General features: G+C 34.6%; 1 long non-coding RNA gene and 2 pseudogenes across 1 annotated transcript in view; 2 read left to right on the top strand and 1 right to left on the bottom strand.

The window, feature by feature from the left end:
* Positions 1–41,087: 41,087 nt before the first annotated feature.
* On the bottom strand, positions 41,088–106,782 carry LOC143389525 (growth factor receptor-bound protein 14-like; annotated as a pseudogene).
* LOC143389622 (mitochondrial protein C2orf69 pseudogene) lies at positions 106,781–108,165 on the top strand (annotated as a pseudogene).
* An 18,133-nt stretch (positions 108,166–126,298) lies between these two features.
* Positions 126,299–144,179, top strand: part of LOC143389554 (uncharacterized) — an 18,016-nt gene continuing 135 nt past the window's right edge. Inside the window, exons 1-2 of the long non-coding RNA XR_013090147.1 lie at positions 126,299–126,357; positions 141,648–141,681. This is a non-coding gene — a long non-coding RNA (uncharacterized LOC143389554). The remainder of the gene's footprint in view (positions 126,358–141,647; positions 141,682–144,179) is intronic.

Genomic DNA, 144,179 nt, shown 5'->3' with positions numbered 1-144,179 from the left:
GACTCACTTCCTCTAGACCATAGCCCAAATTTCTTTGATTACCCTGAGAATGAGGTCTACAATCCATTGATTCTACCACCCTTCACTGACCCCCAAGTGATGCCTTCACTACCCTATTTAGCCAGTTTACATTTCACAGCTCAATCATTACCATCACTCTTACTAGGTCCTTAGCTCCTTTGGCTCTTGCTGGCTTTCTCTACTGAACTTTCACCCTCTACACCTACATCTATGATTGAATCTTAACAAGGCTACAACTGAGCTAGTCTGAATCACATATCCAGTATCACTTTAAAGTCATGAACACATATTCTTTAGTACCACAAAAGATCACAATATTTGTACAGATTCTTGTTTGTTCACATTCTCACTCTCTTTAATAAGAGTTTTAGACATTTTTGTCCTTTCCAGTCATCAATAGGTTTTCTTCCATCCCTGCTATGTTTTAATAAATTTGCCTCAAATTGAATTGAGATAAGTGGAGTTATCACATCTATTCACCTCATAAATCCTACTTACCCTTCTGTTAACATAGAAAATTGCCCAGATCCTTGATGTTACCTGTCAAGAACTATGAAGTTTATTTATTCATTATAATTATTTTTTATTTTTATTTTATTTTATTATTTTTATTAAATTTATTGTTTTAATTTTAATATATTTAAGTTTAATTATTTATTTTACTTTGAGCCTGAAAAGTTAGCTTACCAAAAGCCATGAGAGTCTTGGTTTTTATACAAAGCACAGTTTAATACTCTTAGAAATTTCAGTACCTCATTCATACATTGCTGGTAGAACCTCAAATTGGTGCTGCCACAGTCTTTTGCGATGCCGCAGTCTTTCGGCTGGGCACAAATCACAAGTCTCCACACAGCTTGTAGATTCAAACAGCAATTCTTTATTCCCGAACTCACACCGGCCGTCTACAAACACGCTCTGGGGGAATCCACGTTCTCTTCCCAAATCCACACTCTGCCCTGATCCACTCTCTCCCAAATCCACTCCGCATGGGCTTCTGTCTCCCAAAATATACTGTCTGACCCTAAGCACTCAAGAGGAACTCAGCAGCAGGATACGCCCTATTCCAAAAGAGGAACACCCTAATCTCCTATTATACTAAACTGCCCTATTCTAAAGGGGAAACACCCTACTCTCCTATTATGCTAAACTGCCCTATTCTAAAGGGGAAACACCCTACTCTCCTATTATGCTAAACACGGATCCTGCCCTGGTCCTTGAGCAAGGTCACCTTTCAGAAGTCCTTCCACTAGACAGCATGGGAGTAAGCTGGCAAGGAATTTGTCATACCTACTTGGCTGATGGCTCCCAGCATGGTGCAAACACTCTGGAAAGCAGTATGGAGATTCCTCAGAAAACTTGGAATGGAACCATTATATGACCCAGTTTTCCCACTCATCCACATTTATGCAAAAGACTTAAAATCAGCATACTATAGTAATGTGGTCACATCAATGTTGTTAGCAGCTCAACTCACAATAGCTAACTATGGAACCAAACTAGGTGCCTTTCAATAGATAAAAGGATAAAGAAAAAATGTAGCACATATACAGAATGTAATATTTCTTAGCCATAAAGAAGAATAAAATGATAGCATTTGCTAGTAAATGAATGGAACCGGAGACTATCATGCTAAGTAAAATAAGCCAATCCCCCCAAAACCAAAGACCTAATGTTCTTTCTGATATGCAGATACTAACTCACAATAGCATCAGGGGGCAGGGGCAGGAATGGAGGTTCACCAGATTGGATGGGGGGAGGGAGGGGTGGGAAGGGGAATGGGAATGAAAGAGAGAGTAGAATGAATTGGACATAACATTTCTATGTTCATAATGGTTGCATGACCAGTATAACTCCACATCATATACAATCACAAAAATGGAAACTTATACCCCATTTATATATGTCAAAATACATTCTACTATCATCTATAACTAAAAAGAACACATTTTATTTTAAAAAAAGAAAATGCAGCACCTACCATACATACATTTTCTTGTGATGTGTCATCCTAATCAGGCCATAGGGGCCCCACATATTTGTCTAAAATTATTTTGGGGTGTTTCTGGTAAATATAGTAATTTCAGTTGCAGACTGATGAAAGCAGATTGCCCTCCCCAATGTAGGTGAGTCTTGCCCAATCTGTTGAATGCCTGAATAGAATAAAAGTCTGAGTCAAAAAGAATTCTCTTTTTTTTTTCCCAATTTACTATCTTCAATCTGGAACTACAACTACACCATCAACTTTCTTAGGTCTCTAAATTGTCAACTGCAGATCTTGCACTATTCGGCCTCCATCATTGTGTGAACCAATTTGTTATAATAAATAAATAAATTTATCAATTCTGTTTTTTTTATACCCTGACTAATATAGTTCCCTTGGCCCTTATTTCCACAGGGCTTTGTATTAAGAATAAGCAACACCTGTATATGCAATGGGTTGCATTACAGGAAAGGAATTTTGAGTTTAGGGAACCTGAATATTTTATAATGGGATGTGAACAACTTCTCTTGACTTGTACCCATAGGGAGACATTATCTTTATTATACTGAACAGTAAGAAAACCTATTTAACTTGCTGTGCAAACATCCTTGAAAAAATAGTCCAGAACAAAAGAGAAATATGTTACTTTTCTCTCAAGACACATATGAATTTGAGACAAGATGAAGAATTCATTTCTAACTTGGCCAACCCCACAACATACATGTTTATTTTAGCCTGTCCCCTATTGCCTACTCAAGAATGTTGCACAAGTAATTTCCCCTTCTCCCTCCTGAGTGTTTTTTTTCTTTCTTTCTTTTTAATTGAATAATTTCTATTTACATAAATTTCTCCTACCTTAAAAAAATGGGCTCATTTTCCTCTCATTAACATCCACATTTCTCTCCTTTCTTTCATACCAAATCTCACAAGGAAAAAGTAAAACCCTATTTAAATTCATTGCTCCCAGTTTTCTCTTTTTATTATCTCTGTAACTCATTGTAACTAGGTGTCTTTCTTCCAGTCACTCTACCAATCTCCTCTTACCAAGATCACTTTCTTAGTCCATATAGCTGCTGTGACAAAATATCATAGGCTGTGTATCTTATAAAGAATGGAAATTTAATTCTTACAGTTCTACAGGCTGAGAAGTCCAAGAACAACATCACAGTGGATTCAGTGTCTGCTAAGGGCCTACTTCCTGCTTTATGGAAAAGTGCCTTCCTGCTGTGTTGTCACATAGTGGAGAGGGTGGAGCTAGCTCCCTAAGGTTTATAGTGTATCAATATGTGGGCTCTGCTGTGGTGACTAGTGACTTCTATAAGGCTCAACTTCCTAATACTACCATCTTGGGAGTTATAATGCCATCCTAACAATTTCTAGGGGACACAAACATTCAAAACATAGGAACTAACAATGACTTTTCTGTTGTTAGCTCTGATGACAATCATCACTTCCCATCTTGGTCTAGTGGCAGCACTTGCATCTTTTGGACTTCCTGTCCATTTTGACCCCATTATTCTTGGGGCTTTCAGGAAACCATTTCACTACATTTCCACTGCTCTCTATGTCCAGTCTTTCCTAGACTTCTTGGCCAGTTTCATCTCTTCTCTAACTTCTAAATGCTGAAGTGCCCCAGAGATCAGCCCTTAGATTTCTTTTTATTTATATCTTCATTCATTCTCTTGATCATTCATCTAGTTTTATGATTTTTTAATAACATCAACTATATGCTGCTGACACCCAAAGCTATTTGTCTTTCTGGCTCATATGTCTTGCCAGAACTCTAGACTCATGTGTCAACATGTTTTTTCTGAATATTCACTTGATCTCTCAAACTTAGAAGCTGCTGATAGCTCCTGCTTGCCTTGCTTCTATTGTAGTCTTCTCCATTTAGAAGACTTCTCCATTTAGAAACTCTTAAGTCATCCATGACTTCTCTCACATTCTGCATTCATCCTTCAGCTGATGCTTCCTATTTTTCCTTAAAAATATAGAAAAGATAGCTGATCTTTACTACTTGCACTGTTACATCCTAATCTAAGCCACCAAAATCTCAAACTCCTCTCCCTATCCCCAAAGAACCTGGTCCTTCCTTTGACTCATGGCCAACTTTTGTTTATTTTCAAAAGAATATCCAAAATAATCCTGCTTTAATGTAAGTCACACTATGTCAATCCTCAACTCAACCTCTCCCCATGGTAAGAGCTCACATCCTTTGCAGTGATGTATAAAGTCATTCTTTTTCCTCTGAACCCATCCTAATCTCCTTTTTTTTTCAAAACACTTCATCTACACTAACCCTGGCTTGCTTCTTGAACAAACCAGGGAGGCTTTGCCCTCAAGACTTATCCAGGAATGATCAACCCCAAAAAAGTCAATTAGCACTATAGTGTTTCCTTTACATGGTAACCATACCTGGCCATTGTATCTAAAATTCTAACATCTTTCCTCTTCCCTCACAGTGCTATCTCTCATTACATTCCCTAACATTTATTTGTTTACATTCCATATCTCATTTATTTACTATGCTTATTGCCCCCACTAGAATGTGAGCCTAATAAAAGATTAGTTCATTGCTCTGTGCTCAGTACTTATAATAGCAACTGGGACATGGAAATGGCACTCAACATTCATTTACAATAGTCAGTCATTCAGTGAGGAGTTCAACAAACAGGGATGGGTTACATTTAGATGCAAAAATCATGGGTGAACTTGGATAAGAATATTCTAAGTGAAATAATTTAGTCACAGGAAAACACCACAAGAATCCACAAATGTGACTTATAGAAGCAGAGAATAGAATGGTGGTTGCCAGGGTTGCGTGGTAGAGGGAATGGGGAGGTGCTATTCAATGGATACACAGTTTCAGTTATGTAAGATGAATAAGGCCTACAGATCTGCTGTACAACATGGTACTATAATTTAATACTGGGTAATGCACTTACATTTTTAAGGGAGTAGATCTTATATTAAATATTCTTGCACATATGATCACAAGAAGGTAGAGCACATGGACAATTTGGGATATGATGTTTATTGACTTGATTGAGGTGCTCAGTTCAAACTCATCACATGATACACATTAAATATGTACATTTTCGTATTAAAAAGTACCACAATAAAGCTGGTACCTTTTCAAAAACCTATCACAAAAATAAAGGAGAAAACTTTATTTGACTTCTCTTGCAGTTTTCCACACACAGCTTATTTGGACTCAGTGACTCTGGATATGCACTTTTTTTTTCCTGATCCACAGTCCCTTTCTTCTCATTACTCATCATAGGTTTCAATTGCTTGATGAAATCTCTCAGGTTATTAAGTGGACTAAATCCTCTTTTAGCATGGCTCTGTAATATGTTCAGACTCTAGTTGTTGCCCTTAATGTGCTATATTGTAATTATTGGTCTTAAGCTGTCTCTTAATAAGCTATGTGGTCCTACATGCTAAGATCCATGTTCATAATATGCTGCCTTCCAAATCCTTGTATTCACAGTACATAACAATTATTCAAATGTAATTAAATTTATCATTTAAAAAAAGCTAGAGTGAAGAAACTTTCCAAGAGTTTTAGTATATGGCAAATTTGACAATAGTAGATATTCATTGTCCAACTATGCAAAATAGTTATGAAATACTGTGGCCCAAACACTGCCTTATGAAATACTGAGCCTCCCATCAACGTGGAGTGTAAGGGGAGCTTGAATGGCCAGTACTCAGGGATCTGGGTAAAAGACTCTCAGATCACAAAGGGAATTATACTGGGAAAGCCCTCCTGCAGGATCTGTAGAATTCTAGTACCTCATTCTCCAATTTTTCTGTTTTTAAATTTATGGTACTCTGAGGTTTTTAGCATTCTATACTATCCTGATTTAGTACAATTTGGATCCAACTTAAGGATTAAACACAAAGTTAAATGTAAATCTATCTGAATACATTTGCTCAAAAAGCCTAAATGACTTTATAGCCAAAATATTGTTTATTTGTTTATTTATTTATTTATTTAGGTACCAGGGATTGAACTCAGATGCACTCAACCATTGAGCCACCCCTGTATCCCTATTTTGTATTTTTTTTCGAGACAGGGTCTCACTGTGTTGCTTAGCACCTCACCATTGCTGAGGCTGACTTTGAATTCCAGATTCTTCTGTCTCAGCTTCCTGAGCCACTGGGAATACAGAATGTGCTACCGTGCCAGACAGACTATATTTTAAATTTAAAGGTCTCAATATATTTTCATGTCACATGTTACTTTTTACATTATTAAGTTTAGCTTTCAAACAATATTTTGCATTTCTAAAAGACACTGCTGCCTTCATTCTATGCTGTGTATTCTAGTATGCAAAGGATTAAATGTCTTCTCCAAGATCATATAGAATGTCAGAGACAATTTCAAAGTAGAATTTTTTTCCTCATTTTTAACCCTTAATTGATGGATGGGTAAGATTTTTTATTTTTCCCCCAAGATTTCCTTCAACTTATTTAAGAAAGAAAAGTTCAATTTTATTTTTTCTTAAACTAAATAAAGAGAATATACTCTATATTTTAACTAAATTTTTTTCAATTTACTAGTTACCCAGAAGCTCAGACTAGACTCCTAGAATTAATATAATAATCTGTCCTTGAATCACAGTACTCCACTAATATATTTTTTCCATCAATCTCTCTCACTTTCTACTCATCTCCAATAGGATGCCTTCAAATATAAATTCACTCTGTCAGAAGATCAGTATATTCTTGATTTTAAAGGAATCTGACATAACTCAAAATCATTTCAAGCCAAAATAGTGCACTTCATTTATTGGCTAGTTATTTTCTGCTTTTTATTATACAAAACTACAATGACTTATTTACTCTAATGTAAAATAAGACAAGTTACTACCTATATTTCAGTAACTATTAGCAAAAACTGCTTAAAAAAGAAAGCCATAACTATAAGTTGCTAATAAAATAAGTTTTCTCTGAGGACTAATTTCTGAAGTTCAGGAAATTTTAGAAACTGTGAAAATATTCCATAAACGTATATGTCTTATGATTTCAAATTCCATTTGCTTTGCTTATTATAAATTCATACATTTTTCTACTAAGATATTTCTATCACAATAGCAACATATTTTTTAACCTCATAATATGAATGGAATGGAAATAAAAATTTTTAACCTGATAACTATATACATTATCATGAAGTAAATCCAAATCTCCCAAGAATATAGAAAATTATTTGAGGAAATTAGTAGAGAAAATTTGAATTGGACACAATAACTTTGTAAGGACATATGGAATTGGAGTAGAAAACACATTTTACTACAAGGTATCCTCAGTGATTGCCTGAGACATATACACAACGTCTCTCAGATTTTCCTCTTCTGTTTTGTGTCTACATAAAATCCAATTAAAGGAAAATAAATCTGTAGAAGGTAGATATCAGTCTGTCCATAAACAAAACTGCTAACTATTTGTTAGGTATCTTAACTTTGCTGTTAGCCTTCAGCCCCTAATAGAAATTAAAGAAATAAATGTAAGTTAAAAATTTGCCTCATGATGGGCAACTTTTTTACTATGATATTTAATAGTTATAATAAGCACTTAAATTTTTAAAATAATTTTTTAGTTGTTGATAGATATTTATTTAATCTATTCAATGGGTAATCAATCCAACTAAACCTATGCCAGTCATTTTAGAGTCCCTTGTACATCCAGAAAGAAGGAAGAAGGAAGGAAATAAGGACAACAGTCTTCCAATACTTCTGTATGTCAAAAGAAAAGGGTACTTATGACCAGAATCAATTTCTGATTCCTTAGCAGAAATGTAATCAACAAAATAGGGAGCATAATCATCTAAATAAGGTTATCATAAAGAAAGTGGAATTCAACAAAGTTTACTTTATTAAGCCTGTGAAGTATGTAATGTGTATGTGTGTGTATTTTTTTTCCGGTGCTAGAGATTGAACCTAGAGCTCACATATACTAGACAAATACACTACCAGTAAGTTACATACCAACCCAAATGTGTATATGTTGCATTTGTCAGTAAATGGATAGGGTTGGAGAATATCATGTGAAATAAGCCAATCCCACAAAACTAAAAGCCAAAAGTTTTCTCTAATATGTGGATTCTAATTCACAGTAAGGTGAGGGGGAGTACTAGAGAAGAATAACATTATCTTAGATTAGGTAGAGGGCAATGATAGGAGAAGAGGGGAGGGAATGTGGGGATAGGAAAGATGGTAGAAATAAACAGACATTATTATTGTATGTGTATATGTGACTACACGACCAATATAATTCTGCAACATGTACACTCAGAAAAATGAGAAGTTATATCCAACAATGTATGATATATCAAAGTGCATAAATGCATTCTATCATCATGTGTAACTGACTAAAACAAATTTAAAAATTAAGTTAAAAAAAGAAAAAAACCCAAACTAAGAAAATATATGCCCCACAATTCTTTCAAAACCTTTGGAGTAATTTAACATGCTTGCCTATATAAAAAGTGATTGTGCTCAAAATTCTTAGAGCCTAAAAACCTCAAAATTTCATTGAGTACAAAAGACAGGTCAGACAAAATACACAAAACAAATCTTATGCAAATAGGTCTATGGCATTTTATGTATTTCCTTAAAATAGTATACACCTTTCAATTCCTTATATAACCACCAAAAAGAAAAAAAATAATCTAGATTAACAAAGTGACACTGTTGTTTGTGTCTTAATGATAATTATAGAAAACAGGAAGGAAATTATTCATTCCTTGGATTTTTAAATCATCCAAATATCCTGTTCTCATGGTGCACTATGACTCCAGTAAAGATGTATCCTTAGATTCAAGTGGTGTTTTGCTAATTTCCCTAGGTCCTTTGTTTTCTGATTTTTGTTTTATTTTCATCCCTGACATTTCCTTGGCACTTGCTCCTGCTCCCTCTCCCTCTTTTTCTGCCTCTCCTTCTCCCTCTCCCTCTGTCAGTGTCCCTGTCCCCCTCCCTTTCTTTTCCTTTCCCTCTCTTCTAATTAGGCCACTTCTTTCTTCCTATCATTCTTACTCTAAATATACTTGCTAAGTCCATCGCTACTACTGCCTCTTTTCCACATTATCTTTTTTGAGGCACAATGCCAGTGCCATTTTTCATGTGATTTGTGAAAGTCTTTCTTTCCTGTCCCTGCCTAGTCCTCCTACCCGCTGCCTAAGCTTTTCCTTTTTCCTCTATTATCTAGTACATGCTCTGTTATATTTCTAGCCCTTAAAGTTCACAGAGCTCATGAGAAAAGAAAACTATAGCTATGGTGAAACAACAGAGGTTTGTCCAAAAACTACCCTTGATTATTTTGATCTAGTTTCCTGTGTTGTTTCTAAACAACAGCTTAATTGCTCAGATATGAGGGGGAAAAGAAATGCAAAAATCAAGTAAAAGCTCTGGAAAAAGCACTAGTAATCTGTTTCTTCTTAAGTCTTAGGGTCACTCAATTGCCCCATGCCTGCATTCGTACGATAAAACAAGACATATTTACATTTTCCCTTTTGCTTACTGGGCAGTTGAATAAAAATATTTCTGATCACCCAATTACAATTAACTTTTAGTAGCAATAGGACAAAACACATTCCATATTAAACAGCTAGTACTAAGTTAAAAGAAAATACATTTCATTTGAAATTAATGGGATGTTCACAGTCTTCTTCAAAACTCTGAGAAAAGACATGAAGTTCCTGATGCCTGAACTCCTAGTGACACGTGCAGAATCTTATGGGGTAACGAAACTTCTAGTGGAAAATAATAGCCAGTTTAACTTTTTTTATCTTTGACGCAATTCTTTGCTTAGATATGGATTGATTTGAAAATCTTTAATTGTATTTTGTATTTTGTTTTTCTATAACATCCTTTTGTGTTTCTTTTTATGGCTGGATTAGTTACCTAAAAACATTTTCCTTACTCTGTAAGCACAAGCTACCAGGTGAATTGCCTCAGTACTGATCAGAATTTTTATTTTCCTTTCACAGATGAACAGGTTTTTTACATGCTTTGAAAAAAGAATAAATCTATTTAAAGTCTTCATAGGGAAATTGATCATTACAAACATAATTGAATCCCTTGCATTTCTTTTTTTACTCTACATGCATCTGCAGTAGTCTATTCACCTGCTGACCCACAGAGAAAACAAAAATCTTTCTGATTATAACTGGAAAATTTTTTAAAATTCTATATTTGCAAATATATAATATTTTTATTTATATATATTATATTTATAATATAATAAATCAATATAACCAAAATGATAGCACTGGGAATGCCAAATTAATTTCTCTGTATTCTATAACCAGAAGATATCAGTGCAGACACAGTAAATTGAGCTGAACTTACAAAAAATCTTTTATACACCTGAATTAGCCTAATGGGAAAGAAGGGAAGCAAAAAATATATGGATGCTGAATAGATCATTAGGAAATTAAAGATGAACAGAATAGACAATAAAGAAGAAAAAACAAAAAGCAGAAGTACAGCTATTCAATTAACACTTATATATAACTGCAGATATAATATAGATAGAAATTCATACTCTAAGAATCTTCTAAAGAGAAATACTGCTGTGATAAGAGAAAAGGGAGCATTAACACTGATCAGCTTTTGAACAGTTATATTTTGTCCTTTGAAGTTCTGTGAAAATTGCACTGTACCAGTAATATTTAATTGTAGCATAAAAATTAAACACCATTTACTTGATATAAAATAGGGATAGTATGTAAATTAAGTAAGTTTCAATTCATGTCTTCTTACTCACATCTGTTGGCAGTTTAAATAGTTTTAGTGTCATTAATTGTTATAAAAGTGCAAGAGTTGCTGTATGCTTGCCACTTAGGACCAAAGGCACAAAAGTCTAATTGAACTAAGTAATTAGTAATTTGTCATTTCTTATTGTCAACAATTAGTTTGCATTAGAAATCCTCACTGAAAATTCTAATTTGAAGTGAGGTTTGCATTTTATTGCTGTCCATCCAAATCAGTTTAAAATTGACAGCTAAAATTTCATTTAAAAATGTAAAAATATTAAATATGCTTGAAGAAAGTGGAGCATACTCAGCTCCACAGAAATGCACATGCACGTGTATGAGCATGTGCACATGCACACACATACACACACACACACCCTCTCACACACACTGATCCAACACCAAACGAGGTGCTTTTATTTCCCCAAAAGGGAGCTGAAGTGGAAATATCACATCATTGTTGCTTCTGTAACACTCCAGGCTTCTGGTTTTTAAATTTACACACAGACCCCTGCCATGGCGCTCTCACCTGCACACAGACGGACAAGGAAACAGCACACTATTAGACTTCTTTCTGGAGTTTCATCTCCCCTAGGATATATGGATGTTGGACGGTTTTCTATTTGTTCTTTCTTCATGCTTCACTAGCCAATCAACACTCTCTTTCCTAATTTCTGAGCACCATATAAAGCAAAGGGAAAACTTTTATCAGCCCTCAAAAATAATACAAAGGATGCAACTTATAATTAGCATGTGTCCACTGATGTACTTTAAATTAAGGGCAATTCAGTGAGTCAAGGTTATGCTTAGTTTCTTTCCTAAATGTTGCAGACCTGTATATTTTCACTAGATATTATTTCTCTATTAAAGCATAACACCTGTTTCCTTTAGAGTGCAGCCAGATTTCTTAAACAAAGACTAGCTTTTCAATAGTCAAAATTTGAAATTTAGAAATGAATTTTGCATATTTCTCTCTGCCCCATAGTTAAAATCCCAAACTATACAGCAGATCTTTAACTAAAAGCCTTGAGTTAATATGTACATACACAAAGGCCCAGTGTCTTAGGTGAGACAAACAAAAATTATTTGGGGAAAAGTATTTTAATATATTTATTATGTTAAAGCTGTCAATGTTCATAAAGAACAGATTTGATTTATTAACCTAGAGTTACAATTGCATTAGAGGGCAAAAGACAATGAAATTTTACAATTATGTCTCTAATACTTCAATAACTAATAAGACTTGTATTGAATGAATCTTTATATTAATTTAAATGATAAGGTTACTAATTTATTTTTCCCTAAATTATGTACATGTTAAAATTGACTTGCAACACTGGAAATGATAATGAATTTCTCTTATTTTTAAAAATGACACTCTAATCATTAATCTTAATTCATATAATTTCACAGAGCAAATTTTCTACAGTTATTCATTTGGTAACTAACTAGATATATCACACATCTGTAACACTTAAGTGAACATTAATTAGTGCTAATTTACAATCAAATTCCAATGGAGAAGCAAATTATTAAGCTTTCTGGAACATCAAAAGTCTTCATGACTATTATTATGAAGCATGCCAGAACAAATTAATTATTTCTGCTTTTAAATAATGTTTCCCACAAATCTTCAAAATGTGTAGAATACTCTAGAAAGAAAAGGATACTCGTCTCATTGTAATTTGGTTTTATGTAGTAATAATCCAGTTTACTTCAGTAACTGTCTTTTTTTTTTTTCTTTCATTGCAGTAGAGAAAAAATTACCTGAAAATCCAACATAGAATTTTTATATTGGCTTATTATTAGAGATGTTTTGAAATAGATTTAAGAAATTTTACTATACTTCTGTAAGATTTCACTACATGAATCTGATATTGTGCATAATATTCCAGTATATATGAACCAAATATTAAATTATACATTTTCTTCCTCCCATGATTCATATTTCAAGTCTTTCTAAAATAGTATGCTTACATAAACCACAGACACAAACTCCTATTGAGTTCATTCTAAAATTGTCTATAATTGCCAATATGGCACTGAAGAGGAGAGAGAATTAACTTAAAATTTTAATAAACACTGATCAATATGCTTGTAAATACCAAGTCCATAAAATGATCTTCCCTTTAATTGTAGTTATGCCACAGGTACAAGTTCCGTATTTTGGAAATTGACTGATCATTTTTAAATTTAGTTAAATCTGTCTCTAATAGAAACAATCAAGAAATCTAGGAAGTCTGCCAGAGAGGATTTATTAAAAAAAGAAGAAAAGAAAAAGCAACACCAGTCTGGATTCTCAAACTGTCGCTGTCACAATCAGCTAAATAAAGAAGTCATCTCTGTCTAAGATGTAAAAAAATCACAAGCCTCAGTTACTTTACCACTAGCGATTTGTCATTCAGGAAAATAATGGTTAATCAATGTCTAATCAAAGAAGATGTGTAACATATTAGTTTGCAGTCCTTCATCATCCTATTTTCTTGAATTGCCTGGGGGTTTGTGTTTAGTACTTACAGAATCTATTACAATTGAGAGTTATCATTCTGCTCATGTTGAGAGCTGTCAGCTGTGCTTTCCATGAGGCCACTTTACTCATGTTTCCTATGAGATGCTAATATTTAGCTGCATCTGATACATTTTATGAGAAGTGCTTAAGTAACTAATTGTTTCACTACATGTCACTTGATGAAATTACTTTTCCTGACTTCACAATAATCATAAGCATTACTGGCTTGCTGTGGAAAATTAAAGGGAAATAGCTACCTGCTTGAATCTGATCATGCCTTCAGGGAAGGTCTAAGAAAGGCAACTACCATTGACGCCTTTATAAATAACCACAGGAGGTCAGGGGAAGGGAGAGGATTCTTCAATTTTTATATAAAACAATATTTTTCAACGTAGCATACAAGCATGCTCACAGTGTCTCACAAACACTAGGGGAAAGGTGGACCGCAGTCTCTAGACACATTTGTTTTAAGAAACAACATTTTGTGGCTGTGTGCCTTTAAATTGCAATGAAAACGTTAATTGCCTGACAAGCTCCTTTTCCTTACCATTAACAATAATGTATCACCAATCTATATCTCCAGAAGAAAGAGAGGAAAACTACTGAAAAGGGTAGAGGAGGAGAATCTTGATTTCAATAACAAATAATAGTTCAGTGTGGAGCTCTCAGCTTGAATTACTGTTTTTGTGATTTATTTTGGAAGTTATACAAAAGACAATCACAGAGCCCAAAGTAAAAAACTAATAACAATATAGTATTTCATTCTAAACACTTTTGGATCTTGATAGTATTGATTTAAAAGAACAAGTTTAGTTTTCTCCTAGTTAGTATGAGTTCCAAGAGCACCCTCTAGCGCCCATAGATTTGAAGCATCCTGTAGAAAATGGAAAAAAGTCTTTTGCACGCAGTTTTATGGCCAACTTGCTTTGTGGCCAATTAAGAGACTTTAAAAAGCTTATCTATTATCACAAGTGACCTAAAAGGTGCTCTTAAACTTAAAAATGTTTTAATATAATTCTGTGATCAAGCATACTGGAGAAATTTAAAATGATTCAAGATTTTTTTTAAGTTCTAATAGTGCATTAACACTATTAGGGTATTGCTTTAGTTATACATTGTCAAATTTTATGGATATTTTGGGATATATTTTAATTGTTTAAATTGCTTGAATAACTGAGCAAAGCTTAACTAATGACAACAACTTAAAGATAAAGGTTATTTCACACTTGATGCCAACATGTGCAATGAAATATTGAATTTACATTGTTTTCAGTAACAGGGGGAAAAGAACTTTATCTTTGAATAACAGCTTTTAAAGAATCTGATATGCAATAATAAGAAAAGTTATAAAGGTGAGTAAAAAGAATACCATCAAATTATTAAATCAGTAAGTTTTTCTTGTTTTAACTCCCTCCATTTCACAAATAAATCCCACTACAGTCTTGAGTACATCAGACTAAAATGGTCCCCCTTAGAGAAAAATTAAAGGAGATGTGCAAAACTGGGTATGGAGGCATTTTGAAATAGGATTTTATTGTCCAAAGGAACAGGTGCAGGAAGATGTATATTCAATATTAAAGGATGTGTATGTATTTCTGAATTGATGGACTAATTGTATAAAAAATGAAGGAATAAGAAATCATGAATTTATCATAATATTTTGATGCAGGAGCATACTGTATTCAGATAAAAAAGCGATTTAACTAACCTGATCTAAAAAAAAAAAAAAAACAATAGAAATCTCAACTTTTAACTGAATCAAAAGAGTCAAACCAAAATAGTTTTGTGCTTGGAGAGAAAATAAGGAAAGACTGAGGATAAAATTGCTGGAGGTACCCAATTCCACAGAGATTTCCAATCCACAAAAATGCTAGAATTTCATCAAAATATACTTGATGGTGTTTTCCTCCTTTATACCCCAATTTCTTAAGGAGAAATAGTTCATAGATTGATATCCTGAGGAGTTTCAGCAAATTTCACTAGATTATTTCTAATACATATTTCTAGTAACAATTAGAGTATTTCAAATGATAAGAGAACTTTATGCATTTATAAAGGATCAGTCTTCAGGAGAGGCATAAATGCAAGTGCTAGCTTATGTAGAATAAGATCATGATCAAGAAAATACTTGGTCAACATTTCCTAGAAGTTTCTTTTTTGTTTTTTTAATTTGCATCACTCACTTTACTCAGACTGTGGAAAAGGCTGTTAGCTGGATGTCTTATAAGTTGGGCTCACCTATCTGTGCACAAATATTTGTAGTCTTCTTAAATGACACTTTTACCATCTGTGGTACCAAAATCAAGCACATACTCTAAAAAAAGGCAAACAAACAAAGAGGTATGTAAAAGATCTTCATCTACATCTGCGCAGTGACCAGGGCAGATGAGCTCGCCCCACGAACATTAGTACTTTGATATGACAGCTGTGATAATGATGAAAAGTTAATGGATTTTTACTGACATCAACTTGATGATCATAGACTTTGTTATTTTTATTATTTTTAAGGAGATTGGTGCTGCATGAACATGAAGGCATATATTCACAGAATTTCTTAGATTTATAGGTTACAGGTGCTACAAAGCCTTCTCTCCTTTCTGAAGTAGATAAATTGAGTTCCATGCAGTTTACTATGTAGGGGTCTTTCAAATGAGAACACAAAATCACAAATCCTTCCTCTCCTGTGTAGACATTAAAGATCCCAAAGCAGTTTTCATAAGAGTAGGGGCTTGTCACCACCTTAAAGTTCAACAGCTAGCTTTTCTCCACAGGACATTAGTGTATTAGATACCCTAAAAAGTTCATTATATTTACTCTATTTATTAAAAATGTTCTCCTAATGGTTCTGAAATATCTTTTTCCAAAGCAAAAAAAAAAAAAAAAAGAACCAAATGTCTCCTTAGGTAAAGTGACAGTAATGTTTGTTACATGAAGTCTAACTTCCTTCCAAAATATTTGATTAGTCTTTTTGAACAAAAATGTTTCTAGCATTAATTTAATTAAAAAATAGAATCTTTACAATGAATATAGAATGTGGAATAGAAAGAAAGAGTTAGCATTTGTTCCCCATCTAATGATCTCACTTCCAGGCACTTTGCATATGTTCCACACATACATGTTCACAATATGCAAGCATTAACTTTATTCATTGCAAACATTCACATCTTTCATAAGCAGATTAAATCAACTAAGTTGTTTTATAAAATAGTATAGTCTTTATCTTAACATTGAAGAAAGTCCAATAGAAGCAACAATGAATCTTTAAAATTAATTCAGTGTGGATTAATTAACTGTGTAAAACCACTATTTCTACACTTATAGTTAGATAGACAACATTTTCTTATGCAGATTTTGTGAAGGTCTTAATAAATTATTAAATAATAAATCATGAGATTTAATACAACTTCCCAAAAGTAGTAGCTTACATCTTTAAAAAGTAAGCATGTCAACCAATATGAAAAAAGTAACATTCACATTATCATCAAATATTGTTTAAATATAAAAAACAAGTTGCATCAAAATATCAACAAGATGCTCTGCAAAGCTTATCAGAGCATTTTATTCTCAACATCATAGTATATCATGTTTGTTATATATTTGTCCATATAATTTGACCAAATTAGCATAAATACCAAACTTAAATTTTAGAATCAGCTTCTAACATTCAATGAATTTGTCTCATATATACATCTATCTTTGAAACATTGAAAGTATCTTTATACATATGTATGTATAATATTTACTATAGTATGTTTAAGTATACTTGTAGTTCTTAAAATACCAATGAAGATATCCTTAAAATTTTGAAAATTAGAAACCTAAAACATGCAAATTAGGTGCTAGAATTTATCTAATAAGGTGCCATTTAAATGCACATCTTTTAATGCATTAAAACTGTGAATAAAAAAACTCTATGAATGAGGATGATAAAAAAATTTTATATTGCCATTTTGTGCTTTTTTTTCTGTTGATAGGAAATCTAATTTCTAATCTCATTCCAATTTTAGGCTAGCAAAGTTGTCATCTTCAAGCAATCTGGAATAACTAAACAAATAAAACCACCTAATAATTAAAAAGTATAATGTTGATATGTGTTTAGATGAAAATATACTGGTGATTCTCATAATGTAGTAAAAACCAAACATACTTGTGTGACATTTGGTAAATGGCTTTAAGCTGTTTACTTAGAAATCTTGCCACTTAACTTGCTCTTAATCCAATAATACAATAAGGAAAAAAAACAATGTAATAGAAATAAGTCAGACATCACAAAGTGTGTGTTTATCGATGGTTATTTGTTGTTCAGTAATCAGATTTTAGGAGAGTGAAGCAGATGAGCATTTAACTATACATACACAAATAGAAATATTATGGAACTCTAAATATTAGAAATTATTTTTAAATACAGTAATTTTAAATGCATTTTACATCCAACAATCATGATTAGATTTTGCTGTTTAACTCATTTGAACTAATACATTAAAAATTATTTCACACAACAAAAAATCTTATTTAAAAATGGATTTTAAAAAAATCCTGGCTTTTTTTAATGGCTCTTTTTAAAACTTCAAGTATGCTTGAGAAACTGACTGTGGATCATGTATACAATGTAGGGTCAATGCTGTATTGAATTTCTAGACCATTTTCAGACTACCTTCTGGCAATGGAAGCATTTTGACCACTGACACTCCCTATCGGTGTATGTGACTATCCTGGTACAATGCACCATTTCCCACTATTGAATCTACAACAAACTACTGTAGGTTATTCATTGATTGAGTGTTTAAGTATATTCTTTAGGAGCAAATAGAGAACCAATCTGTAAGCAATCACATAAAATAAAAAAAAAATCAGCAGAATCCCTACTTCAAAGATACTTTGAGCTACAGCACTTAATTATATGCATTCTTTGATTACATTGTGTCATATCCAATAAAGATATGTAGGAATTCTAGGACAGTTTTCTAACATGAAATCCCCTCAGCTGCAGTGTCGATTTCAGGGGGTTCTGAGAAAGAGAGAGTAAGAGGCAGTATACTTTAGCTCCTTAAAATGAATTTTCCTCTTTTCTGAAAACTGAAATGTGTTTCTGATTCTCAAAGAGTAAGTTTGTGAACATATATCTGCTGTACCAAACAGATTTCTTTTTCTTTGAATCAGGTTAGTAGGCTTTGAATATTGTAACACATAAGCATTTAGAAATGTTTCAGAGGAGAATAAAATCTTTACAAGATCTGTGCTTTCAAAAAATAATATAGAAACATGTATACTACAACACCTGCGTTTTAAAGGAAGTAAGAAGAAAGTGCAGTGGAAATATTTTTGCAATCATATATTATTCACATTTTTAAATTTTATTCTTTTGTAAAGCATACTTTCAGTTGGTTAGGTCTTGTGTAGGCTTTCAATGAAGCCCCCTATTGTGTAACAAGGAACAAAAGAGGACAGAATGAGACAGTGTTAATATCAATAAACATTAAAAAATGCAATTTTGTCTAAGTTCTTTTTCCAAAATGCAACCAAATCACTTTTTGAATGTTGATGCTTTTTATTTACTTCATTATTTTCAATATAATAGTAGCATAGGAGGCATGTGAAGAAAACTATTTATTTGTTGCCTTTCTAATACAAAGTTCAGAAGAATGTAGAGATCATTCTTTGTTATTTTTAGAGATTACTAAATATGGAGGTAATTTATTGCTAATGAAAGCTTTCAGTAATATTGTTTTTCAAGTGAAAAATAATCAGGTAATACAAAACAATTTTAAAATACAAGCAAACAACATAAATAAATAAATAAATAACACCATGGTTGATGTCACATTGCAACTCACCTCTCTGATAGTTCATTGAGTTTTTTTAAGTGTAGCAATTAATGCTCCAGGTCAATTAATATATATGATTTTTCTGTGGGGACCTATATGTGTAAGAGAATGTGTCCCATACACAAAGGACATTGCACTATGGCACAAGATAACAGAAATGGAAGAAATTTGCTTATATAATAGTAAATAAAATATGCTAGCTTAAAAACAAAATACACTGATGATATGGAATGTTAGTAAAAATGATGTATGCTCTTCTCTCAAGATGCTTTTCCTACATTCTCATAATTTTAAAAATCATTGAAATAAAGTGAGAGGAAATGGCATGCAAATTTTTTTTTGCAATCCTTTTACAGTATCATGCAAATTTTTATTCCTTGGTAAATTATGCTTTGGTAGGTTAGGTTTTGTAAGGATACTGAGAGTACTTTCCATCTTGAGGTCAAGCTATTACTTTTATATATATAATAATTTTATTGTATGGAATTTATTAACTCTATCTTTTTATTCTGTAAAATACATATATTTAACTAAGGTATTCACTCAGAAGGTCATTGGGGAACTCTCCAATAATTTTTAATAGAATCATTTTGATTCTTTCAAGGAAGGGCTTTTCCTAAATTTAAGAAAGATTCTTGCTTAAAAGGTAGCCTGCTAAAGGTTAACAAACATGTAGCTATGCCACATCAAACACAATTTTTAAAGTTGCAGCCACCAATGACCCCCAGCTAACATTGTCATACTGGCATTTTTTGGTTAACAATGTTTATTCCCTTATTAGACTGGATTATTATATGTTATATGTAATAGTCCTTATAAATGATAAAGGTTTGAAAGATTTGAACTGTATTTCATTCAAAGTTTAATTCAGAGAGGAACATGTAGCAAATGTGTAATCAGTATTTATGGAAGGACAGAATGACACAGAAAGAGAAATGTAGGTGTTAATGAAGGAGGGACAGATTTGAATAAGAAACCTGAAAAACAGGAAAACCCCAAAGATAAAGAATGATATAAAATATGAAGGAGGACTGTTAAACAGCTTTTGCTATTACACATGGGATAGCATTAAGGCACAGAGATAAATACAGTCAAAAGCTGACAATTTATCTATTATTAAGAATTTCAAAAACCAGTAGAGCATGTGCTTTAGCATCAAGGCCCTGGATTCCAGCATCCACACAGGCACTCACATGACAACAGATAAAAGACTTTCAATGTGGAGTTTTTTATGATATAAAGTAAGCTTACTTCATCATAATTTCTCAAAAAATGCATATTATGATAGTGGGATTTATGCTTTTCTTTCAAATAAAGAGATTGCATCCCACCCATCACTATTTAGTTTCTCAACTATATTGTTATAACTGATTTTCTCTTCATGTAGACTCATAAGAACATCTGTGAATCATAATGCCACCCTCCCCCTTGGAAATCACTGTGCAACAGCAGCAGGCAGCAGCACACCTGGGCTACAAGTTCTGTCACATGGGAAGACTATGCTAGCAAGAACATTGGACCTCAGGTCTAACAGGTTAGTAGTTGCAAACATCACCCAGTTTCTGCTACCAAGGTCACGAGCACAGAAGAAGTTATCACACAGGTACTGTATGAAAATGTATTCATTTTTTGGAATTACTGAATATAAGCAAGGCCTTTATAAAGTGTTTTTGAAATTATGACTCTCAAATTTCATTCAATCATAAATTAAAGTTCTATATGCTACAGTTTTCTGCTGGGCATGGTGGTGCACACCTGTAATCCCAGAGCTTTGGAGGCTGAGGCAGGAGGGTCTTGAGTTCAAAGACAGCTTCAGCAAAAGCAAGGCTCTAAGTACTACTCAGTGAAACCCTGTCTCTAAATAAAATCAAAATAGGGCTGTGGATGTGGCTTAGTGGTTGAGTGCCCCTGAGTTCAATTCCTGGTACCCTGCCCACCCCCAAAAAAGTTCTATATGCTACAGTTTTCGAACAAGGAGTAATATATTTTCATCTCAAACTAATATGGATTCCAACTCTACCACAAGATATGGATTATGGTATGGTCTAGAACAGGCATCTGTCATTTGCCATAGGGTCTGAATGCATTGTCCTGGAAAACAATTGTAAGATAACCCTATAAACCCAGAGAAGACACCTAAAATGCATAATTCTGTAGGAGCAGAGTGGAGTCTAATTGTTTGGAAAGAGGAGAGAAGAATGCTTAATTTCTTTTGAGTCTGCCCAGTTTTACTAATTTTTAGATACTTTGGATAATTTTTAATAAAAATCATTCTTTAGCTCAATTGTATCTGACTTGAAAGAAGTGTGCATATACTTTCTACTTCCATAACAGATCCTAATTCTCTGTATGTACAATATATCTTGCTGAATTTGTTGTACTTATTTGAATTGAATGAGGGATTGGGTCACTTTCATCTGGTTTACAAAGGATGAGAATGCACACTGAAAATAGTGAACAAGATTTTGAGAATTTGTTTGTGAAAAGAGAGAGGTTAAAAGAAAATTATTAGTCAAATAAGCTTTAAGCTGAGCTGAGAGAACCTCACTAAAATATTTCATGAATGTTTATTTGGTATTGACATATACATGTATTTCCCTCCCAGATGGAATGACTCCAAAAGGGCTGTCATGGTTGGTTGAATAAATAATACATGCTTTAAAAATAATTATAAATCTGTATTCACCTGATGAACGTTGTATTCATTCTAGTCAATTGGGCATATAATAATCATTTAAAAAATAAGTACATATAATGCATTAAAAACTGCTTAAACACTCATTTAACCAGAGGGGCCAAAACAGCTCTAAAATGGAGCATGTGATTAACACTAATGGAAGTTATGCATATGTAATAAAAGGAGAACCCCAAACCCTTTTAAAGAGGGCTATGAGAGGAGAATGACAGCTGGGAAACATGAAGATTTAAGACTACTATTGTTTCTAAAGTCCTCTCTGCCCTTGCAGCAACCAATAACTCCCAGAGTGGTGAGTCTTGGGGTCCAAGGCAATAAATGTACTGATATTTAAGATAAAACATTGCTAAAGGGAAGAGCATAACAGCCTGATGATAAATAATGCAGCAATGTAATTGGATTGCATCTCTGTACTTAAACAGCTATTTACTTATGATGGTTCCTGCCCTGCTTAGAGGTCTTACCCAAGACTCCTTCTTTATAATGTTAAACACAAGAGACAATCATACCATACTGCATTTCAAGTTGTTAATGAGCTTAATTTGGAAATAATCTTACAATATTTTTAGATTAACAACATTTTCTTTTAAAGAGGGTGAAGGGCATATGCAACAGTTGGCCTAAAACACATAATAATTCTGGCTCATTTCTCTTTTGGTTGGAGTTTTAAGAGAGTATTTCCCAAATGGCCACATAGATTATGGAAATTCAGAAGCAATTACAAATCTACCTATTGACCAAAATTTTTCTCCATTAGCCTGAAAAATAAGTTTGGCATTATCAACATGGGTGCTTTTTAGGGGGTAAAAGTTGGTTAGGATGTCCACTGTTAAAATGCAAATATATTACCTAGACATGATATATATGAACTCATAAATACTCTTCAGTCCGTCAATTCACTTTTCAGACAAACCATCCATGACCTATGAAAACAGAGTGGTCTTGTCTGAGTGTGGGACACAGGAGCAAGTGGTCTGATGCAGAAAAAGGCCTAAGAAATAAATGTATAGTGTACTTGCAGGTTATGCAAAAAGGCTATATGAGCAGAATGAATGCTGAGACAGTCTCAAGAAAACCTCAAAATAGACTTTCATATTCTCATCCATTACCTTTGCTGATCACTTTCAAAATGATATCACAATAGCAGATTATGTATAGGGAGAAACAAATTTGGATCTCAAAGTGATATCACATTGGTAACCACTTAAGTTCCACCCCAGTCCCAGGCTCTTTTCTATTTCAAATACTAACAACAGCAATTTGAATGTTGCTAGAATGCATGCATCTGGAGGATAGAGACTTTTGTGTATATGGTATCTAGGCAGTATTATTGATACAAAGAAAAGCACCTGAAATATAGGAGATTCATAATGAATAGTTGTAAATGAATGAACTGAATGAACAAGTGTAAGTATGATAAGCCTTTCAGAAGCATAGGATCAGAAATTGATACCAAAGTCAAATAATAATGATGAGTTGGCTTATTACTTAATTTTGTCTTCTCATGTATAATAAAGATAGCTTCAGTTCTAATATATGCTTTGAATGAGTAATAGCTTTGACATAGAAAAAAAGAAAACACAAAGTAGAAAATAAGAAAACTTTCTTCCTTTAAAAGGAGAATGGAGAAGACCAAAATAAATAAACAAAACCCCAAAGAATGTCTTAGAGTGACATTAACAGGATAACATGGAAATGAAGATATAAAAACCAAAGTCCCATCAATATCCCTGAAACTAGTTCTGGTCTGTTGAAAAACTGGCTTGTTATAAATACTTCTTTTATATTCCCATGAGATAAATGCTGCCTTCCGAACTCCCAGGTATAGCCTCACAATAAATTCCTATAACCTGAGCCTAGCAAACTCAAGGTCCCAATCCTCTGAGAGTCACAAAATTCTGGGTGCTGTGCAAAGGGCAGAAGGCCCTCCTTCCCAACTCTGTTTTCCTTTATTACCCAGGCACAGTCTATGCTGAAGCTTTTGACCACTATTGCCTCTCTGTAGTCACCTAATCCTAGTCCCAGAAATGAGCATATGTAACCCTCCAGGGTTGCATAAGTGACACCATTTCATTTCTCCTTCTCTTCTGTCCTATAGATATCATTCATTAAACCTTTTCTCTATCAGTAACATAATAAAGCTCTCAAATGAAAGGAAATAAATACTGGGGGAGTGGATGATGAAGGGAAGTGCAATCAGAATAGCCTGCTGGGTGTGGTGGCACATGCTTGTAATCTTAGTGACTCAGAAGGCTGAAACAGGAGAATCTCACATTCAAATCAACCTCCACAATTTAATGAGTCCCTAAATAACTTAGTTAAACTTTGTCTCAAAAAATAAAAAGGGCTGAGGATGTTACTCAGTGGTTAAGTGCCCCTAGTGCCCCTAGGTTCAATGCCTGGTACCAAAAGTTAGTAGATTAATTAATTAATTAATTAAAACTTAAAAAAGAGTAGCCTTTTACTACAAATCTATAGAGATTATCCTCATCTTTGATATGTGAAAACTTAGACTAAGTTAAGAGATGAAATAACTCACCCAAGAATGTTGTGAGCATATTCCATGCCTTGGCACTGGAAGCCCAAGTTTCAGCCAAAAAGACATGGTATTTGCCCTCATGGTGCATACTGAATAGAGAGAAAAAAGCAAGCATGATATTAATTTAAACATGCTACAGAAGTGCCTAAGTGAATTCCTATCTCTGACCTGGATTGGGTGGTGATGGGAGGTTAGAGAAACTGTTGATTATCTTGAAATACAAAATGAATTGGGAGGCTGGGGCTTTACTCAGTGGTAAGGAACTGTGTTGGATCTTTAGCATCACATAAAAATAAATTAAATAAAATAATTTTTCAAAAAGATGAATTTGATTAAGCCAGTCTAAAAAAGCAATGAAGGTTATGTATGCTTGCCTAACATGCACACCTCTCTGAGTTCAATCCCTAGTACTACAAGAAAAATTCAAAAATAAATAAATAAAAATAAGCAATGAAAAAGGACTTTGTAGAAGAAACAATATGTACAGAGTCCAGAGTTAAGACAAGCAATATTATAAGAGTAGAAATTTTCAAAAACAGGTACTGAAGAAATCACTACAGACCAGATCCTTCAGGATCTTGTAGGTTACAAAAAGGAATTTGGAACTAATCTCGGGTTTAGAAAAATATTATTTGGGGGAAGATTTCTCTGACTGCAGTATGAAATAAATGAATTTTTAAAAACAGAGTAAATATTTTAGATGGGATTAAATAGATCATCAATATGGATATTCAAGTGCCAATTTGACATGGTTTACTCATAATGGTTATGCAGCTATTGTTTCCACTAGAGGGAGAATAGAGAGATCTAGATGATTACTATCCCTTCAGCAGCTATTTATGAGAAAACAGAAGCTGAAGATTGACTGGATATAGCTAATGGAGGAAAAAGGTGGCATCAAGAGGAACCCTCCCAAGAGGTTTCTAAACAGAGCAACTATGTAGATAGTGATGCCAAATTTGTATGCAAGAAAATACGTGAAAGAGACCAGGAGGAGCCCACAAAGAAATGGATTGATCAGAGGAGTTTACTTACTCCAAGAATTCACTATAGGTAGAGTAGAAGAAATGCTTTCAAATGAAAATTCTGATTTAGCAAAATGAGGTTTTTTTTTAAAAAAGGGTGATACCGTTAACAGAGCTATAGATTCTTTTATATTGTAAAAATAAAACCCTTAAGCTAAATTGTCAATCCCTATATTTCTATAAAATAGGTATCTTTCTCAATCAATAAAATATAGGCTTTTATTTTTGCATAGATTCATAATCTGACCTTCTCCAAGTTGCTAATGCCTAAGAAATGGCGTCAAGACTATAGATTATCCTTTATATGCTGTACTTGACATAAATTTTTAAGAGATATAGTGTCTTCAAATAAATGATCCCAACACAAATTTAAGATTCAATCAGCATTAAGGGTGGTTGCTGAGAGGCATAGCTAAGTAAGAATGACGCATGGCATGACCCACGTCATTTGCAGTGACATTGCATGAAAGGTGACCAGGGTGGATCCAGGTTTAGGGTGTATCGTGCTGGGATTAGGGAGTATCCAGCTCCTTGGGTTTAGGGCGGTTCTAGGTTTAAGGTGGACCCTGCTGGGAATAGGGCGTATCCTGCTGCCTCAGGCGCGCCTGCTCCTTGAGTTCCCCTTGAGTTCTCCTGGGATTTAGAGAGTTTTTTGGGATACAGAGCCCAGTGGAGGTGTGGATGTTCCCAGAACATGTGTGTAGAGTGCCGGTGACAGTTCAAGAATAAAGAGTTGCTATTTGAATCTACAAGGTGTGTGGTGGATCGTGATTTTGTGCCCAGCCAGACTGCGGCAGGAAAGGCTCTTGTACTAGTTTGATTTGAGCTAATAGAATATGTTATAAAATATTAATTTTATGTAACTCATTTCCATAAATTTATTTTTCTCCAGTCTTCTGAGAAAAAAAAAGGATTATAAGTTAAAATAAAAACAAGAACTAATTAAAGAAATCTCAAATTTGGTCTTCATGTGAATATTATGTTTATGATTTAAGAAGAAATATCTATGAAAATGGCATTCTGTAACATAAGAATAAAATAAGCACTTTCCCCTTAGTATTATTTTTCACCATTTCACTTACTGAAAGAAAAAAAAAGTTATTTTAGGAGGTGTATGACTAAAATCATAAGTAATTTTTAAGAATGTTTAGAGCTATGTTCAAAGTGAGGATCATTAGAGCTTTCCTGGAAATAAAAACAAAATATCTATGACATCAAAATTATCCAAACTGAAAACTCAAAAGAATTTTCTTCTCAATTTAGAAAAAAATGTGATTAAAGAAACTGGTGTCAGGGCCATTGTGGGTAGGGATTTAATATAAATTTGAATAACATAAATTTGGTAAATTTATATGTTAAATTAACTAGAATTCCTTTAAAGGCTCAAGAATGCTAGCAATTATAGATAATATTTACTAGCAATTTTTATATGCCATAGAAAATATGTCAAATGAGTTAAGTGCTTTGACACAGATACAATTATGAATCTCAATTAAGAAATAAACAAAACTGGGGTTTGTTACTAATCTGAATTCTCCCAGTTAAGGAACAATAAAATCAGACTCTTATGCCCATGTGCAAACCTCAAAAACATGAGCTTAACTCCAACATGCTATATATTGACCCTCTTTGAAATCAAGGAAAACCATTTACCACAATGTTTGTATTAGATTAGTGTATTTTATTGACAATATCTAACCAATGAGGGAGGGGTACCACAAATGCAGGGAAGGGGTAAATATCAAATATTCTTCTGGCATGATCACTGAGATTATACCAAGTTCATAATTTATTCATTCAGATACTCTACCTACTAAATGAAATTTAAACTAGATTAAAGAAGGCCACCATTCTACAGAAGTGATATTTTTGATATTGTTATTGGTTGTTATGCAAATTTATCATATAATTTTAATCATTTAAGTGAAAAATCCTTCATAAAACTTAACTTTAAAATAGTTGATTATAATATGCATTAATTCATCTAACACATTCTTTCTATATAGTCAAAAAACCTTGGTAGGTACTTTGAGAAAAATAAAACTCAAAGATAGTCTATTCTTTCCATGATACAACAATCTACTTACATGCCTTATAAAAAAACTATTGTTAAATTTTATATATAATTATTAACATTCAAATAATACAAAACACATGCTTTCAGCATAAAATTTATAAGCAATTTATAAACCAGTATAAAATAATGTAATAAAGTATTCACCTATGTAAACAGAGAACATGAAACAAAGACTTACCAACATGCATAGGCATGACAAAGAAAGAGGAATGGAAGGATGGGTTTTCATCTAGAACATCAAAAAGGTGATAAAAATGAATGTCTGAAGAGAAAAGGGAAAGTTTTGGTCAGCTTTTTTTGCTGCTGTGACTAAAGGAACTGATAACCACAATTTTAAAGGAGAAAAGGTTTATTTAGGGGTTCACTGTTTCAGAGGTCTTAATCCAAAGAAGGTTGGCTCCATTTATTGGGACTCAAGTTGAGCCTGAACAACATGGTGGAAGAATGTGGTATAGGGAAGCAGCTCATATGAAGATTAGAAAGCAATGAGACTATCAAACCAAATATTTCCAGTGCAAGCTGAAAGGTAGCTCTTCTTAGCCAAAATCTTTAACACACACACACACACACACAAAACACACACACACACACACACACACACACACACACACACAGAGAGAGAGAGAGAGAGAGAGAGAGAGAGAGAGAGAGAGATTTGTACACATACTTTTTTTTTACATTTTTAGAGCTTAAACTATACATTTTCCTCCATTCTCTTTAATATTACCTTAATGGCAGATGTTTCTTTTGTTTCAATTTAATCTCCCTTGTCTAACTTTGAATGCTTTCTGCAAAATTCAACAGTTCAATCTGGAGCCATTGAAATAAAACCTTGATGACTCTTATAGACTTTAAGATTAATGCAGGAAGAAATTACCTTGGTCAGTCATGCCTATTCTTATTAGTAGCCTGTAGTTTGCCTTTACCAAAGAACTGGTGGGAGTTTGATGTGAAGCCAAACACAGCGGATCATGTTGTGTGGTTTGTTTTTAATTGCTGAATTTAAGGAGAAGCCAGAATTGCATTTTGAATGATTATATGATTGTATATGCTATCAAGTAATAACAAACAAGATAAAGACCTTAATGCACATAATAAACAGAAATGAACACCATACTTCTTATTTAGATTATTTCAACAAAACAGGTAAGTAATTATATGGTGAAGAAGCAAGTTTAGAGGATTTTTTAATGGAAGCCCACATATAAATGTCACAAATATCTTTTTAAATAAGAATATCGTGGACAGCTAAGCAACATCAAGACATCTATTACACTGGGGAGCTTGTAATTGTTCTTCCAGAATATGCTATCAACACTGCAGAATGTAATCAATTAATCAAGCAGCCGCTATCATGCAAACCTCTACCAGGTGAACTGTGAGTGTATCTGCATACTGTGCATGAAGTAAGAATGATAACAGAAAAAAATGTCTTTTTTTAACCTGATTCCCCCTGTTGAAAGAAAAAATAGCAGAGCCAGTTGAAACTCTGAACTAAGAATATTCACACATAACTGAGAAAGTGATTGCAATCTTCTCATATCTACTTTATTTAATATATAATAAAAATACCACTCAGATTTTTACCCATGGACAAAAGTAATATCTAATTATCTATTGATAACTGCATGTCAGATACAATTCTGAATTCTTTATGTAGACCTCAGTATTCCTACTAAGACATTTTTGTAGTGGTTTTCTTCTAGCATCATTTTGCTTCCAGGGACATTCACCAATGTCTGGAACCATTCTGGTTGTCAGAACTTTGAGGAATGGTGGTGCAATTGGCATATAAGAGGCGTAGGTCAGGGATGCTGCTAAACATCCTTCAATGTACTGGACAGCTCCCACAACAAAGAAATCCAATCCAATATGTCAGCAGTGTAGAGAGTGACAAACTCTGCCCTATTTTCCTTTCAATTTAACAGATGAAAGAACATAAATCTTAAAGAGTACATAGGCTGCAAAAGGTTCAGTGGCAATAAGCAGTAGAGCTGAAATTCCAGCAAAACACAGTTCAACTTCAAAACCTATATGCTTTGGGTGTGGGTAGGGCTGTAATCTACCCACCTGATATTCATGACACATTCAAATTCTTACCAGCAAGCTGGGAATTTATGGCTAGAGATATCTTGTTTCTCCTAACTTTCTATGGTTTTAACTATGAATATTCTAGAAAGGTTATCTGATTGTCTCTCCATTCCTACCCTGGGTGTGGATGAGGCCTCCCTAAGATTTTGCCCTACTGTTACCTGTTTCTTGATGTTGTAGGGTTCCTATTGATCTCTTATTCTGCTACTTGGAATTTAATCATCATTTGAACATTTACCAGGGAGAAGCTGGAATGCTTACACAAATGCAGATTTCTGAACTTCTTTGTATAACTGTAGAAGAATCTTCAAGAGACAATTTTGGTGCATTTGATCGGCAAACCACATTTTGAGGAGCACAGCACTGATAGTCTGTATTATCTTCAGTGTTCCAATATTGGAATCTCATGCACAATGCAGATCGCATGCTGTTTTGAATTCCTTATTACTGACTACCTAGAGAACAGGTTCAAGTTTATCAGGGGGACAAACTCTTCAGAAATACTGTATTTCATACTATGCCACTTACTAATATTTCATCATCTAATCAATTAAAACTTACAATAATATTTCCACAGATTTTCAAGGCAGTGCATAGAAAACAGGAATAGTTTATGATTGCTTATAAGTAAAAATCAGGTGCATCCCAAAGATGAGATTAAATAGATGGGGGATAACTTGTATGAAATGTTCAATAACAGTACAGAATATATTTTCACTGTATATTTTAATATGTTAGCAATATCACATCGTCTGCTGGTGATGAAACTACAGTTGATGTTTTTTCCAATGTTGCCTATTTTTTCTGTAATGAAGATGTACTATGTATGTGATTTGTTTTAAGAAAACATATCCTACAAGTTTTGGGAAAAAATGTGGGTGTCAGTGAGGACTCAATGCTGCATTCAGCATACTTGGAATATTTAAACAATCATCATCATCATCACCATCACCATCATTATCCCTCTAAATCTCACAACAAAGCTCTCAATTAACCAGAAGCTTCATGCATGATTTGAGTTATTTCACAATGAATTTGGGTACTTACTCCAAAGCTGTGATTTAATAACCTTTCAGTTAACAATTGTGACATGGAGTGAAGACAATTCTGAAAATCACTGAGGAGGTAAGAGACACAAGGGCAAGAAAGCACAAAGGCTAAGCTATTTTCAATGAGAAACTAAGGAAAAGGTATTAAAGGGATGGAGCTATAAGATGACAAGAACTGAAGAGACAGCATCTAGAACTTAGAGGGGAGGAAAACAATTGTTTTTTTTTTCTAAAGGGACTAAAAATTAATCAAGTAGATTGCAATTACAGATAAGAAACTTCCTTCTCCTATAGAAAAGTGTTAAAAATTACAATGTGCAGCAAGAAGAAAGTAATATCCTTTCTTAAAACATGTTCAAATAACCCTCAGCCTCCCCAGTACCTGTGTAGGATGCATGTTCATCTAGGGTAATGGTGCTGGAAGACGACTGGGGAGTTTGATGCTAAAGCCAATTTGTAATTTTCACCAAGCCTCCCAGGTGAGAAGCTGGGAAAAGCCTGGCTTCAGAAGTTAAAAATAGGTCTCTTTGCACAAAATTATTAGGCTCCTTTGAGTTACCAGGATCACAGACTAGGGAGAGAGTCTAAATTTAGATTATTTTCCTTAAGGAATAGGCAGGCACCTGCCAAGATGTATTTTCATCATCCACAGAGAATTAATAGAAACTAATGAATCTCCATATTTTGGCAGAAAAGTAACATGCTCAGGCTCAAACTCTGGATTGTTAGGATAAGACAGCAATAATACAAATGTGCATTTTACCCTAAAAGATTGCCAGGTCACATTAAGAGTCTACTAACAAATGTGGTCAAATTTGGAAAAGTAGGGAGAGAAAATAAACAATTTAAATAATTTCATCCTGTATAGGCAAGTTATAGTCAATAAACCAATTTATAGTCACCTCCACAACCCACTCATTTTATGTGACAGGGAGAGCCAGACCAACTACTTCTATCATTTTTTTCAGAGTTTTCTACCATGGACACACACAAACATACAAGCTGGCCTTGAACTTAAAATCCTCCTGAATCAACCTCCCAAGGCAAAGAGCTTTTACATGCACACACCCACACATGTCTTTTCTCATTGTAGTAGAAATTTTTCCTAATAACTGTAAGCAGATAGATGATCAATTCATTATGATGCCTGTTAATAAGTATTTGTTTGAAAATTTTCACCATTATAAATGGTATTATGGGAAACATCTACTCTTATCTAGTCCCAATCCATGACCCACAAAGCTTTAGGAAGGATCTTATAGGAATACAAATCTTATTTTATCTTTTCTTGTTCGTTTAAAAGCCATTCATGGAAATCCATTACCATTAGAATTAGGCTCACACTTCTTTCCAAGGTCTAAAAGATTAAAATGTTTCCTGTATCTTCACTACCATCTTTACCCACCATGCCCACTGATGCTGATCTTTATTTGTTCCTCAAATGTGTCATGTTATTTTTTGCCTTGGGGCTTTTTACACATGCTCTTTCCACTGCTTAGAAAGCTCTTTGCCTTGGGAGGTTGATTCAGGAGGATTTTAAGTTCAAGGCCAGCTTCAGCAATTTAGCTAGGCTCTGTCCCCCCAAAAAAAAAACTGGGGATATAGTTCAATGATAAAGTATCCCTGGGGCCGGTCCCCAGTACCATAAAGAAAGCAAGCTCTTCACCCAGAGCTGTCTTTAATCTCTCAGTGTTCATCTTTACATCTTTCTCCTCAGGTTCAACCTTCTACCTGTTATTGGGCTCTTTGTTTCTGTCTCCATTCTTCATCTTTATGCCCCAGTTATAACTTCCTATGTAAAACAAGGTATCAGGTCTTAACTATTCCCTTCAGCATCTGCCTTAAGGCTTCACCTTCTTATATAAAGAAGTTCTAAGTAAAAACAATTCTTTCTCTAAGAATTCTCATGATATTAAAATCAATTTTTCACCTACATGAATATCCATTCTCCCAGTCTCCTAGACCCTAAAGGTACTAACTGTTTTCTATACCTCCCTTGCTGCCTCCCGATGCCTCTCATCCAGTGGCGTGTGATATCACTAACAAGTTCTCCTATACAAAATATCTCTCCATGCTCAAACTCTGGAGCAGACTCTTCTGATTATTGCCAAGAATATTCAATAACTCTCTGTTGTGTTCTCCTCCTGTGCTTTCCTTCTCCACCTTACTCATCAGACCATGATTGCCCTTCTCACTCCAGATCATAATACTCCTTCTAAGATATAATAAATTTACACATTCATTCATAATTTTGAGAAATTCTGATGTGCAGGGCAGAGATAAAAATTTAAATAAAGCCCCTCCATGATTTCAAGCAGGTGAAGTGTGCAGGGCAAAATACTGAAGTGCCTGGCTATGGCTTCACTTAACTGGAGTATCACCTGCTTTGCCTATCATTGGAACTCCCCCTAATGCAGCAGGAGCTTGCCTGTCTTCTATTTGCCTTGACTTTCCTTTCTGTTATACTGTTCCACACACTTCAGTTACAATGAAGTTATCATTTGCTGAAAAACTCTTAAGTTCAATATCTGTCCTTTCCATTCTGGCTGGCACTGCCCACTCCTTTTGATGACACTGCACAGTCCTTTCTCCAATACTTTGTAAATATAACTCCTGCAGGCTTCCAGAAAGCCATTTCCCTCCTACCATCTTTCAGCAAGTGTAACCAATGTCCCTCTCACTTTGTGTTTATAGTAGAACACTTACCCAGCCCGCCTTCTATAATAGGCACTTGTACATCTGTACTGTTATTCAATTTTGCATATCTAAAAGTGTCTTTCACATAACAGGCACTCAATACATGCTGGAGTGAACATAACAAGCACACAAGGCAAGAACATCATTTTCAGCTCATAATCAGATTGCTAATATTAAAGGAGCCTGCAAAGGGATCTGGCTCTACTGTGAGTATAAAATCAGCTACAGAGACTAAATAATACACTGTTGAATGATGAATAGATAGTAAAAGAAATCAGAGGAAAGTTCATTGCATTGAGCTCATTCATTAAAAGAATAGAAAGTCAATGAATAAATGACCTGACATTACATTCCAAAGCCCTAGAAAAAGAGGAATCAATCAATACTGAAAGCAGTAGAAAACAGAATACTTTCAGAGCTGAAAATCAAAGAAAATCAGAGCTGAAATCAAAGAAATTGAAACAGAAGAAACAATTCAAAGAACTGACAAAACAGAAAGTTGTTGTTTTGAAAAAACTGATAAACCCCTAGCAATGCAAACAAAGAGAAAGAAAAAGAAAACTCAAATTACTAAAATTTGTGATGAAATAGGAAATATCATGACAGATATTATTGAAATACAAAAGATAATTAGAAATTATTTTGAAAACTTATACTCCAATAAAATAGAAAATCTTGAAGATTTGACACATTTCTAGAGACATATGACCTACCCAAACTGAATCAGGAGGACATACACAATTTAAACAGGTCAATTTCAAGTAATGAAATAGAAGACACCATCAAAAGTCTACCAATAAAGAAAAGCCCAGGACCAGATGAATTCTCAGCCGAGTTCTACAAGACCTTCAATAAAGAATTAACACCAGTGCTTCTCAAATTATTCCAAGAAGAAAAGGAGGGAACTCTTCCAAACTCATTCTTTGATGTTAGTATCATCCTGATATAACAAAACCAGACAAAGACATATCAAAGAAAGAAAATTTCAGACCAAAATCTCTGATGAACAGAGATGCCAAATTTTTCAATAAAATTCTGACTAATTGCATCCAAAAACATTTAAAAAACAGTGCCCCACAATCAAGTGGAGTTCATCTCAGGGATGCAACATTGGTTCAACATTTGGAATCAATAAATGTAATTCATCACATCAATAGACTTAAAGATAAGAATCATATGATCATGTCAATAAATGCAGAAAAATCATTTGACAAAATACAGCACAATATTCTAGAACTAGAAAATGATTTCAGCAAAGTCGCAGGATATAAAATCAATACCCACAAATCAAATGCATAAATATACATAAATGATGAATCTACTGAAAGAGAAATTACGAAATTAGAAATTACTACCCCATTCACAATAGCCTCAAAAAATAAAATAATTGGGACTCAATCTAATAAAAGTGGTGAAAGACCTCTACAATGAAAACTACAGAACACTAAAGAAAAAATTAAAGACCTTAGGAGATGGGAAGATCTCCCATTCTCCTGGATAAGCAGAATTAGTATCTTCAAAATGGCCATAATACAAAAAGCTCTATACAAACTTAATGCAATTCCTGTTAAAATACCAATGATGTTCTTCATAGTAATAGAAACAAAAATCATGAAATTCATTTGGGAAACTAAGAGATCCAAATAGCCAAAGCAATCCTTACCAAGAAGAGTGAAGCAAGAGGCATCACAATACCAGACCTTAAACTATACTACAGAGCAATAGTAACAAGAACAGCATGGTGTTGGAACCAAAAGAGATGTGTAGACCAATCATACAGAATAGAAGACACAGAGACAAACCCACATAATACAGTTATCTCATACTAGACAAAGACACCAAAAACATTTATTGGAGAAAAGACAGCCTCTTCAACAAATGGTGCTGGGAAAACTGGAAATCCACATGTAACAAAATGAAATACAACCCCTATCTCTCACTCTGTACAAAACTTAATTCAAAGTGGATCAAAGACTTAGGCACTAGAACAGAGACCTTGCCTAACAGAAGAAAAAATAGGCCCAGATCTTCACCATATCCTCTTAAGAACTGACTTCCTTCACAAGACTCCTAAAGCACAAGAAGTAGAATCAAGAATCAGTAAACAGGATGGGTTCAAACTAAAAACTTCTTCACAGCAAAGGAAACTATCAATATGAATAGAGCCTACAGACTGGGAGAAAATCTTTACCAAGGAACCTCAGATAGAACATTAATCTCTAGGAAAAAAAATCTTAACACCAAAAACAAATAAATAAATAAATAAATAAAAATAACCCAATTAATAAATGGGCTAAGGAATTGAACAGACACTTCACAGAAGAAAAATTACAACTGATCAACAAATATATGAAAAAATGTCCAACATCTCTAGCAATTAGAGAAATACAAATCAAAACTACACTGATATTTCATCTCACTCCATTCAGAATGGCAATCATCAAGAATAAAAGCAACAATAAATGTTGGTGAGGATGTAGGGAAAAATACACTCATACACTGCTGTTGGGACTGTAAATTGGTGCAGCCAGTATGAAAATCAGTATGGAGATTCCTCAGAAAACTTGAAATGGAGCCACTATTTTACCCAGCTATCCCACTCCTTGGTTTATATCCAAAGGACTTAATATCAGCATACTACAGTGATGCAACCACATCAATGTTTATAGTAGCTCACATTAGCTAAGCTATAAAAACAACCTAGATGCCCTTCAACAGATGAATGGATAAGAAAGGTGGCATATATATGCAATGGAGTGTTACTCAGCCTTAAAGAAGAAGGGAATTATAGCGCAGGTAAATGGATGGAGCTAGAGAATATCATGCTAAGTGAAATAAGTCAATCCCTAAAAAACAAGGTTGAATATTTTTTTTCTGATATGAGAATGCTAATTCACAATGGGGGCAGGGAGACTAGAGGTACTCTGCACTAGGCAGAGAGATGTGAAGGGACAGGAGGGGTAATGGGGGTTGGAAGGATAGTATAATAAATCAGACATTATTACCCTATATGCATATATGACTACACTACCAGTGTAGTCATGTATAACCAGAAGAATCAGAAGTTCTACATTTATGCATGATGTAAAAATACATTATACTGTCATTGATAACTAATAAGAACAAATAAAAAAAATAAGAGTTTAAAAAAATCAGAGGAGGTCACATTCACATAGAAGTTTGCTAATTCCTCCAAGATGAACCAATCACCTAGAAAGTGTTCTTTCAGCTTCCCTACACTGTCCAGGCAATTACTCTAAAGAAAGTCTTCAACCTTCTCTACTTCCCATCATATCAACCACTATATTTAGAGAGAGGAAGTAAGACAATATATAAGAATCCCAAATCATACTTTTATCATTTTAACCACAGGTTAAAAAAAAAAAACATGGCCATCTGTGAAATCTAGTATAGGTAGACACACTTTGATTGTCTACTCAGTCCCACAAATGGATGGCAGGACCCTGTTGCAGTGCTCAGGGGCACTTTCATCAAAGCAGACTCATCACAATGACTGAAACAAGGACAGAGGCACAACATGGAAAGTACAGTGTATTGCTCCTGCAGGAAGGGTAGATGAGAGGTAGCATAAAAACTGCGTTGCATGAAAAGAAGAATATTGCAAGGTGGAGGACCTAAACATACAATGACTAATGCAATAATAATATACATTAGAATTCTAGACAATGTGCTGAGTGTTTTATTTGAATGATTTCATTTAATTGCCAAGACAACTTCAAAAGTGGTGGTGATGATGGAAATAGAAATGCTTAGTGGTGGGGGTAGTCCCCTCTAGGGGAAAAAAGAAACCCAAAACACTCCTCGACTAGACTATGAAGTTACTCAGAGTGGGCTAGAATTCAAATCTATAAAGTGTGATAGCAGAGCTATCATCTCAACCTGGTTCCTGGTACCTTGTGTATTGTGTGGCTCTGAATTAGAAGATGGTAAATTATTTATACTTACAAAAAATATTGGCATGGCAAAAAAACTAAACACTTGATATTCCAACTGAGAAACAAATATTTATGACAGTGAGAAATTCATTTGGGGGATTTCTGCTATGAGCTTTTAGGTTATTATTGTGATGTGCTCCACCAAAAGGTTGGACTTTCTTTAGACCATCACTAAAATCCTTTTTAATAATGTATAAAAAATCCCTCTAATTTGTGACCTGAGGAATATGCAGTTAGAGACATTCTAAGCAGTACCCCAATTATGAGCGTTCCTAAAAGTCCCGGAAGGTCTAAGTGTGAGATCCAATACTGGCACAAGGTGACACACTCTACAAGAGGTAAACATGGAGGTTTGGCTGAGGGAATGTTCAGTGAATGTTACAATAATCCTACATTTCAAAAAACTACTCTGTGCCCCATTAGTATTATGAGTAACACTGTGAATCACCCACCTATTCACAAATTAATATAGGACAGAAAATTGTAAGACGTATATGGACAAGAGTCAATACAACCAGAAATAGACACAGCAAGGCACAGCAAAGCAGGGTTTCCACCACATTGATAGTTATGTCTCTATATAGTTCATGTGCTTTGAAATTCTATCTACTTCATATATTTAAAAATATTCTATCAATTGGGGTCCATAGGCTTTACTAGACCACCAAATGGAACCAAGGCACCACAAAGCATGAGAACTCCTGCAATGGAACAGCTTTAAATCAGTAAAGCCAGCTTGGAATGCCAAGCTGTAACCTTTGCCAATGACAATCATTCCCCCTCAGGGTAATTAGGATCCAGGGAACAGTCTGATCTGCCGACCAGAATACAACCACCACGAGTAGAGTTATCCTTTTGGTATTCAAAAGACAGAGACCACATGAATTAATTGATGCTGAACACCCTGAAACAGAGTAAAATAAAAGTCTACTCATATAAATCAGGACTTTCCTAATACGGGTGTAACAAGTAATTATTCCAAATTAAAGCACCCTAATAATTTTAGTCTTGTTTGATTAGTTCTTCCAAATGTTTCAAAATAATTACCTATTTCTTCAATATATGGAAATAAAAAGGAACATCAAGTACTGGATGGCGGCGGCACTCCCTTCTTTCTGAGAGAGTGAGGCATGCCAACACCCACATATGAACAGAAATAGAAGAAAACCAAGCTAATCTGTCATCATTCCCATCCTGACTGGGGCAAAATAATATAACATGGCTAAATCACAATGGAAAGGATTCCAAAGGTAATTTACATGTTCTGGGGAATGCATTTCAACACTGGAGTGCCTGTGAATGTGTCTGAAATTCTCAGATTTAATGTCATAATAAATTTACACACACATACACACACACACACAGCCACACAGAGGCAAGTGCCCCTTTAAAAAAGAAATTAAGAAAACAATACTTTTCCTCCGTGTTATGGTTTAGATATTAGATGTCTCCCAAAGGCTCATGTGTGAAACAATGCAAGAAATTTAGAGTGAAATGATTGGGTTATGAGAGTCTTCAACTAATCTGCTGCATCAATCCACTGACAGGGATTAACCATAGTCAGGTAAGGTGTGATTGGAGGAGGTGAGTACCTGGGGATGTGCCTTTAGGGTTTATATTTTATCCCTGATGAGGACAGCTTGCTCTCTCTCTGCTTTCGGGTGGCCATGGCTTTCCTCCACCACACACTTCTGCCATGGTGTTGTGCCTCATCTCAGAAACCAAAGAATGGAGTCAGCTGTCTATGGACTGAGACCTCTGAAACTGTGAGCCCCCAAATAAACTTTTCCTCCTCTAATTGATCTTGTCAGGTCTTTTGGTTGCAGCAGTAAAAAAGCTGACTAAAACACTCCATGACCCTTTACTAAATAATTTTGACTTTTGATTTAAAATTAAAGTAAGCAATTTCATATAAAACCTGAGCTCCCCAATAGTAACTTTAGATTAGCAATGAAGTTAGAAACACAAATAACAAATACAAGCACAAATTGATCAAATTATAAGAATTTAGTATTTAAAATATTACATTTTATGATATTTGTTTGAAATGGAGATATCATGAAAAAGTGCATTCCAATTCATAACACAGTGTGTTTCTATAAATTGGAAATAAATCAGAAATACCCAGGCCCATGATGAAAGTTTGAAAGGGGCAAGTGTGATTACCTCCCACTATTCCACCAGCAAGTCCTGTGTCTTTCAGGGTTTGTGGACACCTGACCAGTAATTTATTTATTTATTTTTAATTTTTTATTAGTTATTGGTGGACCTTTTTATTTTTTTTATATGTGGTGATGAGAATCGAACCCAGTGCCTTACATATGCTAGGCAAGCAGTTTACCACTGAGCCACAAGCCCAGCCCCATAAACAGTAATTTATAATAGTAGATTAATGTTCTAAGTTTTATTGTTTTAGGAGTTAGATTTGCACTGAGAAGTAAAGTGAATATTAAAAATCCAATAAGTAATTCTTTTTCAATAATATTGATTTTATTCACATTTCATGAATGCGTTCTATGCTTTGTTAACAAAAATGTATAATTTTTCATCTAAAAGTGAATTATGCAATTTTGAAATATTGATTTAAAAAACTATCTTTCCAAGAAGCTTGTTACAAGGCTCAGTTACAGGGGATGGGCAATATTTTGTATAACATTGAGGTTTACTTGATGTTTTGTTTCTCCTCTTTTTTGAAAGAACAATGATTATTCTTCCCACCAAACTGGGAACAAGAATCATAGAACAGCAACAACAAAAACAACAACATCAAAACCCAGCCAAACAAACAAAACTAAAAAGTAAAAACATCTCAGATTGTCTTGGAGTCGTAACAGGCAAATTATTGTCTCAAGTTTTCAAAATCTTTGCTTCCATAATGATGTTGCCATGCTAAAAAACTAAAAGGGGCACAAAGAGAAGAACAAAGATTTACCTATTAGGATCCTCATAGGTCTTGAATCTTTCTTTCTACCTATTTTAATTGGTTTACTGACTTATTAATGAAAGGATATAATGAATGTTCTAAAAAGCATGAGTTAAACATAAAATATTAAGGTGACAATGTTATGTTATCATAGTTTATATATCATAAAGTGTGTGCAAATTATCAAAATTTTTCAATAATTTGATCATTTTCTTAAAAATAGATAATCTCAGCCAATTATTAAGAAATGTAAAAGATGCAATTAACAATGTGCCACTAATATGTTCAATACTAGTATAGATTTTATGGTACGATTGATAATTCAATGACTTTAATGAAAGTTTTCTAGATAAAAAACCAATTTACTTCAAAACAATTTTAAGCTGCTACCACAAAGTATGATTTGATCCTTTGGCTATAATGAAACCAGAGAACATACAATTCAAAATTGTTTTTAGTTTTATTAACAAGTCATGTATAGTTTCTTTTATTTAATAACTAAAGATTTTTCATGCTTCTTAATATTAAAAAAGTAGTATATCTGGAATTCAGTTTGCAAAATGGTCATTCTGAAACCTGATTTATTCTTCATATTTGGTGTTTGAGAATTCTAGGGCTGTCATATTTTAAAAAGGAGCAGATAAATGTTTGAAGTATTCATATTTGAAAAAAATACAGTAATATATGAAACCACAAAAGAACACTCCAAATCATTTTTCCTTAAGGTTTAATTTCAACTTACAAATTTTAAATGATGATTGTAATGTGAATCCAAGTTTTTGCTTATTTGCAATGCACGAAATATTTTTTATAACTTGCAGGTAAAATATTCCTTTCACCACAGTATTTTTTACCCTTATTTATGCTCTCTTTTTAATATTTTTCACCCTTCAGTCTTTTTTCTTCAACAGTTTAACATGTCACTTCTGGTTCAGCTATAGCGCAATCCTAGAACAATAATGTTTCAACTTGCAAGCAAGAACACCCTTCTTGAGTTGGTAGAACTCCACCAGCTGGATTAGATCCATAAATCTAGTGTGGCCATCATCTAGCATGTGGAACATTTCACCATCATCTTCCACCTGCAATAGGAAAAGCAACAAGCTGGTAAAGAGGGTAAAGAATCCAGAAGGATGATGGTTGTTCCACTGCAAGCTATGTCTTCTTGCCAAAATTGACAAGTTTATAATACTAAGGACTGTGCAGAGAACAGCATGACATGCCCACTTCTTTAATTTCACTTACATTTAAAAGAAGTATCATCTGATCCTTGGATAAGAAACATGCCTCCACTTTCTCTGCATCTAATTCTCCCAGAGTTCTGTTTAGTTAGGATAGTTTAACAATTTTGAGTCAATGAACAGAGAGAAATCTGTACTATTCAGTGTATAAGTAGACAGGAGATTTTAATGCTTCTGTGTAGAGAAATTAATTTCTATTTCTAAACATTGTCTACTTAATGCCTCAGTATATTAAAAATGACTATTCATATATTTTTTATCAGCAAGTTCATTCTGAAGCAATAATATATTATGCCAATGGAATGTCAGTTGACATTTTTTGTTTGGTGGTGAAGACTTCTAGCATTAAATGCTCATACTTGCTGGGGACACTGATCAAATAATCAAAAAAGCAGGGTTGGTACTCTATATGGACTTTGGATGATTTAAAAAAGAGGCAATTCAAAGGAAAGCATTAGTAATTTAAATAAGTCCTTCCTGAAAGTAGATTGAATCTGTTTTACTCTGCCTGATTCTAATATGCACATCACATATGCACATATGTGCACATGCTGACACACAACAGCAGAAGCGAAAAAAACTCCAAAGCAAGTTGTGCCAGCCAAAAACAGATATTTTTAAAATGTTCCCAGGATTATTTAAATGTCCACCAATCTCACAGTTCCTGTGTTTCTATACAAATAATTTTAAACAAATGAAAAAAAACTAGCAACAATAATAGCAAAAAATGTCTTTGAGAGAAGAGAAAGGGTCTTAAAATAATGTTTTTTTTTTTTTTAAGAAATGGTTAGAACTCAGAAAAAAGAATCTTTAGTGGCCTTTTACCAATAGGTGGCATGAGGTCTATACAATATTGCTAAATCATATTTCATGGAAAAAAGATAAATTTAATTTTTACAATTCCTGTATTTCTTATATTAATTCAGGCTCATAAAACCATTTCTGCCAAACTTAACTCTGGTCAAAGCACAAGCTCCCACATTATATTTAATAAAAGAAACAACAGAAAAACAAAGTTTCCAAAAGCTTATGCATTAAGATCATATCTAATATACGAATGTGAAATCACAAATTACTTAGTGGTATAATTTGAACGTGCTTTATTTTTTGTCCATGACTCACTGACAGGACAAAAGTTTTGGGGTTACTCTGACTACCCCTTACCAAGAAAACTCTAAAAAGAGAGAGGAAGAATTTCAATATGTTTCTACATTCACTTACAGATTTCATAGAATCATAGCATGTAACAAACCGAGGATGTGTACTCATAAAAGCCGTAGCTGGAATCTCCTTAAATGTGTATTCAGTGGGTATGATTATTCAACTTGGTGAATGATATGTTACAACATAATCTCATACTACAAAACTGTCATCAGTGCTAATGTAATTTTAATATGATAAATACACAGTCTATTTGTGACATTGTTTGCTTACAAACCCAGCAAAATATTCCATTGGCATCAACAATTCATGTTGTCCTTTTTCCACTGGGAAATTGGGTATTCCCATGAAACTACCAGAAAGAATAAGGGATGAGAATGAATAAAAGATGAGTGGGTGTGTGTACGTGTGTGTGTGTATAAAAGACATAATGATTTATAGTAAAATCATTTTTACCCTCTTTTCAACACTTGGTCTGCTTTCTTCTTTTGATTCTGGCTTCTACTGTTACACGACAGAAAATAAGAAATGCTATATCCTTAAAATCCAACTTTAAATTGTTTATTAAATGTTTAAGTAAAAATGTTTCAAGTTAAAAAAAATATACCCAATGTGCACTTTAACTTCGAAGAATGCAGTGGGAAAGCCTCTATTAATTTCAGGTTACAAAAAGAAGACATGGTCTAATGGTCTCAGAGAAAAAGGCTGCAGGGTATGGATTCTTAATTACTGGCAATGCAGTGAAAAGCCAGTTTTGTATTAATTACTGGCAAACACACTGTGTAAGTGGTCCCCACTGGTGACTTCAATACTAATCTCACTGTGCCTGGCCTAAGAGGCAGCCAAATCTGAGGCATCACAGATGTCTGATGAAATTATCCATTTTATTTGTGAGACTCTGACATTACATCATTGGGAGACAGGACAAAGGGCATTTCATGGAAAAATTAAGCAGTAATTCTTCCCCCTCCCAAGCAGATCACCACTACCACCTGGTAGACCACCTGACACCTTCACAACTTTCCGAAGAAATACCAAAATAATAGAAACAGGCATGATTACTCTGTATAATTATTTTCTCCAGGTTACACATTCATAAATAAAGGGAATTATAATCTTCTAAAACATTTAAATCATTCTTTCTTATTTTTCACTTTTCCTGACCTCACTGGATTGTAACTATGATCACTGTTCAAATTTATTTACAAAAAATTGACCATGCTCTAAGCAGAGAAGTATATTAAAATCCTTTCTTATTTTGACTCTGATAAAATGCTGACTTGTTATTAATAATCTTCCATGTGAAGATGAATTTTTACCCAAATGTCAGTATTAAATCTCCTCAAACCCTGTCATCATCTTAAGTCAGCCTTTGAAGATAAAAGATTCTTTCTCCAGTTGTTTAAACTGACTTTGAAGATAAAAGATTCTTTCTTTTCCTTTGAAGATAAAAGATTCTTTCTCCAGTTGTTTCATTTCTCATCCAATCCTCAATAAAATGTTCTCTTTGTACTGCCTTTGGGAAGGAACTTAGCAGTATTAAAGTACCTGAAACTGAGTAATGTAAGAAGAAAATCCTTCAGATTATAAATCTCTCATAAAATATTTTATGCTTCTCTTGTGTACTCCATGGTATCCCATTAAAAGATAACACAAAAAATCATCAAAAAGTACTCTTTTAATAGATTCACATTTTTAAGCTGTAAATATTTAGAGAAATAGCAATAGGGATGTAAACAGAAATAAAAGTAAACATTGAAAACATCAGAAAAAAATCTTCTTAATATACCCTGCATTATACCTAAAAAGAATTACAATGTATAGGATAATGTCATAATGTAAATCATATTTTAGAATCATATATATTACTTGTTCAAAATGAAACATTGATACCCAAAAACAAGGTTAGTTTTTTTTCCTCTCATGAATTAATATCTAAAATGCTAGAATTGGCACAGAATGGATAACATTAGTGCTCCTAGTTAAGAACAAAGAATACTATTCTCTTCTCTGTTAATTTATACACAAATACTGAGCACATTCTGTGTACTGGGTATTATACAGATATTGCTATAATTCAGAGATAGCCACTCTTACAGAACAAAGCCATTTCTGTGTTATGATAAGCCAAAATTAAAAACACTTGGTGTGCACTGAATAAATGATTATTATTTACTGGCAAAATCCAAACCAAATCCAAAAATCCAAACCCAAATTCTACTCAACACTAAAAGTATCAAACTTGCCCATCCACAAGTCCTTGCTGAATAATCAATCGCTGAGCTTCACATCTGAAAATCTTATGGTGAAACCATGGCTGGGACCGATGGATGGCTAAAGAAATAAAACGAATGAATACAAAGGTTTGCTTGCAGTGACTGCAATTTCACTACATATATGTCCCCCATCAGTTAGTGACCACATGTCACTAAAGTCATGTCAAGCTGCCCATCAGCTCAGTGACCATGACTAGGAGCAGACATACCCATGTTTGTGGCAGAGGTCTGTGAGGAGGCAATGGGGCTACTGTGACTGCCCAGGCACAAACATCCTTTTTTCTGAGCAAGGAATGGGAAAACAAATCTCAGTTTTGGGGGTGAAACAAATTCAAATTAAAAATTCTTTCAAGAAAGTGAAATTATGAGTACCCTCCAAGTGAGTCCTTCTTCAACTGGAACTGAAAGAGCTTCGGTGGGATTTTCTATATCTCTACTTTTCTGACCTGAGAAGTCCATTGCTACCAGGGAGTTCTCTGATATACTTCTCTAAAAAAATTTTTGAAAAATGAAACAAAACCAGAAAACATTTTTGGTCATGAAAATCTTCAAAAGTAATTGTTTTGCTGGCAATATGCTTCAATTTGAGACTGGGATTCCCAAAGTAGCTATCAGGAAATTAAAAAGTTAAAAGTACATATTCAATATAAAATGATGCTATGGAGAACTTTGCAGTTCAATGGCTATTTGTTAGGATAACTGAATTAAGTGCTGAGTAATGTGATGAAAATCTTTGAAAGCATGTCTTTCCCCTAAAACAAACCTCTTTTTCACATTATCTCCTAATATGGCAAATCTCCAACTGAGGAAGAAATAACCCTTCCTACTGGCTATAAAGAACTACCACTTCTGAACTCATCTCTGTATTAAACTTTATGTCAAATCCACCAACTTTGAAGCCACGATTTTATGATTCAAAATATGTAAAAGCTATTACTTAGATTGATACACATCTTCTTAGAAATAGTACTCATGTTTTATAAAGGAGCAAATTGGAATATGTGTTTTGAAAGCTTATCATGTCAAGTTTCATTTTATTTGGAAAATGAAATTTAACAGAATAATAATACATAATATTAGATTTCATATTAAAATTTTTATGATGGGGCTGGGGTTATGACACACCGGTAGCACACTTGCCTGGCTTATGTGAGGCACTGGGTTTGATTCTCAGCACCGCATACAAATAAATAAAGGTCTGTCAACAACTAAAATTTTTTTTTAAAAAAATTATGATGTAATATATAAACACTTTTTTCATTTTTGAAGAGATGGGTGGCCAAGTGATAGCTGCAAAAGCAATTCTGAATGACAGAAGCACAGACATGAAAAGAAGACATATTTAAACAAATGTAATCAAAACAATGATAAAGTCAATGTTTTTGCTAATTACTTCTTATATTCATAGTCTCTAAAGGGAAAGTAAAGAATATAAATCCTGGATCTTATTTTTATTTTCTTTTTTTCTGGCGTCCTATTTTGCAATCATCTTTCAAGAAACAGGCATTCTATCCCACAATGAGTCGTGAGTACTAAAAAAAGAGAAAATTGCCAAACGCTCTAGTCAAGAGTCTCACATGTCTTATACACTAGGAAGATAACTTAAAACTAAGCAAAAAAAACTAAATGGAAGTGTGTATCACTTATTCTTCAATCATTACTAAAAGAACAAAATCCAAAGTGAAATTACACTGTAAATTATGAGCCAACCTGCATCTGGAGATTTGTGGCTTTCATACACACACACACACACACTCTCTCTCTACCTTTGGAAAAGACACTATACTCAAATGTGGGCTTCAAACAAAACCTTGTCCTCAAGAAAAAAAAAATTTAGGTTTCTTTATCACTGCCTCACATATCCCATTTTATTAGCATCTGTTATTTTCTCTTCAAACCACGTGATAATGGCTGACAATCTTATTATGGTCCATCTATATTTCTAGAGATCTGGCATGCAACCTTCCATTTGTTACAGGAGCCTTTATAACTGACAGCTGCTCTTTCCAAACAGATGCTGTCTCAGTGATTTCTATTTGCTGTCACACCTTAGTTTGCCCTTCTCACCCCATGATCTTCCATGCTGGGCTGTGGATCAGTTGGATACACTTTTGCTTTCCCAACATTAATGGAAAGTGTCCACCTGCCCAAATCAGAGTAACTAACCTGGACCCTAATGATAGATTTATCCTTATAACAACTTTAACTTCACATGCCAAGATGGGTTCTATAAAGAGAAGTTCCTGATAACATAAAAATACTGTGAGGAAAAAAAAATAAACAAGCTTTTGTTCTCTCCCTACCCAATACAGGGGACCAGATGTTCAATAAGATCCCATGTTCCATAATTATTTGACAAACAGAGAATACAAGACAATTAAAGAAATTTTCCATTTGCTACAATAACTACACTAAGAGGAAATAGGAGTGTAGTAAATGTTGTCTACTGAATGGCAGGTGGTGGATGAAAAATTAATAGTTCACCTTAGGTGGACAAAGAAATGGAAGTAAAGCAAAGTCTGATAAATCCAAAAGGTCATTTTCAGCTCAATTTCTTTCACATAGGAAAGCAATGCTATTAACATTCAGAACTGGCTGTATTTATCAAATATTTGTTCCTTTTTCTAGCTCTTCTTAGGGGATGAACAGGGTAGGCCCTAGAAAAATGAGCCATGATTTTAATTGCATAGCCTTTTCTCTCTAAGAAGGGAAGCCTGGGTGTACCCTGGATTACCCAGACCAGACTCTGAGACTGCTTGTATCCTTTTAGTGAGGTTTACATCTAAAATGGTTTTTAGGCAATATAACTACATGGCAACTAGCCACGCTTTCTCTGTCACTCTATTTGAAGGATCTTGATAAACCTGCAGCTCAGAATGACTAAACAAGAGGGCAAAGAATTTCTCCAGATATCGTTCTCTCATCTGCTTCATACAGAGCCAAAGGACACCCCAGATGTAAGAGTCAGGAGATTATGCAACTACCCCCTTCTTTTACACTGCAGGACACCAGAGATTCAACCAAGATCACACACCTTATGGTAAAAATAGCAACCAATATGTCCCATCTAGGGTTATTTCAAGTGCCACATAGTGGGAGGTAAAGGAAAGAAACTGCAGCTTAGCATATCTAGCCCGGGGTCAAAAATAAAGACTAAAAAGAACTGAACAGACATTTTCTTCCAATCTCCTCACTCAAGCTAGGAACATATTAACAGACACTCCTTTAAATGAATTCCTCCTTTACCCTAAAATGAACCAAATCTATCTGGCTTCCTAAAATATCTGCTGATGATTCTCATTTCAAAAGGTGATATGAGTGGCTGTCACATGACATTATGGCTAGGTGCTCCCTTTGGTATGAGAACTGTTGTTTTGTTTCTCTTCTCAAAATATGGACAAGTTTAAAAGAGAATACTGTTACTTGAGAAAGGTAACTAAATTATTCTGTGAAAATAGTTCCTGAGTAGAAAGCAGCAGAGACAGGTGAGGGGCACCAGCACCATTCAGGTCACTGATTCCTCTGTAATCATCTAGAAAAGTGGATCTCTCCATACACACAAAAGTAAACAAAAATACCTCCCCAAACATCTAGGTCTCCTTCACAGACATTAAGAATAGCATAGATACAGTTCTCAGGTGCTACCTTCGATGATCACAACTCCTGTGTAAAACAAGCCCTTACCACGAGGCATTGGGACCTCTTGCCCCTATCACACATGATTCCAGTCAGATTCACTCAAGGAGCAGTCCTTTTTACAGATGGGGTTGAATAAGAAAGACCGACTAAGCAAACTCAGATATGCCATGATCAACAGCAGAATGACTTTCAGTGGGAAAAAGTAAGAATAATATCACACTTGTATGCTAACAAAGGTAATGAAAATGGAAAGGACTTTATTTATAACATTTTCCTATGATTAAAAAGACACTAAATAATAATTGCTTCCAAACGTTTGGCTGCTATTAACATGTCCATGCTAATAACTCTAGATTCTAAAAGAAAATTTGGAGGGATTTAGGAAAGGATTAAGATAATACAATTCATTATTTTTTTATATACAGATGGATGGAAAGATAAGAGTAAGCTGACAAACTGTAGAAAATATTCACCTTAAAGTGATTTGTATTATAAAAATTCATTACATTCTTTAGTTTCTCATTTTAGGGCTTAAAAGTAATATGATACAAACATGAGAAGTTATTCTTCCATAATTTAAAGCAACATAACTACAAAATATGGGCTCTTTTTCTATATCATCTATTGGCTTCAGTTCATTCCTGGAACTGAGCATTTCATCTGGCACATTACATGTGGGTAAATGTACCTTCCTTGGTCACAGTCAAGAAGAACACATTTTTAGCCTAAGTGGAAACACAGTTTTCAGAAAAGTGCATTAACTGATCTGTAACACAGGCACATACATCTGAATTTCTAATATACTCAATATTAAGGATTGCAACAAGAATTGCAGAACATAAACATTAAGTTCAGAAATAAATTTCTGTGTTAATGCACAGGAAATTAAAATTAAGTGCTAAAGAAGGTAAAAGATGTGCCTGTGTGTGTCTGCAAATAAATATCCAAGTTACATTTGGTAAAATGTAACTGTTGACTTGTAGTTTTTGCATTTCCTGGAAAGCAGTCTGCTTTTTAAGAACCTGGAACTTAAAAAAAATTTACTGTTAGAAAGCCAGAAATTAAAAACATACACATACGTATATTACAGTTTTTAAAATTTGAAATCATTGGCATCTCTATAATAGGCTACAACAATCTCAGAATCAGTATTAAAATAAATAAGCAAACCCACAATCAAAGAAAATTAATTAAAAAACACACAATGCCAAGGAAAATGTTCTACAAATTATCTTATTAAGAATCTATGGGGCTGGAGATGTGGCTCAAGTGGTAGCGCGCTTGCCTTGCATGCGTGTGGCCCGGGTTCGATTCTCAGCACCACGTACAAAGATGTTGTGTCCGCCGATAACTAAAAATTAAATATTAAATCTCTCTCTCTCTCTCTCTCTCTCTCTCTCTCTCTCTCTCTCCTCTCTCACTCTCTCTAAAAAAAAAGAATCTAATCCTCAAATGATGTAATGACATAGAATATACATTCCTTCAAATATTTAAAATATTTTACTAACATGTAACATTATGTATTATAATTGAATATTTCATATATGTCCTATGATTTTTATCACAGACCATACACATATGCTATCCAAGTATAAAAAATTCAATATAACATCATACATACACAGTATAACTTTACTTGACCAAAAGGAAATGGTAAATATATTGTAGTATATATTTGTAATGTAATAGCAAATTAACATAATATAAATATAAAATAAAATATAGGTTCCAAAAATCGATCCTTACTATGGGTGATATACTCTAAGAACTGCAGCCACTTCTGCCTTGATATGGAGGCATATAATTCTGGTACAGCTGCATGCCATACTGCAAAATAAATAAACAAAAACACAATGTTACAACTTTTCCTTTACTACACTGGTAATTCAATTAAAATATTTTTCATTAATCATATGTTATCAGTATAAAAAACAATTTTGTGATTTTCCTTCAATCAGACAAATAAAGCAACCAAAATAATGCCCTTCAACAATACATTTAAAAAGATATGTTTTTTACTTTGTTTGTTTTACTGAGGCTCCCAAATTAAGGTCTTGCTCACTAGTATTACTTTTTTTTAATTTCTTTTTTTTAAGAGAGAGAGAGAGAGAGAGAGAGAGAGAGAGAGAGAGAGAGAGAGAGAATTCTTAATATTTATTTTTTAGTTTTCGGCGGACATTGTTTGTATGTGGTGCTGAGGAACGAACCCAGGCCACACGCATGCCAGGCGAGCGCACTACCGCTTGAGCCACATCCCCAGCCCCTCACTAGTATTACTTTATACTGGTATTACTTTATACTGAGACTTACGTTTCTACTTTCATATTTACATAGTTTGCAGAAAAATTATTTGGATTGGTACCTTGTCTCATGAAAAGAAAGCTCACTTGGGAAAGGTGTCATGCTGTACATTCCAAAGATTTTAAAAACCTCACATATGTCCTAAGCAACACTGTAAAATTCACTGTCATTCTGATGATTGATGAATTAACTTGTCTCTTTGGTAAAACTATAAATTGGGCCCTATCTGAAGAATTCTCGGATCTATATCATTCTTGGTTAAATATTCTTATAACCAAGAATAATTATTTTCATAATATTTTTGGGCTTCACATTCACAAAACAAAAACACTGAGGAGTCCAGCTGATTTCTGTGTTTCAAAATACAATGTAGCAGTTTAGAAATGTGGGGTCTTCACTTTTAGGAGGCAGCATCTGACAGACTGAGCCATCTGGCCATAATGGGAAAGTAGGAGGTCGGGATTCTAATGGGATTATTAGTTTGAGAAAAATTAAGACTGTTAACTGCCATGAGCAAAATTGTCCTGAAGAAATCCTCATCTGAATCTGGAAACTACTCCTTTAGATTTAAGCTATTTTGTTGGGGGGGGGCAATTATTGGCAGCTTTTAATTTTTTATGATTTTAAATTATTTATATTTATACATATTTATTTACATTTTGGCTACACTCCACAATTCTTTCCATTTCATGAAGATATAATGAACTTCATGTTAGGTCTCAGCAGCCCTATTCCATCTACTGCTTCAACCTTTGTGATGTTGGCATTTGGCAGGGTAGTCATTGTGTTCTATCACCTCAAGGCCCCAGCAGCATCCGAGCCAGCAGGTGCTGTGTCTCAAATGGGCCTGACAATGGAAGCGTATATGGAAGGTGTGGAGGATGACTTTGAAGAAGAATGTGCTGCTATTGATTCCATGTTGGACCTGATGAACTATCCTTATCACCTGGAGGAGAATGACAATCTCCATGCCTGCCTCCAGGGGCTGCCAGAGTCCAAATGATAGGTAAGATGGCAATTTAGTGGCAGGTCTAAAAGTCACCCCCTAAAGATGCCAGCCCTTAGGTTCTTCAAAACCCCAATCAGGTCACAACACTGCTTCTGGGGTCAAGCTCTAGCCTAAGCACCACCACCTACCTCAAGGTTTCCTGGTGGGTTTGCCTGCCCATGCCACCCTTCTGGCATCTCCCTTTGGCCCACCGGGGCCAGCGCCTATTGACCTGCATCCCCTCTGGCACCAGGTATGGGTCTGTGACCCATATATCTGTCTACACAACTTTTGAGCAACACCTACTCTGCCCAGTACTTGAGTGTCCACCTTAAATGGGCTTACTTTGTGTACCCACACAGGTGCACAGACACACACACACTCAGAGACATGCATGAGCGCGCACACACACACAAACACACACACACACACAAAGAGTACTGTATAGAAAATATTGAATGACAGCATGAAATCAAATCTTACCCATAGGATAAATTTTATATAAATAGTTCAACAGTGTTATTTCTCTACTAGTTCCTTGAAACCAATTCTAGCAAAGTGGATATATTTGGTAATTAGTCAAACAAACAAAAAAAATTGGGGGAGGGGATTAAGAGAATCATTATTTCAAGATTTTGCTTCTAACATGAATACAAACCCACATTCATTTAAAATTCTCTGTGCTGACTTCTTTATCCAATTATTTCCTAACTTTTAAAAATTATTTAATTCAAGGTTTGAAGGACATTAATGGGACCTAATGAAATTCACTTTAAATCAACTCTAAGCCTACAACAAATTTAAAAAGAAGACAGAAGAGCTTAATTCCTAGTCAAGTTCATTATTAAGTATACATAACAACCTCAAACAACCCTTTCACAAAGAATATGAGGATTGGCCACCTTCTTCATTGAAAAACCTGCTACCTACTAATAAGATGGTTATCTTCCTATATGTATTGTTCCTGACACCTGCAGTGTTAGATAGGTACCTAGGTGCCATTGAAGACCTTTAGTAGGCATTTAACTCCTGTCAAGGATAGTCATGGGCCAATTTTAACATTTCTCTGTCCTATGGAGGGGCAGATAAAAGAATGAAATACCACAACAGAGAAGCTGTCAGAGTTCTAACTGAAGGGAGAGAAAGAGAGAATATGTAACTGGGACATTCTATGTGAGCAATCCACTTTTCTAAGTCATTGATGTTCTACATTCTATAGGTAACTAGAATTTCTCCAAAGAGAGGCCGGATCTGTTAATATTCAAATGTAAGACAGACTGTGTCACTTTCATGTCTGGTTTTTCATTGGCTACAGGTTAAAGGTACTCCTGGATGTTCACCTCCTTTTCTGGCATCATCTGGAAAAGTTTCGTCATTGAAATAAACAGGGAACACTGATATGATAGGTAGAATAACCATCCCAGAAAGATATCCACATCCTAATCCCTGGAACCTGTGAATATGTTAGGCTACATGGCAAAAGGAAACTGAGATTGCTAGCCAGCTGACTGTGGGATGAGGATTATCCTGGCTTCTCCACGTGCACCCAATGCAATCACCAGGAGCTTATAAGTGGAAGAGAAAGGCAGAAGGGACAGAGCTAGAGAGTTGGTAGCAAGAGAAGGACTTGGTGTGATACTACTATCTTTGAAAGTGGAGGAATAGTCACCAGACAAGGTATATGTGTGGCCTCACAAGGCTGGAAAGGACAAGGGAAGTGATTTCTCCCCTGAAGACTCCAAAGTGCAAGCAGCCCTGCCAAGCCTTGACTGTGACCCAGTAAGACTCATTCTGGACTTGAAATAAAAGAGTACAGGATAGCTGGGAGGAGTGTCATATGCCTACAATCCCTGTAACTAGGAAGGCTGAGACAGGAGGATCACAAGTTTGAGGCCAGCCTGAGCAACTTAGCAAAACACTTGACCAAAATAAAACATAAAAATGTGGGGGTATAGCTTAGTGGTAGATTGCCAAATTCATTCCCAAATACTGTCAAAAAGAAAAAAGAAAAAGAAAAAAAGAATATAGGATAATAAGTTTGTGTTATTTTAAGTCTCTAAATTGGGGGTAATTTACTATACCAGCTATAAAAATCTAACACAATGAACTATCTTTGAACTGGAAATCTGACTTGAAAGGGTCTTTGAGAATAATCAGATGAGGGGAAAAAGCAAGAAGGGAACAATCTTCCAGAAACTAAGCATCACCAAGATGGAAGAATTATTAAAGGAAATTTTTGGCATATTTCATTGATTCTTGCACTTGCATTTCAAAATACAATATTTGTCTCTTCAAAGATGGCATAAAGCCAGACATTATGTGGAAAGTAATAGGTATCCATGACTCTGAGATGAAAATGATTCAGGAAAGCCCGACTTGGAACAGGAAGAAGTTTTACAGATATCTTGACTAATTTATTTCATCTATAATTTCATATATACATATACACATATACATATATCAATGTCTACATATATAGACATATGTACATGTATATATAAGTAAGTCTGTGCATGCAAAAGTGAAATATGGCAAATTTCTAGCTGAGTCTAAATAAGTCTATAATAACTATTTAAATAAAAGTAAAACAAATGGCAAAAGTGATGTGAAAGTCACCTGTCATAATTATATTGGCATCATTTTTTAAAAATTTTTTTGTAATATCACAAAGTGTATCCTTGTAAAGTCAATGGCACCTTAGATTCTCGGAGATACTGCTTAATGGGTACATTTTGTGGTGATGAAAATGTTTTGGAATTAGATGGAAGTGATGGTTGCACACTTTGAATGCACTAAATGTCAATGAAATGTTCACATTAAAAATAGTTTGATTAATTTTTAATATCAGAATTTTACCTCAACTTAAATTTTTTTAAAAATAAAAATTTCTTCCAAAGCTACTCTTATCACTTATCTGATTATGATTGTTCTATCCTTCTTTACCCTGATCTCTCTCTTACCCAGGATGCTAGTAATGTTTTGCAAAGCTACCAAGTGGCAAATATGGAAATTGCAGCAGAAAAACTTCTAGGTCCAAAGTGGACCTAGAAAATACATGAGCTGAGAACTTGATTATGAAGTGAAGTGTACACTCTTCAACCTAACGAAAGGACAGAACCCAGGGATTCTACAAGACTCCATTTCTCTGATGTTAACTTCTAAATATATCAAAAAGCTAGTTTTAGGACACACACACTGTTAATAATCTAAATCTTTATGTGGTAATAAGTGAATCATATATGCTATGTATAGAATATGAAATCTATAAGTTAATAAATTATATTAGTGATCAGGCATAAATTATAAAGAATATCTGGGTAAATGCTGAAACTTCTAATTTAAACAAAGGATTAAGAAAAATAGTAATTTGTATATTTTGTCAACTTTGCCAGTAAATGATACTAAAGTGCACAGACATACTCTTTGTATTTTACTTTTTCCAAAAAAAAAAAAAAATTCATGATTTTTACCCCAATTGTGATTATCAAAATAGTGTCTTTATAAGGAAATGAGTGATTACTTTTATAACTGTAAAGTTGTGTAAATTTACTGGCATGTAAGTTTCAAAATAAATTAAATAAACATGTGCTTTCATTACATTCTGAAAGAAATAACTTCTATATCTCTTTTCTACATGTATCTGCCTTTAGAAGGTTCTTTCTCATTTCCAAATACTCGTCAACAAATCATGCTTATGGCAGTTGTAATTTCCACTTAACACCCAAGTGGATGATTTAAAAATATGCTCATAGGAAAATCATACAATTTTTTTTGATGTTCTACTAGAAGTAAGTTGTAATTCTTAAGCTAGAATGTAATTTATAAAACACATAAATGGAACATAAAACAATCGCATGAAACATATCCAGGCAGACACATTTTAAACACACTTCACACTGAATTGTAAGCAATGTTGTACAAACGTAGACTAAGTTGTATATGAGAAACATCCATTCAGTTATACTGGCTATGGATATAATACTCTTGCAAAACTAAAAAATAAAAATCAGAGAATTTCAAGAAACAGAATATTACTTCATAAATGTAAGATAAAGTATTAGCCCATTCCACTTCACTCCACAAATGTTTATCTTTTATATTAAAAAATGCATGCATTTGGTGGTGGCTGTTTTTCTTCTTTCTCATTTAGTCACAAAGATTCATATTAGGATTCACTCTTTTTTGTATTTTCAACTACAGATATTTTCAAACATTTATGGTACTCACAACATTTAATAGAAATTCATGCCTCCAGTGAGATTACCTTATGCAATCTAATCCTGGTCCCCTAGCACGTCCTATTCTGCTCTTCTTCTGCACAGAACATTTTCAGGTCTCGAGGCCCTCCTTCTTTGTTAGGCTAGAAGGGCCACAGCACGTTGTTTATCATTAATGCATATCTTGAAGGTAACACCTGTTGAAATAAAAGCCACTAAAATTTTCCTATATATAAGAGAAAGCTGTCTCTTTATTAAAAAAAAATTAAAAGAATCTCAAGCTTACCTAAAAGGCTGAGGCTTGCTTTATTGATCTTTCAAAATATTAAAACTGTACCTTAAAGCAGAATCCATAGTTAGTTTGTGCTCCATGTTTTTTTTTTTTTTGCCCCACCGTGACACATAAATATCACTAGTGCCAAATTCGCTGAAAAAATGCAAATTCCATGGTTCCTTAAAATATATATAGGAGTGTTGAAATGGATACATGTTTTGCAATATTTCTTTTTGTATGTTTATAATGTTACATAATGTATTCCTTGGGCAAACATTACCTAAATACAATTTCAATATAATATGACAAAAAGAAAATATTTTTTTTAAAAAAAAAATCTGTGTCATTATACCATTAAATAATCAGGAACTTGATACAGTTTTATTAAAATTGACAAGTGACAATTTCTTTATAATGTAAGACACGCATATGTGCGGGCATACACACACACATTCTATTTTAAACTCTCTATTCTCTTTATTCATCATTTCCAGGATTCAGAGAGAGAATATAGGAATCAATGACTTTTGAATACGTTTTCTGAATCCAGGTTTCAAATCATGGTATCTCCATAAAGGGAAGAAGGTTGGTTTGGGCTTCTGTAGCAGTTAGGAAAAAGGTAAAGGGGACCATGTGTCCTGCTTCATTAGGCTACACCCACGCCTCATAGTTCTGTACTATGTAATACACTACAGGAAACAACCAGAAGGGTTGTGTGACTATCTTGCTTTACAAGAAGGAAGCCCATATCGCTGAGCTCAGGGAAATTATCTGGCAATGGACTGTGTCTGATTTTCAAGTCAAAGTGAAAACATGAACAGCTATTTCTTCTCTAGGAAATCTCTGAGAGTTAGAGCTGGTCATGGGAAATCACTGGGTCATATTATTCTGTGATAGGTTAATAACTTGGAGAAGTACTTAATTCTGAGGTTCAATGTATAATCAAAATTGAACAAAATGCATCTGTTCTCTAAAACTTTGTCATTAGCAGTATGGTCTCAGACCAGGAAAATCTTTATCCTCTAGGATCTTTTTGAAAATTCAAATTATCAGGCCCCAACCCAGACCTAGTGAATCAATATCTGCATTTTAACAAGATCTCACTGATCCCATATGCACTAAATTTTAGTAGCACTATGTGTGTGGGCATGCACACACACACACACAGAATGAGAGAGAAAATATTCAGCAATATTAGCAACCTTGTCCAAATACAAAGAAATTTCATTGTAATTTATAAATAGGCTTTCCCAACTATGGCAACTAGTAGAGCAAAAATTTATCCATATGTCTCTGTTCTTAAGCATTTCGATCTAATGAATGACCATAGTTCTTAAGAACATTGATGAATAAGGCAGAAAAGAAAATAACAAAGATCTAGCATAGGGCCAATGGAAAAACGGGGAAGGAAGGAAAATGTACTCTCACTGTTAACATTTTTAAAAAAATGTATTCCTTGATAGACACTGATTTGATAATAAAATGTCTGATTTATATGAACATGGGATAAAACCATCCCTGTCCAGTGATGCTGTAGAAGTCAATATAACTCAATCATTCAAATGAAAGGGAAAAAAAGCTTGAGAAACACTGGAAGGCAGTAAGAAGCATGATGAGTCTTTTGTCTTGACCAATTTTTGTTCTTCTATTTAAGACACAACACTACAAGTCTGGGTTGGCATGGTTAGCAGGACGTAAACAGGTATGTGGGGGTATAAGGGAACAGATGGAAAGATAGGTAGAGATTTCTCTGCAAATCTAAATTACAGACACATCTCCAACACTTAAAGTAGAGGTTATTAACTCCCAAACAGCTGTTACATCCTTACAAAGTGAAATCAATCAAACCTCCTCCTCGAGAAGGACAGGACACAGCCTACATGCCAGGTAAAAATGTTATATTTGACTTTAGATAATCTACACATTTTGTATCACAATCACTGAAGAGATCTAACATCCTCACATTTTTCCTTTGGCAGAGAACATAACGTCATTTCATATATTGCCTGAAACATGAGCTAATTAAAAGAATATTATGCACTGATGGATTGCAAAGTCAGACCCTGAATCTTGTGGAAGGAATATGGCCTGTTCTGTTATATAATTGATGAGTGGGAGGGAAAGGGAATGAAGAGTAAAGTGAAAATAAAATGGGCTGTGGGTTTTAATGAGAGACCTGTTGAAGAAGTAAGAATATAGGAATTAAAGAGGCATTATCACATCTTCCAGTTAAGAATCACTGGGGTAAGAATGAGATAAACATGATTGACTGGATTGAGAAGCCATTTCTCTCAGTCTCCCCTTCTTCCTCTTTTGCAATACTGTAAATTGAACCCAGTGTCTCATGCATGTTGAGCAAGTGCTCTTCCCCTGAGCTACAGGTCCATCTCTAGAAGCCATTTGTTTCTCATAAGTTAAAAGTAAAATGTTAATCCCAGCACACATTTGTTTAAAACATACCTGTTATGTTACTGTATATATTAGAAACATTTAGGAAAAGAGCAACCTCATTGAAATGGTTAAGATGGAGCTTAAAACTTTAATAATAAAAGTAGACAGTTATTCATCCTAACATTATAATGTAAAAATTTGTAAACTACTTCAAAATGCCCAAGAAAAGATAATTAGAGAATAATGGCTTCATCCTTCTAGAACTAAGATTACTGTTTCTTAGAGAATGACTTCTAATGATTTTTAATTGATTTTATTCCTTTCTTTATCTCTTTCTCCAGGAATATTTCTCTAGGAACATTATTAACTGCTTCCTCTTCTTTTATGTCAGCCTGGCCATGTGCCATTTAATATGGTAGCCATTCCTCTCTTCTCCCCAATGCTCTCCATTCCAGGTCAGATTCCACCACCTCCACTCTGGATTACTGAAATGATCTTCTAATTAGTATCCATACCTCTGGTCAATTTCTCTCTCCCTCTTTCCTCCAATACTTCCTCATTGCCTCCCCTATTTCTGACCCCTGTTTTTGTCTCTCCCTCAATCACTTTCTCTTCTTGATATCTTAAACTCCTCTCTGTGCCTATCTTAATCTTCTTAAGATACTCGTTTTATCATTTCTCTGCCTTATTAATGCTATTTCAATGGCTTTCTGTGGTGGGTTGAATGGTGGCTCTCCTGCCCCCAAAGAAATGTCCATATCCTAACCCTGGAAACTTTGAATGGGACCCTATTTGGGGAAAAAATTAAAAATAAATAGTCTTTGGAGATGTGGTTAAGATAAGAATCTTGAGATAAGATCATTCTAGATGATTCAGGTGGGCTTTAAACATAACTAGTATCCTTATAAGAGATACAAAAAATTAAAGAGAAGGCCAAGTAAAGACAAAGGCAGAGATTAGAGTTAGCCACAAGCCAAGGTATACCTGGAGTTACAACTGGCCAACACTAAGAATTTAAAAGGTCAAATGATGAGAATGGGGAAAAATTGTCAAATGAACAATAAATGAACATCTCCAGCACAAAAGAAGAATATGAGTTTGCAGATTGCGTGTGTATGCAGACAATCAGGCAAGATTTAACAGACTTATTTCAACAGACCTAGAAATACAACAGGGGAAATGGCCAAAAACAAATAATTATAAGAATAATCATTTCAGAGAAATGACAGTTCATCCATAAAGAAGGAAGAGTGTTGTCACTGACAATAACAAATTCATGAATACAAAAATAAATACCCTCTTATGAAAATCTTTAAAGGAATATTCCTTGAAAAATCTCAATGGATTGCACAAAATATCTACACTTATAAACCACAGACTATTAGGGGTCATAGACTATACATAGAAACATAGAATAGACAGTGCTAGAAGCTATGGAATATACACATGTCTAAAAGACCATATGTGTGGGTGTGACTATCTCCACATGTTTATCTATGTAATGGTGTTTGTAGGTCCAACATACCAACAAACAAACACATCCATTATTCCCTGATCATAACATAATAAATTCTTCTAGGAATTTATCATCTATGTAAGGAAAGACAACAGCACACCCAAAATAACTAAATAGTAATAAAGGACTCAGATGGGTGTTACTAATTGTTCTGTTGATGTTGATGAAGAGAAGGTCAGAAGTTAGCAAGATGAGTCTTATAACTGGGATATGTGGAAAAGTTGTAGCTGGGCACAGTGGCACACTCCTGGAATCCCAGCAATTTGGGAGGCTGAGGCAGGAAAATCCCAAATTCAAGACCACCTTCAACAACTTAGCAAGACCCTAAGAACTTAAAAAGACCCTATCCCCCACAAAAAATATGAAACTGACTGTGGATGTAGCTCATTGGTACTGAATACCCAATCTTTAGTACCAAAAAGAAAGAAAAAAAAAGATGGAGATGCAGGGAGAAAATTAAAGGTATAATCTATGTTGGACCTCAAAACATTCAGCCTTGGATAAAGAGAAAGGAGTAAACTCAGGGTGGGGAAAAATGAGCAACATATGTGGTACAGAAATAAGAGCATACAGATATCCTCAAAGATATATAGAAACTAGTTTGAAATAAAACTGAACAGTTTTTAAACATATCATGATAAATCTTTAGAATACAAAAAATTGTCACCACCTCCTGATATCAGGTAAGAAAATCATAAATATAACAAAGTAAAAAATCTGTTTTAATTTACAGCTAATAATCTTACATAACATATCACAGATACTTAATTTACCTTTGATGTTCCCTTAGTAGAAAAATATAAACTAGATATTCTTAGAAGGATGTAAATTTTTTTCCAGGACTTCTTTCCCTGTTCTTCCACATGTAAGAAGCCATGGATTTCAGGATGTGTGCTTGAACTTAGAAACATCTAGAAGAAAAATTAGACTCTCCCCTAATATTATGGAAACAATGATTTTGTAGCCTTTTACCAATCAAATATAAGTATGAAAAACTAAACAATATCAAACATCAAAATTATAAACTAGTTGATTATCTATTTGTAAAGCTGGATATCATCTATAGGGTGAAGTCCTATACTTCTCATCCTTTCCCATGTTTTTTTTTTTTTTTTTTTTTTTTTTGTGTGTGTGTGTGTGTGTGTGTGTGTGTGTGAGTTTACAGGTTTATCTATTGATTTCCTTGTGTTTTACCATAGAAGACCACAATCCTGACTTCAATTATTAAAGACAAGAAGTTGAGCCAACTTCACTTTGCTGATGAGAATATACAATCTCTTATCTTCCATAGTTCTGTCATGGGGCAGTATGGCAGGCTGGGTTTTTTCCAAAGAGGACTGCAACCATATTTCCCATCCCACGTGTCCTTCTGCAATTTCATCTTGGCTTTAAACCATGAAAAGCCAGAGTTTGTTTCTCCATCCACCCTGAATCAGTGTAAGCCTATCACTGCTTGGACCAAAATAAAATTGTAGAAGTAACCCTTTGCCAGTTCTAGATATGTCCTAGCCTGATGGCTTTCAAACCAACTTCACTTCTGCAAGTCAGATGCCACACAGGAAATGTGATTATCTGGAAAACCTCATGGGTGAGAAGCCCAGTGAAACTGGAAAAGCTCTGGAGGACAAAATGCCCCACAGAAGGAGAAAGAGAGGACAGGAGTTGAGCATCACAGCATGTGTGGTAAAAGGGACAGCTTAGAAGGGGACCTTGAATCTTCTCTAACCACTGAGTCAAAGTGCTTCAGAGATGAAGCAAACTTTTCTTAAATTCCCTGCCCCTTAAAATGGTTGGCAAAATGCAGATGGGTCCTTTAAACCATTATGTTTTGGGAGACTGGGTTATACAGTAGTAATTAACTGAGATGGGGGCACACATTGATCAGCGAAAGGAGAATGGAAGGGAGCCACTCTGTGTGCGTGGCCATGCTCAGTGTCCTTAATAAGACACTGGAAGTGCATTAGGTCTCATTAAATGAAGAAAATAGAAATCCCTATGAATAAACAAATGGAAGAACTGAAAGTAAGAGATATTATTAACTACAACAATGTACTTTATTTTTAAAGACTATTCAGGGAAATGCCAATAGTACATATTTACATTTTTTAAAGTAATTTACTAATTTTTTAAATTTAATGAAGCACAGATATTAATTAATTGACATGTAAAACAGGCAAGTAGGTTTTTTAGTTTGAGTGCTTTCCAAGTTATTAAACCAAACCAACTAAATTTTAAAAAGAGAGTCATACAGGTCAAACTAGAAAAAGAAGAAACCTTTTAAAAAGTGGAAACATTACCTCAGTGGAGAGAAGAGGTCAGGGGCACATGCAGGACTATCTAATTCCAAAGCCTACAATTTTTCTTATTTTTATAATTTAGCATTAAAGCATTACAACTATGTTAGAGGAGGATTTAGGGAAAGGAGATAGAAGAAAACCTCCACCCCACCACTGAGTCACAATACAATGGTGAAGCCTACAGGGAGCTGAGAGTTTGGGGTCCTGAGGTTGTCATTTACCCTAACATTCAGATGGGGGGGAGGCTCTGTGAAACCCAGCAGCATAGAAGCAGCCTTCAGAAAAACATCTGGGGATTAATCATATTTCTAAAATATTCTGAAGTATGAAAATAAAGCATGCCCACAGGAAACATACTGAAAAGCCCACAGGAAACAAATCGATGGTAGATATGCCTGACTAATATATTAAAATCATATTGTATTGGAAATATTAAAAGTTATCTTTATGAAATACCAGAGAATACTGAGTGAGTTCAGGAATACCTAGAGCTTAGCTTCAATTCTCATGAAGACATAGCTCAACATTAACCTGTGAAAAACAACTGTAGAGCTTCTGATACCAAATCTACTAATCTATCAAAATTAAAATAAACTGTTCATTTATTATAATGACAATATCTTAGGAAAATTTCCCCCCAAAATAACTGCTAGTTTGGAAGAAATGAATCTAACAGATACAAAAGTAAGGAGATTTTTAATTAGATAACGAGCATTCATGATTCAGCTAAGAATATCTTACAATTCTATGCCAGTATTTCTGTCACAGCTATTACAGATGTTGGTATATGAAACAAATATATTTGTATATCCCTCCATTCATTTAATTGCTAAGTATTTTATCACAAATAGAATTGAAGGTGTTTATTATGAATGCTAATACTATATATCTATTGATAAAATGTCTTCAATTTACTGAGAATTTTGATTTTTTAAAAGAAAAACATAACCTATACACACATCACAAAGCAAAACTCTAAAGTTTCCTTTCATAGTGTACATTTTTAAATGTTTAAAATCCTTTGACAACTGGCCAGAACTGGGAAGAAAAATATTTTTACGGTGATGTATTGATTTAGGGCATTCTTTACCCAGCTTTTTGTTTGGTTGGTTCTTTGTTTGTTTGGTTGGTTGGTTAGCTTTTTGCCTCCGCCCCCCCCCAAAAAAATTAAACATTCAAGTCAACATGTTGAAATATGAGCATGCCTAATAAGGACCTAAAATTTTCCCATTATTATGTGATTTCTTACGTATTTTAATGGAAATATATATTTACCTGTAAAATTTGTGTTGGGGATATTTCACCGTTGGTTTCAGTTGAAAAAGACACCATATGCTATGGAAAAAAATACTGACAAAAAATAAAGGTTAAACTATCACTAAATCCATGCTAGAAAAGTTTGAATTATGACCAGTATAGAAATCTAAAACATAAGATCCTTAAGCCAATGTATCTAAAATCCACATTAAATGCTTCTGAAAATGCTGGTCCTTGGACTGTACCCTCAGGCACCTTCCCAGGTAGAGCTGGGCCCAGACAACAATGATGCAGAGAGATGCTCCGACCTGAAGTCATAGGACACTGCCCTCAAGTTGACAATGAGTTTGTTCTCACATCTTTTCCCCAAATCCTCCAACTACTCTACCAGGTACGAAAAGACTACTGACCCATTTTACAAAATCAAGGCTCACAGAAGTCAAGGGAAAAGGCTGTTCCCAGGTTCACAGTCAAGAACATAGAGAAACTAGGACTCAGTGTGGGAAGTAAAAGTCCAATTCTTTCCACTTACTGTTTTTCCAAACTTGTTTAATCATAAAATTCACCCAAGGCAGTTGTTTAAAATAGAATTTCCCAGACCTCATTCCTGGAGTTTCTGATTTAGTAGGTCTGGCCAGGTCTTGGAGTCTGTGTTTTTAATAAATACTGGGACTCCCTTAGGTAAATTTTATGATCAGACTATTTTGGAAAAATATATTCTACTATATTTCCTCTAGGACAGGATTTTCAACAGCAGGTCTACTAACATTTTGTCTAATAATCCTGTATTGTGGGGCTGTCCTGAGCCTTAGAGGCTGTTCAGCAGAATTCTAACTTTGCCCACTTTGGCACTGCTCCTGCTGACCCCCACCCCACCCCCAGTCCTACAACCAAAACTGTATCCAGATATTGTCAGATCACCCAGTTGAACAATTGACTCCAAATATACAAAGTGAATGTCTCGTCTTATTTAAAATACAAATAATAATAATAATAATACAGAAATGAGCACCAAACCATATTCCTTTAAATACAACTTTTTAAATTCTAGCTTTTAATAAAGTTTTGCAACAAGAAAAAACTTTCCCTTCAAATCTATTTAATTTTTATTAGAACTCTTATTTTCTTTGTCAAAGATCTTCCCATTATGTTTCTATTAATAGGTTAAAATAAAAGAGAATGTAAGAGGTCTTTCAGGGTTTGAAAATATTCTATTATGATGTGTATCATATATTTTTCATAAAGGATCACTTCAATCCAATTATCCAAAACTTAGTGTAAAAATATGCTACTGTTGCAGAGACAAAAACAATTTAAAATAATGAGCCCAGAGGCTATTCTGACTTCTCTAGATCCCTAGTCTTTATTAGAATGTGACATACATTTATTTTCTTTTAAAGAGAATTATAATGAAAGTAGTATTTGCTAGATAATATGCTACTCTTTATCTCATTTCTATTTAGCTCAAAAATTATTTCACTAAAAACAAAATAATTTGAAGCATCAAGATTCATGTCAATCTTAAATTTATGGCTAAGCTACACATTCCCAATGATTACCAATCTATTTTTGTTTTAGAAAGTTTCTTACTTAAATTTCCTAAATATTGTGAAAAAAACTTAAACTACATTTTGGAATACATTTGAGGACCTATAATAATTTATCTCAAAGTCAAATGTACAGTTGCTTTGTCTAGTTTTCCTCTAAGGAAAGAAAAAAAGCAATAATGCCTCCAAAGAAGGTTTACCTATATTTTTATGTTAAATGACTAAATGCATCTCAATTGAGATTCTGCAAGCAAGGCTAAAGAAATGTTTTATATGTGTCTGAACTTCTTGCATCATGGTGACTAATCATTGTTAGAATAAAAAATGTGAGTATAATTTTAAAGGGCCAGAATCACTAAATGGAACTGGATTTTATTGATAGTGACCATATTCTTCATGTAAAATTTAACTGATTCATTTAAATTTCATTGACTGTTAATGGAGATTTCACTTACCATTGGGTTTTTAAAGAATTCATATTTGGCATATTTTGTTCTAAAGTACAGCTTATTTTCTTCTTCCATTTCCCAGTTAGACAGCACTTCAATCACCAGCTCATGGTCTTTGAGTGTTCTTTCTGTGAAGAATGCTTCAGTGAATATGTTAACAGATAAACACACACACACACACACACACACACACACACACACACACAACTGTACAAACATTTAGAATAGATTTTGTATACATATCTCATATGCATAGAAAATTTCAACTCAATTCCTAAATATCCAGATTGATAAAAGTTTCTCATCAATTTTGAATTAGTAATTCAATTTTTATATCAAAGCAGTCATCTGAAAAGAAAAATTTCATATCACAATGTACATTTTGCTAATTCTCAATTTCCTTTTATTGCTATGCAAATTATGATATAAATTTAATTACAAATCTGCATTAAGATACAAGAGCTATTCTTCCTCCAACTCATAATGGTGCCAAAATTAAAATATTTGTTTTAGGGTTGAACAATTCACCTCATAAGGGATGAAGAATTTTGACAGATTCAACACACATTTAAGAGGCATAATTTGGGTAGATGAGAAAAAAATTAAAATACATACTTTAAAAAGAAAATGTTAATGAAAGTAAATACAGTTTTTTTAAGAACCTCAATTCCTTATGGTACTTTGTACTTTCAAAACTAATATTAAGGAAAATACAACTTGTATTAACAATAAAGATAATTAGGTAAGGGGGGAAAGCACTGGGTAGAAAAGACATTTGAATGATTGTAGCAATGGCAATTTAAATAGGTAAAACATAATACCAAATTCCTATTTCAATAAGAAACTGTAATGATATTCATATACTATTATTTATAATAGCCTCAAACTGGAAGTTACCCGAAAGTCTAGATACTTGCATATGAATATGACGTGAAAATAAATAAGTTGTATAAAAGCATTCCCAGAAATGTGGATTAATTTCAGAAACATTTAGTGAAAGAAGTCAGGCCCAAATAGTACATACTGCATGATTCCACTTAAATAGATTCAAAACAGAAAAAAATATGCTATGGTGCCAGAAATGCAAACAATGCCAATACAGGATAAATGAGGCATGCAGGGAACCACTGGGGTAAGGTCAGTGCTGTGTTTCTTGATCTGGGTATTGATTACCTAGCTACATGGCACTCTCTGAGAAGTCACAGAGTTATCCACGTTGGCTTGCTCACTTTTCTTGATGTGTGTCATAATTCCATAAAACATTGGGGGAAAAAAGTAACTGTAAAATTATTAATGCAAAAGAGCAAACGGAGAATAGCCAACAAAAGAATAAGAGATTCTCTTCTTTTTTAATATTTCTAGGACCTTTTTGAAAAAATATCAATGCCTCAGAAATTCAATGCTCAGTAGTGATCTGTGACTTACTGGACCTGAAACCTTGAAAGCAAGGTCATCCTTAAATAGAAGCTTATTCATCTGAAAAGAAGTTCTTGACAGAGTACTCAAAGAATTTTGATGAGTTTGAGTTAAGTGTATATCAACACTCTTGGTTCTGTTCTTAACTCTGATTGCTCCTTTTCTGTCTCATTGACTGGCTCCCTTCACTGCTTCTCTTTCCTACGACTTGACTTAGTCCTTCACTCAATACCTTCCTTTGTCCTTCCTCAAACTAATTCACCCCCTCCCCTTTTTCATCACATCTGGGAGGTTTCTTTAACTGGAATCTCTGCCTAGAAGTACCTTCAGTCAAGGTCCAGTCCTACCTTCTGACACTCTCCACCAACTCAAGCACAGTTCACCTGAAATGAAAGTCAGTATGGTGGTTCTTCAAAATAGTAAACATGGAATTACCATATGATACAGCAATTCCAGTCATGGGTGAGTAACCCAAAGAAGTCAAAGCAGAGATTTAAAGATATTCGTACAACAATGTTCACAGAAGCATAAACCATAAGAGTCAAAAGGCTAAAGCAACCCAATGTTCATCAAAGGACGAATTCATAAACACAATGGAATAGTCACTTTAAAAAAAGGGTGAAGTTCACCATGGATGAACCTCAAAGTTAATATGATAAGTGAAAAACTACAATCAGAAAAGGTCAAATACTGTAATGCTACCATTTATACAATACACCTAGAATAGCCAAAGTCACAGAGACAGAAAATAGAATGGAAGTTGCCAGAAACTGGGGGTGAGGGGGGCAAGGAGTTATTGTTGACTTGGTATAGAGTTTCATTATGGGAAGATAAAATGTTCTAAAGATAAATAGTGGTGATCATTGCATGACAACATAAATGAATTTAATGCTGATGAACTGCACATTTAAAAATAGTTAAAATGGTAAATTTTATGTGATATACATTCCATAATTTTTAAAAACAGCTTAAAGCAAAATAAATTCATCTTTCTTTTTATATCTTAGACTTTTCTCCACTATGATAAGTGTTATTTTTACCACATTCTCTCAAAGAAATGTAGAATTAAGTCACACTTTCATTTTTCTCAACCTCCTCTCCAATATCCTTTACTCCTGATATCGCCAGCTACCAGGTGTTCTTACTCCGAGTGTCACTCATAACCAACAACTCCTACACACACACACACAAACACATAAACACAAGCTTTTCCACCATCACTGCTATTGTTGGACCTTCATTTTTTTTCTTGAAAAGCCTCTTGTCTCCAAATTTCTTCCAATCCAACCTGAACACTGTTATCACATCAACTTCCTGTCTCCCAAGATAGTTGTCTGAATGTGAATTCTGCTTAAAAAAATTTGTCTACTTCTACTTGTTACGAGATAAACCAACATAGTTTGGCAGCTGTAAGTTATTCATCCATTCAATGAACAAAGATTTACTAAAGGCCTGCAATTTATCAGGAACTCCTCTCAGAGCTAAGATTTTTGTAGTGGATAAGTCAGTAAGAAATAACTGCCTTCATGAGACTTTGGGGAATAAATGGATGATAAATAAAAGGTAAATCTTAAAAGGTGGCAATAAACTCTACAGAGAAAAATGGAGCATGGAAGAACAAAAGTGATAGTGCTAACTAGAAAATGGTGAAAGGAATCCATTCCCAATAGCTCACTACAGAAGGGCTTATTGAGAAGGGAATCTTTAAACAAGACCCAAGGAGAAGAGAGCATGAGCCCAGGGGATACTTAGAGGAAGAAGACCAAAGCCACTGAGATGAGACCAAGGCTGGTATTTCTGGAGCTTGGCAAGGAGGTTAATGATGAGTAAGCACATGGGACAGTACCAGGAGGAGAGGCCAGAGAAATAATGGAGATGAGATGGGAGGCTGTATCGGGTCCTTCCTGCAGACCTTAGTAAGGAGTCAGTTTTTCCTCTGAATTACGTGAGAAATCATGCTGAACACAGGGAAAACCTGAGCTGACATATTTTAATTAGATCATACTCACTACTGAGTGAAGAAGTGACTTTAAAAGTTGTAAGGGTTGAAAAACAAAGTCTATTTCATAGGCTACTTCAATGAACCCAGAGTGAAGGTGTGGTTTAGATGAATATAACAGTCAATTTTGTAAAAAACAAACAAGTAACAACAAAAAAATAGGCAGACTCTGGATCTATTTTGAAGATGGAGCCAACAGAATTTGCTGGAAAATAAAATCAGAGTAAAAAAAGTGTACTTAAAGAAGACACCAGGTTCTGGGTATCTCTGGGTGCACTCTGAAGGGCTGTATTAACAAGATATCAAATGGGAAATTGCATCCTTAACAATCTTCCAGTCCCCAGTTGACTCTATTTCTCACACAAGCCCTGCTGGGATTTTAAAGTTTATGAAACACAGGTATGCACTAGTAAGTACTGTAAGTGCTGGAAACTGTATCTCTGATCCTTGCAACTACACTGAGAGAATGTTCAGGAAGGAATCAACATGCTGGCTTATTTGCTTTGCAGACCTGTTTCTTTGCATCCATTTCTCTCCCACCAAGGAAATAGCTATGTTATGTCTTCAACATACACTTTAAAGAACGGAAAAAATGACAAAGAGGAATTTTATTGGTTTTTGAGCTTCAAAGTAGATTTTATTGACATTTGGCAAATGCAATTGCTTAGGGAGAATCAGAGCAATGCCAATCCTCTGTTTTCTCTTACAGGGATGCACCCTCTGCTTCCTGGGAAAGAAACTAGGATAAAGGAATTGACAGGGGATGGAGTGAAAGAAAAAAAAATAGAGAGAGACAGTGCCTGTATGGTGCTGGTCCCAAGTGACTCTATATCCTGCCCCTTTCCAGCACTAGAACAATTTTTGGTTGTTGAAAGCCCAATAGATTTAAACATGTTGTGTGGCTCAAACCATAGTCTAAAGAATATATTCTCAAAGGGGTGGGGATGTAGCTCAGTGGTAGAGGGTTTACCTAGCACATGTGAAGCTTGGTAGGTTCAATGTACACCAGCACAGAACAAAACAAAACAATTCTCCTCAATAAGCCCTGCATCTAGCACAGCGAGAAGCAATTACTGAGTCAATGTTAAGTCTATTCTAAAAGCATGGTCATCTCAAGTGCCCCAGAGGGGAGGGAACACAGAGAACTAAGAAAAGGCCATGAATATAAGGGTCTTTAGGCTTCAGGCAGTAACTTTGGAAGGAGCAAGAGTTTCCAGAACAAAAAAGAATTGGATAACAATCAGACAAGTACCTCCTTTGGGACTAACATACCCAACCACAATGTCAGAAATGTGAAGGTGGGTCTCAATGTTCAACTCAGAACATTTTAGACCTGTATGCAACTCACTGATGGAATCTAAATTATTTACCCCACCAAGTCTAGAGAGTGAGCAAACAACAAAAAACTAAATTGTCTACAAGGGCAGACGAATCAGAGTGTGAAATTAGTTCCATTTTGTGAAATAAAAGTTGCATTTTGGCATGTCTCAGTCTGAGAGCTGTTTTACTGCTCTATTTGATTCTTATAACACCTTTAAGTAGATGAATAGTGGCCCTAAAGATACCACATCCTAATTCATGGAACCTGTAATTTTTACCCTGCATTGCAAAGCTTTTGCAGATGTTATTCAGGGCTTTGAATTGGGGAGAATATTCGGGATCAATCAAGTGGGCCCTAAATAGAACCAGAAGCATCCTTTTAAGGTACAGGCAGAGGAGAATAAACACAGACAAAAAAATAAAAATGCAATGGGATCACAGAAGCAGACATTCAAGAGGTGTGACCACAAGCCAAAGAATGCAAACAGCCACCAGATTGTGGATGGAGCAAGGAACAGATTACCCTTAGAACTCTCAGCAGGAAAATAACCCTCCAGATTTGTGAAACTAAACATCCCTATTGTTTATGTCACCAAGTTTGTGGTCATTAGTTATAACACTCTTAGGAAATTAATACAATAATCTAATGAGCAAGCTGTATTTCCATTTTACTGATAATAACTGAGGTTTAGAGTAGCCAATTTTCCCCAAAGTTGAACAGTAGCAATATATCTGACCCCACATGATGCTCTCTCCCCTGCACAGATTTACTGCTACCTGCCTAGAGCTTCCCAATCAAGAGACATTCTCTGCCACCTCCACTGTGTCTATTAATAACACAAGAATTCTTTCTGTATCAGCAAAAAATCAGTTTCTTGGTTTTTTGGAGTTTTCATGTTTCCATTCCCTCAATTTCTTTTATTTTAAAACAAATTCAAAAATATTTGCTAATTAATTAAAAATAAACAACCATATTTTAAATGTAAGGTAAAAGTAATGGGCAACATTTCAAATTATATCAATCTTTACCTTCCATGAAAGTAATTATAAATCCTTTCAATTTGGACTGCATTAAAAGGTAAATACAACCACACTTTCATCTCCCTCCAGTTAGAATGACAATTTTCAAGAACAAAAACAATAATAAATGCTGGCAAGGATGTGGGGAATGTACACTCAAACATTGTAAGTGGTGATGCATATTAGTATAATCACTCTGGAAAGCAGTATACAGTAACCTCAAAAGACTAGGAATGGAACCGCTACATGACCCAAATATTCTCCTCATTGGGAATTGTCCAAAAAAAACTAAAAGCAGCATACGTCTATGTTTATTCACAATAGCCAAATTCTAGATACACCCATATGTCTATGTCTATTGATAGACAAATGAATCAAGAAAATGTGGTAAATATACACAATGGGGTTTTCCTCAGCTATAAAGAAAAATAAAATCATGGGGTTTCCCAGTAAACGGACAGAAATGGAAAACAACATTCTAAGTGAAATATGCGAAACTCAGAAAATCAGTGTTGAATGTTTTCTCTCATATGTTGAAGCTATAGCAAAATAAGGGGAAATGAGGGGATTGATTGTCATAAACACATGGGGAAGATCAGTGGAGTACAAGGATAACATTGAGAGGGAGGGAGGAGGAATGGGAAAGTGGAGAAGGATGGAATGAATTTAATAAAATCAGATTATATCCACATATGACTATACCGCAGGGAATTTCACTTTTATGAAAATACCAATCAAAAATAAATAAATAAATGAGCAAAATGAAGATCAGTGTAATAGAAGAAAGAGCAAAAAGGGAGTGAAGGGGGGAGTGTAAGGAAAGGGAACAGGGATTGAAATCAAATTTCATGCACCATGCAACTTGTCAAAATGTCTCCAACTACCATGTAGAATTATAATCCTCTAGTTAACAAAAAAGATAAAAATGTAAATACAAAAAGGATTCAAAAATAAAGCAATAACAGATGTGTGAAGAGCTATAACAGATGTGTAACTAAAATACTACTACTACTGCTACTACTACTACTACTACTACTACTAATACTAATACTAATACTACTACTAATAATAAAATGCCCATGGACACCAAAACGTGAAATCTAATAACCAGGGTTATTTTTATTGTTGTTGTTGTTGTTGTTGTTGCTGTTGACCACATGGCAATAAAAGTCAGAATTCCAGCCTAGAAAGGAAAAATAAGGCATAAAATCTTTCAGAAAACTTCATTGAATGTTTAATGCCATTACTGGCATCAGGAAAATATTCTCATAATATTAAAAAGAAAAAAATGTCTTCAAAAATGTCGTAAACTAGAATACATGTAAACAAAGTAAAAGGTGTACTTTCCATTCCTTCAAAGAAAAGTTATGGTACCATCCCACTGAAAATTCAGATAACAGATAGAGGAAGCAAATTAAAATACAGAGAGTTGAATGCAATTGGGATTTTTGCCTCATACATCAGCCTGGTATTAAAAATAACAATTTTCCTGCTACAGAATCTGGCTTTTAAAGTCACATTACATTAAATATTCTTTTTAAATGTATACATTATTATCTCAATTTGGATGCATTGTCACATATTGTCCCCCAAGCAATCTCATGACATTAAGTATTAAGGCTATAATAACCCAATAAACCCAGGTAGCATAATTAGTAAATCACATTTTACATTAAAAATTGTATTTGTTACTTAACAAAGACAGCTATCTAAATACAGGCCTTTATAGGCAGAAAGTTCCATAGGAATGTACAAGATGATGAGGTGGATTACTTTACCAGAAAAGGAAAACACTTAAAGGGAAAGTGAAAGTTTCTGGTGACCAGCTTTATCTTGCCCAGTCATGGCTATAAAACATCATTACCAAGAACTAAGGAAAGTGCTGGACCAGCCAGTTTCTTATCAGTAAGCTTTCTCTTGACCATCCTTTAGCATCATCCTAAATGCAAACAAATTTTAACCTATTAAGTAATCCTACTAAGAAACTTACAATGTATTTTTCTAAATACCAAAAAGAACCAAATTAATCCTACAACCAGAGGCTCTTTGCTGCAAAGTTCAAAACCAAGATGAACTCAAACATGGAGTTATTAGCATTTGAGAAAAGACCCAGGTAAGTTTCACACAAATTCAACATAATGGTTTTAAATACTTTATTTTTTGAAAACTTCATAAAGTTCACTTAAAATACCATATCAAAACGTTATTAAAACTTTAAAGACACATTTTAATCATTTAAATCCTAACTTCATATTTCCTACCCCCAACTACCTGATCAATAATTAATTAATTATATTTTTAAACATTTTTCTGAAATCATTTTCCAGACATTGTAAAGTGAATTATAATTATCAAATATTACATATATGTAAACAGAAAAATAGGAAGAAAGTCTTCTTAAATTACTTGAAAATAGCAACTATAGAGGCAGAAAAGGAAAGAAAAGCTTCAAAGAGTTTAAACAGCTTCTTTAAAACAAAAACAAAAGCTTCATACTGTTTTTAAATTTTAGTTTTGTTTCAAATATATCAGGGAGGTCTCATGGCAATAGAAAAAAACCTGTACCAAATAATGATAACTATTTGTAATTCTGTTTAATTTTCAGGAACTTTACTTCTAAAAAAGAAAAGAAGAAGAAGAAGAAGAAAAAAAGTTTTTTCTGAAACTGTTGATTTAACTTCAAAGTCTTTTAAAAATCCTCAATCCTCCAAGAATGGAAAGTTCTCACCTGTGACCTTCTGCCTGGATTTCTTTGCTGAATCTACTGAAAGTACAGCGTGGGGCTCAAATAGAAATCTGAGTCCCTACTCTTCTCATCACTTGATAAGAGAAGAAACAAAAGTGGTTTTTACCTCTAATTCTCCCAGAAAACAACTCTTTTGTATACCTTTGTTACAGGAAACTCCAGGAGACAAATGGTCCTTGTACTTCTCTGCACTGGGTAGAAACTACATACATTTTTGTCAATCTTATTTTCAGATAAAAATGAACAGCCTCTGACCAAGCAAAACAGAAACTGAAGAAGCAAAGAATAAAACAGGGCTCAATTTCTAAAATGTTCCTTAATCTAAGAATACTACTTAATACCACCAGGATCTCCCAGAAAATTGCCACTGCCAGATTCATCTCCTCAAGTGTGATAATAGGAAAATTGTGACACTTTGGCTTGATGATTATAAAAGCCCTGTAGTTGGTTCTCCAGTGAATTGAAATACACCACTTATATTCATAGAAAGCCTATTCTCCACAAAATGTTTGCATATATGTTATCTGAAGATGACTGGGTAAATACCAGAAGCTCTATAAACAGCTTCCATATATTCCAAGCTATCCAGTGCATCCTTAAAGGATTCAGAGTAAATTTCCAGCTGGGCATGCCATGTGGTTTCTTTGGCCTCCTTTCTAAGCCTCTTCCATTTCTGTATTTTTGCAATACATTCTTTAAATAATAACAATAATTACTATTATTATTATTATTATTATTATTATTATTATTGGTACCAGGGATTGAACTCAGGGGCACTGAACCACAGAGTCACATCCCCAGCCCTATTTTGTATTTTATTTAGGGACATGGTCTCACTGAGTTGCTTTGCTGAGACTAGCTTTGAATTTGTGATTCTCTTTCTTAGCCTCCTGAGCCTCTGGGATTACAGGTGTGTGCCACTGTGCCTGACTCTTTAAATTATTTGATATAAATATTTTACAGTTTAGTACAACTTAGTTCAAAACACACTTATTTGTCTTTGCCCATGAATTTCAAAGATGTATGTAAGTGCAGAGTCCTTGTTCCCATGGAATTACTATCTAATTTTAATAATATGGTTATTATTAAGATAGTTGTAGGAAATGGTATAGAATGTGGCCCACTTTGGGGCTTCAGGAAGATAACTTAGCTAAGTCTTTTTAAATTTCTTTATTTTAAAATCGTCTCTGTTTCTTATTTTTCTTATTTTCTTATTACTAAAAAAAATACATTTTTATTAGAGAAAAGAAAAGTGGTAGTCACAATTCATGTTTAAATATATCAATCCAGAATAACCACTTCTTGTCTTTTTCTTTGGTTCTATAAGAGGGTATGTGTGTACATTTTTCATAAAATTTAGGAAATATTATATATTTTGTATGCTATTTTTATTTAATCATCATTACAAATTGTATATTTTCCCACATCAGTGTTTAAATAATAACTCCAAAAACATAACCAAAAGCTATATGATCAAAAATGTTGTAGCTCATGAATATACAATAATTTATAACATTCTTCTATTATACCATTAAGCTTAACTTTCCTGGTTAATTGATATTGTAAATAATTTGCTTTGGATAGCCTAATATCTAATTCCTATCCAAAGTGCTTGTTTCCCACTCCTGCAGAAAGCATGTACTTGTGGGAGCAATACCTCCCAGGACACAAAATATTGCCAATACTCCTAATGCCTCCCATACCTCTCTCTGGTTTTCAGGATTTGTAATTTCCCAAGGGATGTATGAGAACAAGTGGTTCCAGGAAATGTGCTGATCATCTCAAGACATAGCTTCAGAGCACCTGTAGTGTGCATCTAGGGGGAGACACAACTGTGAAGGAGGTAGATGTGTCTCCCTACTTGCTCTCAGATGGAAAAGGTGACTATGATAGGTTGAGTGCAAGAGGCTCCCAACTAATTTTTATTTTGAACCTCCTCAGACTGTGTTACTATGTAAGCTGTCACTCACCCTGAACAGCTGAAGGTTTCAATTTTACTTTGTTTTCATAGGTATTTTAAAGAAAGGGCTAGCTGAAATTACTAAGCTGTGAAAAATGCATAGCAGTAAGTCAGATAAACATGGGCAGAAAAGGGATTCCTGGGAATCACAACAGCAGGAGCAAGGACACTGAGAAGAAACTCAGTGCATCAGAAATTCTTAGGCAGTTCTTGAACTGCAAATGGTGAGGCTAGATGTGACATGGACTGCAGTTACAAGGGGCAGGCAGGTCACAAGGTACTATAAGACCCACAGAGGAACTTGGCCCCATATGGCATGAGAATCAGGTCTGCATTCAGAGAGATAACCTTGGTACAACTAGAAGCATGAGAACCAGGAACAGAATCCCGAGGAGAGAACTGGTGGGATCTGAACTCAAGCAGCAGAAGCTATGAGAACATGTAGAAGGAAAATTGGCTGAATCAGGTGGTGCATGCAGGCAGAGCACTTAAAGTTCTTGTTGCTTAAGAATTTTTTTCATTTCCAGCCTTACATGTGCTACCAGGACACTATGGTCTTTTAAAAGCTGCAAGATCAGGGCACATAGTTCACTATACAGGAGCCATATGCCACATGTACCAAAGGCTTCAGGACTTTTTTTTGCTGGTGATAAAGGTGATCACAAATCTGAGAGTTCATAAGTTATACACAGCACACAAAGCACAGCAACCTATCAGCCCCAGAAAACAAGAAAACACTGCCTATTTTGTTAAGAAGAAAAAGAATGTGAAGAATCAACTTGAAAGCAGGCAGTAGTGAACTGACCCCTCCTTGCACTGTACATTGCTTTTGTCTTAAAGAGATCACGTGGATGTGGCTGCACATATAAAAACAGTTTCATTAAAAGCCTCCAGTCATTCATTTTGCTTATTAAAGCCACTCCACGATAATATCCACAATGGAAATTTCAGATGTTCCTAGCAATAATACTAAAATACAATTAATTCCTTTTCCCAAAGAGTCTACAGATACGTGCTGGAGGTATGTGCTAGTTGCCACTGTTTCGTGACATGGCTTCAATTAGGAATCAAAATGGGAACAAGACAAACATGGATCCCATTAAGTTCCAGAGGATTTGAATCTGAAGTCCACTCATAATGATTATTTAAAAAAAAAAAAAAAAAAAGAGTACTCCATCTAAGGAGCTATAGTGACATCCAGTGGTTATCGAGCAAAGCACACCAGTTACAAAATCTGGTATATTACAACATAAAAGAAGGGAAAATATTTGCTGATACAGTGACATTAAAAATTCGATGGCTATTATTGACTGGAGAGAACTGTGGATGTGGAATATTTGTCATAAACAAACAGCAAGAAGCCAAAAAATTCAATGTCTATAAAATAATGTGTACATCTAGAATCACAGTATAATATGCACTCAAATTAGGTAATTCAGAGAACAAAATCAGGGTATTTAGTTGCTTTCAATGATTTATTCTGCCTATTAAAATTCTAAAAATCAGAATGGGGGGATACTCAATGGCACAGTGTGAGTTTAGCATACATGAGGCTCTGAGTTCTGAGCACTAGCACCAAAAAAAATACTCAGAAGTATATATTGATAATTATGACCAGAAGATATGACATGTAGCTATTACATTCAAAGTTCCAAACATAATATTTACTACTAAGTTATACAAATTCAAGAAAAGGTGATTTTCAACATGATTTCTTGTGTTGTTCAGATAAAATAAGTCATCAGCTTTTTTTAAAGTGAACCCGATTGGCTCAGTTTGATCTTAGTAACTTCAGTACCACCTTGGAAAGAAAGGCTATGTGAAAATGTTCTTGGAATTCAAGATTTAGATAACAGTATGCCTGAGTGAAAGAGATGTAGAATGAGACAAAAACAAACCCATCACATAATCCTAGGAACATGAGCTTTGACCAACTGGAGCGAGAGAAAAACTCTCAACTCTCTTCTATTCTGAAAATCTAAATGTTCTTCCCTATAAGATCTCAAGATCTCTCAAAACCACTAAATTTCATAAATATGCAGAATACATGTAAATGGGGCACAATGGGTCATGCACAACTAGCACAAATGATAAAGAGAGGAAGGGATAATTTCCATAAGCCACAGGCAGTTTGATGTAAAAGCAAAGCAAGGTTGCTTATCCTCCAAGGGTCAAAACTTTAATTCTGGCCTCTTTTGTGGATCCAGCCCAGAGTCTCACACATGCTAGGCAAGTGTTCTGTCACTAAGCTACATTTACAGCTCAGAAGTATATATTTAAATTAAAACAGATCATATTGCTCTCTAGGCTCAGACAACCCTAATTGCTTTCTCTCTCAGGATAAAATCCAGGTCACTCCATGCCTATGAGACCCTATAGGATCTGGTCCTCTGTGGCTCTCTGCTGTGTTCTGCCATTACATTCCATTTTATTACACTACTCAAGGCACACTGGCCTCTGGAATGCTTCCTGCATACAAGCACATTGCCACTTTCCTGCATACAAGCACATTGCCACTTTGGGCCCTTTCCATTTCCCATATCCTGGATCCACAACAATATCCCTCTGGCCTGCTTGCTGTGTGCTTCAGGTCTGCACTCAAGCACCACCTTCTCAGGGAGGTCTTCCTGTGCTTCTATTTAAAGCATATCTCTCCCACCCACCTCCACTTGCTGTTCTTCACCCACTCTTCCTTCCCTGGTGTTTATCAACACCTAAGAGATAACAAATATTAATGTTCTTATCCTTCTTTCCCTACTGTCTCCAGGATCTACAAAACTATACAAAAGTCAGTATAATCCTGTCTGTAAATATTTGCTAAACTGTTTATGGAAGACAGCCAAGGGAAGCTGGGGAAGTGGGGAAGTTCCTATGTTCCTACATTATGTGGGATCTATAAAGCGAAATGCGGGGGGAAGAACACTCAAGGTTTTTTTTTTTTTTTTTTTTTGCACACATACACAAAAAAGAAAGCAGTCTACAAAAGTGAGAACAAAAGGCGAGTTTGTTAAAATAGGAAAACTATTTAAAGACATTTTTAATGCTAACAGAAGTTATTTCAGTATTGTGAAATTATGGATAATTATGTTTAATCCTTAAGATTATTGTTTATTTCTCAGTTGTTTATAGTGAACTGATTTATTTTTGTATTTGAAAATATTTTTTAGGGTTGAGGATGTAGCCAGAGGTACAGTACTTCTCTGTTTTGCACAAGGCCTTGGGTTTGGTCTCCAGCATCATAAATTTTATCAATGGAAAACTTATCACTCTGGTTCAAAAGAGGTCAAGGATGTCTCCTGAATAATATGCAGAGCTAACTAGCTGGTCACCAAACTATTGGCAAAGAGTTTGTCCTTTGGTTCTTTATATCAACAGCACTCATTAAAGACTTATAGGGAGGTATCAGGAATCATTCTATTGACAAAGGATATCTGTCACTGCGTATCATATTTAAGGAAGAAAAAATAACCTCATTCTACTTCTTTTTATTCATTTTAATATGCAAATGCAAAAAAAGTTGCTTAATTCCACTACTTGATTAAATATATATTGTAAGAGTTTTTATATGTTTGTCAAAAGCACAAACAATAACAACAACAAAAACATTTCAAAGACATATTTGTTTATATTTGGATTCAGGAAAACCACAGCAACTCCATAATGGTTATTTTCCTATTACACTGTTAGACAAAAAACTGGAGGTTGTGTAATATTACACATGTTAGCATTTGGGTAGAATTTATGTTTGCAACTGTTTTGCTTAAATATATAATATGAATGCAAAAAAAAAAAAAGAGAAAATGACAGAACTAAAATTCCTTCTCATTGTTTGGTCTAAAGCATTGTTGATGAAACCAGGAAATATTATGCTCAAATCTTTGATTTTATTTCAGCAACTTCTAGAAAAGATAGTATTGGAAAAATACATTGATATTATTATATGTTTATAATTTAGTATGTAGCTCAAATTAATTTTATAATGTTTATAATTTTATAATTTTAAGCTTTTCCAATAAAGACTTGTATATTTCATTCTTTAGTATAAATAATTTTCAGTATTCTCAGTGAAAACTGCTACTGTATTTGTAGAGCAGATCTATGTTATTGAACTTCAAAGCTATTTGCTAGGGATAAATTGTAGTAATTACAACCAAAAGAATAATTTTAAAGTTCCCCTCCAAAGAAAAGAGGATGAGATACTATGGCTATATGTGATGCTAAATAAAAGCTATATTCTTGTCAGTATAAGTAAATTAAATAATTTGGGATATGGCAGATATCTTTTGAGAGCATCATAGTTTGTGAGATTGATTATCACAAAGAGAAGTTAAATTAGTCAGAAAGGACAATGAGGAAAATACACAGTGAGCTTTCTCTGTCCTAGGAGACGGGGAGCCGAGCTGGCCACTGCAGACTGCTTCAGAACGCAGGCTCCCTGGCAGGTATGTTACCATCCTCACTCAGCTGTCACTATCAGCTGGCACTGCTGCAACTCACCAGCTGTCAACTGCAGAGGTGCTCAGGTTCCAAATCCCCATGGAGACCATGGAACTATTTTAACTTCTTTTCCACAGGTTTCACTCTGTCCTCTCCTTGGGTTTCTGACATGTCCCAGGACAGCAGTCATCAAATCCAAAGTCTACCAACACTTTTTAAGGGTTCAGGGAATGCAGGCAGCATGAGGTACATTCACTTCACAAAAGTCTCTTCAATATGAATCCTCTTAAGAGCACACTTCTGTCAATATCATTTTTTAAAATTCTGTTTCATCAGAGAATGGCAAATCTCTCATCTCACTAGAACCTTTCTTTGGAAACACTTCTGTGGGTGTAAACTCTGTAGCCTATCAAACAAAGGGACAATTTTGTATACTGGCAGTCAGATGAGAAAGTGAATGACTCTAATGACTAGTTATAAAATTCTTTCACAATTCTTCAAACAAATTGAAGGAAGTAATTGAGCTGTCAATAAGTTATTTTAAATGACTTTGATGACTTATTACTAAAAGTTTTTAATGTATAATGAGAAGGAATTTGCAATAGGCTGAATAATAAACCCCCAAAATAACTCCATTTGAATTCCTGTGAATGTCATCTTCTATGAAAAAGAAAAAAAAGACTGCAGATGTCATCAAATTAAAGATCTTCAAAATGAGGTTTTCCTGGACTATCTAGGAGGGACCTTATAAGAAAGAGGGATTATATTTGGTGCAGACAGAAGAGGAGAAGGCACACAGACAGAGATTAGTGTAAGGCAGCCATGAGCCAAGGGATGCTGATAGCCTTCAGAATCTGCAAAAGGCAAGGAATGTACTCTTCCCCAGAGTACATGCCTGCTGACACCTTGATTTCAACCCATTATTACTGATTTCAGATCTCTAGAGGTCTAAAAGGAAATTTTCTGTTATTTTAAGCAACAAAGTTTGTGATAATTTGTTATAGCAACCACAGGAAACTAATATAGAGTTCAAAGAGTTGAATGGTGTTGCCATAACAAACTCCTTCCGTTCTCATTTATTTATCTACAAACATTTTTTTTTAAATCAAGGCCTTTAAAAATAAACAGGGAATAAAACTATTGATTGTCAATCCCTGTATCCCTTGAGTAATGAATTCTTTATAACATATTAAAAGAAGCTTTAAAAACTCTTCATGGCTCATAATACAAAACCTCATTTCCAATTATAAAACAGAACTTCAGTGGATTAGACAAAGGGGAATGAAGGAAAAGGAGAGAGGACAGAAATAGGAAAGACAAGTGGTTTAAACCTGATGCAACTTTCCTATGTACATATATGAATAGAACACAGTGAAACTCAACATTGTGTACATCCACAAGACTAGCATTTGAATCAGAATAAGACATACTCCATGTTTGTATAAATATGAAAAAATAGACTCTATAGTCACGTACAATTTAAAAGAATAAATAAATTTTTTAAAAAATTGAAAAGGTTAATCTTTATATCCTGAAAATGTAAAGGAGTTCTTTATAATTTTCAAGTAAAATCTACAGTGCACATCACTATTAAGAGAATGACAAGCTGGGCATGGTGGTACACGCCTATAATCCAACTGGCTGGGGAGGCTGAGGGAGGAGGATCGTGAGTTAAAAGTCAGCCTCATCAAAAGCAAGGCACTAAGTGATTCAGTGAGATGTTGTCTCTAAATAAAATGCAAAATAGGGCTGGGGTATGCGGTTCAGTGGTTAAGTGCACCTGAGTTCAATCCCCAGTACCCTTCCCTCCCCCCAAAAAGAGAGAGAATGACCATTGGGAATTGAGGGTGTAGCTCATTGGTAGAGAGCATGCAAGGCCCTAGGTTTGATCCCCAGCACCACAAAAAGAGTAAAACAAAAAAGAAAGGAGGGATGATGGGGCGGGTGGGGATAACTACTATGGATACTTATAATTGCCCATACTGCCCTCAACATAAAAAAATAGTCCGAATAACATTCTGTTTTGTCAATTTCTCAAAAAAAAGTTTAATTGTGTTTCCAAAGATTATTATGAAGTTTATCTTTCCTTCAATTTGAACTCAGAGCTGTTATGGCTCTGTGAACCTATACTCTTGAAGTTGAGGCAGGAGAAACCCTTGAGCTCAGGAGATCAAGATCAGCCTGGGCAACATAGTGCAATCCCACTTCAAAAAAAAAAAAAAAGAAAGAAAGAAAGAAAAAAAGAATACAATTTAAACTCAATGTTTTAGTTCTAAAATTCTGATAAATAATTAAACAAGGAATGATGCTAAATTTATAATATTTCTATTCTTGTTTCCATTTGCTGCTATATTCTTGACTAATCATCAACAATGAAAAATAAAAAGTAAAGAAAAGATCTGATCATATTCCCTTTTGTTTACTTTTATATAACTGAAGAAAATCTTTGTCACATGACCTACAGGGCACAAAAAAAATGATGCAACATTTTGATTCTGTATCCTTACCTAGACCTATATGAGGCAGGTGTTCAAAAATGGTCCAACTGTGGTCATCAATGTAATTATTCTTCAGGATCAACAGCTGGCAAACATCTCGGGCTGCTATGTCACTGGGTACCTCTAAAGCCCTGCTGGTTTCATCTTCACTGTACACTGTAATCACCTGTGTAAGCAGAAAAAAGAGAGCTAAAATATTCTTGTTTGGTTTTTAAAAATAAATTTTATTGCATACATTAAATGTATACAACATGATTTTTTAAGATAAAATATAGCCAATTAATTAGTTATTATAGTGAAGTAAATTAACATATATTTATCATCTCACATGGTTACCTATTTCTTGTGTGTGGCTAGAACAATTTAAATCTACTCATTTGGTAAAATTTCAAATACAATGACTAACTTAGTCCTCATGATATACATTATACCTTTGGAAATGTCAGTCCTATATATCTGTCAGTTTGTATCTTTGATCTATGTCTCCCATTCCCCTTCTCCTCACTCTGTCCCTGTTTCTGTATTTCAATTTCTTAATAAAAGAAAATACCACATGCAACTGAAATCAAGCAATATTTTTCTTTCTATCTCTGGCTATTTCATTTATCATAATTTCCACCAGGTTCAGACATGTTATATTGAATGACAGGATCTCCCTTTTTAAAGCTTAATAAATATCCTATTGTGTATTTTTATGTGCATATACAACTAAGTATATACACACATCCACGGTTTTTTTTATCTATTCATCCTTTGATGGAACATTTAGATTGTTTCCATATCTTGGCTGTTATTATTGATAATGTTGCAATAAAAATGGCAGTGCAATTATCTTCAAGAGAAAGTGATTTCATTTTCTTTGGGTGTACCCAGAAGAGGGATATCTGGGTCATATGGTCATCCTGTATTTAATTTCTCTAGAAACTTCCAAACCATTTTCCAAAATGCCTGAACTGATCTAAATTCCCACCATCATTTCCCTTTCTTTATATCCTCACCAATACTTCCCTTATTTTCAGAACAGCCATCCTAAGGGCTTCTTGTCATATTTCATAGTGGGTCTGCATTTCCTGATGGTTAGTGATGATCTGTACCTTTCCATATACTTGCTGGACATTTTTCTGTCTCCTTTGGAGAAATGTATATTCAGGACCTTTGCCCATTGTTTTTCTGCTATCAGGTTGTAAGGATTGTTCTTTTATATATTAACCTTCATCAGATATGTGATTTTCAAAGATTTTCCCCAGTCCATAAACAGCTTTTTCACTAAAATATTTAATTAAAATAACATTCTAATAAACCAGTTTACTAGTTGAGCTGATTACACTAATTTTCTTATACACTGAATGCTACCTAACCAAAAGTTATTTGTCAAGGTCACTTTGTCCAACAAACTCCTTTTTTTTTTTAATTGTCTAAACTAAAAGCCATTCAATTAGTATTCAAAAAATTTTCCCCACAACTTTGCTCTATTTAAAAATCTATGTATCTCTTATCAATACCTTAAGTTTCCCATTCCATATTGAAATCTTGTACATAATCCCAGTAATGTTAGTGATTTATTCCCAGGTGCACTTATGTTGTATGGAACAAAATCAGACTGTTCGAAAACATTTTTCCATTTCAGGTATAGAAGTTTGGGCAAACACTGGATAGATGCTCACCACTTCCTTTTCTTTACTTCCTTGCAATTAATGTTGCCAGCAGATTGAGTTTGAGTCAGTGGAATGTGTGTGTAAGGACTGCTGCACTTCCAGGATGCCATAAAATTCTCCCAAATTTCATCCCCTTTTCATTCCCTCCCCCCACTATGTGGATAGCCCAAGGGAAAAGGAAAATCATGAGACAGAATGAGGTTTTGTCCTTAAATGATTTTGTGGAAGATGTTTAACTGAGAAAAGTCATTATGAAACACTAACATGAGCAAGAGATAAATTTCTATTATGCTGACTCACTGTATATTAGGATTTATCTATTAGATCAGCCAGTGTTACCCTCAATTATATAGAACCAGAGTTTATATAAAATACCCCATCAACATTTATCAAGCTATGCTCTGAACTAGAATTTCTAATATTAACTATTCTATGTGTTAATTAAGTAAAAGAAGATAAATTCCTATGACAATAGTATGGTAAGATCACACATAAACACAATAATATAAGATGTATGCCTATTGTAAGAACATTGAAGTGTCTGCATTTTTAGAAATTTGAACAAATGCTAAACAAAATGATATTCAATTTTTTCCTATTAATTACTTTTTAATTATACTTAATTACAATATAATGAAATAATTACTTTCCTACAATGATGGGAGTGATATAAAATGGTAAAACTATTTTGTACATCTATTAGAGAATATTTATTAAAAGCATTAAAAGGTCGATTCCTTGAACATAGTAATTGCACATAAGCAAACTATCTCAACAAACCTGTGCTAAGTGTACAAAATGGCTTTGGGCATTGACATGTCCAATGAAGTATTATTTATATTTAGAATTCTACCAACTTAAACATTCAACAGTAAACGAAAGGTAAACTTTCACAGAATGGAATATTATATTGTCCTTAAAACTGTTATCCAAATAAACTACCTAAGAATGTGTACAAATTCTTAAATGGAATAGTACATACTTACTTGTTGGCTTTAGGTACCTGTCACCACTCCTCTTTATGGCACCATTTTGATTTCCTTTTAAAGTACCATGCCCTCCCTCACTTGCAATATTTGTGATTCTGGCAGCTCTTTCTTCAGTCCAAAGATGGTGTGCTGTAGCTGCTGCAACTGGCCTACAGGAGCTGACTGTTAAACATTCAGGAATCATGCAAGTCAGGCATCTTCAAATTAGCCATGATGGAAGTATTGACACTAAAGAAATTAATAAATGCCACAAATACTAAGGTTTTTAAAAAGCCTTTTTTTTTCTTTCTAATTTTTAAAGCCAATTTATAAGTGCATAATTGCCTCCACTCCAACCTCTGTTCCAAGGTGGAAGGTATTTCCTAGTTTGACCAATCAGTATCCAAATGCCCCTGAAAGCAGTTATTATTTAACAGAGGCAAATGACCTACTCAGAGCCAGAGCCAATGCAAATTGCTATTCCATAACCATAGAAGACACCCTCTTTTATACTGGGCTTAAACCTGGGAAGACAGTAGGCCAAAGCTGTGACTGTTAATTATTGTTGGTATATAAATCATACTGCAAAAATTTAAATGCTTGTTTCAACCCAAATTCTTATGTTTAAACTCTAATACCAAAGTTAAGGTATTTGCAGGTGGGACCTTTGGGAGTGATTAAGTCATGAGGGCGGAGCCTTCCTCTATGGGATTAATGTCTTATGGAATAGGTAACTCTGTGATAAACACTTGCAACCCATTCTTTCTTGATTGCACATGTGATATCCTCCACCTGGAATATATTTCAAAGCTCCCACCACCAGTAACATGTTTTCTTTGTCCAATTCCTACATAAATTTGACCATAGTTCCAATAGAACTGTCTCCAGAAAGTCTACCCTAACTACCCTAGGCTTTTTAATATGCCCTTTCACATGATTTTTTTGTAATTATCAATCTGTGTGTCTTTCTCCTAAGCCATGCTAACAAGCTCCTTTAAGAAAAATCTCCATTTATTCACCATGTATGACTGTATCACAAGGAACTAGCCTAGGCAATGCTGGCTTAATAAAAGTCTTCAGAGTGAGTAAACTTTGGACTCACTGCAAACCTGTCAGCATTTTGCTCATAACAAGTACTCAAAACCTATTTATAACATTTATCTTAGAAATATTTTCTTTCATGAAGTATGTGATTTTTACTTGAAATTTCTATGCTTAGAAAATTAAAATTCTTTTCAGTAGAAACAGATAGGCAATTTTTCATCATAAAAAAAATTTTAGGTAAGAATTGACTCCAGGTTGAAAATCTGGGTTTTAATCTCTGAGATGGCCATAAAATCATCTGAACAAGATCATGAAAATATGTTTTGAAGCCAGTTATGATTATCTACGAATCTACATTTACTTTGTTACCTAACACGTGCAGGTCACTAAGATGCTGGGATCTTTCTGTAGTCTCAGCATAGCCCAAGTTTGAACCTAGGTGGACTATGTTTGCAAGTATTGCATCTGTGCTAGAAAACTGGTGGCATTCTAAAGGATGCTCCCACTATACATTCACGCTGTTGTAGTCAAACTGACTGGACCAAGCATGGTGGGTGCTTCTGGCAAAAGCAGTGTAAAAATGCCCACTTCCTCGAGAGGACAATAGGCTGCCACTCTGGACTGCTCATTTAGGTGGAGCAATTGTGAGTCACTCCTGCAGCACCTTGCTGCACATACCAGGCCAGGAATGGGGAGAATGACCAGTGGCTACTGCAAAGGTTCCCTTCGCCTCCTCTCTATTCCCATGTATTTTCTTGCAGGAAACACTCATCACCTGTGACCATAGAAGCATGCCTCTTATTTTACATGCTCTGTCTTCTACTTTACAGAGGCTAAGAAAATGTAAAACTAGGGCATTCTGAAGCCTCAGCCAGAATAGAAAAGAGGGAAAGAACAGAGCAGGAGGTAAAATTGGGGAATGTGAGAATTTTAACTAACCAATCGGGAAATGCCATTGTTTTGTTCAGACTATATTACTGCAAATATGAAAAAAATAAATTGCTGAGAATTGAAAGACACAAATTTAGAGGTTGTAGGCCAACTTAAACTTCTGGCATAAGCACACATATTCATTTTTAAAATAAATAAAATCTACTGAGAGAAAAACTTAAGACTTTTGTTTGAACTCCATTTCAAACCCTTATTTTTTAAAATCCTATTTAATGCTGATATTAATCCAAAATACACATTTGTCTATGAATGGTATAATTATACCTAGGTTAACATTCCACAGGAGTAAATTCTGTCATCTCTGAGATCCATTCAGTGATTATGAAGACTTTTTTCACTACCAGTGCAGTACCACTGTTAAAAACTATTTAATTTATATCCATTTCTCCCTTAAATACATTAAAAAGGAAATATCAATCTAAGCCTTATGTCTCTACAAGACTTGCATGTTCCTATTGCAGAAAGGATGCTCAATCTTCCTGTTTCAGGAAAAAAGTCAACTCATCAGAAATGCTATCTGACTAACATGTACTAATGCTAACTTTCATGATTCTGTAAAAACCAAAGGCCTTTTCTTAAGAATCCTTAGAAAGAAATATCAGTATACTCTTTCCTCCACATACTGACAGAGAAAAAGATTTTAAGTTTATATAATCATGCTATTTAATAAATGGATGTTTTATATTTCCAGTTTAGTGGTCCAAACATCCAGTTTGCTTTATAAAGTGGGGAAAAATAAATACTATGAGAGTATTACTCATAACACTTTATTTATAAGATTGTTTGAAATTGCATGCCAACAGGAAGAAAACTCTCCTGGGCCCCAAATAATAACTAGAATGAGCCTTGTTTCATTGATGGAGAAGAGTGACAAATAAGGGAAATACAGCTCAGATAACATCTGTATATTTCATCCCACCAGCATGTAGACAGGGCTCCCAAGGAAGCCATAAGTGTACACTAAGTTGGGAACTCTTTGGTGCCACTGTTTTGCTGGCAATCATGACAATATTGACCTGCAGAGTAGTTTACAACTTCAAAACTTGCTCTAGGGGCTGGAGTTGTGGCTCAGTGGTAGAGTGCTCGCCTAGCATGCATGCATGAGGCACTGGGTTTGATCCTCAGCACCACATAACCGTAAAATAAAGATATTGTGTTCACCTAAAACTTAAAAATAAATATTTTAAAATATTGCTCTAGGAGCATGTGGCAGGTAGCATTGAACATTCAATAGCCACTGGGACCCCTGAAGGGATGTGCTGGAATGTGGGTGAAGCCCACCTGTGTTTGGGCACATGTCCTATTGAGGTGTCTTTATGAACTTTACATACCACCTCCTCCACTGGACTGCCCTCCATAAAAAATAACTAGAGGAAAAAATAAAAAGTGAACCTATTTTTAAAGAAGAAGACAACAATATTACTATTCAGTGAGAAAACAAAAAATTATAATGTTCATGGAAAAGTCTGAAGGCCCTAAAGTCTCTAGGTTAAAAAGATAAAGTGTTTGCAGTGTAAGACATAGGCCATTTCTTTAAAAAATATTTTAAAATAAGCAAAAGATAAAGAAATTGAAAGTCAATTCAATAAGCATAAATGTGCTCCCAGAGCATACTCAGTATCTCTCTGTAAAAAAAAAATCTTCTGAAATTTTGACTCCAAGAATGAATTGTTTGGAAAGCTGTAAGGAAAAGCTGATTAAAGACTAAGCAATCAGCCTTTCTTCTCCTCCCTAATGACCCCAAGGAAAGCGATGAAACGGGATAGGCAGCTCCTGTCAATCTGAGTCCATTCTGGAATATTTGCAGTGAACTCAGAGTGCTCAGCTGGTCATTCAACAACTCCACAGAGCAGCAAGGGGGCTTCAGACCTGCCAGGACTGGAAAGTAATTAATACTCCTTAGGTTTGCCCCACTTATCCTTGTTTCTTCAGAGGATAGTATAGAGAAGAGGGACCCATTGTTGTTCATCAGGAAAAAAAGAAAAAAAAATAAATGAACAAGTACAGAGTAACCATGAAAAACAAAATGAGAAAGAATCCATATGATGAAATGAAGGAAAAGAAAAAAAGAGCAAAGTGAAGAAAAAATATATTTGGGTCATAATTAGCACTGGTTATCTTCTGTATCAAAGTTTCCATTTTAGGAAAATTAAAATTTAATTTTAAGTTAACTTAATATAACTAATTAATATTTAGTTTTAAAAAATTAAACCAACTAATATGATGATATCATATTGAAAAGTATATATTGTTATCCAAATACATAATTTTGTTAATCATTTCTTATATATATTAATGATATGTACTATTAACACATAATTAATAGGAATTTTAAAATAAAAAACAAGTCCCAAAAAACTTTCTATGCACAAGTCTCCAAAGTGCAGCTTATTTCTATTATTCTTTAAAAGTTTATCATCCAACTAAAGTAGGATTCTAATGTTTTAAGATTGTTTTGTTATTGTTTTTAATAGATAGGCAATGTACCTAAAGCATGTAAAATATTTTTATAACGAGGTCAGAGTAGCCCTGGATTTTTATATCATTCTAAATAAGGAATGCAGTGTTGTAAGATAAGAGGAGACATTCATAGATATTTACAATTAAGCAATTCAGTGTGTTCCCTGGAAGGGAATGGGAAGTAACATATTCATTATTACTTATTCCAAATCTCTAACAGTGTTTTTTAAATGTTATATTTTAGAAACAAAGACTGTTCCAAAAGACCCTAATAGCTCAAGAAAAGCTGTTGCTTTCTTATTGCCATTCTGTATTATTTTGCAAGCTGTCAAATATTTACTAAGAGCAAAAGAGTACATAGTTTAGAGAAATCAGTTAGCAAGAAAAGTCTTAAATTCCCCCTTTCAAGGAAGATATTCAACAACACATTTTACATGAGCATTAACAATACCTGTATAAGTAGCTGATTCAAAATAAATACTGTAACCAGTATCATGATTATAGGAATTGATTGACACAGCAGGTCCATAGCCTTAACCTACCCTTCAACTTTATTCCCTACAATCTCTTCCTTATTCTCTCACTCCAACCACAATTTTTTTTTCTGTTTTCTGAAAGACCTATGCTCCTTTCCAACATAGGGCCCTTGAGCATGCAACTACTTCTGCCTAAAACACTGTGTACTTGCTTTCTATTTATTCTCCTCCCTCAGATCTCAAACAAGCCATTATATCTGTGAGAGAGCTTTCAATGACACTCCAAGTGTGGATCCAGGCCTCTTTATGTCCACACATGTACAACTATGTAATCACCATACATAACTCTTGCTCTTCAGACTGTTGCAATACTCCAGGACTCTGGTAATGTTGCTTCCTATAATATTCCCAGTGGTTAGTACAACATGGAACACACACGGCAAATCAAAATATTGCTCCAGTGTGGAATGAAAACATCATGTATAACCCTGGGTGAGACAACACTAAGGTTCCTAAAATAGCAGTTTTGAAACCTCAAGAAATTTGGAAACTGCTAGGGAAGAAAAGGTACATGTTAACTAACAAGAAAACAAAGGCATGTTCATAAAATTTGCGAATAAAGCTGAATTAGGTGACTTATGTCTCAAAAAGTCATGGATCCTGTGATAATTAGAGAAGAAGGTAGGAAAACATCTGAAGGTGGCAAATATCATGAGCAAAAATATCAAGGAAGAAGGAAAACCAATTTTGACGAGAAGAGTTAACAGCCTACCTTGCTGACAGGGGAAGGACTGTGTTACCAAGAACAGGTGAGGAGGTGAGGCACAGGGCCAGCAGCCCTATGGAAAGGGCCTTCACCCAGGGCTGGGCACATTGGCTTCCATCAGCACAAACTGGTGAAGGGGCCGCCACAGAATGGGATCATTTTAAGATGAGCAAACTACAGGGTACATTTTAAAAACAGTTGGCAATGGAGAATTAAGTTTTAAAATAACAGTTTTACATGAATATGATTACAAAGTGGAAAGAGAATAAGGATAAACAACCTTATGTTGACTTAATCATTTCGGAAAGGGCTCAACTACAAGCAATAGAAAGTCTACACTACACTGGGTTAATCAGATTGAACTACTTCCTTCTCTCCTCACAACTAAAAACAGAGGCAAGCAGCTCAGGGTTTAGTTAGGCAGGTCCATATAGCTCCCACTAACTGGGACTCATTCTTCTTTTCCCTGAACCTGTTATTAAAGTCACCAGATGGATAATTCTCACAACACCTCGGTAAAAACACTGGCCTCATATTCATTTGCATGTTACTACATTTCAATAGGAAAAATACAAGGCATGCCTCAATAAAGAGATGCACTGATTCAGAACTAGAGGCCCATATTACTGGGAATCAAAGGAGAGTGTCTAAGAGTTCTGAATATGAATTCCAAAGGCAATGACGGAGTTTTATGATGTACTCTAAGTTTCCCATCCAGACATCAGGCCGAAGAATCCAGCATAGCCTCACTACTGGAAATCCCCTAAACTTGGCATGGAAAGGGATTAGTATTTGCCACACCTGACAGTTTGGGTCAGTGACACTGCAGAATCATGACACATCTAGGCTTCCAACCAAGAGAAGAAAAACAGCCTTCAAGCAAGGAGAGGCTCAGAATAGTTCCTTAAAGCCCAGCCACGCCACTCAACTCATTCTTCCTGGTCTACCTTTTCTGATCTCCTATCTCAGGCCAGATCCCTAGTGAGGGCTCCTCCCTCAAGGTTGTCTCCTACAAGGGGTGGAGAAACCCTAACTCAAATGGGGGTTCATTTTTACAGAATAACTGGAAGCCCTTTCAGTTTGCTCTATTATGCAACAATAACCACCAAAAAAAGTGTGTGTGTGTGGGGGGGTGGAGCCTGGGACTGTAGCTTAGTGTAGAGCACTTGCCTAACACATATGACGTGCTGGCTTCCATCCTCAGTACCACATAAAGAATAAATAAATCAAAAGAAGGTATTGTGTCCATCTACAACTAACAGTAATTTTAAAGGCAAAAGATAGTGATCCAATTTCATTATTAAAAAAGCAAATATTAAAAGCTCCAAATAAACAACCTAAAATTCCCTGACTAGTACTCCCCAAGATTTTGAAAAGAAAGAATAATCTAACCACCTCTCATGTTGATTTAAAAAAACAAAAAGTCCTCAGCACATATTAATTAGATTGAATTTCAAAAATTCAAATTAGAGCCCTTCTCAAGTTAAAGAAAGGGAGCAGTGGGGATGAGCATTTGACAACAATACTTTCTTTCTCTCTGGTGGAATTAAATAAAAAACAACCACTTTTTTGTTATATTCATTTGCTACAAGAAAACTTCTGAATATCAACTTTTGAAGTATGAAGTATAAAGAATTTAAATTCTAGTAATAGGGAGATCTATAAGATCTCAAATTAAGAAAAACATGACATTGCATAGGTGGAAGGAAAAGAGGAATTCACATTTTTTGCTCAAGTACAGTTGCATATTTATGTTTCATCTCCTCAAGTAGTCTTTGAGGATGCATCAATATTCGAAAGATAGAGAAACTGATTCTCAGAAAGATTTAAGAGAGTTCACTCAAAGTCACACTGCAGATTAGTGACGTAACTGAGCTCAAACTGAGGGTTTCTAACTCACAACCACACAATCTTCACTAAGGCCCCCTTCCTTAAACTCACTTCTCAGCAAAGAAAACATTTTGTGAAGAACAAAAACAGTACTTACTGAGTGGCAGTCTTCCTGGGTAAATTCTCAACTAAGTGACCCCAGGAAAGTAAAGAAATCAAGGTTTGAAAAGAATGTGAACTCTGTAGGAAGAGCAGTAATGATACTCACTACCTTTCACCACCATCTACCAGGCAATCACACCATCTAAACTCAACCAGTGAACTTCCATTACCTCCTCCTCCCAGGAAATCTGCTTTTCCCCCTGACCACACCAGTGTTCCCATACAAGTCATGGAGTGCATTTGTTAAAAAGCATAATCATATCCTATATTGGGCATCATAATGTTAAAATCAAAGAAACAAGACTTCTAAGGCACTTGTAGTAGAGATTGCTAGCTGCCCACAACAGCCTCCCTTTCTTTTTCCATCCTATTAAATCTTGATTCTGCTGAAGAGAGCTATCTCCTGGACTCAGACCTGCATTTCCTAACTTCCCTTCATACCAGAGTGCCCTGGATGACACAATCCCACCTGTAAGTAGACGCTCCTGGTTATTCCAGAGAATCACTTACATGGAATAAAACTAGCCAGCCTACCCTTGTTCCTTCCCACTGTCTGTGCAAAGACTGTGCACAGGGTGGCTGGAGATATGCATCTCTCTATATATAAAAGGTTAAAAGGACCTAGACTAGGAAAGAAACAATAAAAGCAAAAAGGAACCTGGTTGCCTAAGGACACTGTAAAAGTGCTACATCAGCTTTGGCCTGATCCTTCTTATAAAGTGAAAGAAAAATAAATATCTTCCTTGTTTAATCTACTGTCCTTTCACTCTTCTGGTTAAATGAAATTAAATTCTGCCTATAACTGACAGAGTACTTTATTTAGAATTCTGCTCCCTTAAAAATAGCAAAATCTAATTGTTAAAAAGTTTTGAAAAACAAATATTGTATGGAATACAAAATTAAAAAGATAGAGGAAGACTGAAAGCCAAATGTGAAAAGACAAGAAACATAAAATACACATCAGAGACAGCAAATATGATTCAAATATTTTAAAAGGTAATATTAACAATTGGTGTCCAAGGGAGGTAGTTGCTAAATTGACAAATGACATGTCCATTGACTCTGAATTAAAACACTGGGAAGACAAATATGAAAAGAGTCTTAGAAGGCTTTAGGATGAGATCAGAGCCTAAGATGGGACATAGATAATAGCAGTTCAATAGCAGCATTAGGAAAAGCAAACAGGAGCCTGGAGTAGTTGTAAATCACAGAGCACAGCCCTGGGGGTAGAAGTAGAGACACAAATGCTAAGTGTCTTGAATGCAAGGTGGAAAACTGGGTGAAGTGGAAGCAACCCATAAAGCTGGGCAGGGTGAGGGGCATCCAGGCCCCCAGAGTATGCACTAAGTGGGTTTGCACAGATTTTGTACCTACTTAAAAGTTTCTGGGATAAACAGTGACACTATGATCTCTATTCTTTCCTCTTCAAAATGATTTTTGGAAAATTATAGCATTGACTCTGATCATTTGAATAATATAGTTCTAAACTATTATCCTGGTATGAATGGGAATTATATCTTATAAATGACACTGAATTATACTATATGATTTTCAAAAGGACTTAAATATTAAGAAAATATATATTATAAAAGATTTGGCTTTTTTCTCTTAGATTTCTGAAGATTTATATGTGCTTATGACAATCTTTTGTAAATGTAATTTTGATAAAGAATGTAAATACGCTTGCAAATAATTTTCAAAATAATGCTAACCTATAGAGACGTGGAACATGTCTACTCATGGATATCTCGCCTTTGTTCTACAAAAGAATATAAATGTAATAATGTGTTTAATCTAAGCTTTACAGTGCTGGAGTTAACTCTGGGATCTTAAAATGTTTTCTTGGTGGTATATGCCAACCTGGAGTTCCAGGTACAAATTGTTTTTCCTGATCTATTTTGCTCCTCTACCTCTCTTTTCTCTCAAACACACACACACACACACACACACACACACACACACACACACACACACACTCACACTTGCACACAATAGCTTTCTACATAAAATGTTTTCTGGAACATATGGGAGTTGGTAGAGGTGCAGAAGAAGATGAAAGAATTTGCCCAAGCTAATTTCAGACTTGAAGTTGGTAATTATACACACCATAAGGCAATTTCATTAACATATTAATTTCAGGAGGTAACACGTATCTAAGAGAAACACATTGGAAGTCACAAGACCCAGATTCTATTTCTAGTTTTGCCATTGACCTTCTTGGTGACCTTCCACAAGTCACTCAACACTCAAGAGACTTAGTCTTCTTATTTAAAAAAAAAAGAAAGAAAAAAAAAGCTAGAACCTAGCAGTCATCTCAGAAAAATGCTATGGAGTAAAAAATTCATTCAGAGTGTTTTGGATTGGGATATAATGAAACCTTCTTCACTAAAACTCTGATTCACTAGAATCCAACAAATCAGATCCTAACAGAATTGGATGAAGTAAAAAATCATTCCCAATTTACTTGACAGAGTCTTCCACAATGCTCTATTCCTTAAAGATCAAACTTGCTCTGCCACAAAGAAGAATCATACCATGTTAAGTACCAAGTTTAAAATTCACCTTCCCCACAACTCCTAAGAGAATCTTATGGTCATTTTGATCAGACACAAGGACTGATAAGAAAATTGCTCCCAACCGCTTTTGAGCACTTTCAAAAATATTGTTGTCCTTTCAAATGATTACGATTGTGATTGGCAAGAGCCACTTGCAAGAGCCTCCTTGCAAGAGCCACTCATTCAGGATGAGCAATCTTTTTGCCAAATATGTGAGAAAAGCACAGAAGACAATACATAGTCACCCAAATACTCTGAGGAATGCTTGCATTTATTTGTGAGCTCATTTTAAATCATACATACAGAAAATGACAAGTTAATTATAATTGTGAAATAATTTCCTATCATGAAATAAACAATAATCGTAGTCATTGTGGACCAGCATTTTAGTGAGAAAAATATACAACTCCTAAAATAAAAGATATAAAGATATTCAGGGAAAAAAAAGAATAGTCAGATGGATCATTTGAGGGTTAAAATGTCAAGAGAAAGAAGCAGCCTAAGCACTTTAAGCAAATAAAGATGCATTAAATTATATGAATATTTCATGGTATACTCACCAAAGAGAAACAAATTGGAGTTGGGCTTAGGGAATTTTGACTTATGTAATTATTCTAATGGAAACCTGACAAGAAATTTGTTATTAAGAATACAAAGAGAAATCATAATGATGTGTCCATTGACAGCTCAGATCTAACATCAATGATAATCACAAGTTTCTAAAGTAATCTCATTTTTCTCTTTACAAAAGACCAGAAGCACTTTTTCAATGAATGTTTACTCAAACAATTTCTCCTAGACTAATTGCTCAAAGTCCTCCCAAATGATGGTATTTTTAAAAAATCAAAACCACACAAGAAATTATTTAAATATTTACTATGACCATGAAAGTACAAAATGTATTATTACCCAATTCACAGAATTATAGACACAAATATCACTGAAAAAGATCATTTACTAAAACTCCTCAGTGATTTTCACACAAGTAAGAATGTGAAGACTCCCAGAGTTTAAGTGATTTGCCCAAGGTCACACAGCTAGTAAATGGCAAGTACACAGGGTATGCTTTCTCTCATACCAACATATTATCAAAAACAAGTCACATGATAGCACTTTCTTGCTCAATCTAAATTTCAAAACTAGCTGGATAAAAAAATTCAAACATAAAAACACACATCTGATATATGCTAACATAACTTTTTACATTCCTAGGCAGATGGCCTATATTGTCATTACTAATGCACAGCTAAATCCAATTCAACATAACCAGTCAACCTCAAAGCAAAACATTTTCAACTAAATTTTCTTAATATGAGAGAAAGACATCAAGAAATAAAGAGAACACATGTTGGAAAAATTACCACATAGCTATTTCAACATGAAGTCAAACGTCCTTAGGAAGTCAACTGATAAGAAAATAAACCGAAAACCTAAAAATTAAAAGCAATGAAAAAGAGACACTTGAAAAACAAAGCACCTAAATGTTTGATCACTCGTGTCTCAAAATAAATTGAAACATGACCTTTGACTTAATGGAATGCTCTTAATAGTTAACAGTTAACTGGTGAAAGTCAAGTACAGAAATAAACATAACAGTTTTAGTGTCACCAAAACCATTCAGAAAGCATATTGCCTAAAATGTGCTTTCCTTTTCTAGTGCTTTCTCTTTCAATGCAGCAGATTGAATTCTTCCAGAGTTTAGTGCAATCCATTTTGCTTGGTGTATTACAAGAGCAGTTTAATGTAGCTACATTACACCTCTCATATTTAGCCTTATAAAATGTAATACTGCAAGTAATACATGACAGTGATCTTTACAAAAACTAATAAATATTTTCATAGATGGAATCAATTGCATTAATAATTAAAGAATTTAATGGAAAGTTTTTCTTAAGCAAACAGAAAGAAACTCAATCAATAGAAATGGGTAGAAACTTGATAATAAACTGGTACCACATGTTTAAACAGGAAAACAAGTATATAATCCATTAAACAATGAAGATGGATGCATTATGGATTATACTGTGACAAAGAAACTGTTCCTTAGTGAACAAATATAAGAAATAATAGTTAGCAGCAGATTTACTATTAAAGATGAAAAGGCCTGAAGTTACAGTAGAAAACAGAGAAAAGATAGCTTCACTATAGTCTCTAAGTTATAATGACCTTAAATTGAGACCTATGCTTTCACATAGAGGTATTTTTACAATAGCGATGCTCTGTCACAGCATTTTTTTTGCCCAGTTCAATTTCAATCGTGTGTTCTTTAAATGCCAATACCCCCAATAAATCTCAGTCTGCCTTAAGGATACCTAAGTGTCTGACATATTAATAAACACACAGTAACAGAGGAAAAAAACGCAGGAAAAAATTAAAGAAAAAAAGTGAGAAGAAGTCTCATAAACTTTTCTGCAGAACAATTGGCCTTATTGCAGGCAGAGTGACTCTTCTTGCACTCAAACTCATGCCTGCTCTTCCCAGAACAAGCCCCTCTCACAGATCATTGACAGAATGAAAGAAATATTTAATGTTAGTCCTTGAGAATCTCAAGGCTCAGTGCAAAGAAACAACCAGGGAAGTAATAAATGTCACCCTGCTTATGTGATTCCAATCTACCCAAAGCCAATTAAGGATGACTGCGGGACAGGGCAGGGTAGCAACCAATCAAAGCCAGGAAAACTCTGCCTTTGCCCTTGGAAACACATTCTGATACTTTTGTTTATGATATTTAAAGAACCAGATTAACAGGCATCTAGTTCACTTAACGTTTTTTTCCAAAACAGTGCAATTCAATGCCATCGTTGTTGACTAGGCAGTTATGTTTTCACTAAAGCATTTCAACATATGGTAGATAAGAAATTGTTTACATTGGTCTCTTTAAAGTGTATAAATATGTAAATGAGATAAATTTAGTTATGCTATTCACAAAATTAATGAATGGATCAACTGGAATATATTACATGAGGCAAAATAAATAATCCTGAAGTTAGAACTGGTACAAAGTGTTAATTTAGATGTTATAATAGAAAAATTGTAATATATATTGATACATGTCATGTCTTAGGTAGCTAAATCTTTTATATTATGGACATTTCAGCATCCCAGAGGTCACACCTATTAAATATTACCTATTCAATATTATCTTAACAAACTAAATAATAAAGTTATTAATTTGATAATTTTATTTAAATGTATCATTAAAGTACAATAAATCTTAAGCATGTGTTTTTAAAAAGCACACATCTGTGTAATTTAACATGTTTCATTCCATTAAAAGCACTTAAAAATAGCCAGTGTTCAAAAATAAATAAATAAATAAATAAAAAGCCACTGTTCAATGGTACTTAAACCTTTAATAACAATTTTTTCCTTACACTAAAATTTTTATCCTAGTATTGGGGTTAAAGGAAGTTTACAATTAAAATATTGATCAATACAAGAAAATTTTCAATGAAGTCTAAATAAAACTTTGCCATGTTAAAATTAAGCTGTGTTTTTACTATTGTAACATCCCTTCTGCACAGACACCTTGACAAGCTTTACTGAACCTACTCAGTGTTTCTCAAGCCTGACCCCATGAAGGGCCCCAGGCTTCAGCAGGACAGGCACTCCCTGCAAGTTCTAGAGAATAGCGTGATCGTTGTAGTAACAATGGAAAATGGAAGATTCTGGGCAACCCAGACACAAACTTTCCATTTCCTTACCCAGACTGTACTAGGCAGAGTTAACTTTACTGCTTTATGCTTCAGTGTGTTTTATATGCATAGTGAGCTCACATTTCTTAAAGGAAAGAGACAGGACAACTCCTGGTACCCTAATTAGCATTTCAGTTTATTCCTCAGCATGGTAGTTCTGTGGGGTGCAGTTAATATGAATAGTCATATAAAGTCTCTCTGGGGGATATTAATATAATCCGTATTCCATTAGAGTTATCATGGCCTTTTAAGAAAAATTACCCCCAAAAAAAATAAATAAATAAAAGTCTACTCATACAAGGATGAAGATCACCACTTGGGAAGTAAAAGATTGGTCTGTCAGCCAATAATAATGAAGCCCACAGTAACTATATAATTACCAGACTATTTATTATAAAGTTTGATTTTTTTTCTCTTTTATTTCTTAATTTAGGACTGAATATTATAAAAAGTTTCTCTGGTCTCAAACATCTTATTTGGGTTCCACATAACAAAGTCATTTATTTCGTTAAATCATCAAGCAATGAACCCACTCTACCACACTATGTTAGATAGTAAGAACATTCTGTTGAGTGAATATGGCTGTTTATTTCATGGTGAAATATTACTTTTAAATTAAAAATTCACACTCTTGCAGGTTGAGATTGATAGTAATCAAATACCAACCACCAGAGGTGCACAAGGAAGACACAACTACACATTAGAGTAGATCCAGGCAGCCTTCAAGACAGAAATTACATTTTTTTGAAAAATAGGTTAGGGAGAAAGAATGTGCAGAACTTGATGTGCATACAGAGGGAAGGTCTTGAAGCTGACTCCAAGGTTTGAATTCTGGATGATTGAGAAGTTAGAAATGCTGTGTCTTTTCTTTTTTTTTTAGAGAGAGAGAGAGAGAGAGAGAGAGAATTTTAATATTTATTCTTTTTTTTTTTTTTTTTTTTTTTTTAGTTTTCGGCAGGCACACACACATTTGTTTGTATGTGGTGCTGAGGATTGAACCCGGCTGCACACATATCAGGCGAGGGCCGCACGCACGCCAGGCGATTGTGCTACCACTTGAGCCACATCCCCAGACCAAGAAATGCTATTTTATGCCATACTTTAGAACTTGCTAAATGCTAAAATGAATCCTTCATGTCAAAACAGCACACAGGTCCCATATTCATTACAGTGCAATATACCTGCTCTCTAAGGGCTTTAAAAACATCTGACAGACAACTAAATTCTGAAGAGTGAAAGGTCCTCTCTTTGCAGCACCTGAAAACTGCTGTTTCTAAATTTTCAGAAAAAAACCCTGCAGAACAACATTTGGTATTTTATAACACTATGTTACCAAAAAGGCAACTTTTTAAAAGATGAAACTGACACATACATTTGTGCTTGTGCACACTGCAAGACTAAGGGGATGGCAGCAGGGTTATAATGGGTGCAGCCTCATTTTTCAGTAATCCTTGTCAGGTGTTCATAATGACTGACTGTTCTTTATCTTGCTTCCAAGTTATTTTTGACACTAATTCAAAATTAAACCCTATGGTCAACATTTTCAGAATTGCTACAAAGATCAAAAAAATCAAGTTAGTACAATAAACTAAACAGGTGCTGAAAAAAAATGCTCTAACTCTTAGTACAGAGTGAGATTAAAGAGTCTTTTAGATAGATCTTTTGTCTCCAAAAATGAAATTTTCACATAATAAGAGGGTTTTTTTTTTCCTACAACCTAGTCAACTACAAAGTATTGTATACTAGCACTATACATTATTTTGAGATTTGCTCAATATTTGGGTAGATTGAGAATACATTTTGTCACTCAAATGGATATCAATATTTTAATCAATAAAAACAAAATAGCCATTATTGTGATTATTACTAACATGTATGTGAGTATCTAGGATGTGCCAGATGCTGAGCTGTTTTCCACTTTACCCTCACAGCTATGAGGAAGACACTGGCGATTTATTTAATAATGAAACTAAGACCAAAAGAACAAACAGCTAAGAAATGGTGTCAGAGCTCAGCATGTACTGCAAAAGAAGTCGTCTACATCCATGAAGTCCATAAGCCAATAAGCCAGGGTCACAGTTTCATCTCTCCAAGACACTCCAATCTACCCCTCCACTATATTCAGTCTCATATTGTCCACATACTTAGAAACAACTCTGGCATAAAAAGCCATATACATTCAGCCCTATGCATTTGTTCCATTAACGTGCTAAACAAATATGTATTGAGGACCTTATTTTGTACTAAGCACTCTGCTATTTGCTATGAGAAATTCAAAGTTACTCAACTTCTAACTCCAATTTACCACAGGATCTGACACACAGTGACAGGTAAACGATTAGCCAAAATAGGGTTCCAGGCAGGATCTCAGCAGAAAAGGAACATTCCACCAGCCAATATCTGGTTCCAAGCCCATCTTTCAAGCCTCTTCATCCACTTGAGTTCAACAAAAGCTTTCTAAAGTTCCTCCAAACACACCTATATACCCATCTGTTTGGAATAATGTCCATTACTTCACTAACCCCCACAAATCTTTTATGGCTCAAGTCACACCTCTTTTGAAAGTCTCATTTTTCATGCATTGTTCAAAAGTCTCTCCTTTCCATTGCAATCTGAGAACTAAAAGGTATCTAGAGGGAGGGAAAGACAACAAACTCAGTCCCATGAAGAGCTAGGTGCTACATATATGCTATTTTACAGTATTTAATAAGCCTGCAGAGTAGGTATCATGTAACAGATTCAAACCATCTCTGATTTTTTCTGTGTTATTGTTTTACTCCTTATCATACATCATATTTGAACTTTTGAATGTGGTGTGTCTAACTTCTTTACCCATTAAACTGTTTATTTAGTAGCTTTATATTAAAAAAAAAAATAAGGCAAAAGAATGCTTTTTTTGATTACCAAGTCCTACAGATACTTTTTTAGCCAACCAATCTTCCACTTTACACAAAACACAACTTTCTCTGTCTTTTCATCTATCCCTGTGCAGTGTATTATCATATTACCCATTTGAGGCAGCTACCAGATTCATCCTCTCCTTCCAATAACCAGATCAAAATTCATGCCATCAAGAGTCAGTCTTCCATCTAAATTATATCATTCCTTGTTTTGTACTTTTTTTGTACTGTTTTGCAGACTTAAACTTCTCTGTTTCTCATGTTTTGACTTGTACTTATTCATTCATTGTGCTTTGATAACTTATAAATCTCTTCTTAGTCCCTTTTTTTTGTCCTAGAAGAACATAATCCTTCATGGTGGAACCCAGGCTCTTGTTTCCTTTGCTTCTCCCAGAACACCTAGCAGAGGGCCCTCTGTACACAGTAGGTATTATACTCATGTACAGTCAATGTGGAAAGAAACTAGACACTCCAGTTACACAGTGGGAAATCTTCCTATCTCATCTTAACAATTGTTAGCTTTATGATTTATTCTTAACAAAAGCATATGGTCTTCTTTACAGGAACAATGAATATTATTTTGCTACCTGACATAGTACGTTGAGTGGTCACTAGAATGAACACTAAATCAAGTACTATCTTAAGAACATCAATTTCAGAGAAAGCCTTAAAATAGATTGTTGTGGCAATTAACATATAGCCTAAATCATTAGACAAAAACTCAGAATCCCTAGTTCTATCACCTCCTATCACTCTTAAGACACTTTATTTCCCTAAGGATGTGGCATGTACTTGACGAGCTTTATCTCATCCATTACTAGTCCATTCTCCCCTTCACCTCTAATGGTATCTCTTTGATCAGAAATGTCCAGAACGTCTCAAAAATTTAAACAATTTACAGTGAAAAATTCTTCTTTCAGAGAAATTACTGAATAACATTTAAGTCACAGGAATGATACATATCACCAACCTGCAGTTCATTCAAGTGTTTTAAAATGTGCCTACCAGATCTATACTGGAAGTTGTTCCCCTGCCTTTCAAGGAACTACTAGGCAGGATAGATACTGCCTAGAAGAGGGCAGGTGGATACTTAAAAAATACTTATGACAATGTGCTAAGTTCTATAACTGACCATAAATAAAGTTCTAGAACCCTAAAAAGGAAAGAACGTCACTTTATCATGAGATACCAGACAAGTGTCCCAAATGGACAAAGGATTCAGGACTGAAAGTGATTCCAGGTTAGAAGTAAAGAAAACAAGCAAACCTATGTACAAAGAGGAGCCTGGCAAAACATGTAGGAAGGGGTAAGATATGCAGGCTCACTCTCTCTCATGCTGAAGATCTTGACCTTGCCCTAGAGGGCAGAGATACTTGATTAGAGATGAATTTTATTTCAGTGCAGAAGATATTCATGATTTTTCTAGGAATGCTGAATAGAAACAAGAATGGTCAGCAACACATAGAAAGGTCTGAGAAATGGAAATTACCAGATCAGGAAGGAAAACTTTCAGAAATGTTAGGCAGGGGAAAAATCAGGATCAAGTGGTCAAATATATACAAAAGTCATTAGTTTGTTTTCTGAATAGTATGAGCTTCCAAAAAAAATACAAATAATAAACAGAGAAGACAGAAAAATATAAACATTTTGCCTACTCAGTCTTCAAAATTTCTTTACTGCTATTCTTTAGAAAAGTTATCAGAAATTTCAGAGAGATTAGATAAAAAGAACAAGCAAAGCAAGTGCCTGTTTTTCCTCATGTTTCCCCCCAAACTTAAATTACCGTGAAGAAAAAAGGAAGGAAGAGGAGGAGGACAAGAAATAATTTTGTTGTTAAAAGAGAAGACCTTTTACTTGGGGGCTGTGATAAAAAGATAATCTGAGGAGACCATAAATTAAAAGAACTTTTAGAAACTAGAAAGTTATTGGTATTAGATTGCTTAAAAATATATGTGAATAGAAGCCAGGACCTGTACATGTGAGAAATGATGGAAAGGACAGGTCCAGACAACCTGTATGAGAGGCAGGATGTGAGAGAGACCTGCAGGAGGAGAAGGTGGGCAGAGAGGTCAAGACAGGAAGACCCCAGCCCTCTCCTGTCCCCTTAAGTCACACTCTAAAAATCATAGGGTGCCTTATAGGAAGACAATAATATAAATGCAGAGGCCAAGGGAACCTGGAACATCCTAAAAAGATACTGCAAAAGGCTCAAATAGGAGTTCCACATGGCTAAAATAGAAGACAAAAGACAAAATGAAACATCAGCAAGCAAAGTGTAAAAGATAATTCACTATACACCGGATTTTACAGATAAATCCCAACTGAGGTGCATAGATATAAGAAAGAAGACAGAAACTGAAGCAAAAAGAAAAAAAATATTTCAAATTTAAGAACCTCTAGACATAAACTAAGAAATCTAAAACCAAGTAAAGAGGATCTAAGTGCACATCTCTGGAATCACAAAAGAAAAACAAAACATTGGAAGAAAAAAATATATAGAGGATAAAAAAAGAAAAAATTTGCAATAAAAGACCAACTTAAAGGTCACACAGTTCCCTAGATAAACTGTCAAGAGTAGGACCTGTACTGTTAAAGTTACTAGAACTCTTTGAACAGCAAGGCAAAAAATTCTAGTAACTTATAGGGTAGAACAGAAATTTCTTTTGCATTTGTCTAAAGCAACATTCAAAAAGAGGATTCAGTGGACACCACTGCCTTCCAGTTATTCTTCTGGATGGAGGAATGTTTATGAAATTGTGGAAGAAGAAAATAAGATGAGGTTTTTAAACCCAACCTAACTTACTAATTGTAAAGGAAACAGACAATGTTAAAAAATATATGAACAATTAAAATCTTGTTCTCATGGTGCCTTCTTGAGAAATTTACTAAAAGACAAACTACAGTCATCCAAGAGATAGCTGGAATAAATACTAGCAAAGAGTGGAAATACTAGCATAAACACTGAAACTAATTATGGCACTAAATTCCAATCAAGTGTGTAATTATGTTGCTATTTAAAAATGTAGGTAATTTAAGCCATAACAATATGGAAATGATAAAATTTACTAAAAAATAGGAAAGCTGAAGAAGCAAGAACATGGTCTGTAGTATATATAGCATTAAGATGACTCTCTTAGTAACTAAGACCAAAGATATTTAAATCTGATAAATCACAAAAGAATTTTAAATTATTTGTCTTATAATTCTAAAGTCTGCTGGCAGAAAAGGATAAGTGAAGAGAAAAATATTAGTTTTATTATGGATCATCAGTGAGGAAAACTGCATGATCTTTAAAGCAACAAGGACCTTAAAGGTTTTTCTACAGTTACAACAATTACTACATTTAAAGTGGAAATAGAGACTATTCTAATAAAAAGAAAGCAAACACAGAACTAAGAAAACAGAACACCTTATGAAATGTTGTTGAAAAAAATCTATAAATTGGAGACCGTGATATAAAATAAAGTACTAACAGAAAATTTATGTTGTTCAGACTGTTAGAATCATACTCACCCACTGAAAGGAAACACACTTTCAGTTGCATCACAGGCAGATTCCACTCCATTCTACAATCACCTGACTGTTGAAGCTTGAGAACAAAAGGATAGACAAAGAAAGACATGGGATAAAGAAGAGAAGAAGAAAGAAGGAGAAAAATAAAGAAAGAAAAGAGGAAGGGAGGAAATGAGGGAGGTTGGCAGATCCTACATCAGGCAATATTGAACTTGGGATAAAAAGAACCAAACAAGCAAAGAAGAAAACACTACAATGCTGAGTGTGATTCACTTATATTCATATCATATCAGATATTCATATCAAATAATGATATTAATATCTAGGTATTATATGATAAATATTTGTAACACAAACTCTATAGCAGGTATAAAGAGTTTCAAATGGTAATACATTATTCATAGATTATTATTCAACCCTCTCAAAGCATGAATCACAAAGGGATTTTAAAAAGTAGATAAAAAATACTAAAAACATACATAGGTTGACATAATAAAATAGATTTAATTGATATATATTTAACTGTAAGGTAAAATCATAAACTAAACCTTCTCTTTAAGAAATCAACCTTGATCAGCCCCTGACGTCATTGTCGTCCGGCGCCGGCTGCCTCCTCGGCCACTCCTGCTGACCGTTGGGCTGCTTGCTGAAGTCCCGGCCCCAAATCACCCCCACCTCGGAACCGCTCAAGTGGCGGCGACCCATGTGGGGGTTCAGGTTCCTGAGGTCCCCGCCGCTGCTCCTCCTGCTGCCGCAGCTAGGAATCGGAGACGCCTTGTCCTGCCTGCAGGCCAGAACCATGAATCCGGGCGGCAGCAGTGGTGCACGATGCTCCTCCGCGGTCGAGGGACGCCGCCAGTAGTGCCTGCAGTTGTCCACTGTGCCAGGAGCCGACCCGCAGCGCACTAAGGAGGTGCTCCTGCTGGCGGCAGTGAGAGAGGGATCAGAATGGCAGGACCTCCCTAGGGACCCGGAAAAGGAGGAACCGCAACCGCCGCCCCAGCATCACGTCCTCTATTTTCCCGGGGATGTACAGAATTACCATGAAATTATGACTCGTCATCCTGAGAATTACCAGTGGGAAAACTGGAGTCTAGAAAACGTTGCCACCATTTTAGCCCACCGGTTCCCCAATAGTTATATTTGGGTGATAAAGTGTTCCCGAATGCATTTGCACAAATTCAGCTGCTATGACAATTTTGTGAAAAGCAACATGTTTGGTGCCCCAGAACACAGTACTGACTTTGGAGCTTTTAAGCACCTTTATATGTTATTGGTTAATGCTTTTAACTTAAGTCACAATGGTTTGCTATCGAAGAATGGCAATGTTTGGAATAAGGACTCCAAAACATCTAACTGTAGATCTAATTCTTCTCCTACTACTAGTAATGGTTGCCAGGGAGAAAAAGAGAGGACCTGTGAAAAATCTGATCAGTCTGCCCTGAGATTTAATCCACCATCACTAAATGGTGCATCTTTTACTTTGATTGGATTCAGTAAAGGTTGTGTTGTTTTGAATCAGTTGCTTTTTGAATTGAAAGAAGCCAAGAAAGACAAGAACATAGATGATTTCATCAAAAGCATCAGAACGATGTATTGGCTGGATGGTGGTCATTCTGGAGGAAGCAATACATGGGTTACATATCCAGAAGTCTTGAAAGAATTTGCACAAACAAAATTGTTCATACCCACGTAACACCTTACCAAGTACGTGATCCAATGAGATCTTGGATTGGAAAGGAGCACAAGAAATTTGTTCAGATACTTGAGGATTTTGGTATGCAGGTGACTAGTCAAATTCATTTTGCAAAGGAAGCTCCTTCTATAGAGAATCACTTCAGGGTTCATGAGGTATTTTGAGACTACAAGAATATTAATGTACTTGTTTAGAGGAAAAGCATATGCACTTTGAGTGCTGTAAATTCAGATAATGACATGTAAGATGCAATTCATAAATGCATTGTCAGTCTGGGGGTTAGGGAGAAGCACACATTCCTAAAATATGGGTATAATATGCAATAGTATTCCTTGCTTGTGATTGTGAACAGTTTTTAATTTGGATTGGGTTAGAATTAGTTAATTTGAAATCTAAAAAGGTGGTTTGTGATAATCCTATGAGAAAATATAGGACCCTTAAAAATGAAGGTTAATGACAACTAAAATTGCTGTTGTTGGAAATAGTCGATTCTTTGAGTAATGTTTCAAACCAAATTTGGTGACATCATAACAGCAGTTAGCCATTTTGGCACTGAAAACTTGAGTGGAAGCACTTCATTTCTCTTCAGACAAAGCAAAAGCACCCTGATGTTTTCCATCATTTTGGAGTAACAATCCTGCCTCTTACGTTTTATAAACTTATGGATTCATTCTTAATGTGCCACAAGTGTTTGTTTTTTCTTGAGAGTCAAATATATTTCCAGTTCTCCAAGAATGTGCAATAGCATAAAGCTGATTTTTTAAGCTTTACACTTATACACTGTGGCTTAATTTTTAATTGACAGTTTTTAATTGACTGTTTTGGGGTTTCTTAAATATTGGCCAAAATACAGTTGTTTTTGAAAATTGGTTTAAATTGAATATAATTATATATATATATATATATATATATATATATATATATATATATTTGATAAAAAATATACTACAGAGTAGATTTCAAATTTTCATTATATTAGTATTTTGAAAGAGATCAACTTAGGTAAAATAAATATATAATACTCTATTAGCTGCTCTATTGAAAAGGAAAAATCCCTTTGATTTTCCTGAGATTATCCCCCACACCTTTCTATTTCTTTTTCCATTCTAGCTTGCACATATGAGAGAAAGCATATGATCCTTGATCTTCTAAGTTTGACTTATTTTGTTTAATATTATGGTCTCCACCCATTTTCCTGCAGATGACAAAATTTCATTTATTTTATGGCTGAATAAAGTTTCATATTATCTCACTTCTTTTTGAATTCTTAGCATTAGGCACACAGGGAAGCTAGTGTTAGTCCATCATATTGATGATAGTAATAGCACAGCCCTCCATTCTCGTTTGCCTCCAATTTTGGTGTTCCTCGTGTGCTTGCCATGATCCTTGTGGGTGATCTTTCATCCTTGTGGTGGAATAGTATAACTTGCTGTAAGGATGAAGGATACTAAGCCAGAGAAGGAAACAGATGGCTGTGGAGGGAACTCCATTAGTTTGACTCCATGCCCATCATCTTTTTTCCTTGAGAAGCATGGGTGCCAATTTTAAGCCATAAAATGTCTGCAGTATGAGGATTGCCTTCATCTTATAAAATTTTATTCTTCTTGTCTGTATCACAGTATTTTTCACACGTGAACTATAATTCTGTATGTAGTATAATTTTGATAATTATTTGACTTTCCCATTTTTTCTGGTTGGGGATATGTTAGTATTGTAATAAGGATTTTCATTAATGAAATAGGTGGATTGGATCAGGTGATTTCTAATTCTGCTTTCATCTTTGATACACCTTTTAATCTTTTACAGTTATTTGATATGTGTTTTTTTTCCTGAGCACCTAAAAACATTTTTTATTCATTCTATTTAGTTGTACATGGCAGTGGAATGCTCTTTGACACATCATACATAAATGGAGTATAACTTCTCATTCTTCTGGTTGTACATGACGTAGACTCATACTGGTCATGTAGTCATATATGCACATAGGGTAATAATGTCAGATCCATTCTGCTATTCTTCCTACCTCCATTCCTTTTCCCCTCCCTTCACTCCCCTCTGCCTTATCCACAGTACCTCCGTTCATCCCTAGGAACCCCAACCCTTATTGTCAATTAGCATCTGAAATTCAGTGAAAACATTCAGCTTTGGTTCTTTGGGATTAGTTAATTTTGTTAAGCATGGTATTCTCCAGCTCCATTCATTTACCACCAAATTCCATAATTTCATTCTTATTTAAGGCTGAGTAATATCTGGTTGTGTATGTATACCACATTTTCTTTATTCATTCATCTGTTGAAAGGCACTTAGACAGGTTTCATAGTTTAGCTATAACATTGGTGTGGCTGCATCACTGTAATATTCTGACTTTAAATCCTTTGGGTATGAACTGAGAAGTGGGATAACTGGGTCAATTCCAAGTTTTCTGAGGAATCTCCATGCTGCTTTCTCTAATGATAAATTGAAAATTTGCCTTCCCACCAGCAAGGTATGAGTGAACCTTTTTTCCTACTTCCCCCCAAGATTTATTGTTGCTTGAATTCCTGATAATTGCCATTCTGACTGAAGGGAGATGAAATCTCAATGTAGATTTGACTTGCATTTTTATAATTACTAAAGATGAACATTTTTCATGTATTTGTTGATTTTATTTTTTTCTTCTGTGCAGTGTCTGTTCAGATCCTTAGTCCATTTATTGATTGGGTGGTTGTTATTGTTATTGTTTTTGTTATTATTATTAGTAGTAGTAGTATAAAGTTTTTGAGTTCTTCATATATCCTGGAGATTAATGCTGTAACTGAGGTGCAGGTGGTAAAGATTTTCTCCTGTTCAGTAGGCTTTCTCTTCATATTATTGTTTCTTGAACTGAGAAGAAGTTTAAAGGCTGCTTCTTTGATTCCATCCCATTTATTGATTCTTGATTTTACTTCTTGTGCTTTACAGGTGTTGTTAAGAAAGTAAGTTCCTAAGCTTACATTCCTACTTTTTCTTCAGTTAGTTGCAGGGTCTCTATGTTCTAATGCCTAAGTCCTTGATCCACTTTGAGTTGTGTGCAGGGTGAGAAGTAGGGGTTTAATTTCATTTTGCTACATGTATTTCAAGTTTTCCCAGCACCATTTGTTGAAGATGCAATCTTTTCTCCAGTGTTTGTTTTTGGTGCTGTTTTATAATATTAGATAACTGTACTTATGTGGGTTTTTTCCTGTGTCTTCTTTTTTTTTACCGTGATTTTGGTACTGATTGTGATGCCTCCTGTATCACTTTTTTTGCTAATGACTGCTTTGCCTATTCTGATTCTCTAATATTTCCAAATGAGTTTTATAGGTGATTTTTCTATTTCTACAAAGGAACTCATTGGTATTTTTATAGGAATTGCATTGAATCTGTATAGCACTTTGGGTAGTATGGTTAATTTGACAATATTAATTCTGCCTAACATAGGCAGAATTAGGGCATGGGAGATCTGTCTATCTTCAAAGGTCTTTAATTTCTTTCTTCAGTATTCTGTAGTTTTCATTGTAGAACTATTTCATACGTTTTCTTATATATATTCCGAAGTATTCTATTGTTTTCTGAGGCTATTGTGAATGGGATATTTTTCTAATTCTCTTTCAGTTCCTTTGCCATTGATGTATAGGTACATAAATTATTTATGGGTGTTAATAACCCAATGAATTTTGATGTATTGTATCCCTGTTCCCATTTATTTCTGAAATTTTTGCTCCCCTGATTGTATCTGTGATCCAGTCCTAATCCAGAGTTGTATATTTTAACCTCCATGCATTAAAAACTTTGTTTCTTGTCATTAACTTGTAATTTCTTTCATTTATGATCTGATAGGGCGCAAGAAGTTATCTCTATTTCTTGCATTTACCTTGTACTCAAAAATATGATTTTTTTTTTTGGTTCAAGGAATTGAATTCAGAGGCACTTGACAATTGAGCCACATACTCAGCTTTATTTAGATACAGGATCTCACTGAATTGCTTAGCACCGTTTGTTTGCTGAGGCTGTCTTGGAACTTGCAATCCTTCTGTCTTAGATTCCTGAGCGGTTGGGGTTACAGGTGTACTCCACCACGCCTGGCAATAAGAACTATTTCAAACAATGGTCATTGTTTGATGGAGAAGCAAATGAATTTATTGTTGATAGATTAAATAGTCCATAGATGTCTATTCAGTCTATCTGATTAATGTTTTCTATTTAGTTCTGAAGAAGCTAGGCTGGCAAGTTTTTCTTTTTTGGGTGGGCATGGTACAGAAAGGTTTCTCCAAACCTCAGCAGTGCAAAGAGTATGCAGTGTGGTCCTCACAAGGCCTTTCATCTTCCACAAAAACTCTGTGTTCCATATGTGGCTCCCTCCAATTGTCACCTCATACCCCCCCAACACCAGACCATTTTGTGGTAATCTTGTTTTGTTTAAAAGCATTGACCAAGGTGTTGGGTATATGGCTTAGTGGTAGAGTGCTTTAGCATGTATGAGATCCTGAGTATGGTGCTTATCTCTTTAAAAAATGACTTACCAAAATTATTCTTGCCAATGAAAAAACTTATCAAGGGAGATTGAGGGATACTGGTTGATGTGGGCCATATGTGGAGGTCCTGACCTGAAAGCCTAGAGAAGCAGAGAGAGTCCATGAGTGTCTCCAAGCATCTATTCACTCATTTTGCAAATTTGACTGAGTCCTGGAGGCTAAAGTGCAAGTCAGTTATGTAGGTTAGAACAGTGTCCAAGATAGTATGTCTGGTCTCCTTCGTTTCAGTTAATATTTAGGGGTAAAACAAATTAAGCACAATAAATACAATAAAGAAGGCCCAGTAAAGGACACAAACTAGGCATTCAGTGCTCACGGTTCCAAGGGTGGCTTGCTTCTGAGTGAGGCCTTCATTATCCTGTGATGGCAGGAAAAATGGAAGCAAGTTGCTACCAGAGGCATTGGATTAAGTGCAGGGATATGAAATAATGCCACAGGCCCTGAGGGGAGGGAGCAAGATCAAGGGAGGTACAAAGAATTATGAAGATCAGTGCCTGGCCATGGGGAGTGTGGACCATGGTGAGTATTTTGAACTTTTTTCTAAGAGGAATAGGAAGTCATCTGTGCCTGAATCAGGGTGGGTGTCATGGATTGGCTCCTGGTATAAACTTTCTTCATTGAACTGATTTTGTTTTAACTCAACTGTTATGTTATTCTCCCATTTTCATTATATCAAGGTCTCTAATTTTTTTGGACCATTCATTTAATGAAGACTTTTTGTGATCCTTTTTTTTACCAAGTTTCTCTGATTCTTCTTGACCCTAGTAGCTTGAAAAGGTGCATGCACATCTGAAGAAACCATTACTTCTTCCAGACTTAAGAACTTATTTCAGGATGGGAAAGCTTTTTCCTGCATAACAGTATGGGAGGGCATGCTGACCTAGTATAGCACTGGTCTAGAGGCATGGAGCAACATCGTTGTTATCTAAGGTTGAAGGATGCATTGCTTCTCTTTTAGCAGGCACAACTTTTGGTAACATGAGAATATTATGGTCATTGGTGGCTAGAGCTATGGGAAATCTAGAGTTGCTATGAGGACTAGCTGGGTGCTAGATAGTGCCTCTAGATCCATACAGAGAAGATTAGAAAAGGTGAAAGACATATGGACCAGGCAGTGTGCACACTTTGGTGCAGTGTCAGCTGCAGGCATGTGCAATGTACAAAGGCTACCTGTGGGCAGAGAAGTAGTAAGGAAAAGCTAGGACCAAGGACAGAAGCCAGGGCTGGCAAAGAGTTCCTATGAGGTGGGACCTAGTTTGTTAAAGCACAGGACGGTAGGATCAGATCTGATTGTAGACACATAGGGCTTCAGGGAAGGACCAAAAGCAGAGCTTTGCCTGCCTGCTGTGTATCTACAGCTCTGGGGCCTAATCATGGATGCATAAAGCTAGAAACCTCACCTGTGAATTCAAGTATGGTGGAAGGGACATGGAGGTGTAGAGGATGGCTGTAAACATGCACTATTTTTTTGTGAGTGGAGCTGAGGAGAAACATGTGCAGTGGCACAGAACAACTCTCTTCAGGCAAAGCTACATGGTGGTGGTGACGGTTAATGGGACTCTGGGTGCTTACATATGTTAATATCACCATGAAACAGAGCTGGTGACACATGTGTATGTAACTTCAGAGGCTGCTAAATATGGCGTGCAGGGGCTCATGACAGGTGTTGAAAGTGGTATTGTGCATGTGCAACTGTCAGTCCAACATCTGGCAGGGTGCATGGATATGGCTGCAGGTGTACACCCATCACATGGGATTGTGCCTCCAGTATGGGCTGCAGCCTTCATGTTCTCATGCACAGGAAAAGGCTGTTTGGGGACCTTGGGTCTGGATTTGTGGCAACTATAGCTGAGGTTATCTTGGGTAGGCAGAATCTAGAGGTAGTGGTACAGGTGCTTGGAGACTGTGAATGCAAACACCTTTGAGGCTTTTTGTAGTAGGGAAAGATGCAGGGTTCCTCTGTGGCTGTTGGTTTCCTCAGTGGCAAAAACTACTACAGTCTGTTTGGAGCAAGCACCTGAGGTATGTAATGGCAAACCCTGAGGGAACGCCAGAAATGAAGGCTAGAGTTGTTTACAGGAGGAGACAGTGCAGAGGTTGTGGGGGTTCTGGGCAGTGTAGCCACTGGGGACCATGATTTCTTCTGCTGCAAGTTGATCCATGTGTTGCACCACTTCTTCTTTGTTTCAGGTCATCTCCAAATAGCTCATCTGTTCTTCTCAGTAATCTGGGTTGGGAGAAACTGAATCAGGACATTTTGGTACTACACTGGAAAGCCTAGGGTGATGGTTGTCACAGTATTCTCCTTTTGCTTTTGAGTGGAACTGGTGGGCTGTTTACTCCCTCTTTGTGTTGAGCAGAGCTATATCAGGGACTGGATGACGAAGAAGAGTGACAATAAAATTACTTTTGGTGCAGTTATTCTGTTGTTTTCTTCTAATCTGTTGCTTTAAATTAAATGCATTCCTGAATTTTTCCAGATTTTTTTTTTAATGGACATCTTAAGTCAGGGATCTCCTTTTCTGCCATTTACTGAATAAAGTAATAGGAAGAGTGCAGTATTTGTTTCCTGCTGTGGACATAGGCAGCTGTGCAATGGCAGAGAGGATGAGTCCTGCCCACCCAGGTCTGGGTGTGGGGGGTTCTCACCTGCCCGCCATTGAGGCCCACCTGATTCTGGTGGGTCATCTCACTCACTGTATGGGTATTGGGTGGTCTCAGGGGAGTCCCACCCGGTTCTTGATGGGGTCTTTACAGAATAGCCAGGCACTGATCACAGTACAGGGGGCAGGCCATCCAGGAGCCAATCACCTAGGGCCATGCAGATTGTGGAATGTGCACTTGTGTTTATCATTGTCACCTGGCAACGACTATTTTGCCAGTTGGTTGGCAGATAGCTAATGGAAGAGGTGCTTTTGTAGGCCACTTGGCAGAGGTTGTTACCTAATTGTCTTTAGGATGGATAGAGCCTGGAGAAAGTTTGTTTATATAAGCCTGGGAGTCAAGTTTTTCGGATATAACCCTCTTGGGAAGATCCACCAGGCTGCCAAAAATTGTGAATTGGGAAGAATTAAACGTTATCTGGGACGTGGATGTCATATTGATAGCACCGATCATAAAAACAGGTAATAGGGTCTGGGAGGCCAGGGAATGAGGGGTAAGGGACCAATGGCTGATGAAATTGAAGCCTGCACCATCCAGGCTGTGCCAATAGGAGCAGAGCAGAAAGGATACCAGTTCTCCTTTCACCAGAATATTTGACTTTAATATCCTGTGGAGTCCTCAATATCCAGGACCTGCACACCTTGGAAGTTCCGTACCCAGGACATCTAATGGGCAGCTAAACAAAACCAAATTTTTAACTGGTTTTCGAGACACTTAAAATTTCCCTATAAGGTCACTGATTTAAAAAAAAAAACAAATACACACAACATCTTTTAATGTACACATTTTCAAAAGCATTGAAAAATGTTGTGTCCTGAGAGCCTCACAAGAACTCTGAATTGGGAAGATGGCTTCATGTTCTTTCATCTTTTTTAATTTTTAAAATTCCTTCACACTAGTATATTTAGGGGTACACTAAAATAAGATTTTACTTATTTCTCACATGCTTCACTCACTAATTTACCAAATTCTTAGGATAACTCGGTGTCATCTTGATCATCAAACCATTTTCATAACAACAGTCTTGACAAGCCCTGAATTTTCTGCAAATACTTAATTAACTTCAGTTAGTGAAGTTAAATACCTTTAACTACCTTTCCACAGAGGACACTAGAGTTCACTGGCAGCTTTCACATTTTCCAAAACAACAAACACAGCATGCTATTTCAATTTTGTTATCACTTTAGACTAAAGTAAAAAAGCATCTGCCAAAAGATTCTCGCACAAAATTCCAAAATTGCTAATTCCACTGTTCCAGGATCCTTTCCTGTAGTTATCCATTACTGTGTATCTGTTCAAGCATGGAGAATAGAGCATTGGTTGAGAGCATCTAGGGAGTGCAGGCTCTCAGTCACCAGGGCCAAGGGAGTAGCACACAAAGGATTCCTAGTCTGTACAGAGCTGCCTGCTGCTGCTCTAATGTAGCTTGCCCTACTCTGTTCTGAAGGGACTAAGAGTATCAAAGGTAGGCCCTGCTCGTGGTTTGTGCAATAGAATACTCATTGACCCCAAATGTGAGCGCTCTCTGTGGTTATCAATTTCACAAAAAACAAAATATCAGTACCTTTTTTTAGTTCCACACACAGTCATTTAGGGTCATGATGACACTAAGAAAATGTTTGCAATGAACAAAGACTTGCCATTCTGTGTATCAGAATACATTATTAACTTTCACAAATTACTTGTTTGCCAATGACCAAATGATAAGTGACTGGAACAGGATAAAAAGAATACTCAAATATCTGGAAGAAGAGTAAAATGGAATTGGTAGGTAGTGGCATGCACAGTTTTAAATGCAGCACAGAAGTTATCATTAAATCATCTATTTGAGGAGCAATAAACAGCTCAAGCCATAATCAACAGCCCAATACCACTACTCTTCATCTTCAAAATATTGTAGCTGAGAAATTTATTTCATTTGTTAGACTTAAATTCCTTCTATTGCCAAGGACATAAATATTTTTTCTATGTTCATATGTCACTATCACTTGAGCATCTGTAAAATTAGAGTATTTTATCTGATTTAAATTAGAATTCCAAGGTTGGAAATGTAGCTCAGTGTTAGAGAACTTTTTGCATGGCAAAGCAAAGGGTAAGGGTGCAATCCCCAGCAAAACAACAACGATAACATTGTCATCATCATCAACATAATAAATTTTAAAAAGAGAGGTAGGAAAAAAAGAAGTTTTCTTTCAAATTCATTATTTCTTAGAACACCTTTGCCAACATGAAGAAAGCATTTATATTTTCTTCTAGTACATTTCTATATAGATATCCTATAGTGCATTTCATCTGTTGTAGATATTACTACACATACATTTCTCATATATGTATATTTTACTTTAAATATGCAATTATAAGTTAATAATTTTGTTTTGGTGAGAATAGAAGAGAGCAAGTATAAAAGATCATTACTACTGAAAAAGTAGTGCTTTAATTTATAAAAGTTTCACATAAAAATACTAAACTTCTCAACTTTAGTATTTTTAAGTGAAACTTTTATAAAGTAAAGCATTAAATAATTATTCTTTAATTCTATTCATTTGTACTCATAAAATGAATATGTTTTTAATGCTCAAGAAATGCACAGCTACTTATTTTGTATTTGACATATTCTACTATCTCAGAGAACTCTTACATAAAACTTTCTAGGTGTTACCAGTTAATTAAAACTGAAGTGATAGGACTCAATTTCAAATGAAACAGTTTTTCCTCCTTTTCTATCATGCATTCATGGAGGTAAGAAATTGTAAACGTCCCTTGTGAAAAATTAAGACAGTATTAAATACTGAACATTGAAAATACCTGATTCATATATAAATCCCATATATATAAATACTGAATTAATTTAACCATACTAATTCATTTAGGTTCTTTTTCCTTTGGCATTAAGTTTGCTTTCAGTTTGGCCTTTTACTGTTGTTATTCAGCCTACTTTACCTTTCATACTTTTAAAACTGAATTTAAATGCCATCCATGTCATGAGAACTGCCATAAATCTATTGTTTGTCTCACATTTCACTTAAGGTAAGGCACCATGAATTATGATGGTTCTTTATTTTGTTTATGAAGAAAAAATTAAATGCTGCCAATTATAGTTGTAATGCAGCCCGAATTATTGGTGGGATTCCATTGTCAGTGTTGTTAAAATGATAAGAAAAAAAATCATTTTAGACTCATTGAAATACATAGTTTTTAAAATATATTTTTAAAAATCACTACAATACTACTAACTTATTAATTGAAATACTCTTAGTTGATAAAAAGCAATAATATTGATTACAATAGCTACCAATTATGGAGCTGTTGCTTGTGCTACAAACTCTTCAGATGTTTTACATAGATTCTCCATTAAGCATACTGGTAGTATCCAGGGAGATACTCAAAATTTTAATCCTTACATTTTAGGAAATTGAGGGAGAGTAAGACTGTGGGATAACTAGTACATCACAAAGCCTAAAGTAGAATTCAAACTGAAGATGAGCTAAATCTCAAGTCCATCTTCTTTCTAGGCAAGTGGGCTACTCTGCTCTGGGGATGTGGTTCTGTGGTAGAGCCCTTCCTTACCTAGAATGTTTCAGGCCTGGGTTCCATCCCCAGCAATATGAAAACAAAGCAAACAAAAATAAGTAAAATCAATGGAACCAGGCACAGTCGCACATACCCATGATTCCAGTGACTTAAGATGCTGAAGCAAGAGCATTGGAAGTTTAAGACCACAGTGGACAACTTAGTGAGACCCTGCATCAAAATTGTTTATATAATAAAAATGTGCTTAGGATATGACTCAGTAGTTCAGTAACCCAGGGTGCAATCCCCAGCAGTATCAGAAACAAGAAATAAGAAGAAAATGTCAGTGGCGTAGGCTGATCATTCATTAATAAAATAAGTAATGACAGCTACTAAATAGTGTACCTTCTTCATAAGAAAATAGAGGAATTATGAGCTTTTTAATGTTTATAATTGCATAAATAGTAGTATATTTCAAAAGGTACCTTATGAATTCCTAATAAAGCTTCTTACTTGCACAGAACCCCTCTACATTATGCCTGTGCCTATGGCAATCCAGCAGTGGTGGCTCTTCTAGTGAAGAGAAAATGTAGTATCGACTTGTGTGACAGTGATGGCAACACACCATTGATGAAGGTAGATATAGCCAGTGGTTTTGCAGGAAATGAATTTGATGAAATGCTTAGAAGAAAAATTGGTTAATGCCATTTAGCTATAACTAATGTGTAAAACATGAAATATTTTTCTTGGATTTCCAAAATTTACAATCTATTTCTTGGTAAAAACCAACAGGCCCTACAATATGAGGAAGAGGAATGTGCAATTATTCTTCTGGAACATCGTGCCAATCCAAATGTTCACAACAACAAGGGTGAAACTCTGTCCACTATGTTATCTTTTATAGGAACACATTAATAGCAACAAAACTGCTTTCATACAATGCAGATATTGAAGCCAAAAACACGGTATATACATCAATCACCATTATTTTCAAAATATTTAAAATGTTTCTTAAAATTAACAGTAATGCATGTTAAAAATACTGATTATAGGCAAATTTTCTTTTTATTAAAATACTAGCAAATGTTGGAAGTTCTCCTCGTATTCTTCCTCCTTATTTTGTAGCTCATGTGTGTATTTAGTTTGTCTCCATCAGTTGATGCAGAATTCTGAACTTCAAGATTCTGTGAAAGAACCTGATGCGGTCCCCTTGAGACATAGTACTGTGTGGTGTGGTGTGCATGGTTTGCTCCCACATGCTGGGCACACATGTTCTTCAGTTTGCTACTGGCAACTGCAGCACTTACTCCAATCACCTACTTTACCTCTATAAATGAGGTTATAACTCCTCTTTTTTAATATAGTGTGATAAAGCTTTCATGGTGGTTTCTATTGATGTATAAGAATATGGACTACATAATATATTATGAATCTCTTTCAAATGGGATTAAATTTTTGAAATTAGAGATTGGCAGTTAAATAGTTATATATATATATATATATATATATATATATATATATATATATATATATATATATACTATAAAAATCATGTTCCCACTGGAATTTTTGAAAGGCTGATTAGGTCACTCATTGCTAGAATAGATAAATTATTGCTAGAAGTAGATAACTCATGGATTTCGCCAGCTGTACTATGTATCAGTCTTCAGCTTTGTTCCTTAAAAATGCCAATATTTAGTATCTTTCATGATGCTACAAGTAATCTGTGTAGATCAACATAAATCTTGATGATACACAAAATTTCTGAATTAAATTTTGCCTAAAATTATAAGTAACTTTAAGTAGCAATTAAAGTGGATGAGAGTAAAAAGAATTTTGGAAAATAAGCAAGCATTATGTTACCAGGATTGTCATTACAAGTGAGAATACATTTTCAATGTTATTTTTATTAAGAGTTTATAGTTTTACATAGTAGTTGAATTCATTCCCCCAAAATCTTAATGCATGGAATTCCAGTTGAGTCCTTGATTCCCTCTTTTCCATCTGTCTACCCCTCCTCCTCCGTTCTCCCCCTCCTATTCTCCTGGACCTCCTTTCACCTATTTATTTATATTTGGTTGATTCTTTTTACATATACATAAGGGTGAAATTCCCTGTGGTATATTTATGTTTGCATATAACATGAATTTTAAGGATTTCCTTCTTCATTGCCTTCCCTTTTTTATTCTCTCTGTGCCTCTCAATCTTCTTTTTCTACACTAATGATCTTCTTTACATCTTTTGATATTCTGTTCTTCATTTCTTTTTCTTTAATTAACTCCAGCTTCCACATATGAAACATTTGACCTTTGAGTTTCTAATTTGACTTATTTCACTTAGCATGATATTCTTGGATACCAACTCATTTACCAACAAATGACATAATGCATTTTTATGGCTGAGTAATACTCCATTGTATGTATGTGCACCACAATTTCTTAATCCTCTCTTCCATTCACAGGCACTTGGGTTAATTTCATAATTTACCTGTTGTGAATTGTGTTACTGTAAACACACATGTGGCTGCATTAGTATACAGTTACACGTAAAATTTTGTTTTACTAATTTTGGGGAAATACTGAGGCATGAGATAGCTGTTTCATGTTGTGGTTCCCTTCTTAGATTTTGGGGAATCTCCAAACTGTTTTCCAGGGTGGTTTTACTAGTATATAGTCCCACCAACAGGAACCCGGGCCACATGCATGCCTGGCGAGCGTGCTACCGCTTGAGCAACATCCCCAGCCCCACATTCTTACCAGTATATATTACTGTTCGTGTTCTTGATAATTACCATTGTGGCTGGAGTTAGATAAAGTCTTAGTGTAGTTTTTATTTGCATTAACATAATTGCTAGAGATGTAGAAGACTTTTTCATATATATTTTGGACATTTGTGTTTCTTTTGAGAAATTTCTGTTTAGTTCTTTTGCTCAGTTATTGACTGGGTGGTTTTTTTGTTTGTTTGGAGTTTTTAAAAATATTTATATTTTAATTATTATTGGACACAATACATTGATTTTATTTATTTTATGTGCTGCTGAGAATTAAACCCAGGGCCTCACATGTGCTATGTGAGTGCTCTACCACTGAGCCATAATCCCAGCTCTGTGTTAGGTTTTTTTTTTTTTTTTTGAGTTGGTTATTTCTCTTTGTTAATCCCATCTCAGTGGATTAGTTGGCAAAATTTTTTCCAGTTGCATAAAAATAATATATTTTTGTATTGAACTTTCTGACATGTAAGATAAATATCTCTCATCTTATAATAAGAGAAGACACAGGAACAATTATGAAAAATCAACATAGTTTACTCAGACTATCAATTTTAAGCAGAAATTCCTTACATTGGAATCTGGGATTCTGATTTCATAAATAAAAAAGAATCAAGTGGACTTGTATAACATGAAGAAAACTTCCATGTTGCTGGAAAGCTCTCAGAAATATATTCCTGTAACTTCAATTGTCCACATGTTTATATCTACAATGAAAAATTGATGTCAAGTAGGTGTTAAGCAATGGTAAGGCTATTTCTGTACTACTGGACATACCATGCACAGTTGTGTAAATTTTCTCTAACAGTAAAACAAGGAATCTTTTCTATGCAGTTTGGTATTTCTGGAAAAGTAGACGTTCTTCAGAATATGATTGATACACCCTACTTGTGAATTGAAAATTTGGCTTGTTAATGAAATATAATACTTATATCCTTTACTAATATGTATTAGAGAATGGGGATATTGGGATATAAAATACAGTTTATGTCCTCAAGATGCTCTTGGTTGAGGAGGGTGCATGTTACATAACTCTAAGATGCCATGATGAATGCTTGACAGCGGCAAAGATCCATGGAAACAGTAAATGTATGAAGCAGTTTTAGAAATGCTGGAGTTCATGTGGCCACTCTAGGCAGAGGAGAGGCATCTCAAAATGAAAGAGCAGCATGTATGGAAGCAGAATGGGAAGAGAAGAGAGTGGCTACTCGTAATTTACATTATTATTATATGCTTATGTTCATACAGTATTTTGTAAGGTTAACTTCAGTTGAAAAGTAGTAATTTTGTGAATAAACTATATTTGTTGTTTTTCAGAGTGGCCAAACACCACTTTTACTCGCCATAAAGAAAAACAGACAGATGATGGTAGAATTTTTTATTAAGAATAAAGCAAACGTTAATGCAGTTGATGATAACGGAAGGTATAGTACTTTATATTTTTTTGGTAAAATGTTAATATTGTAGTAAAATCACTCAAGTTAAAAATATTAAATTAATGGGAATGACATGATTATTGGAATAGAGTGAAATTTTTGAACATAAACTAAAATTAAGGAGAAAAGCAATTATTCAAACTGAGCAACATAAATAAGAGTATGTAGTATGATTCATATGCCCTTATAATTATTGGCTGATGATTACTATTTGATTTTGTTGATCACATTATGTTAGCTAGAGTTTTCATGTTTTGTAAAATATAGACTTTTAGTTTGTGCTTTTATTCAGTATTGAACTTTTTAAATTTTCTGAAATATTTTATCTTCTCCTGGTATAGTTTTTTTTTGGAAATGCTGTGTTGAGTATAAATAAATATTGATAATTATTTTTTCCTTTATATGACTATTTGATTTAAATTACTTAATTTGTAGAATATTGATTTCAGATTTTTCCTAAATGATGTCTAATTAGTCTTAACAAATTTTGAACATTTATAATGAAAAAGAGTTGTAACATATGCTTGAAATCTGTTTGCAAGATTATACATGTAGCATTGATTTCAATGCCTGGCAAATGCTTCTCAGAGTGAATGACTGAAGCAACAATTATTATTATTATCACCAGTGCTACTGTTATTATGTTATACCTGCAAATACCTTTTTTACTCCTTGACCTTTGGCTGACTGTGAGTTACAATATATTACATCACCCTAAGAAAGAAATGGAGCTTTGTTCATTGAAATCTTTGCCAACTCCAGATGAATGACCTCATCATAATTAATGTTCATTGAAGGATTTTAAGTTTGTAAATCTCCCCTTTTGGGACACGTGATTTATTTTTTATGTGTTTGTTTTCCTTTTAGACTTACAAATGATTTAGAAAGATAAAGATTTGATCTTCCAAGATGTATGTGTCTGTTAGTGTATGTAAAGATAGATGTCAAATTGGTAAAATGTATTACAATGGCTTTTTAAATAAACATTAAAATACCTAAATTCGAAGTTATCTCTCTTATTTTAGAACAGCCCTCATGTTGGCTGTGGAACATAAATCAACACAAATAGCTGCGCTGCTTCTTCATTGTGGTGTTAATGTGTCTGCTTCAGATAATTGCAGAGAGATTGCCTTGTCTTATGCCATTGCTAGTGGAAATACTGCGTAAGTATTTATATTACAATACTAATCAACATTAGATGTATATCCACAATAGTTACACCTGTTGCATCTTATATATGAGGTGAGATTTCATAGCATAACTATGTATGGAACCGTAGTGAGTTAGGACAGTTCATTAGTCAGAAACCCTTCGAAGTCTAGGCAAGAAACAGTGATGATACTTTGATTGGGCAAAGAGAAGGAAGGGGAGGGGTAATGGAGGCAAGAAAGATGGTGGAGTGAGATAGACATTATTACCTTGCTACAGGTATGACTGCATATATGGTGCAATGGTACATCTTGTGAAATCAGAAATGAAAGTTGTTGTAGTTGTGTCAAATGAATCAAATTGCACTCTACAGTCATATATGCATAATTAAAATGGATTAGTTATTTTAAAAAATTAGTAGTGATGTGTGCATGAGTCACCTTCAAGGTTTGTTCTCTCCTCTCTCTTCCCCTTCTCCTTTCTTTTTCTTCTCATGCATGCTGGGAAATTTTCCTACCACTGAGATACACCACTAGCTAATATCTTAGGATGTTGTAAACATTTATTCTTAGGGTTTCCAGCATTATCCAACTCATTTCAAGCATAACCCCTTCTCATAGGTACAGATAGTATCACACCTATGATTTTATAATTTGCAATTTGGGTCTTGAAATTCCCTGTTTAGCTGAAGTTAGCTATTCTACCATCCCCCTTTAATTTATCAAGGACCTAATGATATCCTTGAAGTGTAAGGAAGATAATTCTGTAGTCAGATGGAGGAAAATAAATAGATTTTTAAATTGTTCCTTTGTCTCTGTCAGTTCTGTTGCTGTGGTGTTTCTGCCAGACCTGGTTCTGCAGTCTAGTAGTGAATAGCTTTTATTTCAAAATACCCTGACTGATCCAATCCCTGTCTTCATGGTAACCCTACACTTAGACTCAATAGTTACAACAATCTTTTTGGTTCTCATGCACTCATGCTTTTTTATTCAACAGTTGTTTCCAAGCAGAAGCACTCTGCTTTGACAGCTTGGCCTCTAGCTTTGGCCAACAAATACTAAGCACTCTGACCCTGTCCCCCCTTTAGGAACCTTATGTGGAATCCCCATATTAGCCTTACCCTTTGTGTGGTGCATTATCCTTTTAGGACTTTGTCTTTTCTGTCATAAAAATAAAATCATTCAAATCTATTAGAAAGCTTCAAGTAAAGCTTCAAGTAATCTCTGGAAGAGATCAGAGTTTTCATCTTGGCTAACAAATCTGTGCCCCAAATCCTTCCATCCCTTGAAATAGATTTCCTTTGACTGCAGAGGGTTCCACCTCACTGTTTTCCATGGTGAGTGCCAACTTTAGATTGGCACTTCTAGTAATTTTCCCAAGTAATGGACAATTTCCAATCTGTTGGAATCGCTGTCTAAAGTTTTTAGCATTTATTAAAGTCTGCCTCAAAAGGAATAGATTAAGCAGATTCATTGAATCTAGGAGAGCTAAGCCCCATCATGACTCCTCAGTATCCATTGTGTTGAAGAAAATTTTGTGTTCCAAGTCAGTTGGAGATCAACATGAAAATGTAGCTACACTTGTCTGCTGATTCTGTTCAACTAGGTAGAGAAGAAATAGTAGTAGTCCAAGTTTTTGGCATTTGTTAATTTCTTGCCTTTGTTATTATTGATTAGTCTCACAGAAGGGGATGACTATATTCTCTAATTTAAGAAGATATTCATAAATAGAGTTATAAATTAATTGTTGATTTTCTCTGAGTTATAAAGCACAAAGAAGAGCCCAATTGATCATGAAAATTAGGACTCAGGCATTTTTTAAAATAATTTTAACTTTTGAATATTAGAACCTATGAAAAATACACATTAGTTCTAGTTGAGATTGTAAGTAGTTAAGTATGCCATTATTTTACTGTTTTGTTTAACATGTTTCAATATTATCTTAGTAAATCTCCATAACAACCTGGTGAACTAAAGTGATACAACCCTTATTTTTTAGAAGGCCTTAAGCCTAAGAGAAAGAAGTTGTGCAACAACAAAAAAAACTATTTTTTACAGAGACAGGACATTTTCTGAGTTCAAGCTACACTAGTTAATATATTTACCTGTCTTGTTCTCAATTCATGATCGTTTCATCTTTTTTTTTTCTTTAATTATGTGTGCAGTGACACATGCATTTACTCCAGCTACTTAAGAGCCTGAGGCAGGACAATTGCTTGAGCCTGGGTATTTAAGATCAGCCTGATCATCATCATGAAATACCATCTCAAAAAACAGAAAAGAACAAACATTGTATAAATAATTTTCAAGTTAACAAAATGTTTATAGGGCATACAGATTAGGAGAGCATATGAAAAAGTTCTGATACTAGATCTAAAATATTATTAAGTTTTGAATTATATTTGGTTAGTGTTTTCATATGAGTATTAAAATATCAATTTTATTACTTTTTTCAAATATAGAAACAGGAATTTAATTCTTCAATACATGAAAGCACAATCTAGAACATCAGTAAATTTCAATCCAGGTAAGACTTAAAAAAATGAGTTACTCTTGGTGTTCATGCCCTGTGTAAATAAGAGTAAGAAAGTTTGATCAACAAAAGAAGAGTGGAAAAAAATAATGATCAAATTCCATTCATATTTTTTATATCTTTCTTGCTCATACAGAATCCAGGATATTTTAATAATTATAAGAAATTTATCATCTAAATTATATTGTCTGAAGAAATTTCACATTAATTTTGACCCTGAAATTTTATGTCTTTGCAGAAGTAAGAATATTTTAAATTATACATTCTGTTTTGTATATGGTCACATGATAGCAGATTGGACTTGTTATAAAACCAGTTGTTCTTGTCAACTGTTAACATCAGCTCCTATTGAGTTCCTACATTATGAATTTCACAGTGATATTTCTATACACACATATACAATACTTGAATCCTGACCACTCTCCGTACTTCCATTTTTCCCTCTACTCCCTTTTTCATCCCCAGTTACCTACCCTCTTCCTTAATGTTTCCCTCCATCATTTTCTAGTCATTCTTATTTTCTTCCCAGATTCTACATGTTAAGGAGAGAATGTGATAATTGGGGTTTGTTCCTGATTTTTTCACCTTAACATGTTGACAACCCTTTCCATCCATTTTACAATAATTGTCTTTGTTTCTCTTTTTAACATTTTTATTTGGGGTTTGAAATATACCATTTCCTGGGCCTTAAAATTTCTACTCAGAAATCTAATATTTTTCTCATGTGTTTATAATTGCTTTGGCCCTTATTATAGATTTCAGTGTACCTTTGGTAATTTTATAGACTATGATTTGGAGAAGTTCTTTTCAGGCCATGTCCATTTGGTATTCTAAAATCTTATACCTGGCTGTCCATAACTTTCACAAGATATAAGAAATAGTTTCTTTTATTCACTGAGAAAGCTTTCATTGCCTGTAGCCTGTACCTCTTCTCCATTATGTGTACCAGTGATTCATAAAATAGTCTATGAATTGTGTGTAGTGGTTTTGTAATTTGTTTAATATTATTTTGATTGTTGTTGATATTGTCTGAATGTGATATTTCATCATCAACTTCAAGCTCTGGTATTTTTTTCTTTCACTTGATCTAGTCTATGGGTCTAACTTTATCTGGATATATTTCTTTGAAGTATTGAGCTCTTTATTTCCAAGATTTCTAATTGATTCTTTTTCAGAATCTGTATTGAATTGTTCTTTCATGCCCTGCATTGTTTTCCTTAATCTACTCAGTTTTTCTTTGCTTCATCTTTGAATTAATTCACTATTTTAGCATTTTTTTTTAATTTTATTCTGGCATTTTTGTATATTGCATTATGTTTGAAAATAGTTTCTAGGGTTATTAACTATGAAACAGTCATGCTACCTTGCTTTTTATCTTTCTTATATTTCTATATTGAAATTTGTATGTCTTCAGGGATATATATCTTTTCCACATTTATTTGAGTGTCTGCTTAGGAAACTGTTTTCCCTGGATGATGTGTCTTATGTTATTGGTTAAATGTGTGATGTTGAATTATTTTCCAAATGGTGTCTCTATTGTAGTTTCCTGTGTCTTCTCTGTGACTCCTGAGTGGTGATAGCTTGCACTGTTAAGTAACAACTTTCTTTGTCAGTGTTGTGAGAGTGGAGTCATGTTAGTGAAATAGTGATATAGTCAGTAGAGTATCTGAAATGCATTTTCTGTGGTGGTTCCTCCATCCTTGTCAATAATATAGTGTCTGAAAATATATGGGAGATACCTAGGCTGAGAACCTGCATAAATGAAGATCTCAAACTCGCATAATTCTGTAAGAGTTTCTTCATTTATTTCTAGTCTTGCTTTAGTGTGTCCAGACCACTGAATTTTAGTCATCTCTTTCCATTACTAAATGTGTGTGTTAGGTAAAAGCTTTTTATCTCTGTTCTTATTTTTAATTTTATTTCAGCACCAGGTTTTATTTTATTTTTTCAGATATGTATGACAGTACAGTGTATTTTTTACATACATGGGCTACATCTGATTCTATTTAGGATCAGAGAGAACTTTTGGCCTTTGATTTTTTTGGTATTGGCTTATTTCACTAAGTATAATATTCTCAAGTTCCATTCATTTACCAGCAAATGCCATAAATTTCATTCTTCTTTATGGATAAGAAATACTCCATTGTGTATATGTAGCACATTTTCTTTAACCTTTCATCTGTTGAAGCTCACCTAGGTTGTTTCCTTAGCTTAACTATTGTGAATTGGGCTGCTGTAGACATTGATGTGGCTGTAGTATATTGATTTAAAGTCATTTGAATATATACAGGTATGTATGTATGTGTATATATATATATGTCCAACTCTCCATCATGTCAACTTAGGAACTGATTTCCTCAACAAGACTTCTGAATTGCAACAAATAAAATCAAGATTCAACTGGGGTGATAACTAGTTGAATGGTGTTTCCATTCCAAATTTTCAGAGGAATCTCCATACTGTTTTCCAGAGTACTTGCACCAATTTGCAGTCTCACTAGCAAAGTATGAGTGTAACTTTTTTTCTCACATTCTCTCCAGCATTTATTGTTACTTGTATTCTTGATAGTTGCTGTTTTGACTGGACCAAGAATGGAATATCAATGAGGTTTTAATTTGCATTTTCTAATTTCTAGAGAAATTGAGCATTTTGTGTTTTTTTCTACTTTTTATTGATTTTATAATTTTTTAAGTGCATGACAATAGTGGAATGTACTATAATCCTTATTACACATATAAAGCACAATTTTATCTCTGACTATAAAGTATGTTTATGTCAATTTTTATGCCATTTTACATGTACTTTTTTGCACTACAATTCCTTTTTAATTTTTATTTTTTTTAGTTACATATGACAGTACAATGGCCTTGACATATCATACATCTGAACCACATGAGATACAATATCTCATTTTTGTGAGTATACAGATTGTAGATTCACATTGATCATGCATTCACATATATACACCAATAATAATAATGTCTATTTAATTCTACTATCCTTCCTATCTTTCCAACGTCTCCTCTCTCCTCCTATCACTTCTCTCCTCTTAATCTAAGGTAGCACTATTCTTTTTTTTTTCTCACATCTTCATACATGTATTTTTTATAACAGTGAGAGGCTCTCATTCCACCATCCCTGCAATTCCCTTTCTCCCTCCTTTTCCCTCCCACCCCTCTTCCCTCTGTATAGGTAATCTTCTTCCCATGCTCTTCCTCTCTTCCCCATTTTGAGTCACCCCCCTTATATCAGAGAAGACATTTGGCATTTGTTTTGGGGGGACTGGCTAAATTCACTTAGCATAATCTGCTCTAATGCCATTCTTTTCCCTGCAAATGCCATGATCTTATTATTTTTTAGTGCTGAGTAATATTCCATTATGTATATATGCTACATATTTTTATCCATTCATCCATTGAAGAGCATCTAGATTGGCTCTACAGTCTAGTTATTGTGAATTGTGCTACTATAAACATTGATGTGGCTGACTCCCTGTAGTATGCTGTTTTTTCGTCTTTTAAGTATAGTCCTAGAAGAGGAATAGCTGGTTCAAATGGTAATTACATTCCCAGTTTTCCAAGGAATCTCTATACTACTTTCCAAATTGGCTGCACCAATTTCTAATCCCACCAGCAGTGCAATTCTGATCAAAATCCCAATGACATTCCTCACAGAAATAGAAAAAGCAATTATGAAATTCATCTGGAAATATAAGAGACCCAGAATAGCAAAAGCAGTTCTAAGCAGGAAGAGTGAAACAGATGGTATCACTATACCAGATCTTAAACTATAATACTGAGCAATAGTAACAAAAACAGCATGGTACTGGCACCAAAACAGGCTGGTGGACCAATGGTACAGGATAGAGGAAACAGAGACTAACCCACAAAACTACAACTACCTTATATTAGACAAAGGTGCTAAAAGCATGCACTGGAGAAAAGATAGCATCCTCAACAAATGGTGTTGGTAAAACTGGAAATCCATATCCAACAAAATGAAATTGAATCCCTATCTCTCACCATGCACAAAAGTTAACTCAAAATGGATCAAGGGTCTAGGAATTAAACCAGGGATTCTGCATCTAATGGAAGAAAATGTAGGCTCTAATCTTCCTCATGTGGGGCTAGGCCCCAACTTCCTTAATAAGATGCCTATAGCACAAGAGTTAAAACCAAGAATTAACAAATGGGATGAATTCAAATTAAAAAGTTTTTTTCTCAGCAAGAGAAATAATATGTGAGGTAAATAGGGAGCCTACATCCTGGGAACAAATTTTTACCCCTCACACATCAGATAGAGCTCTAATCTCTAGGGTATACAAAGAACTCAAAAAGCTAAACACACACACACACACACACACACACACACACACACACACACAAATAAGCCAATCAACAAATGGGCCTAGGACCTGAACAGATACTTCTCAGAAGAGGATATACAATCAATCAACAAATATATGAAAAAATGCTCACCATCTCTAGCAATCAGAGAAATGCAAATTAAAACTACCCTAAGATACTATCACACTCCAGTAAGAATGGCAGCCATGATGAAGACAAACAACAAGTGCTGGTGAGGATGCAGGAAAAGGGTACCCTCATACACTGCTGGTTGGATATTGAGCATTTAAAAAATATATTTGCTCACCAATTGTATTTCTTGTTCTGTGAACTACCGGTTTCAGTTCCTTTGCACATTTATTGACATCTTATGAACACTAGAAGAGAATATTAACTATATTGGGTTGTGTGTGTGTGTGTGTGTGTGTTAAATTTTTTGATTTTTTTTTATGGGGGCAAGTAGTGGGGATTCAACTCAGGGGCATTCAACCATTGAGCCACATCCTCAGCCCTGTGTTTTATTTTTATTATTTTTGTTGTAGATGGACACAGTTTACTTATTTACTTGTTTATTATTTATTTATTTATTTATTTTTACATATTGCTGAAGGTTAAACCCATGGTCTTACACCTTCAAGGCTAGTTCTCTAACACTGAGCCCCATACCCAGCTCTGTTTTGCATTTTATTTAGACATAGAGTTGCTCAGTGCCTCACCATTGTTGAAGCTGGATTTGAACATTTGATCCTCAACCTCCTGTGCTGGTTTGTTTTGAGTTCTTTATATATCCAGAAGACTAATGTTCTGAGGTGCAGGTGGTAAAGATTTTCTCTCATTTTGTAGGTTTGAGTTTTGTGTAGGGATAGGGATAGGGGTTCAATTTGATTCTGCCACATTCTGCCACATGCCATTTTGTAGCACTATAGTATAATTTGAGATCGGATCACGTCTGCTGTCTCTTTCACTTTTTTTTCACTAAGGATTGTTTTGAATATTCTGTGCCTCTTGTTTTTCCAAGTGAATTTTATGACTGCTTTTTCTATTTCTTTGTGAAATATCATTGACATTTTAATAGGAGTTGCATTAAAATTATAGCACTTTTGTAGTATGTCAATTTTGGTAACATTAATTCTGCCAATTCATGAACATTTGAAATATTCCATCTTCTACGGTCTTCCTCAATTTCTTTTTTTAGTGTTTGGTAATTTGCATAATAGAGGTCTTTCACTTGTTAGATTGTTTCCTGATTATTTTATTTTTTAAATTTTTTTGAATCCATTGTGATTCATCAGCTGATGCATAATTTGGTTACAGGATCATAATTGATTTATGAGTGTTAATTCTATATCCTGGTACTATGCTGAGTGTGGTTATGAGTTTTAAAAAATTTGTTTTGTAGTTGTGTCTTCTACATATAAAATATTGTTGTCAGCAAATAGGGATATTTTGAGCTCTTCTTTTCATATTCATATCCCTTTAATCTCTTTTTCCAAACTGCCCTGGTTAGAATTTCAATATTCATATGTTGACTAGAAGTGGGGAAAGAGGGCACCCTTGTCTTTTTCTAGTTTTTAGAAAGAACGTTTCACTTTTTCCATTTGGAATCATGTTAGTCTTGGGTTTTTTGGTATAGAGCTTTTAAAATGTTCAGTGACGGGCTGGGGATGTGTCTCAAGCAGTAGCGTGCTCACCTGGCATGCATGCAGCCCGGGTTCGATCCTCAGCACCACATACAGACAAAAATGTTGTGTCCGTCAAATACTGAAAAAATAAAATATTAAAATTCTCTCTCTCTCCCTCTTTCTCGCTCTCTCTCACTCTTTCTTTAAAAATAAAATAAAATGTTCAGTGACCTTTGTATTATCCCTAGTTTTTTTACCATTTTGAACATGAATGAATGCTTTATTCTGTCAAATGCTCTTTCTTCAACTATTGAGATAATTATGTTTTTTAAGTCTATTAATGAATTCTGTTTTGATTTCCATAGGTTGAACCAACCTTGTGTCCCTGAGATGAACCCCACTTGATCATGGTGCACTATGTTTTTAAAATGTTTTTATATGTATTTTTTTTTCAGTATTTCATTAAGAGTTGATGCATGTATGTTCATCGGGCATATTTGTCCAATTTATTTCGTTGATGTATCTCTGTCTGGTTTTGGTATCAGGGTTATTCTTCCTTCATAGACTGAGTTTGGAAGTGTTTCATCCTTTTCTATTTCATGGAATAATTTGAGAAGTATTGGTGTTAGTTCTTCTTTAAGGGTTTGGTAGGAATTGCCAGAGAATTTACCTAGTTGTGGACTTTTCTTTATTGGTAGGTCAAAATATTGACCTATGAAAAATAAGTTGCTTCAATAATGCTAGAAATCTCTGGATTCAGTGGTACAAACCTATAATCCCAGCAGCTTTGGAGGCTGAGACAGGAGAATTGTGAGTTCAAAGCCAGCCTCAGCAATGGCTAGGTGCTAAGCAACACAGTGAGACCCTTTCTCTCAATAAAATACAAAGCAGGGATGGGATGTGGCTCAGTTGTTGAATATCCCCAAGGTCAATCCCCAGTACCAAAAAAACTACAAATGAGAAAAAGAATTATGAATATGTATAAATGTCCATGAATCATTCAGGTAACAATTAAATAGGAAAGGGAAAATATATTTGAAAAAAAAATAGATCTCAGTGCTTTTGTGGTGCCAGTGATTGAACCCATAACATCATGAAATTGAGGCACATTCTCTGTGAGTGGGCTACATCTAAAGCTGTTGTCTTCCACTTTTAGTACTTTTTTACATCAGTATAGGACATGAGGGCATATAGATTGCATGCTGAAGAAGTGTGGAGTCTATAAACATCTTCCACTTATGAGTAGAATTGAGAAAATTGACATCATATTGTATAACACAGTACTAAATGGACCATCCTGGTCTCCTGGGATCAGATAAACTCTTCTTTATGGAATTTAAAAGTCTCAATAAATAATAGTTTGGGCTGGGGTTGTGGCTCAGTAGTATAGTGCTCACTTAGCACATGATAACACTGGATTTGATCCTTAGCACCACATAAAAGTAAATAAAATAAAGAAATTGTGTCCAACTACAACTAAAAAATACTTTTTAAAAAAGTCATAGTTTATAAAAATGCCATCAAAAGGTCTTTTACATCTACCTTGCCATGTGAAATAAGACTAGAATGTGAATAGAATGCATGAATTGAAATACTCCTCTTATTTTGAATGGTGAATATAAACTCAGTCTATATAATTTTAACAGTACAAGTCTTTTGTACTCCTCCTCCTCCACATCATCATCATCATCACCATCATTGTCAGCATCATCATCATTATTTATTTCACTGTTGGGATTGAAGCCAGAGCTCCTTCATTCAATGCAATACATTACTACTTAGCTCTTTTTTCTGCCCTACCAGGAGATTCTCTCAGAGTAAATGCCTTGTTTGTTGTTGTTGTATTGTTTTGTTTTGCTTTATAGTTCTAATGAAGTGGGAACGAATTTCTTCTATATGGAGAGACAATGTTTGGCTCATTCTGAAAGTATGAGTGAGTTCATAGCCTATTTAAATATTTTATCATATCAGCTATTTCTACATAACAACTTGCTGCTACCTCCCTAGTGCTTCTTTCTATATTTCCCTATCACCATGTGGTATGGATAAGAGTGTATAAACTCTGAAGGTTGTCATCTTTCAACACTTTTGTCCCTAGGGGAAGTAAAGTTTTGGTTGTACCACACATAAGATAGAAAAAGTAGCTGGAAGTAAGAGATGAGCATATATGCTGTCTTCTACACTGGAATGTCTTTGTAAGCTTTCGGTCTCTGATCTGTTTAGTGCTTTTCTCTAATTTCTGTAGATGTGTTTTTTCATACATTTGTTGACCATCTGTATTTCTTCTGTGAAGTGCCTGTTGAATTTCTTTGCTCATTTATTAAATGGGTGGTGGTTGGTGATGGTGTTATTATTAGTTTTAAGCTGTTTTTGTTGTTGTTGTTGTTGTTATTATTATTATTTCTTTATCTACCCTGGAATTTAGTGTGTTTTCTGAGGTGCAGGTGGCAAAGGTATTTTTTCCTATTGTGTTGGCTCTCTTTTCATGTTCTGGGTTTTTCTCTTTGCCGTGAAGAAGCTTTTTAGTTTGATGGAGCACCATTCATTGAAAATTGATTTTACTTTTTGTTGAGGGGCCTGCCCTTTCAGCATCTACTCTTGGGAGCTTGAGGGCATACAGAAATCCCTCCAAAGACAGTTGCAGATAATTGTTTCTGCTATATTATGCAGCAAAACTAGCTTTCATAGTGTCTATGTTCCAATTTACATACAGCAGTCATGATAGACCACAGGGGATACAAAACATAATATTATGGGTGTCCTGCCACCAAGAGTCTAGCAACTGCCTTGTACCAACTGGGGAGTAATTTCTTGTCAAAGGAGCAGGTAAATGGTGCTTGCCAGTGTTCTGACAACACTCTGTTCCAAAACATAGTGTTGTATGTCAGGACATCCCTGCTGCACAATGAGAAAGATGAGCATTCCTCCATGTAGATCCAAGGTCAGGCCCACCAACAACTTCTTTTGTTTTAGAGATTTTATTAATAAGTCAATTCCTGAGCTGATATGTTGGAGTTTTGGGCCTACGTATTCTTCTATATGGTACAGGGATTCTGGTCTAATACCTAAGTAATTGATCCACTTTGAGTTGAGTTTTTGTGCATGGTGGGAGGATGCTCAATTTAATTCTCCTACATATGGATTTCAAATTTTCTCAGCACCATTTGTAGAAGAGACTATCTTTGCACCAGTATATGATATTTATGCCTTTGTCTAGTATGAGGTAATTATACTTATGTGGGCTTGTCTCTGTCTTCTGTTTCATTGGTGGTCTTAACTGTTTTGTTACCAATGCCATACTGGTTTTGTCTTTATAGCTCTGTAGTGTAATTTGAAGTCTGATATTTTGATACCTCCTGCTTCATTTTTCTTGCTAGGTATTGTTTTGGGTATTCTGCCTCTCTTGTTTATCTAAGTAAATTTCATTATTGCTTTTCCTGTTTCTGTGAAGAACATCTCTGGGCTCTGGAAGGGAGTTGCATTGAAATTTTATAGCACTTTTGGTAGTATGGTAATTTTGACAATATTAATTCTGCCTATCCAAGAACATGGGAAGTCTTTCCATATCCTAGGACGTTCCTCAATTTATTTCTTGAGTGTTCTGTAATTTTCATTGTAGAGGTCTTTTACCTTTTTTGTTAGATTGTTTCCCAAGTGTTTTTTATGCTATTTGAATAGGATAATTTTCCTAATTTCTTGTTTAGCTCATCTTTTATTGGAGTATAGAAACAGGTACTTTTGTATCCTGCAATTTGATGAATTCATTTGTGTTCTAGAAGCTTTCTAGTGAGTATTTTTTGAGGGGATTTTCTTAATATAGAATCATGTTTTCTTCAAACAGTGCTCGTTTTAGCCCTTCCTTTCCTATTCATATCCTTTTAATTACATTCCTTTGCCAAATTCTCTGGCAAGGGATTAAAGGACCTGATTTGTTCAGCTCTCTATTTATCATTCAGTCATGAATTTGGTCTTCTGGAGTTTTATTCATTTATGATCCAATAGATTGCAGAGTATTATCTCTACATTTTGTATTTGCTAAGACTTGCATTGTGTGCTAATAGAAGTAGTGAAAGTGGGCATCCCTGTCACATTGCAGTTTTTAGAAGAAATTCTGTAGTTGTTCTCCATTTATAATTATGTTTTCTTTCAGTGTGTCATGTATAGCTTTTACAATGTTGAGGTATGATTCCTCCATTCCTGTTTTTTCTAGTGTTTAAAGCATGAATGGATGGGGTATTATGTAAAAAATAGATCCTGCATCTATTTTGATAATCAAGCGTTCTCATCTCTATCTATTTGTGTGATGAATTACATTTATTGATTTCCATTTGTTGAATCAGTGTTGCATTCCTGGGATGAAACTTACTTGGTCATGTGCACTATTTTTTAAAATCTATTTTTGTATAAGATTTAGCGGTATTTTATTGAAGATTTTTGCATCTATGTTCATAAAGGATATTAGTCTGAATTTTTCTTTTTTTTCATGAATCTTTGTCTGAATTTAGTATCAGTGTGAGATAGGCTTCATTTAATGAATTTGAAGAATTCCCTCTATTTCAATTTCATGAAATAATTTGAAGAGGATTGGTATTGTTTCTTCTTTAAAGGTTTGGTAGAAATTGCCTGAGCATCCATCTGGTCCTAGGCTTTTCTTTGTTGATAGGGTCTTGATGACTTTTTTATTCTCATTATTTGAAATTGATATCTTTAAATTTTCTATATACTTCTGGTTAAATTTGGGTAGCTCATGTCTCCTGGAATTTAGTGATGTCTTTTAGAATTTCTAGCTTATTGGGGTATAGATTTTGAAAATAGCTCGTATTTATGCTCTGTTTGAGTGGTATCTGTGCTGATATTTCCATTTTCATCAAAGGTTTTGGTACTTTTCATTTTTCTCTGATAGCTTTGTTAATATTTATCAATTTTGTTCATTTAAAAAATTTTGGATTAATTTCTTTTTCAGTTTTTACATCTTGATTTTATCAATTTCATCCTTGATTTTTATTATTTCCTTTATTTTGCTGATTTTCATGTTTTTCTCTAGGTCCTTAAGATATAATATTAGATTATTTTACTCAGTAACTTTCTATTCTTTTAATGTATGGGCTCAATGCTATAAAAATTTCTCTTAGAACTGCCTTCATAGTGTCCCAAGGGTTTTTATATATTGTATCACTATTCTCATTTACATTTAATTTTTTTATTTAAACTCTGATTTGTTCATCTATCTGTTCATTATTCAATAGTGAATTTAGTCTCCTAGTGTTAGTTTTTTTAAAAATTTTCATCTTGTTGATTTCTAGTTTTATTCCATTGTGGTCTGACAGAGTTCAAGGTATTAGCACTATTTTTGGTATTTGTGAAATGTTGCTTTATGTACTAAAATATGGTCTATTTTGGAAAATGTTCCCTGTGCAGCTAAGAAGAAAATGTATTCAGTCATTGATGAGTAAAATATTCTGTGCATTTCTGTTAAGTCTAAATTATTTATTGTAATTTTAGTTCTATATTTAATTTTTGTTGGTATGATCTTTCTAGTAATGAGAGACACATCTTAAAGTTCCCAATATTATTGTGTTGTGATCTGTTTGATTATTGATATTGAGAAGGAGCTCTTTGATTACTTAGATTCTTCATAGTTTGGAGCATATATGTTTACCACTATTATTTCTTTCTGTTGTATTACTCTACTAAGCAGTATGAAAATGGAATTTTTTATCTGTTCTGATGAACTTTTTCTCAAAGTCCATTATGTCAGATGTGAAAATAGATACACCTTGTTTATAACATCCATGTGAATGATATGTTTTCCCCATCCTTTCACAGTTAGTCTGTGTATATATTTTTCTAAGAGGTGACTCTCTTGGAGACAGGCTATTGTTGGGTTCTTTTTTTTTCCGATTCAATCTGCCAGTGTATATCTGTTGATGAGTTGAGTCCATTAACATTCAGTGTTATTATTGAGAGTTGATTTATGTTTCCTGTTATTTTGGTTTATTTCTAGTTATCAAGTTGAAATAGATTCTACTTTGATTAACTATTCTGTTAGTTTTAGTTTCTGTATGTTTTTTATTTGGTATTTTATTTTTTCTTAATAAAATATTTATTGGGTTTTATAATGCCAGCTTTCTAGTTGTGATTTTTTTTAACTTTTGTTATAATAAACAAAATAGACAAATAAACAAAAACTTCCATAATAGGAAGTTTTTATCTCATATTAAAATCTGATATAATTTAGTATTCTATGGAGAATCTGTTTTCTTTCAGAGTTTAGTATATATTATTTCAAGACCTCCTAGCTTTTAGGGTCTTTGAAAAATCAGCTGAGATCTGGATCAGTTTTCCTCTGAATATGACCAATCATTTTTCACTATCAGGTTTTAAAATTCTATTATAAGTAAAATTCTATACTTATTCTGTGTGTTAGGCATTTTCATACTATTGTGGCTAGGAGTGTTGTAATTCTATATATTTGGAGTTGTATATACCTTCTGTGTTTGATTTTTCATTTCATTCTTAAGATTTTGGAAATGTTCAGTTATTTCATTGAAAAGATTGTTCATTTTTTGTTTTGAAATTCAATACCTTCATCTATCACAGTGAATCTTAAATTTGGCCTTTTCTTATTATCCCATATATATTTTTTTAAATTCTGTTCATGGTTTGGTAACATCTTTTCTCCACGATGAACTTTATTTTCAAGATTATGCACTACTTCTTTATTACCTGAATATTTGTCCTATAAGTCATCTAGTGTATTGGTGATGCTTTGCATTGCATTTATAATTTGGTTTATTGATTTCTGAATTTTGAAAATTTCTGAATGGTTTTTCTTTAGAACTTCTATTTCCTTCTTGATATTTTACTTCTTGTGTCTTCTCTGTGATTTTACTTTTTACATTATCTTTTATCTCATAGATCAGTTGTAATATAAACTTTCAAAATTCCTTCTCTGATATTTTCTTCACTGTAGTTTTTGTGGAATCTGATTTTGAGTCATTCTGGTTTGTTTGTGATGCTTTGTTCCCTTTCTTGTTCATATTGTTTGTGTGTCTATTCATGTATCAAAATGGATCTCTAGCAACAGAACTTGTATTCTGTGCATTTCTAGTGATCCTGTAGATATCTTGTGGCTCACAGGTTGCGGGGGGAGCCAAATAATTGCAACTAGCTGTGCATAAAAAATATAGAACTAAATTGCATACTTAATTTTTATATTCACACAAAGTGACTGTATCAATTTATATCAGTAACGACAGTAAGTAATCATGACTTATATCTTTCATAAAATAAAAGAGTAGGTGTTTTCTATAGCTTCAATTGTATTAATTGTTGCTTTAGCATTAGTGGTGGTGTGTGGAGTTTTATAAACCAAGAGTTCTGGGAGAAATTAAAAATAGAGTTCATTATGAAGAAAAAAGCAATGGTGATAGAAAAGGATTTGCAGTTTCAGGATGTGAGTAGGGCAGAAGCAAAGTGATATACGATGTATTGTTTATGAGGAAGAAGGAAAAACAAGTAAAAGAAATAAAGAGTAAAGTGAGAATAATGGAATTTGACTGTTTGTAAGAGAAAAGAAATAGAAACAAAAAGAAATAAAAGGTTTGAAACAGAACACAAACTCAATCCAAAACAGGCTAATTGAAAACTTTAACCCTTAACAACAGAGTAAGGAAAAATAACTATGTTTCAGGATAGTACAAATGAGAAAGCATCAACAAATATGTACAAGTGTATGAATGTCCTTCATGTATCCATCAGTACACATACTAAAACTAAAAAGTTAAAAAAAAAACAGGATTGTTACTGAAAGTATGTGCTTGCTGTCTCTTCCAAAGTGTCTTTCCATCTCTCAGTTTCCATTCTCCATGGTATGGTATGAGGAGCTGTGAAAGGTGTTGTCAGCTCCATGCCCAGGGTATAGGTCATGCTAGGTTCTACAATATGTTCTTAGGGGAGGCAGTGAGTTCCTGTCTTTGCCCCATGTGTTTCATTTCATGGGTAGTTACTGAGCATAATTAAATCAATGCACACCTAGGACTTACTCTACTTTTCTCCCCAGGGCTACATTCATGGTACAGGGAAGCCAGGCTTTACCAGTACTGTTTTTTCAGGGTACTGTTCTTTCTTACCTCCTTAGGTCTGTCCTCAAGCACCAAGGTCCATCACTTCTGCTCATTGAGATTTTGAAGCAACTGCCACTGGTCTTGGGCACAGCTATGTCAAGGGAAGAGAGGAGGACAGGCTCTCTTTGGCCTATCTGACTAGTATTACCCCCAGGAGAAATACTGTCCATGCCAGAAATTCTTCTGATTTGCTAGGCTCAGTTTATGTCTTGTGGATGGTGTCTGTCAGATTTATATATCGGACTGAGCCCCAACACATGGATCTAAATTCTCAGTCTGAGTTGGTGCAGATGTTTAAATATGTCTCCAGCTTCAACTCTCTGTACATTCCAGGCAGACCGGTGATGACTTTCATGCCACAGTTTAATGAGTAGAATAGCTTGACCTTCTGGTCCCACATTCTGCATTCCAAGACGGTCTGCAGCACTTTTCTCATATATATATATATAATTAGTTTTAGGTAGACACAGTATCTTTATTTTATTTTACATGGATTGAAACCAGTGCCTCATGCATGCTAGGCAAATACTCTACCACTGAGCCATAACCCTAGCCCCTTGTCTACATCACTTTTCAGTCTTTTTTTTCTTAATGTACTGATTTCCCCCACTCACATCAAGATCCTAAGCTCCAGCTCTGTTTCTCATCTTTTTCTGATATACCCCAAATTCACCAGTTTTCAAGGTCTCTCTGTTCAATATTGAGTATTGAGTATCAGTGGCATGCTTTTATCTCCCACCTCACAGAGAAGCAGTTTTCTCACTCTCTGAGTCCCATATGGTGGATCTGTGAGGAAATTCGCTTCCTGCTAAGTCACCATCATGTCTTTCCTTGTTTGACACTTACATATTTATGCTACTTTATTTGACAACGATAATGGTTTTTTTTTTTCATTTTTGCAACTTTTATTATGGATTATGATTATGGGACCAATGATTTACTTTTAAGTATCAAAATTTTATAATTCCTGTTGTTTCTTCCTTGCATTTGATAAGTACAAAGTGGGAGACATAGGTGTTGTTAATGCATTCATTACTTACCTGTCAGAAATACAATTAATATTAATTCTAAAAATTTCTCCGAGTCTTTGTCTGGAGGAACATTTTATAACAAAATGTCAGAGTCGTAAAATTTTATATTTTATATTTCTGTTTTTGATTAATTATATATTTTACTGTTTTATTTAATAGTGAAAGAAAGTCCTAAAGATGACTCATTAAGAAGGTATGAATTTATAGATTTTAAATAAAAAATGTCTATTAACTAAGTGGAGAGTGAAGGTAGAAGGATTTGTTGAGTATTCTAGTGTGGGACAGACACCACATTCAGTTAACACTTGTTTCCTGAAGTTGTTTTATAAGCACTTTGAAAGTATCTGTGCTATTATAATCTGTTAATTACTAATAAACAGCTGTCATTCATAGAGGTTGACCATTTGTTTCATATTTGTGTAATTAATAAGTTTCAGGCCTGTGTTTAGGCTGTAGTATTACCTAGATGACAACTCCATTGTGTTGTTCCATTGTACAGGTTGATACCATGTGGGACCTATACAGGAAAAATCAATTTTATAATTTATTTCAATGTGTCTGACAAATGTATTCTAAATAACATATATATTCACATTTTAACTTTTAAATTGCGTATCATCAATTTAGAAAGTCAAAGGCAGTTGTGTGTTAATTCTGATTTATATTTTACCTGATAAAACAGGTTATAGTCCAAGATTTTGTCCTGATATTGACAGTTCAAACTAGTAATCAGGTTTTTTTTTTTAATATATCAAAAGCTTTTGTGGAAAATCTCACAGAGCTATGGCCTCATGTTTTCTAATAAACAAGAAGGTCAGGCAAGTGCTGTAGAGAAATTATTTTACTGGAAGTTAAGAATAACACTTTTTAGACAATGTTGTATTACTTATATTAATCCTTAGAGGGCATTCTTATTTCTCTACTTCCTGATTTTCCAGTTAGTTTCTCTTCAATTACTACCCCTAACAATTTTATGAAGACTTTTACTTTATTACTTTTTTTTCTTTTTTATGACGATAACCTTTTATTTAATTTCTATTTGTATTTTCTGTTTTGTTCTCTTTGTGTTTCTGTTTTGTCAATTGAATATTTTTTTTTCTTTTGACAGATCAAAAGTTTAGAAATTTCAGAATTTTAAGGAATTTTAGAAACCTTCTAGTCTTTCAGCATGTGTTCTACATGCCAGCCAAATGATAGTTTTGAGGATGTACCTTAAACTTAAATATATTAAAGGGAGTTTTCTGGGTACAAACAATGACAACAATGAGATTTAAACTCCAGTTTCTTAATTCTGAGCTCAGTACATTTTCTGCTTATCATTTTTAAGGTGATTTTTTAAAAAATAATAGATTGAAGATTGACTATAAGAACCCAACTAAAGAGGAAAAGACTAGAATTTTTAAGTGAACATAGTGGTAGAGGATCAAAATTTAACTAGTGAAGGAAAGGGCTATATAAGCATTCACCAAGAGTAACAACACTGTGTTGGGTAGGAATAAGCATTTTTAAAAAGAGACCAAAATCTTAGGGTTTATGATTAGTTTGATGAGCACAAAACAGGAATGAAGGACACAGTATATTAAAAGCTCTCTATAATGTCATAATAACACAAAATTTAGAGGAAGTCTTAATAGCTTGTATTTTGCCTGTTTTCATCTCTTTGATACAAGAATGGATTAGAGACTAGTGAAACCGACTGTGGAAATTGTTAGAATACATGGATCTGTGGCACAAAACAGGTTTTCATTCACCTTTACTGTCTTTCCAAATTGCTGATGTCCTTAAAATGCACATGCAGTGCTGGGCAAAGGAGTGATTGACAGGGAAAGTTATTAAAAAGCTTCAGTTGAGTATTTGGAAAAGTATTCAGACAGGCCAATGATTGAGACTCCAGTTAGTTTAACCTGTGTCAGAAATCTGAATATTCAAGGGATGTAGATTTCAAGTTTAGAGACTGCCACTGAGTTTTGCAGATGAGTGACTGGGAAATGGATTCCCAGAGGAAGGAGGATATTTACATAATAGCTAGGGAAACAGAGGTACAAATACCAAGATTCTGCTTTTCTGGAAGTCTTTCCCCCTGAGTGTCTGAGTTCCTGGAAAGGTCTTAAAGGGCTTGCTAGTTTATGAGGACCTGAATAAAGTGAGACCTATACAGGAAAAATCAATTTTATAATTTATTTCAATGTTTCTGACAAAGGTATTCTAAATAACATATATATTCACTTTTTAACTTTCAATAATTTTTAAAGTTCCAGAGAACTCTGTGCATTATTTGTGGGTAGAGGGAATAAATAGTGTATTATTATTGGTGATTTCCATCCTGTAAAACAACATTGCTTAGTATTTGACTCCTGGATATCCATGAGAGAGAACTGTGCCTCTTGTTATCTTGTCTTGTGTTACCAGAGGTTTGTTTCAGTTCAGGTGAAAAAAAATATATCAGCCATTACTTGGGTTTTAAATTCAGCCTTCAAGACAGGCAATTTGCAAGAACAAATTATTATCTGTTTCTGCTCATGTATTGACTATTGCTCTGAATTGGAACTAAGAGTGCCTTAATATCTATATTGAATATTTTATAGATTCACAGCAGTAGAGTCACAAAGAGGTGAATACAAGCTATTTTTTTAATTGGAGGTTATATTTTAATTATATCAATCAAGAAATACCATTTAATAAGTTATACCT

The sequence above is a fragment of the Callospermophilus lateralis genome, unplaced genomic scaffold (genome assembly GCF_048772815.1).
Source record: "Callospermophilus lateralis isolate mCalLat2 unplaced genomic scaffold, mCalLat2.hap1 Scaffold_63, whole genome shotgun sequence".
NCBI classification, from domain to species: Eukaryota; Metazoa; Chordata; class Mammalia; order Rodentia; family Sciuridae; genus Callospermophilus; species Callospermophilus lateralis.
This window is presented reverse-complemented; position numbering and strand designations above follow the sequence as displayed.